At 47.5% G+C, this 144179-nt stretch overlaps 1 protein-coding gene across 4 annotated transcripts; it reads left to right on the top strand.

Moving 5' to 3' along the window:
- The first annotated feature begins 51155 nt into the window (after positions 1–51155).
- On the top strand, positions 51156–130430 carry LOC125466526 (alanine aminotransferase 2-like). Of its 4 annotated transcripts, none has more exons than XM_048561143.2 (12): positions 51156–51416; positions 51906–52089; positions 79889–79978; positions 81989–82097; positions 86736–86869; positions 100214–100457; positions 101382–101461; positions 104249–104385; positions 105707–105881; positions 108570–108725; positions 124496–124608; positions 128149–130430. In XM_048561143.2, the coding sequence occupies exons 2-12, from the start codon at positions 51940–51942 to the stop codon at positions 128237–128239; spliced, it is 1479 nt and encodes a 492-aa protein (XP_048417100.2). In that variant the 5' UTR covers positions 51156–51416; positions 51906–51939; the 3' UTR covers positions 128240–130430. The 4 variants fall into 4 exon arrangements, with proteins under 4 accessions (XP_048417100.2, XP_048417084.2, XP_048417091.2 ...); XM_048561127.2 differs by having other exon boundaries at positions 51156–51449; XM_048561134.2 differs by lacking the exon at positions 51156–51416 and adding an exon at positions 51482–51500.
- Positions 130431–144179: the final 13749 nt, after the last annotated feature.

Raw genomic sequence — 144179 nt, 5'->3', positions numbered from 1 at the left:
TGTGGAGCGGACAAGGGAGCCCCAGAGAGAGTGATCTCTCCGGAAAGCAGACAAGGGTGGGGATGGAAAAATGTCTTGGGTGATGGGGTCGGATTGTAGATGGCGGAAGTGTCGGAGGATGATGCGTTGTATCCGGAGGTTGGCGGGGTGGTATGTGAGAATGAGGGGGATCCTCTTTGGGCGGTTGTGGCGGGGGCGGGGTGTGAGGGATGTGTTGCGGGAAATACGGGAGACACGGTCAAGGACGTTCTCGACCACTGTGGGGGGAAAGTTGCGGTCCTTGAAGAACATGGCCATCTGAGATGAGTGGGAGTGGAATGCCTCATTCTGGGAGCAGATGCGGCGGAGGCGAAGAAATTGGGAATAGGGGATGGAATTTTTGCAGGGGTTGGGTGGGACGAGGTGTATTCTAGGTAGCTGTGTGAGTCGGTGCGCTTGAAGTGGACATCAGCTAGTTTGGTTAGTTATCCTCCGTTGTTGGTAATATTTCAGAGACCTTTATTAAGAATGAGATTGTGGAATATCTGGAAGTGCATGGCAAAATAGGGTGGAGTCAGCATGGCTTTATCAGGGGGTAATATGCCCAAAAAATCTGTTGGAATTCTTTGAGGAGGTAATGAGCAAGTTAGACAAAGGAAAGCCAGTCAATGTGATCGAGTTGGGCTTTCTGATGGCTGTTGACAAGATGCCGCACAGGAGTTGCCACATAAAAGCCCATGGTGTTAGGGACAAGGCACTGGTATAGATAGGGGATTGGCAAAGAGTAGGGATAAAGGGATTTTTTTCAGGATGGTGGCTGGTGATTGGTGTAGTTCCATAGCGGCCAGTGTTGGGACCACAACTATTCACGTTATATATTAATGATCTGGACAAAGGAACGGAGGGCATTGTTGCTAATTTTGCATATGACAAAAAGATATGTTGGGGGACAGATAGGGTTGAGGATGCAGGGAGGCTGCAGAAGGACTTCAACAGACTAGGAGAGTGGGCAATGAAGTGGTAGATAGAATAAAATGTGGGAAAGTGAGAGGTTATGCACTTTGGTGGAAATATTAGAGGAATAGAAAATTTTCTAAATGGGGAAAGACTTTGCAGATCTAAAGCACAAAGGGACTTAACAATCCTGGGATTCTTTTAGGGTTAATATGTAGGTTCATTTGGCACTTGGAAGGCAATGCAATGTTGGCATTCATGTCAAGAGAGCCAGACTAGAACAGCAGGGATGTACTGTTGAGGCTGTATAAGGCTCTGGTCAGATCTCCCTTGGAATATTGAGGGCAGTTTGAACCCCATTTCTAAGGTGGCAGTATGCTGGCATTTCACAGTGTCTAGAGGAGGCTTACCAGAATGATCCCAGAGATGAAGGGCTTCCCATATGAGGAATGGTTAGGAAGTCACAGTCTGTACTTGGTGGAGTTTAGAAGGATGGAAGGGAGGGGGATCTTACAGAATACTGAGAGACCCCGGATAGGGTGGGTGTGAAGATGATGTTCCAGTAGCAGGAGAGATTAGATCCTGAGAGACTTGGCCTCAATGAAAGGAAGTGAAATGAGGTAGAATTTCTTCAGCCCGAGGGTGGTGAACTCATTGTGGTAGAAAGTTGTGAAGGTCAAGTCATTGAGTGTATGTAAGATATAGATAGACAGGTTCTTGATTTGTAAGGGGATCAAAGGGTGCCAGGGAGAAGGCAGGAGAATGGGATTGAGAAATACATTAGCCATTGTTGGGTCAGAAGTTTTCATAATGAAGCACACACAAGGCCACTAGGAATGGTTAGTTTTAAATTTTATTGGTCAACTACTGAATAGTATACTAGCAGTCAGTCCCAACTGCTTTCAACTGTCTACACTGCCCACATTGCTCCTGCTGCACGCCCAGGCCTCACTCCTACACCCCTCAGTTTCTTCCAATCAGTTCACTCAAGCACCAGGGTGCTTGCCATTTTACTGACCAGCCTGTCCTCTTTCTAGAACCTTCTGTCTGTTGGTTTTCCACATGTGCCCAGTCTTTTACACCCTCATGACTTTCCCTCCCATTCCCCGCTCCACTCAACACACACACAATCCATTTGAACTTATGCAATATGCATTCAGCTGCAGACATTTTTTTAAAACCTAATTGTTTTAAACATAATCAAGATTTCTCACACAGCCATGATCAAATGGTGGAGCAGACTTGATGAGCATTATTGAGACATAGCTCAATCCTGCCAAATATCTTGCAAGCTAAGGGTTTCTCCATACATCGCGTGATCGCACAGCATCCTCGGGTAAGGTGATGGAGTCTGCCTCCTAATCAGCAGTCCTCATGCTAAAACAGGGTGCCATTGGTGAACTGCTGCTCTCCAGACCTAGGATCCCTTACTGTAAAATGTCCCTACTACCTGCCCCCGTGTGTTCACCACTGCCATCCTGAAATCAGTCTACATACCACCCCAGGTGGTAGTGAAGAATGGAACAAAAGCAAAGTTTCTGCAAACGTTCAGCAGGTCTGGCAACATCTGGGAAGAAAAATCAGAGTTAACATTTCAGGTCCGGTGACCCTTCCTCAGAACTGAAGTGAAGAATGCTTTGGATAAAATTTACATCGCCACAAACACTCTGGAGATGACATTGCCTGAGGCCTTATTCATCGTGGCCAGTGGCTTCAATTAGTCCAACATGGAAGGTGTTGCCAAAGTACCACCAACAGGCCTCCACCAAAGGGCCAAACATCCTCGACCACTGCTACACAACCATCAAAGATGCCTACCACTCCATCCCCATCCACACGTTGGAAAATCGGATCACAGCACTGTGTTCCTTCTCTAAGCTTACAAGCAGAAGCTGAAATGAGAGGATCCTTCACATAAGGCAACAAACCATACTAAATTTAAGCTCATTGCCACAGAATTGACTGTATATGCCCCGGATGGAAAAGACCCTTATAAAATAATTCCACTAAATCTTGTCAAATGCTCTGTAACATATGGATCATTCTAAATTTCCAATAACTGTCTGGCCCTTCCATTTTCCTTGGACAGACTATGCCCTTCAACTGTTTGAAAAGCTGACTATTTATTTAATAGGGGAATAGCCATTGGAAACTTTTGAATTACCTTTTTACTTTTCCTGACAGTCACCCATCTATCTGATGGATCCTGCTGGGTAATAACTTTTCTGAACCTACTAGCCATCTCACTCTGTACTTTATATATAGCCTTAATAACATCAAGCCTAATAAAAGGATGTTTCAATAACACCTTACATACAAAATAAGCTACCTTTCATTATCTACAGAAAATAATGTTAAAAATTTTTTAAAAATTAAAAATATATAGATCAAACAATTAAATAAAATCAACCACTTAGCTGATTAACTGAATAAAAATGATCCTTCTCCAATAAATTCTTCAAAAAATATCTTCTCCACAGCTGACCACATGTGGGATTCTCCAGAACGAAAGCACAACTCCTTATTTTTAAAAAAACTGTTCAGTTTTCATCAAAAAAATCCTTTGTGATGTAAAGAAAAACCCTCTGAAACACATAGATTTTTTCAAGGTTTTTGCAAAGATCAGTAGCTTGGGTTGTAGGTGATCTTGCTGACTTGCTCACCGAGCCAGCTTGCTTTTTTCCAGACGTTTCATCACCATGCTAGGAAATATCATCAGTGAGGCCTCCGATGAAGTGATGTTGTTCTACTCTGCTTGGAATTTATACTCTCCAGTCTGTTATGGTGAGTAGTGTCATTTCCAGTTCTGTTCTGTGTGGGTTTGTATATGGGATCCAATTCTATATGTTTTTTGATTAAAGTACGGGTACGGGTGGAGAATCACGTTTCTAGGAATTCCCGTGCATGTCTATGATTGGCTTGAGCCACTATGGTTACGTTTTCCCAGTTAAACTGATGGCCTTCATTGTCTAAGTGCACTGATATTAAGGAGAGTTTCTCACGTCGTTTTGCTGCTAGCTGATGCTTGTGTATTCTAATGGCCAGTTTTCGACCTGTCTGTCCGATGTGATGTTTGTGGCAGACATTTTGTCACCATGCTAGGTAACATCAAGGGTGATGCCTCAGTGAAGCCTTCATGGTGATGAAACGTCTGAATGAGAACAAGCCAGCTCGGTGAGCAAGTCGACAACCTCACCCACAACCCCAGCAACAGATCTTTGCAAAAACCATACACACCTACGGGTGCGACACGCTGAAAGTTGTCCAACGATAGGAAACCTTCACCACCCGACTGAGAGCTACTCACGAACAACTTCACTTTCTCCATGAATGCCTCAGAAACAGATACGGCTCCACAGCATTAAGTACAAATGGCCACTCAACAACACATAGGCTATAAAATAGCTGAACTGAACAGACGCAGAATGCTACGGGTAATGATTAATGATGACCATTACTGACGCTACAAGTACAAAGGGGAAATTTTGCACCAAAAATCACAGTACCTAAACACTACAGGCCAGCAATGGATTATAACCCTAGAACAGGCCGTCACCATCAGTGAACACAAGAGCAAAACAAAGAAAGATACAAGTTATGTGAGAAACTGATCCATCACACAGACAAGGACAACAACAAACAGACCGCGTAAATGAGAAACCTATCCAGCAGGCGAGTCACAGAAACTGAGAAAGATGCCCTATTACTCGGACTGAACTATAACCACAAAGATGCGAACAGAACAGACTTCATGGCTGCCCTGGAGACTACATTGAAAGACAACAGTCTCACCACACAAAGACATCCGACAAGCTATAGTCTCCACACTAAGCCAGAGGAACAAATGGGATGCCCTGAACACATCAGTGAGAAAAGCACTCGAAAAGCTCAAGAAAGACAAGAGCATTATAATCCTTCCAGTGGACAAAGGGTTCATGACCATCATTATGAACAAACCAGACTACGTTAAGCGTTATGAAAGCACAGGCACTGCTCGCAGATACAAACATTTACCAACAGGTGGCAATAGACCCAACACTACAGCTAGGAGATAACAAAGTGTGGAGCTGGATGAACACAGCAGGCCAAGCAGCATCTTAGGAGCACAAAAGCTGACGTTTCGAGCCGAGACCCTTCATCAGAAAGGTTTCCATTATCTCTGATACAATTTTAACCACAGCTAGGAAATAGGATAACCCAGACACTGAAGAGACTAAAGGATGCAGGACAGATAGCCACGAGAATGAAACCAGAACTCATGAACACTCGGCTTCTATGGAATCTTCAAAGTACACAAACCAGACATCCCCCTCAGACCTATTATCTCCCTACTTGGCACACCTTCACAGAAACTGGCCAAGGACCTACAACAGAGACTGAAACACCTCGTCGATGGATCACCCCATTCCATCCACTCAACCCAAGATTTCCTCGATACCCTCAACAATATAAAAATCAGCGACAACACGATTAAGGTAATCTTTGACGTCACAGCTTTATTCACATCAATTGGCATCACATTAGCCAAAGAAACAGTGGCCACATTACGAGAGGAAGCAGGAACGCAGACCAGCAGCTCCATCAGCTATAACAACAAACTAAAACTACGTGACCTGTACCTCACCACAGACTTCATCTTTAATGGTCAAGTATACAAACAGATCAACGGTACCCCATGGGGTCACCCATCTCAGGACTCATCGCAGAAGCAGTCATGCAAAGACTAGTAAGAGCGAAAGAACTGCAGATGCTGTAAATCAGGAGCAAAAATAGAAGTTCCTGGAAAAGCTCAGCAAGTCTGGGAGCATCTGTGAAGAAAAAATCAGAGTTGACCTTCCAGGCCTGGTAACCCTTCCTCAGAATGGGCAAAAACTAGTACACACTACCTTCCCCTTCATTCAAGATAAACTGTGGGCCCGGTATGTGGACGACATATTTGTCATCATTAAACACACCAAACTAGATGCGACCCACCACCTCATGAACAATGTATTCGCCGGAATTAAGTTCACAAGGGAAGAAGAAAACAACAATCAGCTTCTGTTTCTGGAAATCAGGGCTGACCGTATGACCAATTTGGAGGTTGAAACCTCAGTAAACAGGAAAGCAACCCACACTGACTGAATCCTCAACTTCCACAGCAACCACCCCAATGCCCACAAATAAAGTTGTGTTAGGACACTAATAAAATGAGCCACCACCCACTGCAACACACCAGAACTACACAGTTAAGAGGAAGGGAACCTATACAAAATCTTCACTATGAATGAATATCCCCACATCTTCATCCACAAGTGCCTAGTAAACAGACAACAACAGGAGAACATAGTACACCCTAACACACTGGCCACACTGTTCCACATAAAGAACATATCGGAACTGACAATAAAACTCCTAAGACCACTAGGAATCATGGTGACAAACAAGCCCAGAGCCATTCTATGACAAACACTCACAAGGATTAAAGACCCCACGTAGTTTACAAAATGCCATACAACAACTGCCACAGACATTACATTGGACAGACAGGAAGGAAACTAGCCATCAGAATACATGAAGATCATCTAGCAGCAAAATGACTTGATGAACTTTTCCTAATATCTGTACACTAAGACAATGCAGGCTACCAGTTTAACTGGGACAAGGTAACCATAGTAGCCCAAGCCAAATATAGACAAGCATGGGAATTCCTAGAGACATGATTAGTATCAGATTCCCTACAGTGTGGAAACAGGCTCTTCGGCCCAATAAGTCCACACTGCCCCTTGGAGCATCCAGACCCGTCCCCCTTCACCCACACATCCCTGAACAGGATGGGCAATTTAGCACAGCCAATCCACCTAGCCTGCACATCTTTGTGGGAGGAAACCCCTGCAGACATGGGGAGAATGTGCAAACTCCACACAGTTACCCGAGGCTGGAATTGGACCTGGGTCCCTGGCGCTGTGAAGCTGCAGTGCTAACCACTGAGCCACCGTGCTGCCCCAAATTATTCTCATCCCATAATGTAATCAACAAACATATAGAATTGGACCCCATTTAAAAACCCCAGAAATGACACAACTCACTATATCAGACCAGACAGTATAAATTCCGAGCAGAGTAGAACAACACTGCTTCATCGGAGGCCTCACTGATGATATTACCTAGCATGGGCTGAAATGTCTAAACGGAAACAAGCCAGCTCAGCGAGCAAGTGAACAACCTCACACATATAACAAAGTGTAGAGCTGGATGAACACAGCAGGCCAAGCAGCATCAGAGGAGCAGAAAAGCTGAAGCACCTCGACCCAAAACATCAGCCTTCCTGCTCCTCTGATGCTGCTTGGCCTGCTGTGTTCATCCAGTTCTGCGCCCTGTTGTCTCAGATTCTCCAGCATCTGCAGCTCCTGCTATCTTTGCCATATATTTTGTTTTTTTCAATGTTATTAAAACAAAGTGGAACAAATCTTATTATCTTAGTAAATTATAATGGCTGTAAAAACTGTAAAATAAATTACAATAAATCTTTAACTAAGTCTGCAATCCCTGTGGCAGCTGCAAGATCCACATTGTTCCTGAGACAGTCAAACAACATGGAAAAAAAATCAGAAAAAAACCACTATCCAAGATGTAAAAACAGCAGGGTTGTTGTGGTGTGTGTGAGTGATAAAGGGAACTGCAGATGCACATTCATCCCACAGTCCAAAGATGTGCAGGCTAGGTGGATCGGCTGTGCTAAATTGCCCATACTGTTCAGGGATGTGTGGGTTATAGGGGGTTGGGTCTGGATGCTCCAAGGGGCATTGTGGACTTATTGGGCCAGAGATCCTGTTCCAACACTCTAGGGAATCTAATACTAATCTGCAGGCTCATTCATAAAGTCAGGAGGTATGGGATACAGGGTGATTTGGCTGTCTGGATTTAGAATTGGTTGGCTGACAGGAGGCAGAGAGTGGTTGTAGATGGTATGTATTCTGCCTGGAGGTCAGTGCTGAGTGGCATCCCGCAGGGCTCTGTTCTTGGGCCTCTGCTCTTTGTAGTTTTTATAAATGACTTGGATGAGGAGGTTGAGGGGTGGGTTAGTATGTTTGCTGATGACGCAAAGGTTGGAGAATCCGTTAATAGTATCGAGGGCTATTGCAGGCTTCAGCGAGACATTGACAGAATGCAGAGCTGGGCTGAGAAATGGCAGATGGAGTTCAACCTGGATAAATGCGAAGTGATGCATTTTGGAAGGTCGAACCTAAATGCTGAATATAGGATTAAAGGCAGGATTCTCGGCAGTGTGGAGGAACAGCGGGATCTTGGTGTTCAAGTGCATAGCTCCCTCAAAGTTGCCACCCAATTGGATAAAGTTGTTAAGAAAGCATATCGTGTTTTGGCTTTCATTAACAGGGGGATCAAGTTTAAGAGCCGCGAGGTTATGCTGCAGCTCTACAAAACCCTGGTGAGACCACACTTGGAATATTGTGTCCAGTTCTGGTCGCCCTATTATAGGAAAGATGTGGAGGCTTTGGAGAGGGTGCAAAGGAGGTTTACCAGGATGTTGCCTGGACTGGAGGGCTTGTCTTATGAGGAGAGGTTGACTGAGCTCGGACTTTTCTGTCTGGAGAGAAGGAGGAAGAGAGGTGACCTGATCAAGTTGTACAAGTAATGAGAGGCATGGATAGAGTCGATAGCCAGAGACTTTTCCCCAGGGCAGGATTGACTGCCACGAGGGGTCATAGTTTTAAGGTGTTAGGAGGAAGGTATAGAGGAGACGTCAGAGGGAGGCTCTTCACCCAGAGAGTTGTGAGCGCATGGAATAGTTTACCAGTGGTAGTCGTGGAAGCAGAGTCATTAGTGACCTTTAAGCGACTGCTGGACATGCACAAGGGCAGCAGTGAATTGAGGGGAATGCAGGTTAGGTTAATTTATTTTTGGATTAGGATTATTCCATGGCACAACATTGTGGGCTGAAGGGCCTGTACTGTGCTGTACTTTTCTATGTTCTATGTTCTATAACAAAGTGTGAAGCTGGATGAACACAGCAGGCCAAGCAGCATCTCAGGAGCACAAAAGCTGACGTTTCGGGCCTAGATCTTGATGAAGGGTCTAGGCCCGAAACGTCAGCTTTTGTGCTCCTGAGATGCCGCTTGGCCTGCTGTGTTCATCCAGCTTCACACTTCGTCATCTCGGGTTGTTGTGGTGGGTGGTTTTAACTTTCCCTGTATTGACTTGGACCTACTTCAGGCTAGGGGCTTGGTTAGGACAGAATTTGTAAGGATCATTCAGGCGGATTTCTTGACACAGTGTAAACATTCCAGCCAGGGAAGGGTTATACTTGTGATAAATGGAACTGCAGATGCTGGAGAATCCAAGATAATAAAATGTGAGGCTGGATGAACACAGCAGGCCCAGCAGCATCTCAGGAGCACAAAAGCTGACGTTTCGGGCCTAGACCCTTCATCAGAGAGGGGGATGGGGTGAGGGTTCTGGAATAAATAGGGAGAGAGGGGGAGGCGGACCGAAGATGGAGAGAAATGAAGATAGGTGGAGAGGAGAGTATAGGTGGGGAGGTAGGGAGGGGATAGGTCAGTCCAGGGAAGACGGACAGGTCAAGGAGGTGGGATGAAGTTAGTAGGTAGGAGATGGAGGTGCGGCTTGGGGTGGGAGGAAGGGATGGGTGAGAGGAAGAACAGGTTAGGGAGGCAGAGACAGGTTGGACTGGTTTTGGGATGCAGTGGGTGGAGGGGAAGAGCTGGGCTGGTTTTGGGATGCGGTGGGGGAAGGGGAGATTTTGAAGCTGGTGAAGTCCACATTGATACCATTGGGCTGCAGGGTTCCCAGGCGGAATATGAGTTGCTGTTCCTGCAACCTTCGGGTGGCATCATTGTGGCACTGCAGGAGGCCCATGATGGACATGTCATCTAGAGAATGGGAGGGGGAGTGGAAATGGTTTGCGACTGGGAGGTGCAGTTGTTTATTGCAAACCGAGTGGAGGTGTTCTGCAAAGCGGTCCCCATGCCTCCGCTTGGTTTCCCCCTTTGGAACACTCCAGGGAGTGCCTTTTCCGAGTCTTTACATCGCTCGTCAATGTTTGTGTACTCTCTAGCATCACCACAGACCAAGGACCAGGTGATACTGGTGTTATATGAGGCTGGTTGTTATCGTCATTATCAGCGGGGCCCTACTGATGTTACTGGCAAATTTGTAAGGATTATGTCTCGGTGGAGGATCTTACCTCATCATTTGCAGTTTTTGCTCACTTGTCACTGAAGAGTTGTAAGAGTTCGAGTGTCAGTGACAGAGTGAGTCTTGATGTCTTTTGGGCAAACATGTCATATCTCTCGATGCCGAGGAATTTCATGAGGCGGTTATTCATATCCAGCCACTTGCCTCATGCGCCCATCACGAAGCCAAAGTATCTGGGCACCACACCTCCCGTCAATTCTGTGACCTCGGCATTCAGGTGTTTATACTTTTCCTGTTTCTCTCGCCATGCTGTTTCCAGTGCTTTATTGTCATCCTCGTACCGCACTGTGACATCTAAAACCGCGATCTTCTGGTCTTTACTAAATATGAGATCGGGTTTCCATAGGGAGCCGTTTTTGTCAAACAGTCTGGGCTCCACGTACGATGTCCAGCCGTACTTACTGACATGTTTCTGCAACTGTCAGCGATCTTGTTATGGTGTTTTATCCGAACATTTTTAACGAATGGGAAGCATCCTGAGATGTGTGATAGGGTTTCGTTTGCATCTCAAACCTTCGGCATAGTTTGTTTCGGTTAGGCCTACCTCTAGATAATGTGGTTCTTGTCGGGTATAGATTACACCGCAAGAGCACGCTGTTCATAAATCCCTACAGACTAAGGGGGTGGCCATGGGCACCCGCATGGGCCCCAGCTATGCCTGCCTCTTTGTAGGTTACGTGGAACAGTCCCTCTTCCGCACCTACACAGGCCCCAAACCCCACCTCTTCCTCCGTTACATTGACTGTATCGGCGCCACCTCTTGCTCCCCAGAGGAGCTCGAACAGTTCATTACACTTCACCAACACCTTCCACCGCAACCTTCAGTTCACCTGGGCCATCTCCAGCACATCCCTCACCTTCCTGGACCTCTCAGTCTCTATCTCAGGCAACCAGCTTGTAACTGATGTCCATTTCAAGCCTACCGACTCCCACAGCTACCTAGAATATACCTCCTCCCACCCACCCTCCTGCAAAAATTCCATCCCCATTCCCAATTCCTCCGCCTCCGCTGCATCTGCTCCCACGATGAGGCATTCCACTCCCGCACATCCCAGATGTCCAAGTTCTTCAAGGACCGCAACTTTCCCCCCACAGTGGTCGAGAATGCCCTTGACCGCATCTACCGCATTTCCCGCAACACATCCCTCACACCCCGCCCCCGCCACAACCGACCCCAGAGGATCCCCCTCGTTCTCACACACCACCCCACCAACCTCCGGATACAACGCATCCTCCTCCGACACTTACGCCATCTACAATTCGACCCCACCACCCAAGACAGTTTTCCATCCCCACCCTTGTCTGCTTTCCGGAGAGACCACTCTCTCCGTGACTCCCTTGTTCGCTCCACACTGCCCTCCAACCCCACCACACCCGGCACCCTCCCCTGCAACCACAGGAAATGCTGCACTTGCCCCCATACCTCCTCCCTCACCCCTACCCCAGGCCCCAAGATGACTTTCCACATTAAGCAGAGGTTCACCTGCACATCTGCCAATGTGGTATACTGCATCCATTGTACCCAGTGTGGATTCCTCTACATTGGGGAAACCAAGCGGATGCTTGGGGACCGCTTTGCAGAACACCTCCGCTCGGTTTGCAATAAACAACTGCACCTCCCAGTCAAAAAACCATTTCCACTCCCCCTCCCATTCTTTAGATGACATGTCCATCATGGGCCTCTTGCAGTGCCACAATGATGCCATCCGAAGGTTGCAGGAACAGCAACTCATATTCCGCTTGGGAACCCTGCAGCCCAATGGTATCAATGTGGACTTCACCAGCTTCAAAATCTCCCCTTCCCCCACCGCATCCCAAAACCAGCCCAGTTCGTCCCCTCCCCCCACTGCACCACACAACCAGCCCAGCTCTTCCCCTCCACCCATTGCATCCCAAAACCAGTCCAACCTGTCTCTGCCTCCCTAACCTGTTCTTCCTCTCACTCATCCCTTCCTCCCACCCCATGAAGCACCTCCATCTCCTATCTACTAACTTCATCCCACCTCCTTGACCTGTCCGTCTTCCCTGGACTGACCTATCCCCTCCCTACCTCCCACCTATACTCTCCTCTCCATCTGTCTTCATTTCTCTCCATCTTCGGTCCGCCTCCCCCTCTCTCCCTATTTATTCCAGAACCCTCACCCCATCCGTCTCTCTGATGAAGGGTCTAGGCCCGAAACGTCAGCTTTTGTGCTCCTGAGATGCTGCTGGGCCTGCTATGTTCATCCAGCCTCACATTTTATTATCAAGGGTTATACCTGACCTGGTTTTGGGAAATGAGCCTGGCCAGGTGAGTCAAGTTTCAGTGGGGGAGCATTTTGGGAGTAGTGACCATAATACCATGAGTTTTAAGGTACTCTTGGATAGGGATAACAGCAGTCGCCGGGTGAAGGTGTTAAACTGGGGGAAGGCAAACAATAACAATATTAGGAAGGAGCTGGAGAATGCTGATTGGAGGCGGCTGTTCAAAGGTAAATCCACATCGAACATGTGGGAGTATTTCAAACAACAGTTAATAAGAGTTCAGGAGTGGCATGTTCCTACAAGAGTGAAGGATATGTATGGCAAGTTACATGAACATTGGGTGACCAGGGGTGCTATGTCCTTGGTCAGAAAGAAAAAGGAAGCATACATACAGTCTGGGAGGGTGGGAACTGACAAACCCCTTGAATTATAAAAGAAAAGTAAGAAAGAATTTAAGCAAGGAATTAGAAAAGCTAAAAGGAATCATGAAAAAAGGAATCAGAACCCTCTCCCCATCCCCCAGCTCCACACTTTGGTATCTAGGAATCATGAAAAGTCATTAGCAAACAGGATTAAAGAGAATCCCAAGGCTTTTTATACATATATTGAAAGCAAAAGAGTAGCCGGGGAAAGGGTTGGTCCTCTCAAGGACAAATGAGGGAATCCATTTGTGGAACCAGAAGATGTTGGTGATGTCCTAAACGAGGACTCTGTGTTTAGATTTTCACCAAAGAGAAGGAACTGGTGGAGGACGACCCCAGGAAAGGGGGTGACAAATTTCTAAGTTGAATTGCTATTGAAAAGGAAGAGGTGTTGTGCTTCTTAAATCATATCAGGCAGACAAATCCCCAGGTCCTGATGGGATCTGTCCCAGAATATTGAGAGAGGCAAGAGAACACATTGCTAGAGCATTGACAGATATCTTTGTATCCTCTTTGGCTGCAGGTGAGATCCCAGAGGACTGGAGAACAGCCAATGTTATCACATTGTTTGAGAAAGGGAACAGGAATAATCGAGGAAATTACAGGCCTATGAGTCTCACATCGGTGGGAGGGAAATTAGTGCAAAAGATTCTCAGGGACAAGATCTATACGCATTTAGAAGTAAATGGACTTATGAGTGATAGACAACGTAGTTTTGTGCAGGGGCCTCGCTAACTTGATCTGAGTTTTTTAAGGAGGTGATGAAGATGATTGATGAGAGAAAAGCAGCTGATGTTGTCTACATAGACTTCAGTAAAGCCTTTGACACGGTCCCTCATGGCAGACTGGCACAAAAGCTGAAGTTACATGGTAACGAGGTGAGCTGGCAAGATGATACAGACCTGGCTTAGTCAGAGGAGAAGAGGGTAGTGATGAAAGGATGCTTTTGGGAATGGACGATTGTGACTACTGGTGTTCTACAGGGATCAGTGCTGGGACTTCTGCTGCTCATAATCTACATAAATGACTTGGAGGAAAACGTAGCTGGGTCTAATTTGTACATTTACGGACGATACAAGGACTGGTGGAGTTGTGGATAGTGAGGATTGTCATAGAATAGAACAGAATATACATCAGTTGGAGTCACGGGCAAAAAAGTGGCAGGTGGGGTTTAATCTGGACAAATGTGAGGTGATGCATTTTGGAAGGTCAAGTACAGGTGGAAATTATAAATGAATAGCAGAGGAATCTGGGTGTAGAGGTCACAGATCGCTGAAGATGGCAGTGCAGGTAGAGAAGGTAGTAAAAAGGCCTGTAGCATGCTTGCTTTCGTTGGAAGCGACATTGAGTATAAGGATAGACAAGTTATGCTGCAGCTTTATATATCCTTAGTTAGATCACACTTGGAATATTGCGTACAGTTCTGGTCACCACACTACCAGAAGGATGTGGATCTTTGGGGAGAGTACAGAAAAGGTTTACAGGAATGTTGCTTGGTCTGGGGATTTTAGCTATGAAGAAACTTCAGAGAGTTCAGTGACAGCCAAACTGTTGGTAAATCGATGGTCCCACTATACAACTGGAGTGTGACTTCTTATCAGGACCAGTGATATTCAGCATTTTTAAGAAATTACCTCTAAAGAGCACAGATGCTCACTGGTAGCACTGCTGCCTCACATGCCAGGGACCGAGGTTCGATTCCAGACTGATGTAACTGTCTGCGTGGAGTCTGCACATTCTCCCCGTGTCTGCATGGATTTCCTCCGGGTGCTCCGGTTTCCTCCCAGAGTCCAAAGATATGCAGGATAGGTGAGTTGGCCATGAGAAATGTAGGATATAGAACATAGAACACTACAGAGCATTGACAGATATCTTTTTATCCTCTTTGGCTGCAGATGAGATCCCAGAGGACTGGAGAACAGCCAATGTTATCACATTGTTTAAGAAAGGGAACAGGAATAATCAAGGAAATTACAGGCCTGTGTGTCTCACATCGGTGGTAGGGATGTTAGTGGAAAAGATTCTCAGGGACAAGATCTACATGCATTCACCTGGCCAGGCTCGTTTCCCAAAACCAGGTCAAGTATAACCTTTGATAACAAAGTGTGAAGCTGGATGAACACAGCAGGCCAAAGAGCATCTCAGGAGCACAAAAGCTGACGTTTTGGGCCTAGACCCTTCATCAGACCCTCTCTGATGAAGGGTCTAGGCCCGAAACATCAGCTTTTGTGCTCCTGAGATGCTGTTTGGCCTGCTGTGTTCATCCAGCTTCACACTTTGTTATCTTGGATTCTCCAGCATCTGCAGTTCCCATTATCTCTGATCACAAGTATAACCCTTCCCTGGCTAGAATGTTTACACTGTGTCAAGAAATCCTCCTGAATGATCCTTACAAATTCTGTCCTATCCAAGTCCCCAGCCTGACGTAAGTGCAAGTTAATACAGGGAAAGTTAAAACCACCCACCAAAACAACCCTACTGTTTTTACATCTTGGATAGGGGTTTTTTTCTGATGTTTTTTTTCCCTGTTGTTTCACTGTCTCAGGAACAATGTGGATCTTGCAGCTGCTCCAGGGATTGCAGGCTTAGTTAAATATTTATTTTAATTTATTTTACAGTTTTTACAGTCATTATAATTTACTAAGATAATTAAGATTTGTTCCACTTTGTTTTAATAACATTGAAAAAAACAAAATATATGGCAAAGATAGCAGGAGCTGCAGATGCTGGAGAATCTGAGACAATAGGGCGCAGAGCTGGATGAACACAGCAGGCCAAGCAGCATCAGAGGAGCAGGAAGGCTGATGTTTTGGGTCGAGATGCTTCAGCTTTTCTGCTCCTCTGATGCTGCTTGGTCTGCTGTGTTCATCCAGCTCTACACCGTGTTATCTCAAAATACATTGCAATTTTTTTCAAATGAACTTCTTTTAAACGGCCCTCAATGTTGCACCGACCTGTGAAACCAAACTGAAGCCCATCTAACCTAAACTATTCCATTTATCATCCATATATTTATCTAATGGCCAATTAAATGCTCTTAAACTTCGTGAGTCTGCTACTCTTGCAGGCAGGGCATTCCACGCCCTTACTACTCTCTAGGTAAAGAACCTACCTCTGACATCTGTCCTCTATCACCCCTCAATTTAAAGCTATGCCCCCTTGTGCTAGCCATCTCCATTCGAGGAAAAAGGCTCTCACTGTCCACCCTGTCTAGTGCTCTGATCATTTTGTATGTCTCTATTAGGTCACCTCTTGACCTTCTTCTCTCTAACGAAAATAGCCTCAAGTCCCTCAGCCTTTCCTGATAAGACCTTCCCTCCATACCAGGCAACATCCTGGTAAATCTCCTCTGCACCCTTTCCAATGCTTCAACATCCTTCCTATCGGGGTAGTGTGAGATGCTGTTGGAGAGTTGGGCTGAATAGCCTCTTCTGCGCTGGAGGGATTCTGTGGTTCTAATGAAATAGCACGAGTGAACGCTTTTGTATAATTGCAAAAAGTCCATTCGAGGCTAGAAGAGATGCAACAGTTGCAGGAACTGGTTCTGGGTATTTTTACCAACATGTGCAGTTACCAGAGAAATATCTACCAGCAGAGGCCTTTCTGCAACCAAGTGTTAGGGACACTGAAGTCAGTAAATGTGGAGCTGGAAAAGCACAGCAGGTCAGACAGTGTCCGTGGAGGACTCTGACCTGCTGTTCATCTCCAGCTCCACATTTATTGACTTTAGTATCCAGCATCTGCAGTCCTTACTGTCTCCATTAGGGACACCAAAACACTGCAAATGAAAACAGTTGGTTGTGGTGTCTTTCATTAATTGAGCTCAGGAAGCAAATTGAGAGTGAAGTAAAGGAGCACAAAAGTTGAGGCTGAAGGAGTTTAAGTGTTATTGCATGGAAAACAGAATTCTGATGAGGATGTGAATACATCCTTATAGACTTGGAGATGAAGAATGTAAAATGCTACTGTCTGTGGTCTACATAAATGATTTGGAGGAAAATGTAGCTGGTCTAATTTCTTCCCTTATTCATTAACAGAATGAGGATATCGCTGGCCAGGCAGCATTTATTGTCCATCCTAATTGCCCAGAGGGCAGTTAAGAGTCAATCACATTGCTGTGGGTCTGGAGTCACATGTAGGCCAGACCAGGGAAGGATTGAAGTTTCCTTCCCTAAAGGAAAAATTACTAAGTTTGCAGACAATACAAGGATTGGTGGAGTTGCGGTTAGTGAGGAGGATTGTCAGAGGTTACAGCAGGATATAGATCCGTTGGGGTATGGGCAGAAAACTGGCAGTTGGAGTTTAATCAGGACAAATGTGAGGTGTTACATTTTGGAAGATCAAGTACAGGTGGAAATTATACACAGTGAATGGAGAACCCTTAGGAGTATTGTTATACACAGAGTGATCTGGGTGTGTAGGTCCACAGATCACTGAAGGTGGCAGCGGAGGTAGATAAGGTAGTAAAGAAGGCCGACGGCATGCTTACCTTCATTGGAAGGGACTTGAGGATAAGTACAGGCAAGTTATGCAGCAGCTTAATTGAACGTTAGTTAGGCCACACTTGGAATATTGCATACTGTTCTGGTCACCACACTACCAGAAGGATGTAGATGCTTTGGAGAGGGTACAGAAAAGGTTTACCAGGATGTTGCCTGGTGTGGGGGACTTTAGCTATGAAGAAAGGTTGAATAGACTGGGTTTGGTTTCAGTGGGATGCAGGAGGTTGAGGGACAACCTGACAGAGGTTTATAGGATTGTGAATGGCACGGATAAAGTGGAAAGCATGAAGCATTTTTCCAGGGTGGACGGGTTAATTACAAGGGGACACAAGTTCAAGGTGAGAAGGGGGACATTTAAAAGAGATGTGCGGGCTAAGTTTTTCACACAATGTGTGGTGAGTGCCTGGAACATGCGGCCAGAGGAGGTGGTGGAAGCAGATACAATAGCCACATTGGAGAAGCACCTGGATGAATACATTAATAGGAAGGGAATAGAGAGATAGGGATCCTGTAGGTGGAGACAGTTTTAGTATGGAAGGGTAAGATGTGTTGGCGCAGGCCTGGAGGGACAAAGGGCCTAATCCTGAGCTGTATTATTCTTTGTTCTTCAGGCAATTTGATAATCGGATAGTGATGCCACCCAAATATCATAAAGAGATGACATGAGTACCCCAGAAAGTTCCCATGGCAGGAGACATTGGAACATAGAAAGCACAGTGTATCCTTACAGTGATGGATAATGACAGCCTTATTCCCAGGAGCAATTCCTTTAAGGACATTACAGCTAGATATTTCAGTGACAAGGAGATAGCAAAAACTGCAGATGCTGGAGTCAGAGACAATACAGTGTGGAGCTGGAGGGGAAAAAAAACAGGTCAGGCAGCATCAGAGGAGCAGGAGAGTCGACATTTCAGGCTTAGACCCATCAGCAGGTGTATCCTGTGGGTATCTGTGACAGTATGCTTTCATTATGGTTTTGAGAGGCTGATGGTACCTCTCCAAAGCTCCCAATGTTTGTGGATAATAGTTGGGAGACTTCAACTGTTTTATACCCAGATTGCTCACGATGTCCTGTAACCCAGATCAGGTTGTACTTCAACTGTTAGTCCATAATGATTAAAAATTTGAGTTAACACTTCTTTTCCAACCTTTGTTGTGTGGTTTATTTGAATGATGTTGCTGTGTACTGTAACACATGAGAAGAGTATGTAAGGCAGATAAAGGACCTGTTTAAGCAATTACAATTCAGTGATCTACAAATAAACCTAGCCAAAACAGAAACAAAGAACAAAGAAAATTACAGCTCTGGAACAGGCCCTTCAGCCCTCCAAGCCTGCACCGACATGCTGCCCGTCCTAAATAAACCCCGCTAACATTCCAAGGACCGTAACCTCCTAGTCCCATCCTATTCATGTATTTGTCAAGATTCCTTTTAAAAGTCACTACAGTATCTACTTTCACTACCCACCTCCCCCACCCGTGGCAGTGATTTGCAGGTACCCACCATCTGTGATAAAAGCTCGCCTCGTACATCACCTTTAAACCTTGCCCTTCACGCCTTAACCCATGGCCCCTAGTAACAGTCTGTTCCACCCTGGAAAATGCTTCTGACTGTCCACTCTGCCCATGCCCTTCATAATCTTATAGACCTCTATTGGGTGACCCCCTCAACTTCCGTTGTTCCAGTGAGAACAACCCAAGTTTCTCCAACCTCTCCTCATAGCTAATGCTCTCCATTCCAGGCAACATCCTGGTAAATCTTCTGTACCCTCTCCAAAGCCACCACATCCTTCCGGTAGTGTGGGGACCAGAATTGAACATAATATTCCAAATGCAGCCTAGCTGAGGTTCTATATACCCGCCAATTTTTAAACTCAATGCCCGGCCAATGAAGACAAACATGCCGTATACATTGTTAACTCCCTTCTCCCCATGCATTGCCACTTTCAGTGACCTGTGTACCTGTACACCCACATCCCTCTGCCTGTCGGTACTCTTAAGGGTTCTGCTATTTACTGTATGTTTTCCATCTGGATTAGACCTCCCAATATGCATTACCTCACATTTTTCTGGATTAAGCTCCATCTGCCATCTCTCTGCCCAAGCCACCAACCGATATATATCCAGCTGTATCCTTTGATGGTCCTCATCGTATTTTGCAATTCCACCAACCTTTCTGTCATCGGCAAACTTACTAATCAGACCAGTTACATTTTCCTCAAAATTATTTATATATTTATCAAGCAGCAAAGGTCCCAACACTGATCCCTGAGAAACGCCACCTGTCACAGCCCTCCATTCAGATACGCAACCTTCCACTGCTTCCCCCTGTCTTCCAGGATTGAACCAGATTTTTTATCCATTTTGCAAGCTCACCTCTGACCCCGTGCAACTTTACCTTCTGTATCAGTCTGCAATGAGGGACCTTGTCAAAGGCCTTACCAAAGTCCATGTACAAAACATCCACTGCCCTACCCTCATCGATCATCTTAGTCACTTCCTCAAAAGCTCACTCAAGTTGGTGAGACACGACCTCCCCATCACAAAACCACGTTGCCTCTCCCTAATATGCCCACTGATTTCCAGGTGGGAGTAAATCCTGTCTCAAAGAATCTTCTCCAGTAATTTCCCTACAACTGACTTTAGGCTCACCGGCCTGTATTAACTTATCTAATTAATTAATTTAGGATTATCCCTGCCACCATTCTTAAACAAAGGATCACCATTGGCTATTCACCAATCCTCTGGGACCTCCCCTGTAGCCAGTGAGGATACAAAGATTTATCTCAAGGCCTCAGCAGCTTCCTCCCTTGCCTCTCTCAGTATTCTGGGGTATATTCCATCAGGCCATAGTGACTTGTCTACCTTAATGTTTTTCAAGACCCCCAATACCTCCTCTCTTTTGATCTCAACATGACCCAAACTATTGACACACCCTTCTCCAGACTCATCATCTACCAAGTACTTCTCTGTGGCGAATGTTGATACAAAATACTCATTTAATGTCTCGCCCATTTCCTCTGGCTCCACACATAAATTCTGTTCCCTGTCCTTGAGTCGGCCAATCCTCTCCCTGGTTACCCTCTTGCTCTTTATATATGTATAAAATTCCTTGGGATTTTTCTAAATCCTGTTGGCCAATAACTTTTCATGACCCCTTTTAATCCTCCTGACACCTTGCTTAAGTTTCTTTTGACTTTCTTTGTATTCCACTCTTGCTTTGTGTGTTCCCAGCCTTCTAGCCTTGACAAATGCTTCCTTTTACTTTTTGATTGGGGTCATAATCTCTCTCGTTATCCAAGGTTCCCTAAACTCACTACACTTATCCTTCATCCTTACAGTGATACAACTTACACTTGAAAGCCTCCCACATACCAGGTATTGATTTGCCCTCAGAATTCTGCCTTCAATCTACTTTCTTCACTTCCTGCCTGATACTGTTGCAATTAGCCATCGCCCAATTTAGCACATTCACATAAAAACGACACCAATCTTTATCCATCCGTACCGTAAAGCTTACTGAATTGTGATCACTGTTCCCAAGGAGCTCCCATCCTGAGGTGTCGACCACCTGGCCAGGCTCATTCCCCAATACTAGGTCCAGTATGGCCCCTTTTGTAGTTGGACTATCTACATACTATTTCAAGAAGCCCTCCTGAATGCTCCTTACAAACTCTGCCTCATCCAAGCCCCAAGCACAAAGTGAGTCCTAGTCAATATATGGGAAGTTAAAATCACCCACAACAACAGCCCTGTTACTTTTACATCTTGCTGAAATCTGCCTACGTCACTTGACAACAGCCCTCCATAAACCACCTTCTGGAAGCAGTGACTGCACTCATGCAGCTGTTCCCCACATCAGCCAATCAGTGTCACCATTCTACTGCCCTCTTCCGGGTATTTGCCAAAGTGAGGATATCTTGCCTGGCACACATTTCAGAGCAAAGGGAAGTGTTGCCAAGAATAGCAAAAGGAAAGGGTCTAATCTAATTCTTCAATCCTAAAACTATACAGAATATTGTGAGACAATAAGGTGTGGAGCTGGATGAACACAGCAGGCCAAGCAGCATCAGAGGAGCAGGAAGGCTGACGTTTCGGACGTAGAACTTTCTGGCTAGGCCTGAAACATCAGCTTTCCTGCTCCTCTGAGGCTGCTTGGCCTGCTGTGTTCATCCAGCTCTACACCTTGTTGTCTCACAATATTGTGAATTGTTTTAGGAAATGTGTAGGTTTTGTCTGAAGTTTGTGCCTATGTTCAGCGCAATCGCACCACCTTTACCAAAATTGTTACAGGAATGGGCAGAATCTTGCCAACCAACAGCTTTGAGAAGCTGAAAGCAATCCTAATAATTCAACCAGCATTGGCCACATTTATTAACCGTTTCAAAATGATAATTATTGCTAGTGACTTGGGGAACGTTGCAGTCTTACTGCAAGTTGGTTAGGAATACTCCCAATAGTGAAGGTTACTTCCTGAGAAGTTAAATCAATATAAAACATAAAAGATTACAGCACAGTACAGGCCCTTCGGCCCTCAATGTTTATCCAATGACCATTTAAATGCCCTTAAACTTGGCAAGTCTACTACTGTTGCAGGCAGAGTATTCCACACCCTTACTACTCTCTGAGTAAAGAACCTACCTCTGACATCTGCCCTATATCTATCACCTCTCAATTTAAAGCCACGTCCCCTTGTGGTAGGAAAAAGGCTGTCACTGTCCACCCTATCTCATTCTCTGTCAGAGGATGTACTCTCTGTAGAAAAGGAATCCTTGGAAGTATGTTTGAGTCTTCAACATTTTGAAGGCTCTGTCTAACAGGGTTTCAGTGAAACATTAATCTTTACTGACTATAATTCCCTGAAAATGTGCACTGAATTTTTGAAACTCAAAATGAAGACTGTTCATTTTACAGTTGGATTTTACTGAGTCAACCATTCAATGTAAAGTTTGTTCCCAATGCTGGTAAAGATAATGTGCTAACAGATGGATCATCCAGAATGTGAAAATGATAGAAAATGTTAAGAAATTAAGAGAAAGATCATGAGGACTATGTCAGATTTTACACGGGATGAATGAGGATAAATGATCTTGTGTTTTGTTGTCTTTATAGCACAAGCGTTGTGCAGAAACATTCCAAAAAGGCTGTGCTTGGCTCTGTGTGTGTGTGTGTGTGTGTGTGTGTGTGTGTATGTGTGTGTGTGTGTATGTGAATTCATTTTATCCAGTTGCAAACTTTTGATTCGTTTTTCAATTAAAATCAGTTATGTGTCTGTTCAAGTTGTACTCAATGTAGTAACAATTTCTTAGCTTTTTGTTGTGCTCCTGAGATGCTGCTTGGCCTGCTGTGTTCATCCAGCCCCACACTTTGTTATCTCGGATTCTCCAGCATCTGCAGTTCCTATTCTCTCTAGTAACAATTTCTTGATTGGTTTGAGGGTGATTGGATACAGCTTTGTGTTTGAACAATACAGCAGGAATATCCAGCCTGAAGGAGAAATCCTCTCTCATAGACACACACACACACGCACGCACGCACACACAGCCTTTGTGAGTGCAGAAATGTAAGAAAATTCCAAGGAGCTGTCTCTCTGCATTGTCCCTCTTGAAAAGAAAAAGGGAATAAAACAATTCCTTTCTACCCATAATATTTATGTTTTGTCTTTGTGTGAATGTTCCTATGTATGTGGGAATTCTTTTTACGGGATACAGTTAAATTATTGAGTTGTACGTTGTTTATCCTTCTTTTCTGTCAGTTATAAACATTCTGTTTGCAACAAGTAGCTCCTTTCTTGTTAAGGACAGTGACTTTGTGTGTTTTCTTTTAACATAGTTTCAGCAGTCAGGTAATTTGGAGATTTAGATAGTTTGATGAATGCATTTGTGATGATTCCAGGATAATGGGGCTTGATTTCAAGCCCACTTCCCCAGAAAATCAGGCCAGGTTTCTGTATTTATAGAGAATTGCTATTTATTACAAACAAATAGATTCTAACACAGGTAAACAATTACAAATCATCAACATGTAACCCTTAAAACATTGACCCCTCGATAAAAACAACCTTACACAGACATTCAGACAGACTGGAAAAAAATTATTGGTGTCGTGGGTGAAGGGAAATCTGGGAAATCAGTGGCCTCCATCTACAAGGTTACTGACATGATCCTCTTAGCGTCTTAGGATCTTGCTGCTCCTCAATCACTTTTTGCCAGATACTTCCTCTTCTTCACAGGACGCATCAGTGAAGAGTACATGAGTCTTTTAGTTACTGGTTAAAAGCTTCAATTTACAGCAACGGGTGAGGGTAAATAAACTGACTTTCAGACGTTTGGGTAATTTACCCGAGAGAGAGAGAGAGCCACAACCTCCTCTTCTGGAGGTCAGAAGACTTCCTCATAGAATCCTTTCTGTATGGAATCAGGCCATTTGGCCCAATAAGTCCACACCGCCCCTCTGAAGTGCATCCCACCCCAACTCATCCCCCTACTCCTGCATTTCCCCATGTCTAACCCTCCTAACTTAAACATCCCTGGATACTATGGGTAATTTAGCACGGCCAATCCACTGAGCCTGCACATGTATGGACTGTGGGAGAAAACCGGGCACAGGGAGAATGTGTGAACTCCACTCAGACAGTCACTTAAGGGTGGAATCGAACCCAGGTTCCCAGGCGTCATGAGGCAGCAGGGCTAACCACTGAGCCACCGTGCCGCCAATTCATTCACAAGACATGGCCATTGCTGGCCAGGCCATTTATTATCCATCCCTAGTTGCACTTGGGAAAATGGTGATGAGCCACCTTCTTGAACCGCTGCTGTCCATGTGCTATGATGTGGATCTACAATGAAGTTGGGGTAGGTATTCTAGGATTTTCTGCAAATATCAGAGACAGCCACAGGTGGTTCCCAGAAGTCGATGTTGTATCCACATTGCTACTATCCCTTTTATACCAAGGTCTATAACTTTCTTAAAAAATCTGTTGCAGAGCACTGTATCAAACACCTTCTGGAAATTCATGCATACCACACCAACAGTGTTACTCTCATTCAGCCTTTCTGTTACCTCTTCAAAAAACCTCCATCAATGATTCTTCTCTCATTTACATCTTCTCATGACATCTGTTTCTTTCATTGCCCCACCAACATCTTTCTTTGCACCAACACACCTTCTATTATGTCCTTCAATGTGATCTTCACATTGTCACACAATCTCCCTTTTATGCTTTCACATTCCACATATTCTCAGCCTCCACTCATTATAAACATACTTTGATGGAATAGGCAGAGAGGGGGCAGGTGAGGTTCAGTGTAGAAAAGTGTGAGCTGATGCACTTTGATCAGAAGAACATTGAAAGACAATATAAAGTTGCAGGCATAATTCTAAAGATGATGCAGGGGCAGAGGGAGCAGAGGGTATATGTCACAGATCACTGAAGGTGGCGGGACAGGGGGACAGAGCAGTTAATAAACAGACCGTGCCCTTGGTTTTATCAATAGGGACATAGAGTACAAGAGCCAGGAGGTGATGCTGAATGTGTACAAGACATTTGTTAGACCCTCAGTGGAAGTATATGATACAGTTGTGGGTGCCGCATTATAGGAAAGAGTGTGAATGCATCGGAGAGAGTGTAGAGGCAATTTACAGGAATGGTTTTAGGAATGAGAAACTTCAGTCAAGAGGATCAATTTAAGAAGTTGGGATGTTCTCCCTCGATAAAAGACAGCTGAGAGGAGGTCTTAAAGAGGTTTTCAAAATCAGGAGAGGGGCTGGACAAAGTAGACAGTGAAAAGCTGTTCCAATTTGTAAAAGGAACAAGAGCAAGAAGGGGATACACTTCCCTGCGTCTGTGCGGGTTTCCTCCAGGTGCTCTGGTTTCCTCCACTGTCCAAAGGTTAGGTGAATTGGTCATGCTAAAGTGTCCAGGGATGTGTAGGTTAGGTGGATTAGCCATGGGGAATGCAGGACTTCAGAGATAGGATAGGTGCTGAGATTGGGTAGGATGCTCATCAGAGGGTGGGTGTGGACTCAGTGGGCTGAATGACCTGCTTCCACACTGTAGGGATTCTATGGATTTAAAATGATATGCAAATGAAGCAAGGGTGATGTGAGATAAAGCTTTCTCACACAGTGAATGGTTAGGGTCCAGAAAACACGCCTGGAAGTGTGGTGGAGGCAGGTTCAATTCGAGCATTCAAGACAGAATTGGATGATTATTTGGGCAGAATAATCTGTGCTGAGGTATGGGGAAATGGTAGGATATTGGCACGAAATAATGATGCTCGTTTAACGAGCTGGTACAGGCAAGATGGGCTAAATGGCCTTCTGTGCTGTGTAATAATTGTGTAATTCTGTGATTTTAGTTCCCAAGCAAAAACACAGAAAAATTTTAAACAGTGGTCTTTATATCATGCAGAATTTTCAGGAATAAAAACAGTGCTGGAGAAACTCAGCAGATCTGGGAGCACTTGTGAACCTTGTTAAGGTGTGGATGAGAATGAATGTAACTGGGGCCCAGATAAACTTTGGGATAGGTTGAGTCTGCGCTGATGGAGAGACAGCTCAAGTTTGTCCATATGGTGGCACATGGCCATGGAGTTCAAATTATGATTAAAATCTGTAAATAAGACTGGAGTGTGCATCTTTCAGGAGAACTTTCAGAAACTGCCTTCTCTTTTAGAAATAAACATTAAAAAGCTGCTAAGATGGTTGCAGTTGGTCAGAGGACTTCTAAAATTTCTGCACAGACTACCTTAAGTCACCAGGAAATTCCTATTGAGTGACCATGTGAGGGGCCACTCCTATCCCTTGAAGGAAAACCAAAACCCAGTACTAATTAAAGGAATTCATATTCCCTCATCCTTGTTGAGTACCAAAACTCAACCTTTGGATTCCTAGTCATTTATTCATTTATTCATTCATGGAATGTGGGCATCGCTGGCTGGGCCAGCATTTATTGCCCACCCCTAATTTCCCAGAGGGCCGTTAAATGTCAACTACATTGCTGTGGGTCTGGAGTCGCATGTAAGCCAGACCAGGTTAGGATGGCAGTTTCCTTCCATAAAGGACATTGGAGAACCAGATGGGTTTTTCTAACAATCAGCTCCAGAATTACGGTCAGCATTAGATTCTTAATTCCAGATATTTAATGAACTCAAATTCAACCATCTGCCATAGCAGGATTCAAACACGGGTCCCCAGAACATTTTCTAGGTCTCTGGATTAATAGTCCAGCGACAATACCACCAGGCCATTGCCTCCCCAAGTCTCCTTATCTTTGAGCCCAAACCTTAACAAAGAGAACTGTACTGAAACCTGAGAATGGCCATCAATCCATCTCCCACTGTGCAGTAATGGATATCAAACTTCAAACTCTTTTGAGTGTACAAAACTAGTATTGATCAAATTGACTTCAAGCCAATCTTACTTTGTCCAAACAGCGGGAAGAAACAGGTCAGACCGTAAACAACACAACAAGCGACAGCATCTAAGCAGCTCTGCATCAAGACTGGAGACTGCAACATCATAACAAGTCCAAGTGTCTTTGTCTCTGGGATCCCCAGGGCAGAAACGCAACCTGCTCATGATAAATCAACAAATAGTTCACATGATGGCCTGCTGAAAATCGCCGCTTCGAGGGAATCCCGCAATAACTTTGATATTTGGCTTTGGGTACTGAATTCACTTCAAGAATACAAGTCATTTTTCACCAGACCTCAGTGAGATGAGCCAATCTTGTGTTTTAGGAATGTTTGATGGATTGAACAAAAAAAAAGAGACAGAGATGGGTCTATTTGGTTGTGGCTCAGAAATAGCGTAACTTCAATGAGGTTGAAGTGCTGCTATTGGGGTGAAAGTGTGGGCTATACTGAACCTCGGGCTCCGCTGAGCAGGGTGGACAGTATTAAGTTAAGGCCATTCCTTTTATTTTAATCCAATAGTTAGCAAGAGGGGTTGAAATGGCATTTAGATGTGTGAGACCCGGGAACAATGATGTGCCTGGCAATGATGTCTGTGGGAATTGTGTCCACCTGCAGCACCTCTCAGACCACATGGATCAGTTGGAGGGACTCACTGAGCAGCATATAGGAGGCAGAAAGCTTTATAAATAGGAGTTTCAGTGATATGGCCACATCAAAGGTCCAAGAATTGCCTGTAGCCATTCCCCTCTCAAACAGGTTTCCCATTTTGGGTACTGCTGGGGGGATGGCCTCACAGGGAAAAGCAGCAGCAGTAGCCAGATCGCCGGTACCACCATTGGGTCTACTGTATAACAGGGAGTGTTGAAGTGTATGTGAGCAGTACTGATAGTGGGTTGTATAGTCAGGGGCACAGCTAAATGTTTCTGTGGCCGTGAGCAAATCTACAGGAGGGTGTGTTGCCTCCCTGGTTCCAGGGTCAAGGATGTCTCTGAGCGGGCACAAGATATTCTGAAAGGGGAGGATGAGCCACCAGAGGTTGTAGTCAACAGTCGTATTAATGACATAGACAGAGAGAGAAATGAAATCCTGCAAAGTGAGTTGATAAACAGGATCTAAAGAATTGAAACCTTGGGAGCGTTCCCTGTGCCACATACTAGTGAGGGTGGAAATAGGAAGATAATAACTTGCTTCAGCAAGGCATTCGATAAGGTTCCCCACGACAGGCTCATTCATAAAGTCAGGAGGTATGGGATACAGGGTGATTTGGTTGTCTGGATTCAGAATTGGTTGGCTGACAGGAGGCAGAGAATGGTTGTAGATGGTATGTATTCTGCCTGGAGGTCATTGCTGAGTGGTGTCCTGCAGGGCTGTGTTCTTGGGCCTCTACTCTTTGTAGTTTTTATAAATGAATTGGATGAGGAGGTTGAGGGGTGGGTTAGTATGTTTGCTGATGACACAAAGGTTGGAGGTGCCTAAGATAGTATCGAGGGCTATTGCAGGCTTCAGCGAGACATTGACAGAATGCAGAGTTGGCTTGAGAAATGGCAGGTGGAGTTCAACCTGGATAAATGCAAAGTTATGCATTTTGGAAGGTCGAACTTAAATGCTGAATATAGGATTAAAGGCAGGATTCTCGGCAGTGTGGAGGAACAGCGGGATCTTGGTGTTCAAGTGCATAGCTCCCTCAAAGTTGCCACTCAAGTGGATAAGGTTGTTCAGAAAGCATATGGTGTTTTGGCTTTCATTAACAGGGGGATCGAGTTTAAGAGCCATGAGGTTGTGCTGCAGCTCTACAAAACCCTGGTGAGACCACACTTGGAATATTGTGTCCAGTTCTGGTCGCCCTATTATAGGAAAGATGTGGAGGCTTTGGAGAGGGTGCAAAGGAGGTTTACCAGGATGCTGCCTGGACTGGAGGACTTGTCCTATGAGGAGAGGTTGACTGAGCTTGGACTTTTCTCTCTGGAGAGAAGGAGGAAGAGACGTGACCTGATCGAGTTGTACAAGGTAATGAGAGGCATGGATAGAGTCGATAGCCAGAGTCTTTTCCGCAGGGCAGGATTGACTGCCACAAGGGGCCATAGTTTTAAGGTGTTAGGAGGAAGGTATAGAGGAGACGTCAGAGGGAGGTTCTTCACCCAGAGAGTTGTGAGCGCATGGAATAGTTTACCAGTGGTAGTCGTGGAAGCAGAGTCATTAGTGACCTTTAAGCGACTGCTGGACATGCACATGGACAGCAGTAAATTGAGGGGAATGCAGGTTAGGTTAATTTATTTTTGGATTAGGATTAATCCACGGCACAACATTGTGGGCCGAAGGGCCTGTACTGCACTGTACTTTTCTATGTTCTATGTTCTATAAGAGCTGCATATGTGAATACTTTCAACCAACAGCATGTGGACTGCAGTGGTTCAAGAAGACAGCTCATCACCACCTTCTCAAGAGCAACTAGGGACAGGAGATAAACGCTGACCAACCAATGACACCCACATCTTCAATGGAATAAATAAAGATGCATGGCTAAACAGCTGATGTAGCAGAGACAACTTCAGATATCTGGATCATTAGGATCTCTTCCAGGGCAGGAGGAAGCTGTACCAGAAGGACCTGTTGCATTTAAACTGGAGGGGAACCAAATCATTGTAGAGAGGCTTGCTAGTGCCATTTGGGAGAGTTTAATCTGGTGGGACAGGGCTTTGAGAGCCAGAGCAGTAGGATGGCACTTGGAGTGTTTGGGGTAAAGGTGAAGTCATGAAAACCTAATAGGAAGAAGGTCAGGTTAATAAACATAGTGACACTGAGCGTTTGAAGTGTTTTTGTTTTAATGCAATGAGTATAACAGGTAAAACAAATGAGAGGTGATGGCCTAGTGGTGTTATCGATGGACTGTCAAACAAGAGACCCAGTAATGTTCTGGGGATCCAGATTTGAATCCTGCTATGGCAGATGTTGGAATTTGAACATAATAAAAATCTGGAATTTTTTTTAAAAATTCAAATCTAATGGTGACCATGAATCCATTTTTGGAAAACCCCCATCTGGCTCACTAACGCCCTTTAGGAAAGGAAACTGCCATCCTTACCTGGTCTGGCCTACATATGACTCCAGACCCACAGCAACATGGTTGACTCCTAACTGCGCTCTGGGCAATTAGGGCAGGGCAATAAATGGCTAACCAATGATGCCCACATTCCATGAATGACTTAAAATAAAATGTGTACCCGAGTATTTGACATTTCCACCCTGGGAAAAAGACTCTGACTATCCAAGCCTCATAATTCTGAAGAAGGGTCCCAATCCAAAATGTCAACTTTCCTGCCCCTCTGATGCTGCCTGGCCTGCTGTGTTCTTCCAGCTCTACATTGTGTTATCTCTGACTCCAGCATTGGTAGTTCTTATTATCTCCTTGCAATGGATTAATTTCACTTTTGAAATTCTCCCATTTTGCATTCAATGTTTTATCCACCAAAATGCATTTCCAATCAACCTGCTCCAGTTTAATTTTTACACCCATAAAGTCTGCCCTTTTCTAGTCTGGTATCTTAATTCTTGACTTTTTTCTTTCCTTTCCAACTTATAATTGAAACTCATTATGTTATGATCACTATTTCCTAAATGCTCGCCCATTCTGATATTCTCCACTTGGCCTGCCTCAATTCCTGGGACCACATACAACATAGCTCTCTCCCTGATAGGACCAGAAGTGCACTGTTCCCAGAGATTTCTCCTGCACAGATTGCATGAATTTCTCCCTTTCCATGTTCCGCACTACCTTTTTCCCAGTCTGCCCTAGGGTAATTGAAATCACCAACTATCATAACCACATATGTAAACCAACAAAGATCTACGGATGCTGGAAATAAGAAACATTCTCAGAAATTATTGGAAAAACTCAGCAGGTCTGGCTACATCTATAGAGAGAAAGCAAAGACAACATTTTGGGTCCAGTGACCCTTGTTCAGAACTGATTGTAGCAAGGAAAAGGTTTGTATATATGCTAGAGAAGGCGTTGACGGAGGGGGCAAGAGCAAATGATAGGTGAGGATGGCGTCCAGGCAAAGAGAAAAGCAATTGAATAGACAAAGGTGATAATGAGAACTGCAGATGCTGGAGAATCCAAGATAGCAAAGTGTGGAGCTGGATGAACACAGCAGGCCAAGCAGCATCTCAGGAGCACAAAAGCTGATGTTTCGGGCCTAGACCCTTCATCAGAGAGGGGCATGGGGAGAGGGAACTGGAATAAATAGGGAGAGAGGGAGAGGTGGACCGAAGATGGAGAGAAAAGAAGATAGGTAGAGAGGGGAGTATAGGTGGGGAGGTAGGGAGGGGATAGGTCAGTCCAGGGAAGATGGACAGGTCAAGGAGGCGGGATGAGGTGGTAGGTAGGAAGGTGTGGCTTGAGGTGGGAGGAAGGGATGGGTGAGACGAAGAACAGGTTAGGGAAGCGGAGACAGGCTGGGCTGGTTTTGGGATGCAGTGGGGGGAGGGGAAGAACTGGGCTGGTTTTGGGATGCAGTGGGGGAAGGGGAGATTTTGAAGCTTGAGAAGTCCACATTGATACCATTGGGCTGCAGGGTTCCCAAGCGGAATATGAGTTGCTGTTCCTGCAACCTTCGTGTGGCACTGCAGGAGGCCCATGACGGACATGTCGTCTGAGGAATGGGAGAGGGAGTTAAAATGGTTCGCAACTGGGAGGTGCAGTTGTTTATTGCGAACCAAGCGGAGGTGTTCTGCAAAGTGGTCCCCAAGCCTCCACTTGGTTTCCCCAATGTAAAGGAAGCCACACCGGGTACCCGCACCTACACAGGCCCCAAAACCACCTCTTCCTCCGTTACAGTAAATGGAAAAGTCCTAGGGAAAATTGATGAACAGAGAGATCTGGGTGTTCAGGTCCATTGTTCCCTGAAGGTGACAACGCAGGTCAATAGGGTGGTCAAGAAGGCATACGGCATGCTTTCCTTCATTGGACGGGGTATTAAGTACAAGAGTTGGCAAGTCATGTTGCAATTGTATAGGACTTTGGTTCGGCCACATTTGGAGTACTGTGTACAGTTCTGGTCGCCACATTCCCAAAAGGATGTGGATGCTTTGGAGAGGGAGCAGAGGAGGTTCACCACGATGTTGCCTGGTATGGAGAGTGCTAGCTATGAAGAGAGGTTGAATAGATTAGGATTATTTCCATTAGAAAGACGGAGATTGAGGGGGGACCTGACTGAGGTCTACAAAATCATGAGGGGTATAGACAGGGTGGATAGCAAAAAGCTTTTTCCCACAGTGGGGGACTCAATTACTAGGGGTCATGAGTTCAAAGTGAGAGGAGGAAAGTTTATGGGAGATATGCGTGGAAAGTTCTTTACACAGAGGGTGGTGGGCGCCTGGAACGTGTTGCCAGCGGAGGTGGTAGACGCAGACACGTTAGTGTCTTTTAAGATATATTTGGACAGGTACATGGATGGGCAGGGAGCAAATGGGCACAGACCGTTAGAAAATAGATGACAGGTTAGACAGAGGATCTTGATCGGCGCAGGCTTGGAGGACCGAAGGGCCTGTTCCTGTGCTGTAGGTTTCTTTGTTTCTTTGTTACATTGACGACTGTATCGGTGCCGTCTCTTGCTCCCCAGAGGAGCTCGAACAATTCATCCACTTCACCAACACCTTCCACACCAACCTCAAGTTCACCTGGGCCATCTCGAACGCATCCCTCACCTTCCTGGACCTCTCAGTCTCCATCTCAGGTAACCAGCTAGAAACTGATGTCCATTTCAAGCCCACCGACTCCCACAGCTACCTAGAATACACCTCCTCCCATCCACCCTCCTGCAAAAATTCCATCCCCTATTCCCAATTCCTCTGCCTCCGCCGCATCTGCTCCCAGGATGAGGCATTCCACTCCCGCACATCCCAGATGTCCACGTTCTTCAAGGACCGCAACTTTCCCCCTGCAGTGGTCGAGAACGCCCTAGACCGCATCTCCCGGATTTCCCGCAACACATCCCTCACACCCCGCCACCACAACACCACACCCCCCCCCCCCCCCCCCAGAGGATCCCCCTCATTCTCACATACCACCCCACCAACCTCCGGATACAATGCATCATCCTCCGACACTTCTGCCATCTACAATCCGACCCCACCACCCAAGCTATTTTTCCATCCCCATCCCCTGCCTTCCAGAGAGACCACTCTCAAAAAAAGCCTCAAAATCTCCCCTTCCCCCACTGCATCCCAAAACCAGCCCAGTTCTTCCCCTTCCCCCACTGCATCCCAAAACCAGCCCAGCTCGTCCCCTCCCCCCACTGCATCCCAAAACCAGCCCAGCCTGTCTCCGCTTCCCTGACCTGTTCTTCCTCTCACCCATCCCTTCCTCCCACCTCAAGACACACCTCCATTTCCTACCTACCACCTCATTGCGCCTCCTTGACCTGTCCATCTTGCCTGGACTGACCTATCCCCTCCCTACCTCCTCACCTATACTCCCCTCTCCACCTATCTTCTTTTCTCTCCATCTTCGGTCCACCTCTCCCTCTCTCCCTATTTATTCCAGTTCCCTCTCCCCATCCCCCTCTCCGATGAAGGGTCTAGGCCTGAAACGTCAGCTTTTGTGCTCCTGAGATGCTGCTGGGCCTGCTGTGTTCATCCAGCTTCACACTTTTTTATCTTGAATAGACAAAGGAGTGGTTAAAGATCAGCTTGCGAGATTGATAGCTGCTAACAGGAGCCGTTACTGGCTGACAATGGGTTGGTTATGGTCGCAATCCATGGGATTGCAGGGCTTACTTTGTGGAGGTTGAGGTAAGGAAGTTGCTCAGACCATAAAACTGTTGAACTCAAAGCAGAAAATGAAGTGCTGTTCTTGTAGCTTACACTAAGCTTTGCTGGAGAACTGCAGCAAGCCCAAAACAGATGTTGGCCAAGGAATACAATGGTGTGCTGAAGCGGAAAGTCACTAGAAGCTCAGGGTCTTTTTTGCAGACCGAACATAGGTATTCACAAGTGCTCACCCAGTCTAAGCTTCATTTCCCCAATGTACAAGAGGCCACATAGTGAACGGCAAATACAGTAGAGTATGTTGTGTGAAGTAAGGTAAAGTGCTGCTTCTCCTGGAAGGTGTGTCAGAACCTGGAATAGTGAGGAGAAGGCAGGTGTTTTACCTCCTGCAATTATATGGGAAGGTGACATGGGGGCATGGGCTGTTGGGAGTGAAAGAGAAGCAGACCAGGGTATCCCAGAGGAAACAGTCCCCATGGAAGACTGATAAAAGAGAGGGGAATATGTAACTGATGGTGGGATCCCACTGGAGGTGCCAGAAATGACAGCTAATATCCTTTGGGTGTGTGGATATTGGTGGGATGGATGACAAGGCTTCCTATTGTTGTTGTGGAACTGAAGAGAGGGGGTGAGGGCTGAAGTGTGGGAGATGGGTCGGACCCAGCTGTAGGCCCCGTCAACTACGATGATGTGAAATCCTCAATTGAGGAAGAAGGTAGATACTTCAGAGACCCCTTTGTCTAAATTGGCATCATCAGAACAAGTGTTACAGAGGTGGAATGGTTGAATCTCCTCTGATAATTAGACTAAAACACAAGCCCCAATCTGTCATGACTGGAGTAGAGGTTCCCTTCTCATAATTACCCCAAAACACCCAAAAAAGCTCATCTTTCTCCTCATAATCTATGAAGATAGTGGTTAAGAGAAAAAAAATCCCTGATCTCCACTTTACAAGTAACAAGAACAATTTATTTATTAAATCCAATGATGAACAAATTAACAAAATTACTAACAAACCAACAATTCCCACTTAGTCTACTAGCTACCCCCTAACTGGTCTCAATTCTACTTGGGCTGCTTGGCCTGCTGTGTTCATCTAGCTTCACATTTTGTTATCTTAAATTCTACTTGAATCCTGTTTAAATAAAGACAAGTCCCACTAATATAAACCCAATTAATAAGATGCAATGAATTATAAAATAATCTCTCCAAGTTCACACAGACTGTCTTCTGGAATCTTCCGTCATCTCTGGTATCTTCACAAACACCTTTCTTCCATTAATACTGCTGTCGGGGATGTTTTATCTCTATAATTTCTTCAATGAGGACTTGGAACTAAAATACTGTGGTACCTTTGACTAATTAGATGGGCTTTCTCTGAGACCAGAATGGTGCTAACTCTGGCAAGTGATAGATGGCTGTCTGCCAATTTTCAAAAAAAACATTTTCTTGAATACCACCAACTGCAACAAATTCTCACAACATGATCGGGTTCAGGCTGTCAACGCCATCAGATTTAAATTCAGTTGGCTTTGTATATCTAGCTGTTTGGTTTAAATTAATTGGCCAAATTCAGACTTATTGTCTTGGAAAAAATTGCTGTTTGGCTGTTCTTTGCAAAGTATTTCCATTCGGGCATTTTCTGTGCACCTGCATTTATAAACTTACAAGCTCAGACAAAGCATAAGCTCTTAAAGGGATCACAGCACTCTTTTCCCCACTATCATTTTTACCAAAAAATTCTAACTTCTTGCCTTCCAATTCCTAAATACTTCACAACAGAAAGTGGACAGAGACCAAGGAACTGGGAGAATGGAATAAAGTCTTTACAGAAAACAGGATGTGAGAATATATAGTCAAGGTAACAGTGAGATTCCGGTCAGTTTGTAGTGGATATTGGTGGCCAGCCTATCCCCCTGAAATGGAAACAGAGGTCGCGGAAGGAAAGGGAAAAGAACAAAAGAACGAAAGAGAAGCACGGCACAGGAATACACCCTTTAGCCCGCCAAGCCTGTGCTGACCATCATGCCCTAACCAGACTAAAAACAAATCTTCTGCCCTTATTCAGTCCGTATTCTTCTATTCTATCCTTAGTCAGGTAACCATCCCGATATCTCTCAAATGTCGCCAACGCGCTCCACCACCTTATCTGACAATGTATTCCAGCCTCTTACCACTCTCTACGTGAAAAACTTTCCTTGTACATCTTCCTTTAAACTTTAGCCCCCTCATCTTGAACTTGTGTCCCCTTATAATTGAAACTTCAACCATTGGAAAAAATCTCTGACTACCCACCCTATCTATGCTTCTCATCATTTTGTAGACCTCGATCAGACCTCCCTTCAGCCACTGTCTTTCCAGTGAAAACAATCCTAGTCTTTTTAACCTTTCCACATAGTCAATGCCCTGGACACCCGGCAACATCCTGGTGAACCTTCTCTGCACCCTCTCCAAAGCTGCCACATCCCTTTGGTAGTGTAGTGATCAAAACTGCACACAATATTCCAAATGTGGCCAACAGGGGTTTGATATAGCTGCAACATGGTTTGCTAACTCTTGTACTCCATGCCCAGGCCAATAAAGCCAAGCATGCCATATGCCTTCTTAATCACGTTGGCTACCTGTGTTAACACTTTTAGGGAACTGAGAATCTGCACACTCAAATCCATCTGTATCTTAATGCTCTTAAGGGTTCTGCCATTTACAATATAATTCACACTTAAATTTGATCCTCCAAAATGCATCACCTCGCACTTGTCTGGATTAAACTCCATCTGCCATTTTTTGTGCCCAAGTCGCCAATTTATCCATATCATGTTGTATCCTTTCATAATCATCAGCACTATCAGCAATTCCATCAATCTTTATGTCATCCGCAAACTTACTAATCAGACCACCTACATTTTTCTCCAGATCATTTATATATACTAAACCCAACAAAGGACCTAAGACCTAGCCTTGTGGAACACCACTAGTTACCAGTCTCCATTCTGAAAAACACCTTCCACTAGACCCTCTGTTTTCTATGACCAAGCCATTTTTGTATCCATCTTGCCAGCCCACCCTGAATCCCATGTGATTTTGGTTTTTGTCGCAGTCATGTAGGACTTTATCAAATGCCTTACTGAAGTCCATATAAACTACATCCACAGCTCTTCCCTCATCAATTATCTTCGTCACCTCTTCAAAAAATTCATACAAGTTGGTGAGACATGACCTACCCCAAATGAAACCATGTTGCCTGTCGCTAACTAGGCCATTTTCTTCCAAATGTACATATATCCTGTCCTTCAATATCTTCTCCAAGACCTTCCCCACCACAGACGTCAAGCTTGCTGGCCTATAATTTCCTGGATTACCCCTGTTGCCTTTGTTAAATATGGGAACAACACTGGCTAATCTCCAGTCCTCTGGAACCTTGCCTGTGGTCGAAGAGGATGTGAAGATATCTGCTAATGCGCCAGCTATTTCTTTCCTTGCCTCCCGAAGCAACCTGGGATAGATCCCATCTGGCCCTGGTGAATTGCCTACCTTAATGCAATTCAGATACCCAAAGCTTCCTCCTTTAATATATTGACATTCTCTAGAGTATTCACACACTCATACCTGACCTCAACATCAGTCATGTCCTTCTCCTCGCTGAATACCAGTACAGAGTACTTATTAAGGATCTCTCTCACTTCCTGTGGCTCCATGCATAACTTCCCTCCTTTGTTCTTGAGGGGGACAATTCTTTCCCTTGCTACCATCTTTCTTCTAATATATGTATAAAAACCATTGGGATTCCCCCGACCCTGTTTGCTAAAGACATTTCATGGCCCCTTTTAGCCTTCCTAATTTTGCATTTGAGTTCCTTAAGAAGTCAGAGATGGAGTTGGTAAAGGTGAGAGAAGGATAGAAACTAGAAGAAAGATGATTTCACTTTCCCAATTCCGGGCAAGACAAGGAAGCAGCACCAATGATATAGTCAATATAACAGAGAAAGAGTAGTGGTGGGGACCAAGATAAGAAATGTTCCACACACCCCACAAAGACTCAGGCATAGTTTGGGACCATGGAGGTACCAATGACCCCCCCTTTGACCCGAGGAAAGTGAGACAAGTCAAAGGAGAATTTGTTCAAAGTAAGTATGAGCTCAGCCAGGCGGAGGAGGGTGGCGATGGCTGGGCACAGTTCTGGCCTTTTCCAGGAAAAAGCAAAGAGCGCTGAGACCATTCTGATGGAGATGGACATGTAAAGACATTGCACATCCATGGGAAAGAGGAGGCAGCTGGGGCCTGCAAACTGGAAATTCTGAAACTGATGTAAAATGTCAGAAGAATTGCAGATGCAAATGAGAAGGGACTGGACAGGGAGAGAAAAATATCAATTCAAGGTAGGAAAAGATGAGGTCTGTCCTGTTTGTGGATTTTTAGAAGGAGGTAGAAGTTGGCTGTGCAGGGTTGTGCAGGGAGTGGACAATGAAGAAGATTATCTAAGATTACAAAGAGATGTTGATCAATTGGGGCAATGAACTGAGGAGTGGCAAATGGAGTTGAAATTGGATAAATGTGAGGTATTGAATTTTGGTAAAACAAACAAGGGCAGGACTTATACAAATTAATGGTAGAGGGTGGTGTTTTAGATCAGAAAAACGTAGAGGTTCAGGTCCATAATTCTTTGAAATTTCCATCACAGAGTGGTTAAGAAGGCATTTAGCATGCTTGCCTTCATTGCTGAGGCCTTTTCATACAGGAGTTGGGCATCATGTTGAAGTTGCACGGGATGTTGGTGAGGGTACCCCTCCTCCACTCTGGGTCCGGTTCCAGTTGCTTTGCTATGGGAAGGATATTATTAAATTGGAGAGGGCTCAGAGAGAAAAAAAAATTGTCAGAATGTTACCTGTACTGTGCTGTAATGTTCTATGGTTAGATGGGCTTGAGATCAGTATGACAGGTCGGCACAACATCGAGGGCCGAAGGGCCTGTACTGTGCTGTAATGTTCTATGTTGCCAGGAATGGAGGGTTTGAATTATAAAAGTAGGCTGGATAGGTTGGGACATTTCTCACTGGAGGATAGGAGATTGAGGAGTGACCTTATAGAGGTTTATAAAATTGTGAATAGATAAAGTGTATAACAAGTGTCTTTTCCGTAGCGTGGGGGAGTTAAGAACTGGGACCATAATTCTAAGGTGATTTAAGAAGGACATGAAGGGCAACTTGTTTTATAGTAGTTCATGTATAGAATGAACTGCCAGAGAAAGTGGCAGTTACAAAGTTTAAATGATATTTGAATAATTTCATGAATAGGAAAGGTTTGGAGGGATATGGGCCAAACGCAGGAAGGCGGAACTTGTTTACTTTTGGAATACGGTTGTCATGGACCGAAGAGTCTGTTTCCATTCTGTATGACTGTAAGACTATAATCTTGGAGGTGGAGGGGAGATCACCAAATGAAATTAAATTAGTGATTGTTAGGGACACAATGGTCTGGTGGAGATAGGAGGAGGTATCTAAGAGCTGGCACTCAGCCTCCATCACCTTCTGTATCTGCGAAATCATGAATCATGAATTTGCCTATCTGTGCCAAAAAATAAATAACAAAAATCACAATCTGCAGGCAAGAATCACATATCCACGATAGTGTTAACCTATTTTAAATGAGCTCAGTACTCACAAATATCATCATTTGTGGGGGTTCTCAGGAATGGAACCCTCACAGATGTGGAGAATGACTGCAAAACTTAATCCTGCCCTTATCTCTTTCTTGTCCTTTGGAAGGTGGCCATTTCTTTGTTCACTGTCAAAACTCAAGCCTTCCCACACTTCCTTTATCCTGTTTTCCATCTTCTCTCTTTTGCTCTCTCTGGTACTCCCAAAAGTCAATCCCCTCCCACCAGCCTTACAGGTTTAAGCCCACCCACACTGCAGTATTTACTCTCTCAGCTAGATAAGTTCAATTTCAGACCAGATGAAGCCCATCTCTCCTGAACAGCTTTCTCCTTTCCCAAATGTGATCCCAATGTCTCAAAAATCTAAACCCTTCCCCTTAGAGTAGGGCCGATCAGGGATAGCATAGGGAACTTGTGTGTGGAGTCTGAGGAGGTAGGGGAATACCCTAAATGAGTTTTTTGCTTCTGTCTTTATGCAAGAAATGAACTTTGTAGTGAATGAAACCTTTGAAGAGCAGGTGTGCATGCTGGAATGGATAGAGATAGAGGAAGCTGATGTGCTGAAAATTTTGTCAAACATTAAGATTGACAAGTCGCCAGGCCCGGACCAGATTTGTCCTCGGCTGCTTTGGGAAGCGAGAAATGCAATTGCTTCGCCACTTGCGAGTATCTTTGCATCCTCGCTCTCCACTGGAATCGTACCCGAGGACTGGAGAGAGGCAAATGTAATTCTTCTCTTCAAGAAAGGAAATAGAGAAATCCCCGGCAATTACAGGCCAGTAAGTCTCACGTCTGTCGTCTACAAGGTGTTAGAAAGGATTCTGAGGGATAGGATTTATAACCATCTGGAAGAGCATGGCTTGATCAAATGCAGTCAACACGGCTTTGTGAGGGGCAGGTCATGCCTCACAAACCTTATCAAGTTCTTTGAGGATGTGACTATAAAAGTTGATGAGGGTCGAGCTGTGGATGTGGTGTATATGGACTTCAGTAAGGCATTTGATAAGGTTCCCCATGGTAGGCTCATTCAGAAGGTCAGGAGGAATGGGATACAGGGGAACTTAGCTGCCTGGATACAGAATTGGCTGGCCAACAGAAGACAGCGAGTGGTAGTAGAAGGAAAATATTCTGCCTGGAAGTCAGTGGTGAGTGGTGTTCCACAGGGCTCTGTCCTTGGGCCTCTACTGTTTGTAATTTTTATTAATGACTTGGATGAGGGGATTGAAGGATGGGTCAGCAATTTTGCAGACGACACAAAGGTTGGAGGTGTTGTTGACAGTATAGAGGGCTGTTGTAGGCTGCAGCGGGACATTGACAGGATGCAGAGATGGGCTGAGAGGTGGCAGATGGAGTTCAACCTGGATAAATGCGAGGTGTTGCATTTTGGAAGGTCGAATTTGAAAGCTGAGTACAGGATTAAGGATAGGATTCTTGGCAGTGTGGAGGAACAGAGGGATCTTGGTATGCAGATACATAGATCCCTTAAAATGGCCACCCAAGTGGACAGGGTTGTTAAGAAAGCATATGGTGTTTAGGCTTTCATTAACAGGGGGATTGAGTTTGAAGAGTCATGAGATCTTGTTGCAGCTCTATAAAACTTTGGTTAGACCGCACTTGGAATACTGCGTCCAGTTCTGGTCGCCCTATTATAGGAAAGATGTGGATGCTTTGGAGACGGTTCAGAGGAGGTTTACCAGGATGCTGCCTGGACTGGAGAGCTTATCTTATGAAGAGAGGTTGACTGAGCTCGGTCTCTTTTCATTGGAGAAAAGGAGGCGGAGAGGGGACCCAATTGAGGTATACAAGATAATGAGAGGCATAGATAGAGTTGATAGCCAGAGACTATTTCCCAGGGCAGAAATGGCTAGCACAAGGGGTCATAGTTTTAAGCTGGTTGGAGGAAAGTATAGAGGGGATGTCAGAGGCGCGTTCTTTACACAGAGAGTTGTGAGAGCATGGAATGCGTTGCCAGCAGCAGCTGTGGAAGCAAGGTCATTGGGGTCATTTAAGAGACTCCTGGACATGCATATGGTCACAGAAATTTGAGGGTGCATACATGAGGATCAATGGTTGGCACAACATTGTGGGCTGAAGGGCCTGTTCTGTGCTGTACTGTTCTATGTTCTATGTTTAGACCATCCCTCAAGCCACACATATACCTCCCCGATCCGCCTTTGCCTAAATGGTGAAGCTCATGGCATAGAATTTCTGAGATTCCTTCACGCAGACTAGAGAGGAACGGTCACTGGACATGAAACATGAACCCTTGATTTTCTCTTCACAGACGCTGCCAGACCTGCTGAGCTTTTCCAGCAACTTCTGTTATTGTTCCTGATTTACAGCATTCGCAGTTCTTTTGGCTTTTATTTTTTCTGAGATTGGTATCATGAAGCTTTAACCTATTCCCTGACTCCTGAAGTTGTTCTTTTGGTTCCTCTACACTATCCCTACATAAACCACAACCACTGGTTGTTCATGGTCCCTTTCCAGAAGTTTATCCAGCTGTTCCTTTATGTCCCAAACCTCTGCACCTGGGAGGCAATAGACCATGCTGGAGTCATAACCTTTGACACTGTGTCCTTCCCAATCCCCTTCTCTGTTATAATGAGCAACCAACTTGACCTATAAGGCCAGCAGATGTCGGAGCAGAATTAGGCCTTTCAGCCCATTGAGTCTGCTACACCATTTGATCATGACTGATCTCCTCTGATCACTTACAATCTCCTTCAAAGGCTCCGTGTAACTTGTGATCCCACCATCCTTCTGTCAAGGACCTACCTTTTTTTATTTCCAGAAGGTGACTTTATGATGTTGTTGATATCTTGTAGTGTCTTATTTAGATCTCCATTTAGTTTCTTGTGTTTATTTTCAACTCTCAAACTTGCACTGAGCTAACGTCAGGAGTTCCAAATATTGGAGTAAATAAAATCACTTCCTTTCAATTGTGCAGTAAGAACCGACTAAAAACCAAAACGTTGCACCAGTTTGTAATCTCTACGTATCCAGCACCAAGTCATGAGCCCATTTCTCCAGTATCCCCCAGCCCTCGGAACCTACGCAGCAAAGACAGCCGCTCCCCTGATGCACGCCATTCTCCCTCAGCCGAAACCCACCCTCCAGCACCTTGCCCCGCACCCCTGCAGAGAATCACCTCCAGCAACAATGCGTAACCCCCACCCCTTCCACCCCCGAACTCACCCTCAACGGTCCCCTGCACCCAGGAACCCAGCCTCTAGAAACACCTCCCCCACTTAACCCCCGCCACAGATAGAGACTCCTGCCTTTGGCACCCCTCCCCCCACCCCGTGGCCCCTGCATTTGCCCAGCTTTCTCTGTCTCTCAGCTGGTGACCTGATGGGCAGTCCAGGCATGGGTATTAGATGTTTGTGACGCTGGTGGGCCCCCCCCTCACCTCCTCCGGCGGCGGCTCTGAAGGACTGCTGGCTGAAAGTGGGGCTCCCATCAGCGGTAACCGAGCCTGATCGCACCGGGACCCCGCTAGTCCGTGCCCTTCCACACCAGCTGCTGAGTGGGGCCAGAGCAGGTCAGTGCCCAAGCCAGAAGCGCCGCCCTTATCCTTAAACCATGCTCCAATACACACTCTATTCTCTCCCTCTCTCTAAGCACAGCGTGAAGCCAATCGGCAAAGTGTGCTTGTTGGCCCCGAAACACCTGTCATCCTGTTGCATCTTCATGCTGTTGAGGTCCAGGCGGTCGCAATCTGCAGTCTTGGTCCTTTCTAATGTGGAATAAGTAACAACTCATTTAGAATCAGCATTCAGAACATGACCAGATAAAAATATCGAGCAGGACGAGACGGAAAATCGCCCCCTCCGTCAACATAGTGCCATGGGATCATTTATATCTACCTGAGAGGACGATCCATGAGCTGTAAGTTGGCCCGCAATGCTATTAGGGAGGGAATTCCAGGATTTTGACCCAGTGACAGCGAAGGAACGGTGATATATTTCCAAGTCAGGATGGTGAGTGGCTTGGGCGGGGGACTTGAAGGGGGTGGTGTTCCCATGTATCTGCTGCCCTTGTCCTTCTGGATGGAAGTGGTTGTGGGTTTGGAAGGTGCTGCCTGAGGATCTTTGGTGAATTTCTGCAGAGCATCTTGTAGATAGTACACACTGCTGTGACTGAGTGTCGGTGGTGGAGGGAGTGGGATGTTTGTGGATGTGGTGCCAATCAAGCAGCTGCTTTGCCCTGGATGGTGTCAAGTTTCTTAAAGGTAACACAATGTGGAGCTGGAGGAACACAGCAGACCAAGCAGCATCAGAGGAGCGGGCAAGTTGACTTTTGAGGCCGAACCACATTGACTCAAAATGTCAACTTTCCTGCCCCTCTGATGCTGCCTGGCATGCTGTGTTCCTCCACCTCCACATCTTGTTATCTTTGACTCCAGCATTGGCAGTTCTTACTATCTCAAGTTTCTTAAGTGTTGGAGTTGTACTCATTCAGACAAGTGGAGAATATTCCATCAAACTCCTCCTGACCTTGCCTTGTAGATGGTGAACACGCTTTAGGGAGTCAGAAGGTCAGTTACTCACTGCAGTATTCCTAGTCTCTGACCTTAATTTAGCTTAACCTGGACAAGTGTGAGGGGATGTATTTTGGGAGGTGAAAACAAGAGGAAACTATACAGTAAATGGCAGGACCTTTAGGAGCATTGATATACAGAGGGATCTCAGGTTGCCAGCGCATTGCTTCCTGAAAGGAGCAGCACAAGTGGATAAGGTGGTAAAGAAGGCAGATGGCATGTTTGCCTTCATCTGTTGGGCCAGTGAATATAAAAGTTAGCAAGTCATGTTGCAGCTGTATAAGACTTTAATTAGGCCACATTTAGAGCACAGTGAGCAGTTATGGACACCACAGTATAGGAAGGAGGCTGTGGAGAGGGTGCAAATGATCTTCACCAGGATGTTGTCTGGACTGGAGTACTATATTCACTATAGAACATAGAACATAGAACAGTACAGCTAATGGTAAGATTCTGGGGAGTGTTGCCGAACAAAGAGACGTTAGTGTGCAAATTCATAGTTTCTTGAAAGTGGAGTTGCAGGTGGTTAGGATAGCGAAGAAGGCATTTGGTACACTAGCCTTTATTGGGCAGAGCATTGATATAGGAGTTGGAACGCCATGTTACGGCTGTACAGGACATTGGTTAGGCCACTTTTGGAATACAGGTCTCTCTGCCATGGGAAAGATGTGAAACTTGAAAGGGTTCAGAAAAGATTTACAAGGTTATTGCCAGAGTTGGAGGGTTTGAGCTATAGGGAGAGGCTGAATAGGCTCTGGGTATTTTCCCTGGAGCATCGCAGACTGAGAGGTGACCTTACAGAAGTTTATTAAGTTATCAGGGGCATGGATAGGGTGGATAGCCAAAGTCTTTCCACCAGGGTAGGGGAGTCCAACGCAAGATGGTATAGGTTTAAGTTAAGGGGAGAACATAAAACACAGAACATTACAGCACAGTAATCGGCCCTCGATGTTGCACCGACCTGTGAAACCAATCTGAAGCCCATCTAACCTACACTATTCTATTATCAACCATATGTTTATCCAGTGACCATTTAAATGCCCTTAAAATTGTTGAGTCTACTACTGTTGCAGGCAGGACATTCCACGCCCTTACTACTCTCTGAGTAAAAAACCTAACTCTGACTGCTGTTCTATATCTAGCACCCTTCAATTTAAAGCTATGGCCCCTCCCCCACCATCCGAAAAAAAAAGGATCCCACTGTCCACCCTATCTAATCCTCTGATCATCTTGTATGTCTCTATTAAGTCACCTCTTAACCTTCTCTCGAACAAAAATAGCCTCAAGTCCCTCAGCCTTTCCTCATAAGACCTTCCCTCCATACCAGGCAACATCCTGGTAAATCTCCTCTGCACTCTTTCCAATGCTTCCACACCCTTCCTATGATGCGGCGACCAGAACTGTATGCAATACTCCAAGTGCGGCTGCAACAGAGTTTTGTACAGCTGCAACATGACCTCATGCCTCCGAAACTCAATCCTTCTACCAATAAAACCTAACACACCATACGCCTTCTTAACAACCCTATCAACCTGGGTGGCAACTTTCAGGGATCTATGCACATGGACACCGAGACCTCGCTGCTCATCCACACGACCAAGAATCTTACCATTAGCCCAGTACTCTGTATTCCCGTTACTCCTTCCAAAGTGAATCACCTCACACTTTTCTGCATTAAAGTCCATTTGTCACCTCTCAGCCTGGCTCTGCAGCTTATCTATGTCACTCTGTAGCCTGCAACATCCTTACACACTATCCACAACTCCACCAACTTTAGTGTCATCTGCAAATTTACTAACCCATCCTTCTACGCCCTCATCCAGGTCATTTATAAAAATGACAAACAGCAGTGGCCCCAAAACAGATCCTTGCGGTACACCACTGGTAACTGAACTCTAGGATGAACATTTCCCATCAACCACCACCCTCTGTCTTCTTCCAACTAGCCAATTTCTGAACCAAACTGCTAAACCACCCTCAATCCCATGCCTCGGTATTTTCAGCAATAGCCTACTGTGGGGAACCTTATCGAGCGCTTTACTGAAATCCATATACACCACATCAACTGCTTTACTCTCATCCACCTGTTTGGTCACCTTCTCAAAGAACTCAATAAGGTTTGTGTTCTCAAAGAACTCAATGGACTTCAGTAAGGCATTTGATAAGGTTCCCCGTGGCAGGCTGATGGAGAAAGTGAAGTTGCATTGGGTCCAGGGTGTGCGAGCTAGATGGATAGAGAACTGACTGGGCAACAGGAGACAGAGAGTAGTAGTGGAAGGGAGTTTCTCAAATTGGAGACCTGTGACCAGTGGTGTTCCACAGGGATCTGTGCTGGGACCACTGTTGTTTGTGATATATGTAAATGATCTGGAGGAAGGTATAGATGGTCTGATCAGCAAGTTTGCAGATGACACTAAATTGGTGGAGTAGCTGATAGTGAAGGGGACTGTCAGAGATTACAGCAGAATATAAATAGACTGGAGAGTTGGGCAGATAAATGGCAGATGGAGTTCAATCCAGGTAAATGTGAGGTCATGCATTTTGGAAGATCAAATTCAACAGCGAACTATGTGGTAAATGGAAAAGCCCTGGGGAAAATTGATGCACAGAGAGATCTGGGTGTTCAGGTCCATTGTACCCTGAAGGTGGCAAAGCAGGTCAATAGAGTCGTCAAGAAGGCATACGGCATGCTTTCCTTCATTGGACAGGGTATTGAGTACAAGAGTTGGCAGGTCATGTTGCAGTTGTATAAGACTTTGGTTCGACCACATTTGGAATACTGTGTACAGTTCTGGTCCCACATTACCAAAAGGATGTGGATGCTTTGGAGAGGGTGCAGAGGAGGTTCACCAGGATGTTGCCTGGTATGGAGGGCGCTAGCTATGAAGAGAGTTTGAGTAGATTAGGATTATTTACATTATAAAGATGGAGGTTGGGGGGGACCTGATTGAGGTCTACAAAATCATGAGGGGTATAGACAGGGTGAATAGCAAAAAGCTTTTTCCCAGAGTAGGGGACTCAATTACTAGGGGTCGCGATTTCAATGTGAGAGGGAGATATGCATGGAAAGTTCTTTATGCAGAGGGTGGTGGGTGCCTGGAACGCATTGCCAGTGGAGGTGGTAGAGGCGAGCACGATAGCGTAATTTAAGATGTATCTAGACAGATACATGAATGAGCAGGGAGCTGAGGGATACAGATCCTTGGAAAATGGGTGACAGGTTTAGATAGAGGATCTGGATCAGTGCAGGCTTGGAAGGCCAAAGGGCCTGTTCCTGTGCTGTAATTTTCTTTGTTCTTTGTTCTTTTTTCTTAAAGTTTCAGGTCTGGTGACCCTTCCTCAGAACAGATGGCAGCCAGGAAAATATCTGTTTATATGTAGAAGATAGGGCGGGGGAGGGGTTAAAAAGTAAACAATAGATGGAGATAGAGCCCAAAGAGAGAGAAGAACAGTTGGACTGACAAGGAGTGGATAACGATTTGGCTAGGAGGGTGAATAGTTGCTAATGGATGGGCCCAAGCTATGCCTGCCTCTCGATAGGATATGTGGAACAGTCCTTCTTCCCCTTCTACACTGGCACTATCCTCCACGTCTTCCTCCGCTACATTGATGACTGTATTGGTGCTGCCTCATGCTCTCATGAGGAGCTTGAACAGTTCAACAACTTTTACTAACACCTTTCATCCCAACCTCAAGTTCATGAGGACCATCTCCAATACCTGTCTCTCCCTCCTGGATCTCTCTGTTTCCATCTCTGGTAAACGCCTCGAAACTGACAACTATTTCAAGGCCACTGACTCCCGCAGCTTCCTAGACTACACCTCTTCTCACCCACCTTCCTGCAAGAATGTGATCCCCTACTCCCAACTCCTCCACCTCTGCCAGATCTGCTCCCAAGATGGAGTGTTCTACTACCGGACATCCCAGATGTCCTCATATTTTAAGGTCTGTAGCTTCCCCCCTCTGATGATAAAAATGCCCTCAACATCTCTGACATTTCCTGCACTTCTGCCCTTAAACCCCCTCCTCCAACAAAAATAAAGGCAGAATCCTCCTTGTCTTCACATATTGCCCCACCAACATCCACATCCAACGTATCATTCTCTGGCACACCCGCCACCTACAATCCGACCCTACAACCATAAATGTATTTCCCTCCCCATCGCTATCTGCCTTTCATAGGGATGGCTCACTCCACGATTCCCTCATCTGCTCCACACTCCCCACTAGCCCCACCACCCCGGCACCGTTCTGTGCAACTGCAGGAAGTGCTAATCCTGCCTCTGATGGGCTTCAGATCGGTATGACAGGTCGGCACAACATCGAGGGCCGAAGGGCCTGTACTGTGCTGTAATGTTCTATGTCCTATGTTCAATACTACCCCCTCACTTCCATTCAAGGCCCAAAGCAAACCTTCATATCAAACAGAGGTTCACCTGTACATCCACTAATGTGGTCTTGTATCTGCTGCTGTCGATGTGACCTCCTCTACGTCAGTGAGACCATGCGTAAACTTGGAGACCATTTTGTAGAGTATCTGTACTCTGTACGTCATAAATGAACAACACTTTCTGGTCGCTAACCATTTTAACTCCACCTCCCATTCCCTGGGTGATGTCCATCCTGGGCCTCCTCTAGTGACACAATGATACCACATGCAAACTGGAGGAGCAATGTCTTATATTCCGCTTCTGGAACCTGGAGCTCAATGACCTAAACATGGAATTCACTGGTTTTTAAATCTCCCCACTCCCCAGCCTCATCCCATGTCCAACTATTCCCCTCATCCCTGCCTTCTTGGCCTGACATAACCCGTCCGTCTTCGCAGGAACAAAACAAGTTGCTGGAAAAGCTCAGCAGGTCTGACAGCATCTGTGGAGGAGAAAATAGAGTTATGTTTCGGGTCAGATGACCCTTCCTCAGAACTTTTTTTTAGCTCCAGGAAGAAGCGGAGAGCTCTACGACCCTCCTGGTGGGGAATGGATGTGAAAAGGGATTGCACATCCACGGTAAAGAGAAGTTTGCTGGAGCCAGTATACTGGAAGCTTTGAAACTGGTGTAAGGTGTCAGATGAATCATAGATGTATGTGGGTAGGGATTGGACAGGATGGAGAAGACTGAGTCAAGGTAGGAAGAGATGAGTTCTGTGGGGCATGAGCAGGCTGAAACAATGGGTCTACCTGGACAGACCTGTTTGTGGATCTTTGGCAGGAGGTAGAAACGAGCTGTGCGGGGTTGGGGGACTATTAGCTTGGAAGTGGATGGGGGGAGATCACCAAAAGAAATGAGATCTGTAACAGTAGTGGATACAATGGCCTGATGTGTCATGGTGGGGTCATGGTCCAGGGAAGGTAGGAGGAGGTATCTGAGAGCTGGGACTCAGCCTCTGCAAGGTAGAGATCAGTACGCCAAACAACAACACAACCCTTATCAGCAGGCTTGATGACAAAATCAGGGTTAGATCTGAGAGCATGGAGTGCAGTCAGTCTGGAGGGAGGCAGGTTGGATTTGTTGAGAGGGGCTATGAAATTGAGGCGACTAATGTCACATGGACAGTTCTTAGTGAAAAGATCAAGTGCAGGTAAAAGGCCGGAGGGAGGGGTCCAGGTGGAGGGAGAGTGTTGGAGTTCGACAAAGGGGTCTGTGGGGCGGGGAGAGGACCCCCTTGTCCAAAGAAATGAGCATGGAGGTGAAGACGGCAGAAGAACAGTTTGGCATCATGTCATGCCTGGAATTCGTTAAGGTGGGGACGCAGATGGATGAAGCTGAGGCCTTTGCCTGAGTACAGAGTGTTCAGCATCAGAGAGCGGAAGGTTAGGGGGTATGGTGAATACCTGACAGGAGGTGGGGGCGTTGGAGGAGGGGATAGAGTCAGAGGGAAGGGGAGGAGAGGTAGGTTCCAGAGGGCTGTGGGTATTTTTGGGTTGGTGCGTCTTGTGGGCCTTGATACCTGAAGGAAAAAGAAAAAGTTTCTTGTTAGCACGAGGAATGAACTGGAGGATGAAGTAGAACTGCAGAGTGGTGTAGCCCTGAGCCAGCAGGTTGTGATGCTGTTGGAGGGAAAGGTTGAGACTGTGCATGTGCCGCCACATGCCACTGAGGGTGGATCTCAGGATGTGATGAGAGCAGCTGCCCATGGAACGTTGAATATCATGGAGGTATCTGTGATCCTGGGAGGGTTCAAAGCATGAGGATGAAACTTCAGTTGGAATCCACGTGGGGTGAGTCTGAGCCGGAGGCAGTCACTGAGAAATGTGAAATGGCTGTGGAAATGGGTTTTAGCAAATTCCTGGTCAAACACCAGGATTGACAGTGAAATTAAAGTCGGTGGACAAGAAGAGAGATTGGAACGGAAACCCCGTCGGAGAGAGGAGCAGAACTTCTTCAAGGTGGGCATGCCTGGAAGAGATGCAGCAGTGAGTTAAATACTAAATAAGATCCAAAAGAACTGAGGATGCTGTAAATTTCAGGAACAAAAACAATGTTGCTGGAAAAGCTCAGCAGGTCTGGCAGCATCTGTGGTTGAGAAAACAGAGTTAACGTTTCAGGTCCAGTGACCCTTGCTCAGAACTGTGTTGTCTCTTGTAGCTGTTAATGGACACTGTTAGTGCCTAACAATGACAATCTATGTGATAACAAGGCATGATGTGCAGAGTAGGGAGCTAGGACATGGGAGAGTTTAGGCCCTAAGATTATTGAAGTTGACATTGAGTCTGCAGGGCTGCAGGGTCCCCAAGAGATGCATTTGTGAGTGTATTGGATGGAGTGGCTCGGTGGTTAGCACTGCAGCCTCACAGCACCAGGGCCCTGGGTTCAATTCCAGCCTCGGGTGACTGTCTGTGTGGAGTTTTTACATTCTCCCCGTGTCTGTGTGGGTTTCCTCCGGGTGCTCTGGTTTCCTCACACAGTCCAAAGATCTGCAGGCTAGGGTGGATTGGCTATGCTATAGTGCTCAGAGATGTGCAGGCTTTTGGGGTTAGCTATAGTTAAAAACCCCATGTGGGTTAAGTGGATGGGGTGAGGATAGAGTTGGGACACACATCAGAGGGTCAGTGCTGAATGGCACTGTAGAGATTTTATGAACTGGATAGGAATAGTATGCAGAGACATGCGCAAAAGGCCATATTAGAACTGGTGCCCCCATGATGGGCTGAATGGCTTCTTTCTTCAGTGATTGTGTGACTATTAACTGTGCTGTTAAATGGTCAGCTCAACTGTACACGAAGTTCAGGCCACCTCCTTAGAGTAACCCAGGAGTGGTCATATACGTCAGATAACCCCAACCCTACCCCAGGTATGGCATTAAAAGCTGGTCACTTGTTATCGGGGTATATCCCGCAGCCTCTTTAAAGCTCTTCTCTCCGGCTATCATTTCCCCTTTAAGAGCTCACTTTGTCCCGTTCCTTCCCGGTTTGTCTATAACATACTCTATCAATAAGGAGAGCCTACAGGATACTTCCACACTGTTAACTTCAAGAGGGTGCCGTTTCCCTGAAAGCTGAGTTTAGCCTGAATTATAGCCCACAGCCAGGAGCTGACTCTGAGGGGGTTTAATCTCCCTTCCTTTTCTGATAAACTACCCTATCTAATCGACTCCTCTGTGGGACACTGCATTGGGTGTGATTCCTGTGAACCAATTAAAAAGTGTAGGGCTGTGGTTCGATGTCGGAGAGAGCAGCTTGGAGCTGATTTAAGCGAGAGGCACTTACTTCTCAGCGGTTAGTGTGTCTTGGCAAGTGAGGGCCCCAGAGGTGGGTACATCGGCCTAAACTATGCGCACCACCCCCCGACCAGACTCAAACGTACGGGCTGCAAAGTGGAAAGTTCTCTTTGTGAGAAAGTTGCGAGGGCGCGTTCATGTTGTGAGCCCCTCAGCTCCCCATCTCCTGACGTGTCCTGTTTTTTAAATCCTTCAGACTCTGGACTTAGTTCAAGGTCCGCTCTTGGTACCGACTGCTGCCAACAACAGCCCGCAGCCCTAAACACACACACACCAGGAGTGTCAGTGGACTTTCTGGAATCAATCATGAATTTTCTCCTCCCACTGTTTAAATTCCCCCGCTTCAGTTTCTGCCACGGAGCACGCACTGAGGCTTTTCCTCGCCCCTAGCTCCGATGTTCCATTTCTCTGCCTGCCCTCGTCTGCACCCTGGGCTGCTCACACCTGGGAGAAGCTCTCTGCTTAGCTCTCTCTTCCTTCTCCACAGGGACCTGTTCGCTCACAACAGCATTCAGGACAGCATGGCCACGGTAGAGCTGAACGGAGTGGCCCGTGGCCCTAACAAGGTGCTCACTCTCGACACCATGAACCAACAGATCAAGAAGGTGGAATATGCAGTGAGGGGCCCCATCGTCCTCAGGGCCATGGAGATTGAAAAGGAGCTGCAACAGGTGGGACCCCCTTCTGTCTCCCCTTCAACCCTTTCCCCAGCTTTCCATGTATGTGCACAGGACAGTATGGGTATACACAGCAGTGTACCTACAATGAAACAGTGAGTGCATGTATGTGTAGCTGTTTGCATGTACCTAGAGGAGTGAATGCACAAATACACAGGGCAGTGTGCTGTCAGATATGCAAAGTGGTGTGTCATAGAGTCATACAGCTTGAAGACAGGCCCTTTGGCCCAAACTGGTCCATCCATGCTAACCCTATTTCCCTGCACTTGGCCCATATCCATCTAAAACCCTTTATATCCATGTATTTGTCCAAATGTCTTGTAAATGTAGTTAATGTACCCACCTCAACCCCTTCCGCTGGCAGCTCATTCCAAATGCATACCACTCTGCATTAAAACAAAAAGTTGTCCCTCAGGTTCCCAATGTATTCTTTCCCTCTTACCTTAAATCCTTACCACACCTTCAAGTGAGGTCCCGGAGGACTGGAGACTTGCTAATGTTGTCCCCTTGTTTAAGAAGGGTAGCAAGGATAATCCAGGTAATTATCGACTGGTGAGCCTGACGTCAGTGGTAGGGAAGCTACTGGAGAAGATACTGACGATAGGATCTATTCCCATTTGGAAGAAAATGGGCTTATCAGTGATAGGCAACATGGTTTTGTGCAGGGAAGGTCATGTCTTACCAACTTAATAGAATTCTTTGAGGACGTGACAAAGTTGACTGATGAGGGAAAGGCTGTAGATGTCATATACATGGACTTCAGTAAGGTGTTTGATAAGGTTCCCCATGGCAGGCTGATGGAGAAAGTGAAGTCACATTGGGTCCAAGGTGTGCTAGCTGGATTAAAAAACTGGCTGGGCAACAGGAGACAGAGAGTAGCAGTAGAAGGGAGTTTCTCAAATTGGAGACCTGTGACTAGTGGTGTTCCACAGGGATCCGTGCTGGGACCACTGTTGTTTGCGATATACGTAAATGATCTGGAGGAAGGTGTAGGTGGTCTGATCAGCAAGTTTGCTGATGACACTAAGATTGGTGGAGTATCAGATTGTGAAGGGGACTGACAGAGATTACTATTATAGATAGACTGGAGAGTTGGGCAGATAAATGGCAGATGGAGTTCAATCCGGGCAAATGCGAGGTGATGCATTTTGGAAGATCAAATTCAAGGGCAAACTATACAGTAAATGGAAAAGTCCTAGGGAAAATTGATGAACAGAGAGATCTGGGTGTTCAGGTCCATTGTTCCCTGAAGGTGACAACGCAGGTCAATAGGGTGGTCAAGAAGGCATATGGCATCCTTTCCTTCATTGGACAGGGTATTGAGTACAAGAGTTGGCAGGTCATGTTGCAGTTGTATAGGACTTTGGTTCGGCCACATTTGGAGTATTGTGTACTGTTCTGGTTGCCACATTACCAAAAGGATGTGGATGGTTTGGAGAGGGTGCAGAGGAGGTTCACCAGGATGTTGCCTGGTATGGAGGGTGCTAGCTATGAAGAGAGGTTGAATAGATTAGGATTATTTTCATTAGAAAAACAGAGATTGAGGGGGGAAACCTGATTGAGGTCTACAAGATCATGAGGGGTGTAGACAGGGTGGATAGCAAAAAGCTTTTTCCCAGAGCGGGGGACTCAAATTACTCGGTCATGAGTTCAAAGTGAGAGGAGGAAAGTTTAAGGGAGATATGCGTGGGAAGTTCTTTACACAGAGGGTGGTGGGTGCCTGGAACACATTGCCAGCGGAGCTGGTAGACGCAGACACGTTAGCATCTTTTAAGATATATTTGGACAGGCACATGGATGGGCCGGGAGCAAATGGGCACAGACCATTAGAAAATAGATGACAGGTTAGACAGAGGATCTTGATCGGCGCAGGCTCGGAGGGCCGAAGGGCTTGTTCCTGTGCTGTAGGTTTCTTTGTTCTTTAAACTGATACCCTCTGCGCTCAATTTCCTAACCCTGGGGAAAACTCTGAGTGCATTCACCCTATCCCTGCCTCTCATGATCTTATACACTTCTATAAGATCCCTCCTCAGTCTCCGATGCACTAAAGGAAAAATGTCCCAACTTGTCTAACCTCTCCCTATAACTCAGTTCCTGAGTCCGGGCAACATCCTTGCAAATTTCTTCTGCAGTTTAATTTCTTCTTTCCAGTTTAATAATGTCATTCCTATAACAAAGTAACCAAACCTGAACACAATACTCCAAGTGCAGCCTCACCAACATCCTGTACAACTGCAATATAACTTCCCAACTTTTATACTCATTGTCCTGACTGATGAAGGCCAGCGTGCCAAAAGTCTTCCTCACTGTCCCGTCTACCTGTGGCTCCGCATTCAGAGAACCGTGCACCTCAACTCCAAGGTCCTCTGTCCCACTACACTCCCCAAGGCCCTAACATTCACCATGAAATTCCTACCTAGATTTGACTTTCCAAAATGCAACACTTCACATTTATCTATATTAGACTCCATTTGCCATTTCTCCGCCCACTTCCCCAGCTGGTCAAGATCCTGCTACAATTTCTGATAACCTTCCTCACTGTCCACGATACCACCTTTTCTCGTGTCATCTGCAAACTTACTAATCATCCCCTTTACATTCTCAACCAAATCAGTGATACAGATAACAAACAGGAATGGGCCCAGCACAACCACTAGTCACAGGCCTCCAGTCTGACAAGCATCCTACCACTATTACTCTCTGCTTCTTCCCATCGAGCTAACTATGTATCCGATTGCCAGCTCTCCCTGGATTCTATGCCATCTAACCTTCTGGAGCAGCCTACTATGTGGACCTTTATTAAAGACCTTACTGAAACCCATATAGACTGTGTCTACTGCCCTGTCCTCATCAACCTTCCTGGTCACTTCATCAAAGAATGCTAACAAATTTGTGAGGCATGGACTCCCACGCACATGGCTATGTTGACTACTCCTAGTCAAACCCAAATGTTAAGAAATTGCCATTTGTCAAGAAACTGCTAACCTACAACTGGTTCCCGGACAAGCAAATATTGATCATTAAAACTGTTCTGTGTTTTCAAAATCCCGATTTTTTTTTTTTTTTGTCAGGAAGAACCCATCTGGTTCACTAATGTCGTTCAGGGAAGGTCTGGCCTACATGAGACTCCAGACCCATGGCAAGGTGGCTGATTCTTAAATAAAAACCAAAAGATGATACTTTGGTATCACTGTGGATGCTGCAAATCAGGAATGAAAACAAAGTTGCTGGAAAAGCTCAGCAGGTCAGAGAAAACAGAGTTAACTCAGAGAACTGAGTTCTGAGGAAGGGTCACTGGACCCTAAAGGTTAACTCTGTGTTTTCCTTCACAAATGCTGCCAGACCTGCTGAGCCTTTCCAGCAACTTTGTTTCTGTGGCTGACTCTTAACTGCCCTCTGGGCAAATAGGGACTGGTAATAAATGCTGGGGTCATCAGTGTCATCCCACATCTGTAAATGAATTTAAAACATTCTTTCCTTAAACTACTGTTTCCTACCCCAAATTCCCCACTGTAGCCCCTCTCCAGCTGTACCTCAATTTCCTTCCTTCAGGAACTTGTTAAACCCTAGCCCTTTAACAAAGTATTTGGCCATCGGCCTTAGTACACTGTTATGTGGCTTAGTGTCAGATTTCACATTATAATTATTCCTGTAAAGTCCCTGTAAATGTTTTATTATGTAAAGGCACTGTGTAAATATGTCAGAAGTCACATGACTCCAGGTTATAGTTTGACAGGCTTATCAGCAATCGCAAGCTTTTGGAGTATTGCCCCTTGGTCCCCTGACTATAACCTACTGAGGTGTGACTTCTGACTTTGTCCACCCAGCCCAACACTGGCATTTCCACATCATGTATAAATATGTGGCTGTACATATGGATCTTATTCCAGAGATAAAAGAACTCCATTTCCCAACCACTCCCCAGGGGGAATGCCAGTGACTGATACCAGAAGTGTATTCCTTTAAAACCAACCATTTTAATGTTCCCAAGGACCTGTCAAGTGCAGGAAACCCCTTGTCATCGCATAGTGTCACAGGCTTCTTCCTCCTGAGTTCCCAGGCCCAAGGTCTGCATTCCAGAGGGAAGCTTTACCCACGGCAGTGAGGTGCATGTAAATATCATTTGGGTTAAATACTTCTTGGATTGTAATCAGTTTTCCTATGAGGTATCAACTTCTGCATTGAGTAAACAGTTCAATTTGTTATAAACAAGAAAGATAATCATAAAAGGTGAAATAAAAGTAGACAGCCCTGGGGAAACTCAGCAGGTCCGGCAGCTTCTGTGGAGAGAGAGACAGAGTTAAAGTTTCAAGTCCAGTGACTACACAGAACATAGAACATAGAACAGTACAGCACAGAACAGGCCCTTCAGCCCACGATGTTGTGCCGACCATTGATCCTCATGTATGCACCCTCAAATTTCTGTGACCATATGCATGTCCAGCAGTCTCTTAAATGTCCCCAATGACCTTGCTTCCACAACTGCTGCTGGCAATGCATTCCATGCTCTCTCAACTCTGTGTAAAGAACCCGCCTCTGACATCCCCTCTATACTTTCCTCCAACCAGCTTAAAACTATGACCCCTCGTGTTAGCCTTTTCTGCCCTGGGAAATAGCCTCTGGCTATCAACTCTATCTATGCCTCTCATTATCTTGTATACCTCAGTTAGGTCCCCTCTCCTCCTCCTCTTCTCCAATGAAAAGAGTCCGAGCTCGGTCAACCTCTCTTCATAAAATAAGCCCTCCAGTCCAGGCAGCATCCTGGTAAACCTCCTCTGAAACCTCTCCAAAGCATCCACATCTTTCCTATAATAGGGCGCCCAGAACTGGACGCAGTATTCCAAGTGCGGTCTAACCAAAGTTTTATACAGCTGTACCAAGATCTCACGACTCTTAAACTCAATCCCCCTGTTAATGAAAGCCAAAACACCATATGCTTTCTTAACAACCCTGTCCACTTGGGTGGCCATTTTAAGGGATCTATGTATCTGCACACCAAGATCCCTCTGTTCCTCCACACTGCCAAGAAACCTATCCTTAATCTTGTACTCAGCTTTCAAATTCGACCTTCCAAAATGCATCACCTCGCATTTATCCAGGTTGAACTCCATCTGCCACCTCTCAGCCCATCTCTGCATCCTGTCAATGTCCCGCTGCAGCCCACAACAGCCCTCTATACTGTCAACGACACCTCCAACCTTTGTGTCGTCTGCAAAATTGCTGACCCATCCTTCAATCCCCTCATCCAAGTCATTAATAAAAATTACAAACAGTAGAGGCCCAAGGACAGAGCCCTGTGGAACACCACTCACCACTGACTTCCAGGCAGAATATTTTCCTTCTACTACCACTCGCTGTCTTCTGTTGGCCAGCCAATTCTGTATCCAAGCAGCTAAGTTCCCCTGTATCCCATTCCTCCTGATCTTCTGAATGAGCCTACCATGGGGAACCTTATCAAATGCCTTGTTGAAGTCCATATACAACACATCCACAGCTCGACCCTCATCAACTTTTCTAGTCACATCCTCAAAGAACTCGATAAGGTTTGTGAGGCATGACCTGCCCCTCTCAAAGCCGTGTTGACTGCATTTGATCAAGCCATGCTCTTCCAGATGGTCATAAATCCTATCCCTCAGAATCCTTTCCAACACCTTGCAGGTGACAGACGTGAGACTTACTGGTCTGTAATTGCTGGGGATTTCCCTATTTCCTTTCTTGAAGAGAGGAATTACCTTTGCCTCTCTCCAGTCCTGAGGTACGCCTCCAGTGGAGAGCGAGGATGCAAAGATCTTCGCGAGTGGCGAAGCAATTGCATTTCTCGTTTCCCAAAGCAGTCGAGGACAAATCTGGTCCGGGCCTGGCGACTTGTCAATCTTAATGTTTGACAAAATTTTCAGCACATCAGCTTCCTCTATCTCTATCCATTCCAGCATGCACACCTGCTCTTCAAAGGTTTCATTCACTACAAAGTTCGTTTCTTTCGGAAAGACAGAAACAAAAAACTCATTTAGTGCTTCCCCTAGCTCCTCAGACTCCACACACAAGATCCTTATGCTATCCCTGATCGGCCCTACTCTTTCTTTGACCATTCTCTTATTCCTCACATAAGTGTAAAATGCCTTTGTGTTCTCCCTAATCCATTCTGCCAAGCCTTTCTCGTGCCCCCTCCTGGCTCTCCTCAGCCCATTTTTGGGCTCCTTCCTCGCCTGCCTGTAATCCTCTAGAGCTGAGCTTGACCCTAGCTTCCTCCACCTTATGTAAGCCACCTTCTTCCTTTTGATGAGAAGCACCACTGCTCTCGTCATCCAAGGTTCCTTTATCTTACCCCTTCTTGCCTGTCTCAGAGGGACATATTTATTCATCACTCGCAACAACTGTTCCTTAAACAGTCTCCACATGTCTATAGTGCCTTTACCGTGGAACAATTGCTCCCAGTCCATGTTTCCTAACTCATGTCTAATCGCATCATAGTTTCCTCTTCCCCAATTAAATATCCTCCCATCTTGCCTAATCCTCTCCTTCTCCATAGCTATGTAGAATGTGAGGCAGTTATGGTCACTATCACCAAAATGCTCTCCCACCACAAGATCTGATACCTGCCCCGGCTCATTTCCGAGCACCAAGTCTAGAATGGCCTCTCCCCTCGTCGGCCTGTCAACGTACTGAGTTAGGAAACCCTCCTGAACACACCTGACAAAAACAGCTCCATTCAAATCTTCTGCTCGAAGGAGGTTCCAATCAATATTGGGAAAGTTAAGGTCACCCATTACAACAACCCTACTACGTCCGCACTTTTCCAAAATCTGTCGACCTATGCTTTCTTCAATCTCCCTGCTGCTATTGGGGGGCCTGTAGTAAACCCCTAACGAGGTGACTACTCCCTTGCTGTTCCTAATTTCCACTCATACTGACTCAGTAGGCAAATCTTCCTCGACAATGGAAGCTTCTGTAGCTGTGATACCCTCTCTGATTAGTAGTGCTACACCCCCTCCTCTTTTTCCCCCCTCCCTATTCTTTTTAAATGCTGGAAACCCTGGAACATCCAGCAACCATTCCTGCCCCTGAGAAACCCATGTCTCTGTTATGGCCACAACATCATAGCACCAGGTACTGATCCATGCTCTAAGTTCATCAATTTTATTCCTGATACTCCTTGCATTAAAGCAAACACACTTTAACTGATAATAAAATGTGAGGCTGGATGAACGCAGCAGGCCCAGCAGCATGTCGCTAGCACAAAAGCTGACGTTTCAGGCCTGGACCCTTCATCAGAGAGGGGGATGAGGTGAGGATTCTGGAATAAATAGGGAGAGAGGGGGAGGCGGACCGAAGATGGAGAGAAAAGAAGATAGGTGGAGAGGAGAGTACAAGTGGGGAGGTAGGGAGGGGATAGGTCAGTCCAGGGAAGACGGACAGATCAAGGAGGTGGGATGAGGTTAGTAGGTAGGAGATGGAGGTGCGGCTTGGGGTGGGAGGAAGGGGTGGGTGAGAGAAAGAAAAGGTTAGGGAGGCAGAGACAGGTTGGACTGGTTTTGGGATGCAGTGGGTGGAGGGGAAGAGCTGGTCTGGTTGTGTAGTGCAGTGGGGGTGAGGGGAGATTTTGAAGCTTGTGAAGTCCACATTGATACCATTGGGCTGCAGGGTTCCCAAGCGGAATATGAGTTGCTGTTCCTGCAACCTTCGGGTGGCATCATTGTGGCACTGCAGGAGGCCCATGATGGACATGTCATCTAAAGAATGGGAGGGGGAGTGGAAATGGTTTGCGACTGGGAGTTGCAGTTGTTTATTGCGAACCGAGTGGAGGTGTTCTGCAAAGCAGCCCCCAAGCCTCCGCTTGGTTTCCCCAATGTAGAGGAAGCCACACCGGGTACAGTGGATCCAGTATACAAAAATTCCATCCCCTATTCCCAATTCCGCTGCCTCCGCCACAATCTGCTCCCACGTTGAGGCATTCCACTCCCGCACATCCCAGATGTCCAAGTTCTTCAAGGACCGCAACTATCCCCCCACAGTGGTCGAGAATGCCCTTGACCGCGTCTCCCACATTTCCCGCAACACATCCCTCAGACCCTGCCCCCGCCACCACCGCCCAAAGAGGATCCCCCTCGTTCTCACACACCACCCTACCAACTTCCGGATACAACGCATCATCTTCCGACACTTCCGCCATCTACAATCCGACCCCACCACCCAAGACATTTTTCCATCCCCACCCTTGTCTGCTTTCCGGAGAGACCACTCTCTCCGTGACTCCCTTGTTCACTCCACACTGCCCTCCAACCCCACCACACCCGGCACCTTCCCCTGCAACCGCAGGAAATGCTACACTTGCCCCCACACCACCTCCCTCACCCCTATCCCAGGCCCCAAGATGACTTTCCATATTAAGCAGAGGTTCACCTGCACATCTGCCCATGTGGTATACTGCATCCTCTGTACCCGGTGTGGCTTCCTCTACATTGGGGAAACCAAGCGGAGGCTTGGGGACCGCTTTGCAGAACACCTCCGCTCGGTTCGCAATAAACAACTGCACCTCCCAGTCGCAAACCATTTCCACTCCCCCTCCCATTCTTTGGAGGGAGAGGGGGACATGTCCATCATGGGCCTCCTGCAGTGCCACAATGATGCCACCCGAAGGTTGCAGGAACAGCAACTCTTATTCCGCCTGGGAACCCTGCAGCTTAATGGTATCAATGTGGACTTCACCAGTTTCAAAATCTCCCCTTCCCCCACCGCATCCCAAAACCAGCCCAGTCCATCCCCTCCCCCCACTGCACCACACAACCAGCCCAGGTCTTCCCCTCCACCCACTACATCCCAAAACCAGTCCAACCTGTCTCTGCCTCCCTAACCTGTTCTTCCTCTCGCCCATCCCTTCCTCCCACCCCAAGCCGCACCTCCATCTCCACCCTTCTAACCTCATCCCACCTCCTTGACCTGTCCGTCTTCCCTGGACTGACCTATCCCCTCCCTACCTCCCCACCTATACTCTCTCCACCTATCTTTTTTTCTCTCCATCTTCGGTCCGCCTCCCGCTCTCTCCCTATTTATTCCAGAACCCTCACCTCATCCCCCTCTCTGATGAAGGGTCTAGGCCTGAAACGTCAGCTTTTGTGCTCCTGAGATGCTGCTTGGCCTGCTGTGTTCATCCAGCCTCACATTTTATTATCTTGGATTCTCCAGCATCTGCAGTTCCCATTATCACTCACACTTTAACTGATCCCTTGGTTCCTTCCCAGGAAAATCCTTCCCACCAGCTGGTCTACCTCTTGCTACTGCCTCACCTGCATCAACTCTCACCTCCGGTACACAGCTCAGGTTCCCACCCCCCTGCCATACTAGTTTAAACCCTCTCGAACTACTCGAGCAAACCTTCCACCCAGGACATTGGTCCCCTTCCAGTTCAGATGCAACCCGTCCTTCTTGTACAGGTCCCACCTTCCCCAGAAGGCATCAATTGTCTACATATCTGAAGCCCTCCCTCCTACACCAGCTGCGCAGCCACATTGTAAGCTGCACCCGCACCCTGTTCCTCGCCTCGCTATCTCGTGGCACCGGTAGTAAACTAGAGAACACTACTCTGTTCGTCCTGCTTTGCAGCTTCCATCCTAACTCCCTGAAATCACTTTTTATATCCTCAATCCTATTTCTGGCTATATCATTAGTGCCAATATGTAACACGATTTCTGGCTATTTGCCCTCCCCTTTTAGAACCTTATACACCCGATCGGAGACATCCCGGACCCTGGCACCAGGGAGGCAACATAACTTCCGGGAATCCCGATCCTGACCACAAAATCTCCTGTCAGTTCCCCTAACTATTGAGTTCCCTACCATGAGTACTTTTCTATTCTGCCCCCTTCCCTCCTTTGCCACAGTGTCAGGCTCAGTGCCAGAGAACTGACTACTATGGCTTTCCTTTGGTCGGTCATCCCCCCCAGCAGTATCCAAAACGGTATACTTATTGCTGAGGGGAATGCCCACAGGGGATCTCTGCACTGTCTGTCTGTCCCCTTTCGTCCGCCTAACTCTTCTTCAGAATTGGTTTGAAGGGTCATTAGACTGGAAACACTAACTATGCTTTCTCTCCACAGATGCTGCCTGACCTGCTGAGTCTCCCTAGTATTCTCTGCTTTTTTTTCTGATCTCCAGCATCTATAGTTCATTGTTTTAATGAATATCAATAAAGGAGGTGCTGATGAAGTGGATAGACAGGCTTACACAGGAATGTATGTAAGAGGGAATGGCAAAGAGGGTTAGAAATAACTGAGAATGATTTCCTCACATATGACGGCATGGGGAGTGAATGTTGTGAGAAGCATGTCACAGTGTCATACAGTATGGAAACAGACCCTTCGGTCGAACATAATCCCAAACTAAACTAGTCCAACATGCCTCCCCTGGTCCATGTCACTTCGAACTTTTCCTGTTCATGTATCTTTCCAAATGTCTTTTAAACGTTATAATTGTACCCACATCTACCACTTTCCAGGAACTTCATTCCGCATGTGAAAAATCCTCTGTGTGAAAAATTTTTCACACTGTCTTTTTTTTTTAAAATCACTCTCCTCTCATCTTAAGAATGTTTCCCCGGTCTTGAAATTGAAAATGGATTGGCAGTTGGCAGAAGGGACCCTGTTGCCGGTGGTAAACCTACTTATGATTGTCCAGCAAGATCCACCCAGATGTATCATTGCAGCTTGTTCTTCATATCCTTAAAGCATGTGAATTTCCCATTCTGACTCGGTAAGGACCAGAAAGAGCCAACAGTTTCCCAGATAATAAAATGTGAGGCTGGATGAACACAGCAGGCCAAGCAGCATCTCAGGAGCACAAAAGCTGACGTTTCGGGCCTAGACCCTTCATCAGAGAGGGGGATGGGGAGAGGGAACTGGAATAAATAGGGAGAGAGGGGGAGGTGGACCGAAGAAGGAGAGTAAAGAAGATAGGTGGAGAGAGTATAGGTGGGGAGGTAGGGAAGGGATAGGTCAGTCCAGGGAAGACGGACAGGTCAAGGAGGTGGGATGAGGTTAGTAGGTAGCTGGGGGTGCGGCTTGGGGTGGGAGGAAGGGATGGGTGAGAGGAAGAACCGGTCAGGGAGGCAGAGACAGGTTGGACTGGTTTTGGGATGCAGTGGGTGGGGGGGAAGAGCTGGGCTGGTTGTGTGGTGCAGTGGGGGGAGGGGACGAACTAGGCTGATTTAGGGATGCAGTAGGGGAAGGGGAGATTTTGAAACTGGTGAAGTCCACATTGATACCATATGGCTGCAGGGTTCCCAGGCGGAATATGAGTTGCTGTTCCTGCAACCTTCGGGTGGCATCATTGTGGCAGTGCAGGAGGCCCATGATGGACATGTCATCTAGAGAATGGGAGGGGGAGTGGAAATGGTTTGCGACTGGGAGGTGCAGTTGTTTGTTGTGAACTGAGCGGAGGTGTTCTGCAAAGCGGTCCCCAAGCCTCCCCTTGGTTTCCCCAATGTAGAGGAAGCCACACCGGGTACAGTGGATGCAGTATACCACATTGGCAGATGTGCAGGTGAACCTCTGCTTAATGTGGAATGTCATCTTGGGGCCTGGGATAGGGGTGAGGGAGGAGCTGTGGGGACAAGTGTAGCATTTCCTGCGGTTGCAGGGGAAGGTGCCGGGTGTGGTGGGGTTGGAGGGCAGTGTGGAGCGAACAAGGGAGTCACGGAGAGAGTGGTCTCTCCGGAAAGCAGACAGGGGAGGGGATGGAAAAATGTCTTGGGTGGTGGGGTCGGATTGTAAATGGCGGAAGTGTCGGTGGATGATGCATTGTATCCGGAGGTTGGTAGGGTGGTGTGTGAGAACGAGGGGGATCCTCTTTGGGCGGTGGTGGCGGGGGCGGGGTGTGAGGGATGTGTTGCGGGAAATACGGGAGACGCGGTCAAGGGCGTTCTCGATCACTGTGGGGGGAAAGTTGCGGTCCTTAAAGAACTTGGACATCTGGGATGTGCGGGAGTGGAATGTCTTATCGTGGGAGCAGATGCGGCGGAGGCAGAGGAATTGGGAATAGGGGATGGAATTTTTGCAGGAGGGTGGGTGGGAGGAGGTGTATTCTAGGTAGCTGTGGGAGTCGGTGGGCTTGAAATGGACATCAGTTACAAGCTGGTTGCCTGAGATGGAGACTGAGAGGTCCAGGAAGGTGAGGGATGTGCTGGAGATGGCCCAGGTGAACTGAAGGTTGGGGTGGAAGGTGTTGGTGAAGTGGATGAACTGTTCGAGCTCCTCTGGGGAGCAAGAGGCGGCACCGATACAGTCATCAATGTAACGGAGGAAGAGGTGGGGTTTGGGGCCTGTGTAGGTGCGGAAGAGGGACTGTTCCACGTAACCTACAAAGACGCAGGCATAGCTGCGGCCCCAACATCTTCACCAACAGTTTCCCCTTGCCTTGTTCAGGTGTAGGTAGAGGAGGTGAGATGAGGTTGGACATTTGGTGGTTAGTTCTGTGTAGAGCACACTTGAAATTCGAAAACACTTAGAATTGCAGTGATTAATTCCAGAGCGTTTTTTGGATTAGAAAGAAGAGTTCACATGTCTTACATTCAGTGGAATTTGCAATTTAGCTGTACTGATAAAGGGAGTGATGTCTATTCGTAGAATCCCGACAGTGTAGAAACAGGCCCTTCAGCCCAACAAGTCCACACTGACCCTCAGAATATGCAACCCAGAAACATCTCCCTATAATACACCTAATCTACACATCCCGAGCACTACAGGAAATTTAACATGACCCAACCACCTAGCCTGCATATCTTTGGGCTGCGAGAGGAAACCCATGCAGACATGGAGAGAACATGCAAACTCCACACAGTCGCCTGAGGGTGGAATTGAACCTGGGTCCCTGGTGCTGTGAGCAGCAGCACTCACCACTGAGCCACCATGTTGCCCCTTTCCAAACTTTATCATGCTCAGGAAAATCAGTTGCCTATCAGGAAATTAAAACGTTCCAGCAGCTTAATTAATCACTGTCTCCAACAGCAGTGCACTGTGACAGTAGTGCAACCCATCACAGTGTGTGAGCTAAGGTGGCTGAGTCAAGCACAATAGTCAACCATGACCAATATCGTGCATTTGTTCCTTGGGCAATAACCAGCAGTGTGCCATCATCCTTACAGTGGTCCCTGGGCAATCAGAATCCCGAGAGTATGGATGTAGGCCTTTGGCCCATTGAGTCCATACTGTCCCTCCAAAGAGCATCACACCTAGACCTAGACCCCAACCCTATCTCACTGTAATCCTCTATTTCCCAGGGCTAATCCTCTAGACTACATGTCACTGGACACTATGGGCAGTTTAGCATGGCCAATTCACCTAGCCTGCGCATTTTTACACTGTGGGAGGAAACCAGAACACCCAGAAGATATCCACGCAGACTCAGGGAGAATGAGCAAACTCCGTTCAGACAGTTACCTAGGTTGGAATCAAACCTGGGTCCCTGGCGCTGTGAGAAATATAGAAGCAAAGAGCCATAGAAGATAGGGACAGGAGGAGGCCATTCAGCCCTTTCAGCCTGCTCCACCATTCTTTCATGATCATGATCCTCCAACTCAATAGCCTAATCCCGCTTTCTCCCCACAACATTTGATCCCATTCACCCCAAGTATTATATTTAGTCGCCTCTAGAATACGTTCAATGTTTTGGCATCAACGACTTCCTGTGGTAATGAATTCCGCAGGATCACCACTCTTTGGGTGAAGAAATGTCTTCTCATCTCCGTCCTAAAAGGTCTACCTCAAATCCTCGGACTGTAACCCTTGGTTCTGGACATGTCTATCATCAGGAGCATTCTCCCTGCATCTACCCTGTCTGGATCTGTTAGAAATTTTGTAAGTCTCTATGAGATCCCCTTCCATTAATCTGAACTCCAGCAAAAACAATCCCAACCCAGTCAATCTCTGCTCATATGTCAGTCCCACAATCACAGAATCAGCCTGGTAAACCTTCACTGCACTCCCTTGACAGCAAGAGCATCCTTCCTCAGAAAAGGAGACCAAAACTCAAAACTGCACACACTATTCTAGATGTGGTCTCACCATGGCCCTGTGTAGCTGCAACAACACATCCCTGCTCCTGTACTCAACCTCTCGCAATGAAGGCCAACATACCATTTGCCTTCTCTACCACCTGCTGCACCTGCATGCTTACCTTCAGCAACTGGTGCACAAGGACACCCAGGTCCCACTGCACACTCCCCTCTCCCAATTTACAGCCATTCAGGTAGGAATCTGCCTTCTTGTTTTAGCTTCCAAAGTGAATAACCTCATATTTATCCAAATACTATTGCACCTGCCATTGATTTGCCAACTCACCCAACCTGTTGAGATCATGCTGACACATCTTAGCATCCTCATCACAGTTCACCTTCCCACCCAATTTGGTGTCATCTGCAAACTTGGAGATGTTACATTTTGTTCCCTAATCCAAGTCATTAATATATATTGTGAATATCCAGGGTCCCTGCACCAATCCCTGTGGCACCCCATTAGTTACTGCCTGCCAATTTGAAAAGGACCCATTAATCCCTACCCTGTGTTTTCTTTCTGCCAATCAGGTTTCTGTCTATCTCAATACATGCCCCACAATCCCATGCACTTTAGTCTTGCACATTAGTCTCTTATGTGGGACATCATCAAGCCCTTTCTGAAAGTCTAAATTTACTACATCAACTGGCTTCCCCCGTGTCAATTCTTCCAGTTAAATTTTTATAGATTCCCACAGATTTATCTAGCATGGTTTCCCCTTCATAAATCCACGCTGACTCTGTCTGATCCTGCCACTGCTTTCTAAATACACTGCTACAAAATCCTTGACAATGAATTTGAGAATTTTCCTGGCTACTGATGATAGGTTCACCAATCTATAATTCCCTGTTTTCTCTCAACCTCCCTTTTCGAATATTGGAGTGATATTAGCCACCATCCAATCTGCAGGGACCGTTCCAGAGTCTATAGAATCCTGGAAGATGATCACCAATGCATCCAATATTTCTAGAGCTAATTCCTTAAGTCCTTAAGATGTAGGATCAGTCCCTAGACGTTTATCAGTCTTCAATGCCGACAAGTTTCCAAGCACCATTTCTTTACTAATATTGATCTCCCTCAGCTCTTCTCTCTCACTAAATCTCGCATCCTCGAACAATTCTGGTATCTGACTTGTGTAATCTTTTGTGAAGACAGAATCAAAGTACGTATTCAGTTCCTCAGCCATTTCATTGTCCCCTATTATACATACTCTGTCTTCACTAATCTCTTTCTTTTTACATAATGATAGAAACTCTTTGTGTCAGTCTTTATGTTCCCTGCAATCTTTCTTTCTTACACTATTTCCCTCTTCTTAATCAATCCTTTGATCCTGCTTTGCTGAATTCTAAACTGCTCCCAATCCTCAGATTTATTATTTTTCTAGGTCAATCTGTATGTTTTTTCCTTGGATCAGATACTATCTCTAATTTCCTTCATAGGCCATGGATTGGCCCTCTTACCCATTTTGCTTTAACAACAGACAGGAATAAACAGTTGTTGCAGTTCTCCCACGTGTTCCTTGAATGTTTGCCATTGCCTATCCACTGTCATCCCTTTAAGTAACTCCTTCCCAGTCTATCAAGACCAACTCATGCCTCATAGACTCATAATTTCCTGTATTGAGGTTCAGTGCCCTATTCTCCAAATCAATAACTTCACTCTCCATCTTGATAAAAACTTCTGTCATGGCCACTCTCTACCAAGGGGCCTCACACAGCTAAATTAGCAATGATGCATCCGTGCTAACCACTGAGCACTGTGCCTCCCACTATACGCCTATTAATTTTTAAAAATTCACTCGTGGGACGCTAGCACTGCTGACTGGGCCCAGCATTTGTTGCTTGTCCCTAGTTGTCCCTTGAGAAGATGTTGATGAGCTGCCTCCTTGAAACGTTGCAGTCCATGTGCCATAGGTAGACCTACAAAGCTCTAAGGGAGGGAATTCTAGGATTTTGACCCAGCAACACTGAAAAAACAGCGATATATTTCCAAGTCAGGATGGTGAGTGGATTGGAGGAGAATTTGGAGGGGATGGTGCTCCCATATTTCTGCTGCCCTTGTCCTTCTGGATGGAAGTGGTTCTGGGTTTGGAAGGTGCTGCCTGAGGATCTTTGAATTTCTGCTGTGCATCTTGTAGCTCGTACACACTACTGCTACTGAGCGTTGGTGGTGGAGGGAGTGGATGCTTGTGGATGTGGTGCCAGTCAAGCAGCTGCTTTCTCCTGGATGGTGTCAAGCTTCTTGAGTGTTTTTGGGGCTGCACCCATCCACGCAAGTGGGGAGTATTCTATCACACTCCTGCCTTGTGCCTTGTAGATGGTGGGACAGGCTTTGGGGATCAGGAGGTGAGTTACTCGCTGTTGGATTCCCAGCTTCTGGCCTGCTGTTGTAACCACTGTTTATGTGGTGAGTCCAGTTTAGTTTCTGCTCAATGTTAATACCCAGGATATTGATAGTGGGGGATTCAGTGATGGTAACACCATTGAATGACAAGGGGTGGTTGTTAGATTGTCTCTTATTAGAGATGGTCATTGCCTGGTATTTGTGTGGCACGAATGTTACTTGTCCCTTATCAGCCCCAAGCCTGGATATTATCCAGATCATATTACATTTGATCATGGACTGCTTCAGTATCTGAGGAGCCACGAATGGTGCTGAACATTGTGTAATCGTCCCCAATTCTGACCTTATGATGGAGGGAAGGTTATTGATGAAGCAGCTGAAGATGGTTGGACCCAGGCCACTACCCTGAGGAACTCCTGAAGAGATGTCCTGGAGCTGAGATGATTGATCTCCAATAACCACAGCCATCTTCCTCTGTGTCAGGTCTGACTCCAACCACCAGATGGTTTGCCCCTGATACCCATTGATTCCAGTTTTGCTCGGGCTCCTTGGTGCCACACTCAGTCGAATGCAGCCTTGATATCAAGGGCTGTCACTCACCTCACCCTCTGGAATTCAGCTCTTTTGTCCATGTTTGAACAGAGGCTGTAATGAGGTCAGGAGCTGAGTGGCCCTGGCGGAACCCAAACTGGGCGTCTCTGAGCAGGTTATTGCTGAGCAGGAGCTGCTTGATAGCCCTGTTACTGACACCTTGCATCACGTTACTGATGGTCGAGAGGAGACTGATGGGATGGTAATTGGCCGGGTTGGATTTGTCCTGCTTTTTATGTACAGGACATACCTGGGCAATTTTCCACATTGTCGGGTAGATGCCAGTGTTGTAACTGTGCTGGAACAGCTTGGCTCGGGGAGCGGCAAGTTCTGGGGCATGAGCCTTCAGTACTATTGCAGAATGTTGTCAGGACCCATAGCCTTTGCAGTATCCAGTGTCTCCAACTGTTTCTTGATATGATGTGGAGTGAATCGAATTGACTAAAGGCTAGTATCTAGTATCTGTGAAACCTATGCTGACTCTTCCAAATTAGTCCACCATTTCCCATGTGGTTATTAATTCTGTTTAATAATTGTTTCTAAAAGTTTCCACACCACTGAAGTTAAAGTGTCTGGGTCTGTAACTTGTAGGTTATCCATGAGGTATAATTCCTGTTTATTTATGTTCATAATTCTCAAACCTTTTTAATTGAGGGGTCATACAAGATTCTGAGGTGGCTTGATGGAATAGATGTTAAGGATTTGTTTCTATTATTGGGGGTAGTACAAACTAGGACATAATTACAGAATAAGGTGACACAAATTTAATACTGAGATGTGAGGGGTTTTTTTCTCGGAGGGTAGAGAATGTGTGGAATTCTAGCAAATAACTGACATGGGTGAGAAGTTGGCTGAGTGGTTAGGGCTGCAGAAAGCAGGAATAACAGGTAAGTATTCAAACTGGCAGGATGGGACCGTGGTGTCCCTCTCCTTGCATTCCATACGGAAACGAAAGCCCCACCTCATGGTGACCACTCTGACCCCATGAGTGACCAGCTGGCAGAGTGGATGCATTAGCTTACCTTGACAGCGTCTCATCACCCCTGGGGCAGGCTGTGACCCTTGCCATTCAGTGCTGAGCCTTGCAGCTCCTTGTTGATGTTTGTGGTTGCTGCGGAATCGGCAGCTGATCCTGCCTTGTCATTCTATCACTTTAGAGAGTTTGCTTCCTCAATCTCTGATTGTGCTGAGACTGCTTCCTGCTTGCGCTGACAAACACTTAAAGCAAGTGCAGTAAATCCCAGTATTTGTTATCAACATTGTTTTTCTAATCTCTAGCTCTCTGTCCTGGTGTCAGTGAAATGGAGTTTTCTTGTGGGTTCAGGGTCACAAGTGTCACTGTGCCTCTCATCCTGACTCTCAGCTTTGGCTCGTTGTTCAACTGAATCACAGAATTGTTACAGCACAGAAATAAATTGTTCCACCCATCATTTCTGAGCATTTTAACTTGGCGTTAATCTCCCACCTTTAGTCTGCACACCATTTCAATCCAATAACTATCCAATGCCCGCCTGAATACCTGATCTGAATCTGTGTCCGCCGCATCTCCAGGAAATGCATTCCTGACCCTCACTATTCGCTGTGTGGAAAATGGTTTTTCTCACATCACCCTTGCTTCTTTTGCACATCACTTTAAATTTTGTTCAGAGACATGCTAGGAAAGTGGGCAACAAGGTGGCAAATGAGATGAAGTGTGAGGTGATGTACTTTGGTAGGAAGAATAGAGATGTAAACTATTTTTTACATGGGGAAAGGCTTTGGAAATCTGAAGCACAAAGGCACTCCGGAGTCATTGTTCACTATCCCACTATCACCAGAAATATCTGGTTAAAATTACCATATAATGCAGATTAGTTTCTCTACATCCTTTCCAATAGCCCACAGACTACACCTGAGTAATGTCATTGCACCGTTTCGTTCCTTGGCTCAAGCCAAATCAATTCAGCCTTTGGACCCTCTGACCACCACGTTTCCTCCTTTTCTTTCTTTACTGAAAGCCCTTGTAATCGGGAATGTTTAGACTTCCAGTTCCCTTGGCCAAGTGAATTCATCAGCATAACATCATGTTTGCACATGGAAATCTGTGCCTGTAACTCCCGAAACTTAGTAAATGCATTCTGTATATTCACATAAATACAGTATAAACCAGATTCACACTTCATTTACCTTCCCCCTTTCCCAATTCCATTCATTAACTTCTTCTCTATTCTCGTCTTCCGGCATCACCCAGTACTTTGTACAACCTGTTAAATGTTTTGCCTGGTTCTTAAACTCTTGCTAAGCTCTTTATTGAACTCTCTCCAATATATGAGCCAAACTCCCATGAAGACCCCACAAGCACGGCAGTCCCAGCCCTGTTCAGGTGTAACCTGTCTGGCTTATAAACGTGCCATCATCTTCCCCAGAGCCTGTCTCAGTGTCCCAGGGTTCTGAAGCCCTCCCTAAAGACCTCCGAGTGATCACACTCTCCCTCCGGGGAATGTCCTGCAACCGTCCCTGACCCTGTTACTGGAGAGGAAAATACCATCATGCAGGCACGGCCACAGAAACATGTGTTAGTTTCCCTGAATGAACAAATCCCCAAACATTGCTGCAGTGTAATTGTAAACACTTCCAAATCCAAGAACCTTTTCAGGATCTTTCAGCACTCAGGACATTGGAAAGCATTTTCCACCTAATAAGATACTGTTTGAAGTGTATCAGAGATAATGGGAACTGCAGATGCTGGAGAATCCGAGATAACAAAGTGTAGAGCTGGATGAACACAGGCCAAGCAGCATCTCAGGAGCACAAAAGCTGACGTTTCGGGCCTAGACCCTTCATCAGAGAGGGTGATGGGGAGAGGGTTCTGAAATAAATAGGGAGAGGGGAGAGGCGGATCAAAGATGGATAGAGGAGAAGATAGGTGGGGAGGAGACAGACAAGTTAATGGAGCGGGGATGGAGACTGTAGAGGTGAGCATAGGTGGGGAGGTAGGGAAGGGATAGTTCAGTCTGGGGAGTACGGACAGGTCAAGGGGTGGGGATGAGGTTAGTAGATAGGAAATGCAGGTGTGGCTTGAGGTGGGAGGAGGGGATAGGTGAGAGGAAGAACAGGGAGGCGGGGACGAGCTGGGCTGGTTTTGGGATGCAGTGGGGGGAGGGGACGAACTGGGCTGGTTTTGGGATGCAGTGGGGGAAGGGGAGATTTTGAAGCTTGTGAAGTCCACATTGATACCATTGGGCTGCAGGGTTCCCAAGCGGAATATGAGTTGCTGTTCCTGCAACCTTCGGGTGGCATCATTGTGGCACTGCAGGAGACCCAGGATGGACATGTCATCTAAAGATTGGGAGGGGGAGTTGAAATGGTTCATGACTGGGAGATGTAGTTGTTTATTGCGAACCGAGCAGAGGTGTTCTGCAAAGAGACCCCCGAGCCTCCGTTTGGTTTCCCCTGTGTAGAGGAAGCCACAGCCGGTACAGCGGATGCAGTATGCTACATTGACGGATGTGCAGGTGAACATCTGCTTGATGTGGAACATCTTCTTGGGGCCCGAGATAGGGGTGGGGGAGGAGGTGTGGGGGCAAGTGTAGCATTTCCTGCGGTTGCAGGGGAAGGTGCCGGGTGTGGTGGGGTTGGAGGGGAGTGTGGGGCGGACAAGGGAGTCACAGAGAGAGTGGTCCCTCTGGAAAGCAGACAGGGGTGGGGATGGAAAAATGTCTTTGGTGGTGGGGTCGGATTGTAGATGGCGGAAGTATCAGAGGATGATGCGTTGTATCCGGAGGTTGGTGGGGTGGTATGTGAGGACGAGGGGGATCCTCTTTGGGCGGTTGTGGTGGGGGCGGGGTGTGAGGGATGTGTTGCAGGAAATGTGGGAGACACAGTTGAGGGCATTCTTGACCACTGTGGGGTGGAGGTTGCGGTCCTTGAAGAACGAGGACATCTGGGATGTATGGGAGTGGACTGCCTCATCCTGGGAGCAGATGCAGCAGAGTCGAAGTGTAGCCACTGTTGTCATGTAGGGAACAGGACAGCCAAATTGCGTACGGCAAGATCCCACAACTTTGAGGTGGGGGATAAGCAGCTAATCTTTTGTGGTGATGTTGGTCGGGGGAGAAATATTGTCCAGGACATAGAACCAGGTCATTACTTCAGTTACATACACACACACAGTAAGCTGTGGCTGTGTGTGTGTCTGTCTGTGTGTGTCTGTCTGTGTGTGTCTGTCTGTGTGTCTGTGTGTGTGTGTGTGTGTGTCTGTGTGTGTGTGTGTCTGTGTGTGTGTGTGTCTGTGTGTGTGTGTGTCTGTGTGTCTGTGTGTCTGTCTGTGTGTCTGTGTGTGTGTGTGTGTGTCTGTGTGTGTGTGTGTGTGTGTGTGTCTGTGTGTCTGTGTGTGTGTGTGTCTGTGTGTGTGTGTCTGTGTGTGAGTGTGTGTGTGTGTGTGTGTCTGTGTGTCTGTGTCTGTGTGTCTGTGTCTGTGTGTGTGTCTGTGTGTGTGTGTCTGTGTCTGTGTGTCTGTGTGTGTGTGAGAGTGTGTGTGAGAGTGTGTGTGAGAGTGTGTGTGAGAGTCTGTGTGTGTGTGAGAGTCTGTGTGTGAGAGTCTGTGTGTGTGTGAGAGTGTGTGTGAGAGTGTGTGTGTGTCTGTGTCTGTGTGTGTCTGTGTGTGTGTGTCTGTGTGTGTGTGTGTGTGTGTGAGAGAGTGTGTGTGTGTGTGAGAGTGTGTGTGTGTGTGAGAGTGTGTGTGTGTGAGAGTGTGTGTGTGTGTCTGTGTGTGTGTGAGAGTGTGTGTGTGTGTGTGTGTGTGTTTATTGCCCAGAGGACAGTTAAGAGTCAACCACATCGCTTTGGGTCTGGAGTCACATGTAGGCCAGAGCAATACACTCTGCTGTTTGGTAGGAATGATCATATCTACCTAATGTTGGTTATTGCCACGCTTCTGCACCCTCTCTTATCTGCAGTCACCCCTGCCCCCATCCTGTTCAGTGCCTCTCCCCTCTCTGTACCCCTCTTTCTGTCGGCCTCCCCAACCCTCCCTCGGCACAGGACCTGGAATGAATCTTGTTGCACTTAGCCCCAATCTCCCTGGGCCTTTCTGAAATAAAGTGCCACGTGCTCAGCCTCTTTCCCCACTGAGTGCCAGGTCACAAGTTAAATAATAATAATTTAAAGATGCATTTGTTGTTCCTCCTAGCTGGTTCTCTGGGTTGTCTCTGTCTTAGAATTATATATTACTACAGGAGGCCATTCAGCCCCATTATGTCATGTGTACAGTGAAAAAAGTGATATCCAATTCTGCTGCCTGGGAAGGTAGTGAAGGCCAGAAATCCTATAATCTTTTTAAAAAAAAATTGGATGTGCACTTCAAATATCATAATATTCAAAGATATGGGACAAGTGCAGGAAATTGGGATTAGCATGGCTTTAGTGGTAGTTATCAGTGCAGACTCAATGGGCTGCACGCCCTTATCTGCACTGAGTTTCCCTACAGGCTGGTCTCTACTTTATTGTTGGTATGACTAATTCTAAATGCCATTAGCTGTTGTGGCAATGCTTTGGTTGTAAACAGAGCTTGCTCAGAACCACGCTCAGTCACCAGCTGTTAATGCGTTAATGACTTGGCTGGACTCCTGTACAGAGACAGTAGGTGCCACAATACGATTAATGTACAACTCATTGTGATGTCAGTGTAACATTGAGTCAGGTGATGTCTGTTCTCCGAGCTCATTAACCTGCAGCACCCTGCACTCTCTCTGGTAGCTTTAAATTTCCAAAGGGGGTGTCAAAAACCCCTGGACATGATCCTCTATGTGGTAAATGCTGCACTCATGCATCCCTGTGCTGGGGCTTGGGAATGTTAAAAACATTGTTCATAAAGTGCCATGAAATGCCACTTATTGAGGGCATGTGTGAGCCTGTCTTTAACCACAGATTGGCTCTCAACCATGACTGACTGAAGCTGTGATGTGCTGGCTACTGAATTTTAATAACTGTGGTCTAACGATGTGGACATTTTTGAGCAGTTTCTGTTGGAGTGGACCAGCCATTAGTAATCTCAGTTACCTGACACTATGTCTGAAGCATTCTGGATTCATGTCTGTTTCAATACCATGAAATTATTGACACCAAAGGCAGGAGATCTTAGTGCAGGATTTCCAATCTGGCCTCATTATTAGCTCTGATGCAGCACTTTCTAATTTAATAACAGACAATTAAGACACAGTAAAACTCTCTGGACCAGAACAACATGGGGTTAGATACAGAGTAAAACTCCTCTACATTTTCCAATCAAACACACCCCAGTCCAATACAGCATGGTGTTAGGGTCATAGACTCATAGAGTAATACAGCATGGAAACAGGCCCTTCAGCCCAAACTAGTCCATGCTGACCATAGTGCCCACTCAGCTAGTTCCAATCACCCGCATTTGGGTTAGATACAGAGTAAAGCACCTTCTACACTGTCCCCCTGAAACATTTCAAGGACAGGGACAGCACAGGGTTAGATATAGAGCTACTCTTCTGGGGCCCCCTAACTGTTCCTTGTGTCTTGTTGTGGTTTGACATTTCTGCCCATCAGCTGGTGTTTCACTTCAATATTCCTGTCACTTGCACTGTTGTTGTTCGACAGCCTGACCTACTAAATGGTCAAAACTTTAATCTGACTAATGCTTGAATTGGAGTAGAATGATGAAATGCTTGCCAATTGTAGCCTTGCCCTTTGCCAAAGGGCTGTTAGGCATGGTTCCTTTTCCTAGTCACTCTCTTGTAGATGCCTCAACTAGTCCTCAGTAAACACAACTATCAAGTAGCTCAGAGTCAGAACAAATTTGCTTTGATGAAAATGGAAACATTTTATTGCAGCTTTTTGTCTTGTACTCATTAGGAGACCATATTTGCAAGTATATTCATTCCACAGGAAAACCCACTTTTAATCTGCATGAAAGGAGAATGCTGATTGGCAACATCACTTCCAATCAAACTAATTGCAATAGAGAATGCACCAATTAATGACAGTTAGCAGGTTTTAAAATTCATTCATGGGATATGGACATCTCTGGCTGTGTAGCAATTATTGCCCATCCCAGTTGCCCCTTGAGTAAGCGGTATTGAGCTGCCTCTTGAACTGCTGCAATCCATGTGCTGTAGATAGATCCACAGCGCCCCGAGGGACGAAATTCCAGGATTTTGACCCAGCATCAGTGAAGCAATGGTGATATATTTCAAGTCATGATGGTGAGTGGCTTGGAGGGGAACTTTCAAGTGGTGGTGTACCCATGTATCTGCTCCCCTTGCCCTCTTAGATGGAAGGTGCTGTCTGAGGATCTTTGGTGAATTTCTGCTGTACATCCTGTAGATAGTACACACTGCTGCTACTGCGTGTCGGTGGTGGAGGGAGTGAATGTTTGTGGATGTGGTACCAATCAAGCGGCTGCTTTGTCCTGGATGGTGCCAAGCTTAAGTGCTGTTGGAGCACGCAAGTGGGGAGTATCCCATCACACTCCTGACTTGTGCCTTGTAGATGGTAGACAGGCTTTGGGGAGTCAAGAGGTAACTTACTCAACGCAGTGTTCCCAGCCTCTGATCTACTCTTGTAGCCACTGTGTTTATCTGGTGAGTCTAGTTGAGTTTCTGGTCAATGGTAACCTCCAGGATGTTGTTAGTGGGGCAAGAGATTTTTTAGATTCCCTACAGTGTGGATACAGGCCCTTCGGCCCAACAAGCCCACACCGCCCCTTGGAGCATCCCACCCAGACTCCTCCACCTATAACCCACATACCCCTGAACACTATGGGCAATTTAACATGGCCGATCCACCTAGCCTGCACATCTTTGGACTGTGGGAGGAAACCGGAGCAGAGGAAACCCACGCAGACACGGGGAGAATGTGCAAACTCCACACAGACAGTTACCCGAGGCTGGAATCGAACCCGGGTCCCTGGTGCTGTGAGGCTGCACTGCTAACCACTGAACCACCGTGCTGCCCACTAATTCAGTGATGATAACACCATTGAATGTCAAGGGATGATGATTAGTTTGTCTCTTAATGATGATGGTCATTGCCTGGCATTTGTGTGATATGAATGTCACTTGCCACTTGTCAGCCTAAGCTTGGATATTTTCCAGACCTTGTTGGATTCAAACAGGGATTTCTTAGGTATCTGCAGACCTTATGATGGAGGGAAGAAGTGTCACCTGTTGCAGAAAGGTATGAGATCCCTTTAACCTTCCAGGGTAAACTAATGCAGACTGGAATATAAAAAAACAAAGTACTCACCAGTATGGCAGCATTTGTGACGAGAGAGACAGAGTTAACATTTCAAGTCCAGTGACCTCCATCAGAACACAAGAAGGGTCACTCGACTTGAGAAGTTAAAACCCTGTTTTTCTCTTCAGACCTGCTGAGTTTCTCTAGAATTTTGTTTTGTTTCATATTTCCAGCATCTGTGTATTTTTTTTAATCTTGAATTAGACTGGGTCCTTTTCAGGACTAAGTGTGACCGCCTTAGGGCCTTTCATGAGTTTGTGCAGTGTACAGTGACGAGTGATCTGACCAGAATCACCATGATCCTTCAGGATGGCTTCTCCAGCACCAAGATGCGGGGTGAAAAATCGGACTGGGCCACAGTTTGGTTCTATCAGACTCTCCAATCTTCTAGCATGTTGAATTGTCGGAATCCTGATATGTTTACTGACCAGTGAAGGTAGGTTTGTGGGAGACAGTAGGTGAGAACATTGGAAGGGTTTTTTTTTCAAAAACTAGATTAGCCATATAAGTGAAGTGAGTACAAGAGCAGAGAGAAGCTGGGAATACTGCGGTGAGTAACTCACCTCCTGAGCCCCCGAAGTCTGTCCACCATCTACAAGGCACAAGTCAGGAGTGTGACGGGATACTCTGTATTTGCCTGGATGGGTGCAGCTCCAACAATACTCGAGAAGCCTGACACCATCCAGAACAAAGCAGCCGCCTGATTGGTACCACATCCACTCCATGCATCCCCAGTGCTTAGTAGCAACAGTGTGTACTATCTACTGGACTGCAAAAACTCACCAAAGATCCTCCAGCAGCATCTTCCAAATCCACGACCACTTCCATCTGGAAGGAAAACGGCAGCAGATATATGGGAATACCAGCCCCTGCAAGTTCCCTTCCAATTCACTCTCCATTCTGTTCCTTTCCTGTCGCTGGGTCAAAATCCTGGCATTCCAAAGGACATTGTGGGTCAACCCACAGCACAAGGACTGCAGTGGTTCAGGAAGACAAAAGTTCCCTCCTAAACAGTGGAGCCAATGGGGATCTCTGCCCACATTGATTGCCATTCCAATGAATAGCTTCTGTTTCCAGAAGCTGGTTCCACACACAAACCCTGGGATACGTGCCACAGCAAAAAGAAATGACAGGTGATGTCCCTCCTGACTTGTTTTCTTTTATATTTTAAAACCAATTTTTATGAAAATAAAAATGGAAAATTCAAAAAGTGTGTTCCTTTGCAAAGAAAGTTGAACAACGTTTCATTCTTCACTACATCTTGCTTCCAGTCAGTGACCAGTGGTGTTCCACAGGGATCTGTTCTAGGACCTCTGCTCTTTGTGGTCTTTATAAATGACTTGGGATGAGGAAGTGGAGGGATGGGTTAGTAAGTTTGCTGATGACATGAAGGTTGGTGGAGTTGTGGACAGCATGGAGAGCTGTTGTAGGGTGCAGTGGGACATTGACAGGAGGCAGAGCTGAGCAGAGAAGTGGCAGATGGAATTCAACCCAGAAAAGTGTGAAGTGATTCGTTTTGAAAGGTTGAATTTGAATGAAGAATACAGGGTTAATGGCAGGATTCTCGGCAATATGGAGGAAAAAAGGGATCTTGGGGTCCACATCCATAGATCCCTCAAAGTTGCTACCCAGTTGATAGGGTTGTAAAGAAGGCGTATGGTGTGTTGGCTTTCATTGGCAGGGAATTAAGTTTAAGTGCTGTGAGGTTATGCTGCAGATCTGTAAAACTCTGGTTAGATCACGCTTGGAATATTGTGTTAAGTTCCGGTCACCTCATTACAGGAAGGATGTGGAAGCTTGAGAGGGGGGACAGAGGAAATTTACCAGGTTGCTGTCTGGACTAGAGGGCAGGTCTTATGAGGAAAGGTTGAGGGAGCTAGGGCTTTTTTCATTGGAACAAAGAAGGATGAGAGGTGACTTGATAGAGGTGTACAAGATGTTGAGAGGCGTCGAGAAAGTGGATCGTCAAAGACTTTTTCCCAGGGTGGAAATGATATTACGAGGGGGGGCATAATGTTAAGGTGACTGGAGGAAGGTATAGGGGAGATGCCAAAGGTAGGTTCTTTACACATAGTGCGGTAGGCGTGTGGAATGTGCTGCCAGCAGTGGTCGTGGTATCAGATGCTACAGGGACATTTAAGTGACTCTTGGATAGACATGTGGAGGATAGTAAAATGTCGGGTATGCAGGATAGTTTGATCTTAGTACGGTAATAGGTCAACACAACATGTGGGCTGAAGGGCCTGTACTGTTCTATGTTGTTACATGTGCAACACCATTTTAAAAATTGATGGGCCATTCTTCATGTTACGTTTCCTGTGTGTTGCCTTGTCAATGGTGGACAGGCACTGGGGAATCAGGAGGTGAGTTATTGGCTGTGGAATACTACTGGACTATGAGCAGACTTGCCAACTCTTGGTTGATGGTGCTATGTGTTCAATACATTGGAAGGGATTGAGAGACTCTGATTACACTCTCTCTCTCACTCTCACCCTCACCCTTAGTCTCTTTCTTGTACTTTCTGTCTCACTTGCTCTCTCACACAGACACTTTCTCTCTTCTCCCCTCCACAGGGCGTGAGCAAACCCTTCTCTGAGGTTATCAAAGCGAATATCGGAGATGCACACGCCATGGGACAGAAGCCAATCACCTTCATCCGACAGGTACGTTATTGTTCATAGTGGATGGGAGATTAGTTAAGGTTAGTGTTTGAGAGCAGGGGGGAAAGTGAACATACAGCACTTTTGAAGCTGTACAGTTTCCACAGTTTACTTCCCTGTCAAGCTCTGCATATTCACCAGTATCGCGGACTCAGCACTAACCAATTCTGGTTGATGACGTTGGTGGGACATTTTACTTCCACGTGACCAACTGGTATCACAGGCACCGATTCAACAATCTGGTGAACATTGCTGCTGAAGTCCAGCTTTCTCCTTCTTTGCTGTCAATAACCCCTATGTCTGTCTTCTCTCCTCGTTCTGTCACTACTCAGACTCCCACTCTAACTCTCACTCTCACTCTCTCTCTCTCTCTCTCTCTCTCTCTCTCTCTCTCTCTCTCTCTCTCTCTCTCTCTCTCTCTCTCTATCTGGGCTCAATTTCCAACTATCTGCTCAATCTCTTTCCCACACACTTACCCACTGCCGTCAGAGTAAATAGCTTCTTTTCCTAGTTGCTACCAGTTCTGAAGAAGGGTCACTGGACTCAAAATGTTGACGCTTTATTTCTCTCTCCATGTTTTCTGCCAGACCTGCTGAGTTTCGCCAACAATTTCTTCTTCTGTTTTCAGATTTCCACATCCACAGTTCTTTGTTGTATTTGAGATGTTCAACTTATCTCTCTGATTACAATTCAGGATACAGCAGATTACCTCATGAACAGAAAATAACCAATTATTGTAATGCACTTATCTCGACGACTACTACAATTTTATTGAACTAGAGTTCATTTTTTATAAAATCTCTTGTTTTTGTTTCATCTTCTCAAACTCCTAAAGAGAAGGGAGAAGGACTTTTTGTGTTTTCTGGAATGTTCTGGCTTCAGTCATGTCACCAGTCTGTAGCAAATGGTGGCATGACCAATCTGAGGGCTGTTGTACGGCAGGTTTTCCTTAACCTGGTGCCATTCAGCTTCATCAATGTAAGAGTCTAATTGCTTCAATAGCAACATTGCCTTCTACAGCTAAGGATAATTAGAGATGGGAAAATAAATGCAGGCCCAGCCAGCAATGCCTACATCTGATTAATGCTGTTTAAAAAAAAATGCCCTTGATTTTTTTCCAAATTGCAAACCTCTTCTGGTATTTCAGATCTATAACAGTGCATGATTTCCATTCTTCCAGTTTCTAGTTGAAAAAAGTCAAATATGTCTACTGCTTAGATGTGATTCTAATTTTGGAAATCATTAGTTCAATAATTTAGACTGTGCTAAGAATTACAAGAAAGAAACCAGTTTAAGGTTGGAGATAACAAAAATTGCCGATGCTGGAGTCTGAGATAACACAGTATGGAGCTGGAGGAACACAGCAGGCCAGGCAGCATCAGTGGAATTAGGAAAGTTGACATTTCGGGTCAGGACCCTTCTTCAGAAAAAGTTTGAAAACTAGTTTTTGTCAGGCTTAACATGATGCAGTTGCATATGCTAGAACCTAGTTTATTAACACACAGGGATCTGTGGGGCAAAGGACTTTGCACAAACATTACACAAAAAAGCAGTCGTGAAAACTATTGATCTCTGCTGCATTCCCATAGCAACCCCCTGACCAACCTACTGACCTGATCTGAGAACTCCAATTGACAGTCACCTGTTCCTGCTACATCTCCATATTAACCAAGGCCCATCCAATTAGTGTGCTGTCCCCATGCTATATAGATAGGAACACTAATCTCCAAGAATGGTTTTTGCATTCTTGTCCTGATTGGTTTTGCTAAAATAAGACAAGAAGTTGAAGCTTTTCCTCCTGAACCAATCCATTTCTAAATTTTTAGTTGAGATGAAAGGTCATTGGCCTGAAACATTTATTCAGTGTCTCTCTTCCCCCTGCCAGACCTGCTGACTATGTTGTGAGCTTTCTGTTTTTATTTCAGATTTCCAGCACCTACAGCATTGTGTTTTATATAAATGCATGTTATTGTTGTCCTGGTTGATGCATTAGCCAGATCTCCTGTCCCCCAGGTTCTCGCTATCTGTACATATCCGAACCTTATCTGTGACCACAGTGTGCCTGAAGATGCAAAAAGCAGAGCAAAGAGAATTTTAGATGCATGTGGAGGAAAGACAATTGGTAAGATTAATTTTTCAACAACAACAAGCCTTTCTCAAATATTGTCCTCGTCACTAAAATTCACATGTGAAAATGCATGGAATCAGAGACATTTTTAAAGCTGTCACATAAACCATCTTCTTATCTGTTAGAATCTACAGGATGGCTCTGAAACATGGAGGTAGTATTTTCAATGGAAGTACAAAAGATGTGAAATGACACGACGCTGTTATATTGATTAATGCATTTACAATCTATCACTGTCCCTCATTCCCCTGTCAGCACACTCTCTCTCTCTCTCTCTCTCTCTCTCTCTCTCTCTATACACTCCCCTGCTGCTTTCCAACTTTGTCGCTCAGTTTCACTTCCTTTTTTCTCATTGGCAACGCTCACTATCCCCATTTCCCTGTCATTATCATTCCTCCTCTTAACCCTGTCTCCCATGTTCTTTTCTCTTGGTCTCTCTCTCCCTCTCTCCCTCACCCTCTCTCTACCCATTTTCTCTGCCAACTCGTCTCATCTCATATCCTTCTTCCCCTCAGCCCTTACCTTCTCTGCTCTCTTTCTCCATCTTCCCTTCTCTGTGTACCTCTTTACTATTTCCACCAAACCCCACCCCTCGTGTAGAAGTTGATGTGTGGGGAACGAGTCACTCTGAGGTAGATTTATGGCAAGGTCGAGAAAGCTGTCTCACACTGGAGTTTCTCTCTTCTTATCTCGATCTAATGTACTCTCAGAGACAAATCAATAATCAGTGCATCTCTATCGATTATTCCTGAACTAGGGAGAGAAAGATAAACCCTGGTTTGAAAGTATCAGTGAACCCTACACCCTGGAATGGGAGGCCTTGAATAGAATGGGGAGGTATCAAAAAGGATTAACCTCTGAAAATACTCATTGAGTTGAGAGAAACTGGGATAATTCTCTATGAACCAGAGAAAGTTGAGAAGATTTAGATATATTTGAAATGGTGAAGGCTTTGGATAGATTATTATGGGGAACTCGAAACAGTAGCAGGAGGCTTGATAATTGTGAAAAGAACCAGCGATGACCAGGGAAAAATTTGTTTAGATTTGAAGTTGTGATCTGGAATGTGTTGTCTGAGAGGGTGGGGCAAGCAGATAGACATAAACATAGTGTTAAGAGCTTAGATGTATACAGGAGAACTTTTTAAGCCAATATGTAGAGGATTCAACAAGGGACAGAACTGTTCTGGACCTAATTCTGGGAAATGAAGCTGATTGGTGGTTGAAGTGGTACTGAGGGAGCACTTAAGTGATAGTGATCACGATGTGATACAATTCAAGCTTCTTATGGACAAACAAATAGACATGAAGCAAAACTTTGATTGGGGAGAGCAGATTTCAGTAAAATAGGTAGGATCTGCCCAAGGTAGACTAGGAACAGCCACTAACGGGGAAATCTATAGATGAGCAGTGGAAGGCTTTCAAAAACGAAATAGGGTACAGGCGCAGCATGTTCCTGCTAAAGGTGATTGGAAGGAGTAACAAGCCCAGAGAACCATGGATAACCAGAGTATTCAGGATACAATGCAAAGGAAAAAAGGAACCCTTAGCAGGTACAGAGATAATAGGAGCTGCAGATGCTGGAGAATTGGAGATAACAAAGTGTAGAGCTGGATGAACACAGCAGGCCAAGCAGCATGTTAGGAGCAAGGAAACTGACGTTTTGGGCCTGGGCTCAAAATGTCAGCCTTCCTGCTCCTTTGAAGCTGCTTGGCCTGCTGTGTTCATCCAGCTCCACACCTTGTTATCCCTTAGCAGTTACAAGAGGAACAAATTAGCGGAGGCATTAGTGGAGTACAGTCCTGGGATTGTATTCATTAGAGTTTAGAAGGTGGAGGGGAGATCTAATAGAAACTTACAAGATAATGTATGGCTTAGAAAGGGTGGGCACTGGGAAGTTGTTTCTTCTGGGGAGGCTAGGACCCGTGGGCACAGCCTTCGAATTAGAGGGGGTAAGTTTAAAACGGAAATGAGGAGACATTTCTTCAGCCAGAGAGTGGTGGGCCTGTGGGGTTCATTGCCATGGAGCGCAGTGGAGGCTGGGACGTTAGATGTCTTCAAGGCAGAGATTGATAAATTCTTGATCTCACAATGAATTAAGGGCTATGAGGAGAGTGCGGGGAAGTAGCGTTGAAATGCCCATCAGCCATGATTAAATGGTGGAGTGGACCCGATGGGCCAAATGGCCTTACTTCCACTCCGATGTTTTATGGTCTTAAGTGCAGGGTGGAAAGAAATTAGGAAAACAGAGGGGATATGAGAAAATTCTGGCTGGTGAAAGTAGGGAAAATCCCAGGATATTCTGTGAGCATATCTATTGGAAGAGGATAACTAGGGAGAAAGTGGGGCCCATAACTGACCAAGGGGACAATCTGTGGGTAGAGCCAGAAAACATTGGTAGAGTGTTGAACCAATACTTGGCATCTGTCTTCACCCAACGGAATGAGGATGACGGTATGGAACCCAGGGGCAGACACTGGGAGGTGCTTGAGCAAATTCACACAGGGAAGGGCAAGGTGTTGGCAGACTTGAAAATGGACAGATATCCACGTCTGGATGAATAACGCCCCAGGCTGCCGTGGGAGGCAAGGGAGGAGATTGCAAGGACACCAATCCTCTCTGGCCGCAGGAGGTGCCAGAGGAGTGGAGAACAGTCAATGTGGTTGTGATATTAAAGAAGGGTTGTAGAGATCAGCCACAGAACTACAGACCAGTGGGTCTCTCATCAGTGGTAGGGAAACAGTTGGAGAAAATGCTGAAGGAGAGCATCTATTTCCTATTGGAGAGGCAAGGCTTGATCAGAGATAGTCCATGGGAGGTATTGCCTAACAAATCTGAGTTTTTTTTTGAGGAGGTGACTAGGTGTGTAGATGAGAGTAGTGTAGTTGAAAGCCTTTGACAAGGTCCCTCCCAAGAGCCTTATTAAGAAGGCAAATGCACGTGGGATACAGGATCATTTGATAAAGTAGATTCAAACTTGGCTCAGTTGTAGGAGACAGAGTGTGCTGACAGAAGGCAGCTTTAGTCACTGGAAACCAGTATCCAGTGGAAAAACATAGGATCTTGCTGGGTCCCCTGTTATTTGTCAGTTGGTGAAAACCAACTGGCTACAAAAAGACACGACCAATACTTCCTCATCTCAATCCACATGGACAAGGAAAACCACCACTTTGACTGGGATAACACCAAGATCCTGGGACAGGTTAGGCAGAGACAAGCACGAGAATTCCTGGAAGCACGGCACTCCATGAAGCATGCTATTAATAAACACATTGAACTCGACCCCATATACATTCTACTACGGAGGAAACGCGGAAGTGAGGCAATCCATCGTAATGGACCCCAGAGTTTAAAAACCTGGTGGGTTAACACACCGTGTGAAACAGAATGAACACAGCAGGCCAAGCAGCATCTCAGGAGCACAAAAGCTGACGTTTCGGCCTAGACCCTTCTTCAGAGCTCTGATGAAGGGCCTAGGCCCGAAACGTCAGCTTTTGTGCTCTTGAGATGCTGCTTGGCCTGCTGTGTTCATCCAGCTTCACATTTTGTTATCTTGGATTCTCTAGCATCTGCAGTTCCCATTATCTCTGGGTAGACACACCAATGCTTCATCAGAGGCTGCACTGAGGATGTTACCAAGCGTGGTAACGAAACATCTGCGGAACAACAAACCAGCTCAGTGAGCCAACGAACCTCAACAAGAGAGGTTAAATATTAAAGAAAGGCACAAGAGCAAGTGGGGAACTGGATGAACACAGCAGGTCAGGCCGCATCAGAGGAACAGGAAAGTCAACATTTTGGGTCAGGACCCTTCAACAGACCCTATCTGAAACATTGACTTTCCTGCTCCTCTGATGCTGCCTGGCCTACTGTGTTTCTCCAGCTCCACACTGTGTTATCTCCAGCTCCACTGATGCAGCCTGGCCCGCTGTGTTCCTCCAGCTCCACACTGTGTTATCTCTGACTTCAGCATCTGCAGTTCTTGCTGCCTCACAAGGGAAAGTGGACCTTCAGCTAGCATACTGAGAATTCAACATCCTCTGGAATATTGTGTTTTACAGGGTTAAGATGTCAAACAATTAAACAGGAGAAGATCATCATCACTTTCCTCTGGTTCTCCACCTGAAGGCAGGTCTGATCCACAGCACCACAGCCTCCACAGACACAGCTCAAACCCACCTGAGACCATAATGGCAATCAAACTGTATCTGAGCCCTAGCCTGATCCAGGCTAGCTGTCCAGCAAACTGAACCCGCAGCCCCTAGCAGGCTGTGCTGTACTGTCAGTGGTTACATTGCAAGCTTATTACAGTCAGGATAGAAATGGCTACAACTCCAGCATCGCTTTTATTGCATGGCCAAGTGCTGCCACTGCCCACTATTGGCATTGTGGTGGTGTGTTTGACCAGGTTATGAACACACCTTCTTTGGTCATTGAATCCTGAGATAGAACTTGAATCTAGAAGCGCTTACTCTGAGGCATCAACACTACACACTGTGCTACCAGGGATTTCATAACAAAACACCAGATTGTCAGAGAATAGTGTACAATGCAGGAGTGGGATTGGGTTCCCATAGTAATGATCTGCAAGATGATCACAGCCCTATTCAACATTCTCAATGTCTTCACCCAGGTGCCTACACGGCTAGTCAGGGTCTGGAGTGTGTCCGACAGAATGTGGCTAAATACATAGAGAATCGAGATGGAGGTATCCCTGCAGACCCAAACAACATCTTCCTCTCAACTGGAGCCAGTGATGCCATTGTGGTGAGTACCGCTCCATCGACATCTCCTGACAATCTTTAGAAGCTTACAGAAATACTTATGAAAGACTGTTTCTTTTGTGATGTAGGGAACATGGCAGCCAATTTGTACACAGTAAGATTCACAATTGGGAATGTAATCATGACCAGATTGTCTATGTTTATAGACGCTCGCTCCTTCGGTAAGCTGTATTGGAACTGTTTCCCACACCCTACACAGACAGCACCTAGGATTACCAGGTAGCAGCTCAGACAGTACTGTTTACACTCAGTGCCAAATCCCCTCAGCTGGCTTCTCCAATTTCAAACCTCCCACCACCCCTCACCTCAACACTTTGAAAGAGGGTTGCTGTAGTTCCTCATCTTGAAGGTCTGAAGCTTTGACCCTGTGTCTCTCTCGGGGAGAAACACGGAGCCCCGATTGGGTCAAATGGAAGGGAGACAACAGTCTAGATGTATTATCGCTAGACTGTTAATCCAGAGACCCAGATAATGTTCTGGGGGCACAGGTTCCAATCCCACCACAGCAGATGGTGGAATTTGAAGTGAATAAAATATCCAGAATTAAGAGTCTAATGATGACCATGAACCCATTGTCGATTGTCGGGAAAACCCACCTGGTTCACTAATGCCCTTTAGGGAAGGAAACTGCCATCCTCGATAATAAAATGTGAGGCTGGATGAACACAGCAGGCCAAGCAGCATCTCAGGAGCACAAAAGCTGACGTTTCGGGCCTAGACCCTTCATCAGAGAGGGGGATGGGGGGAGGGAACTGGAATAAATAGGGAGAGAGGGGGAGGCGGACCGAAGATGGAGAGTAAAGAAGATAGGTGGAGAGAGTGTAGGTGGGGAGGTAGGGAGGGGATAGGTCAGTCCAGGGAAGACGGACAGGTCAAGGAGGTGGGATGAGGTTAGTAGGTAGCGGGGGGTGCGGCTTGGGGTGGGAGGAAGGGATGGGTGAGAGGAAGAACCGGTTAGGGAGGCAGAGACCGGTTGGACTGGTTTTGGGATGCAGTGGGTGGGGGGGAAGAGCTGGGCTGGTTGTGTGGTGCAGTGGCGGGAGGGGACGAACTGGGCTGGTTGAGGGATGCAGTAGGGGAAGGGGAGATTTTGAAACTGGTGAAGTCCACATTGATACCATATGGCTGCAGGGTTCCCAGGCGGAATATGAGTTGCTGTTCCTGCAACCTTCGGGTGGCATCATTGTGGCAGTGCAGGAGGCCCATGATGGACATGTCATCAAGAGAATGGGAGGGGGAGTGGAAATGGTTTGCGACTGGGAGGTGCAGTTGTTTTTTGCGAACTGAGCGGAGGTGTTCTGCAAAGCGGTCCCCAAGCCTCCGCTTGGTTTCCCCAATGTAGAGGAAGCCGCACCGGGTTCAGTGGATGCAGTATACCACATTGGTAGATGTGCAGGTGAACCTCTGCTTGATGTGGAATGTCATCTTGGGGCCTGGGATGGGGGTGAGGGAGGAGGTGTGGGGACAAGTGTAGCATTTCCTGCGGTTGCAGGGGAAGGTGCCGGGTGTGGTGGGGTTGGAGGGCAGTGTGGAGCGAACAAGGGAGTCGCGGAGAGAGTGGTCTCTCCGGAAAGCAGACAGGGGAGGGGATGGAAAAATGTCTTGGGTGGTGGGGTCGGATTGTAAATGGCGGAAGTGTCGGAGGATAATGCGTTGTATCCGGAGGTTGGTAGGGTGGTGTGTGAGAACGAGGGGGATCCTCTTGGGGCGGTTGTGGCGGGGGCGGGGTGTGAGGGATGTGTCGCGGGAAATGCGGGAGACGCGGTCAAGGGCGTTCTCGATCACTGTGGGGGGAAAGTTGCGGTCCTTAAAGAACTTGGACATCTGGGATGTGCGGGAGTGGAATGTCTTGTCGTGGGAGCAGATGCGGCGGAGGCGGAGGAATTGGGAATAGGGGATGGAATTTTTGCAGGAGGGTGGGTGGGAGGAGGTGTATTCTAGGTAGCTGTGGGAGTCGGTGGGCTTGAAGTGGACATCAGTTACAAGCTGGTTGCCTGAGATGGAGACTGAGAGGTCCAGGAAGGTGAGGGATGTGCTGGAGATGGCCCAGGTGAACTGAAGGTTGGGGTGGAAGGTGTTGGTGAAGTGGATGAACTGTTCGAGCTCCTCTGGGGAGCAAGAGGCGGCGCCGATACAGTCATCAATGTACCGGAGGAAGAGGTGGGGTTTGGGGCCTGTGTAGGTGCGGAAGAGGGACTGTTCCACGTAACCTACAAAGAGGCAGGCATAGCTGGGGCCCATGCGGGTGCCCATGGCCACCCCCTTAGTCTGTAGGAAGTGGGAGGAGTCAAAAGAGAAGTTGTTGAGTGTGAGGACGAGTTCAGCTAGGCGGATGAGAGTGTCGGTGGAGGGGGACTGGTCGGGCCTGCGGGACAGGAAGAAGCGGAGGGCCTTGAGGCCATCTCCATGCGGAATGCAGGTGTACAGGGACTGGACGTCCATGGTGAATATGAGGTGTTGGGGGCCAGGGAATTGGAAGTCCTGGAGGAGGTGGAGGGCGTGGGTGGTGTCACGGACGTAGGTGGGGAGTTCCTGGACCAAAGGGGAGAAAGCTGGTATCGGTCTCTGCCTCCCTAACCGGTTCTTCCTCTCACCCATCCCTTCCTCCCACCCCAAGCCGCACCCCCCGCTACCTACTAACCTCATCCCACCTCCTTGACCTGTCCGTCTTCCCTGGACTGACCTATCCCCTCCCTACCTCCCCACCTACACTCTCTCCACCTATCTTCTTTACTCTCCATCTTCGGTCCGCCTCCCCCTCTCTCCCTATTTATTCCAGTTCCCTCCCCCCATCCCCCTCTCTGATGAAGGGTCTAGGCCCGAAACGTCAGCTTTTGTGCTCCTGAGATGCTGCTTGGCCTGCTGTGTTCATCCAGCCTCACATTTTATTATCTTGGAATCTCCAGCATCTGCAGTCCCCATTATCTCTGATACCCTTAACTGCCATCCTCACCTGGTCTGGCCCTACATGTGACTCCAGACCCACAGCAATGCGGTTGATTCTGAACTACCCTCTGGATAATTAGGGATGGACAATAAATGTAGCCTGGTCAGCGATGCCCTCATCCCGTGAATGAATTTTAGAAAAGGGGCAGGAGGAGGGCAGTAAGACGTTGTTGGGAAGTAATTATTTTTGGGGAAGGTGTTGAGTTGGATAGAGTTAACATGTTGCCAGGCACTGGGGAGAATGGTATCTGTTTACAAAGCTATTGTGAGGACATCCAGAACATTTTCTATTCCTCCTCTGATGGACTCTACATGCAATATGTTGCAATGAAAAAGCCGCAAGATTGAGCAAATGGCCGTGCCTGAACTGGTTCTTGATTGTGTTCACTTCTTGCCGAGAACAAATTACACAGCCCATCCTTGAAAACTGCCAGTAATTACCAGGCAGTTTGCCAGCAAGCGTTCACCAGGAAATTGATTATCTAAAATGCTACAACTGCAAACTGCACAGAAGCAACCTCTGCTCTGGAAGTGACTTTCAGTACAGTGTGTCACACCTTGACAACTGCTGACCTGCAGTAGTACTGTTAGTGCTGTGAATGTTGCTGACACTGCTGTTGAAGTTAATCCAGTTAACAAATTATAAACCAGGAGAGGTGCTGCAGTGGTAACGTCACTGGACCAGTAATCCAGAACCCAGAGCTAATATTTTGGAGAATAAAAACAAAATGCTAAAGAAACTCAGCAGGTCTGGCAGCCTCAGTTGGTAGAGAACCCTTGACTCTTCTTCAGGAATGTACTGGGGACGTGGGTTCAGATCTACCATGGCAGTTAGTGAAACTTGAACAAAACCTGCAATTCAAAAGCTACCCTAATGGTAATCATTGCCAATCGACTGCAGGATGGCATGCCAAGAGCAGCACCAGGCAGACCTAAAAATTGGGAGCCGACCGGCTGAAGCTGCAAAACAGGGCTAATTCTGCACCAGACAGCATAAGCAGCAAGTGATAGGCACAGCTAAACAATCTCGCAACCATTCGATTAGAGCTAAACTCTGCAGTCCTACCACATTTAGTCATGAATGATGGTGGACAATTAAACAACTCACTGGGGAAGGAGGCTTCATATCCTTAATGATGGAAGAGCCCAGCACATCAGTGCAAAAGATAAGGCTGAAGCTTTCACAACCATCTTCAGCCAGAAGTGCTGAGTGGATGCTCCATCTCGGCCTCCTCCAGTGGTCCCCAGCATCACAGGTATCAGTCTTCAGCCAATTTGATTCACTCCATGTTATATCAAAAAATGGTTGGAGACACAGGATTTTTAAAAAATTCACTCATGGGCCATGAACATCGCTGGCTGTCTGACATCTGTTGTCCCTCCCTTGTTGCTCCTTGAGAAGGTAGTGTTGAGCTGCCTTCTTGAACTGCTCAGTCCACCTGCTGTGGGTTAACCACAATACCTCTAGGGAGGGAATTCCAGGATTTTGACCCAGTGGCTGTAAAGGAATAATGACATATTTCCAAGTGACTTGGAGGAGAACTTTTACAAGTGCTGGTGTTCCCGTGTATCTGCTGTCCTTCTAGATAGAAGTCATCAAAGATTTGGAAAGTCTGTCTAAGGATCTTTGGTCAATTTTTGCAGTGCATCTTGGAGATAGTAGTACACACTGAAGAGTTGCAAATGTTGCTGAATATTGTGCAAATGTTAGCAAATGTCCCGCACTTCTGACCTTTATGATGGAGGGAAGGCCATTGATTGCACAACTCCTCAGACACTGAAGCAGTGTTCAATTGCTGTAACATCTGGACAATATCCAAGCTTAGGCTGACAAGTAGCCAGTAACATTCAAGCCCCACAAATGCCATGCAGTGATCATTTCCAATAAGAGCCAATCCAACTACTGCCCCTGATATTCAATAGTATTACCATCACTGAATCCCCCATTGTCAACATCCTGGGAGTTACCATTGATCAGGAACTCAAGCAGCCAATAACACACCTCCTGACCCCCTAAAGCCTGACCACCATCCACAAGACACAAGTTGGGATTGTGGTTGAATATTCTCCATTTTCCTGGATGGGTGCAGCTGCAGTGGTACTCAAGAAGCTTGACACCATCCAGGACAAATCAACCCACCACATCCACAAGCATCCACTCAGTCCACCACCGACACTGTGTAAAGTCACCATAGTTTCACAGAGAACTGCGCTCCCATTAGAGAGACAAATCTGGTGGTGGTTTAACTTCGGGGTCACCATGCCACAGTCGAAGGGTGAGGTCAAGAAGGTGGGACCTTTTGTGATAAGCTCAGCCAATACAGGAATTGAACCCACGCTGTTGGTGTGAGTCTGTAGAGCGTAATGTCAGAATTCTAACAAGCGGAGTGCTGTGGGAGTCGAGTCCCATCCCATGACTCCACAAGCCATAGCAAACATGCAAGTATCTTGTTCAATCAACAAGAATGATAGATTTAGTTCTCTTTTTGTTGTTAACTAGAATAGAAGAGTGTGAGATCAGGTTTCTCAATAGGCTCTAAACTAACATGGTTATTACAGTCAAACTTATTCTTAAAACAAGTAGTGAACTGGTCATCAAAAAAGTTTCAATGTGAATTTAACTATCGAGTTTTGAGAAGATTTGTAGCTCAGCGTGAGGTTCAGGATGTGAGTTTGCTCGCTGAGCTGGAAGGTTAGTTTTCAGACGTTTTGTCACCATTCTAGGTAACACCAGTGAGCCTCTGACGAAGCCTATGGGCGCAATACGCTAAAACTGGCCCGAAGATAGGAAACCAATGCCGTCCGACAGAGTGCCACCCGCGAACAGCTTCGTCAGAGGCTCACTGATGATGTTACCTAGAATGGTGACAAAACGTCTGAAAACTGAATTTAACTATATCTGCCTTAATCGCAAACACCCACATCTCAGTACACAGGCAGAACAAAGGCATATGCCACTCTGTAGAGCTGTTGTATGGAGCGATAACTTAGATAAAAGGGGAAAGCTAGTAAAATTAGCCCTGTGGTCAAAGTATGGATTCATTTCACACAATTCCTTTGAATTTCAGTCAATGAGATTCAATTGCTGACGGTTGCAGAAGAAACATATAATCGTTCAGTACAGAAGGGGCCCCTCAGCCCATCAAATCTGTACTGCCAAAGAACATTACCACTTTCACCAGCCCCACTTTCCCCTAGTAGGCCCATAGTCTTGAATGTTATGACACTTCAGATGCTCTTCCAGGCACTTTTTAAAGGTGATATAAAGATAGTAGGAGCTGCCGATGCTGGAGAATCTGAGATAACAAGGTGCAGAGCTGGATGAACACAGCAGGCCAAGCAGCATCAGAGGAACAGGAAAATTGACGTTTCGGGTCGAGACCCTTCTTCAGAAATGGAGGGTAGCTTCTTTAAAGAGGGCATCCTTAGAAGTGGTTTCACAGTGGGGTTAAAATTGTTACAGAGATTGTAGGAACTGCCGATGCCAGAGAATCTGAAATAACAACGTGTGAAGCTGGATGAACACAGCAGGCCAAGCAGCATCATTTCTGAAGAAGGGTCTTGACAATAAACGTCAGCTTTCCTGTTTGGCTGATGCTGCTTGGCATGCTGTGTTCATCCAGCTTCACACTTTTTAAAGGTGGTAGGTTCTCCCCTCAACTACCCTTCCAGGCAGTGCATTCCAGACCACTGCCACCTCCACTTCCCAACTCTCTGGCTGAAATAAACTTTCCTCAAATCTCCTGTAAACCTCCTGCCTTTCACCTTAAAATTATGCCCTGTATTTATTGACCCTTGCACTAAGGGAAACAGTTGCTTCCTATCCGCCCCTGCCCATGCCCCTCTATCATGTCCCCTCTTAACCTCTTATTGTATGTGATTTCAAACTTTCAGATACAAGAACAGCTTCTTCCCAGCTGTTATCAGAGTCTCTCTCTCGCGCTCTCTCTCGCGCTCTCTCTCGCGCTCTCTCTCTCCCCCTACCTTCTCTGTGGCTGTAACACTGTACTCTGCTACCCTGATGCACTCTGTATGGTACAATCTGCCTGTACAGATTCTAGTCTGTAACTCACTCCCAGGTATCTTTTATTCTGAATATAAACCACCCTGAACACCTCAGTTAGATTCCAGCCCAATCACTCCTGTGGTCCAGGTCCTGTTTAGTGTAATGTTTATAATAATTGATTTTCTTTGTTCTGTCATTTTGTTGTGATTTGTTTGATATTAATTGCAATGTACAGACAAATGCAAACATCTTTGTGCAGATTTGTTCATTCTGTAGCCCCCAGTGAATAAGTGATTCTGCATTGTGAAAGGGTTAACTCCATCTGAGCCATGCTGCAGATACCCGGAAAACTCAGGTACTCCTGCAAACTCCCTGGACTCGGTCAGGATCCTGCCAAGAATCCATTGCTACTCTATGACATGAAATCACAGCAATTATTGTTCATATGTTGGCAACAAGTCTCTGAGCATGATCGACCGACGTTTGAATGCATTCAAACAATGACTGTATTGTCTTCTCTCTCTGTCTCTTCTTTTCCACTTCCTCTTTCTGTTTGCCACTCTGTCTCTCTATCTCCAACTGCTCTAAATAGCGCACCTTAACATTCAACGAATTAGTTCTAAGCTCTACAGTTGTGCCACATCCAGTCGTGAAAGGTGGTGGACAATTAAACATTTGCTAGGGTTGGACACTCCACAAATATCCCCATCCTCAATGATGGATGAGCCCAGCACATCAGGGCAAAAGATAAGGCTGAAGCATTCGCAGCTATCTTCAGCTAGAGTTGTCCACATGGACTATGGAAAGACATTCGACAAGGCTCTGCATGGAAGACTGTTAGCAAGGTTAGATCACATGGAATACAGGAAGAACTAGCCATTTGGATACAAAATTAGCTAGAAATAAGGAGACACAGGGTGGTGGTGGTGAGGGGTTACTTTTTGGCTTGGAGGCCTGTGACCCGCAGTGTGCCACAAGAATTGGTGCTGGGTCTACTGCTTTCTGTCAATTATATATATGATTTGGATGTGAATACGGGGGGAATGCTTAGTAAATGTCCAGATGACAAATTGGTAGTATAATGCATAGCAAATAAGGTTACCTCAAAGTACAACAAGACCTTTATCACATTGGCCAAGGAGAGGCAGATGGAGTTTAATCTAGATAAATGTGAAGTGCTACATTTTGGTGGGGCTATTCAGGGCAGGACATACACTGTTAAGTGTATGGGCGTGTTGGTGAAAAGAGACCTTGGAGTGCAGGTTCAGTGTTCCATGAAAGAGGAGTCACAGGTAGACAGGATAAGGAAGAAGGTATTTGGTATGCTTGCCTTTATTGATCAGTGCATTGAGTGTAGGAGTTGGGAGGCCACGTTGTAGCTGTGCAGGACATTGGGTAGGCCACTTTTGGAATTGTGTTCATTTCCGGCCTCCTGCTTTGTGAAGGATGTTGTGAGACTTGAAAATGTTCAGAAAAGATTTACAAGGACATGGCCAGGGTTGGAGGGTTTGAGCTCTGTGGGAAAGGCTGAGTAGGCTGCGGCTATTTTGAAATAGGTAACGTTTAGAAATAAAGATCCCATTTTGATGGCCAAGAATACCAACCCTCCGGCTGTGCGGCGCACCCTCGGCGCCGGCCCTCCGGCAGTGCAGGCTATTTTCCCTGGAATGTCAAAGGGTGACCTTATGGACATTTATAAAATCATGAAGGGCATGGATAGGGTGAATAGGAGAGATCTTTTCCCCAGGATGGGAGTGTCCAAAGCTAGATGGGCATAGGTTTAAGGTGAGAGATGGGAAAGATTTAAGGGGGACCCTAGGGGCAACCTTTTCACGCAGAGCGTGGTATATGTTTGGAATGAGCCGCCACAGGAAACAGTTGAGGCTGGTACAATTACAACATCTAAAAGGCATCTGGATGGGTATATGGATAGGAAGGGTTTAAAGGGATATGGGACAAAAGCTGGCAAATGCGACTAGATTTGTTCAGTACAGACGATTTGGACTAAAAGATCTGTTTCCATGCTGTACAATTCTATGACTCTTAAGTGCTAAGTGGATGACCCATCTTGGCCTTCTCCAGTAGTCCCCAGCATCACAGATACCAGGCTTCACCTTCTATAACCTGCTCAGTGATGCCCAGTTTGGGTTCTGCCAGGGCCACTCAGCTCCTGACTTCGTTACAGCCTCAGTACAAACATGGGCAAAAGAGCTGAATTCCAGAGGGTGAGGTGAGAGTGACAGCCCTTGACATCATGGCTGCATTCGACCGAGTGTGGCATGATATTGTTCAGCTTGAGGCAACTCCAGGACATCTCTGCAGGAGTCCCTCAGGGTAGTGACCTCAGCCCAACCATCTTCAGCAGCTTCATCAATGACTTTCCCTCCATCATAAGGTCAGAAGTGGAGATGTTTGCTGATGATTACACAATGTTCAGCACCATTTGTGACTCCTCAGGTACTGAAGCAGTTCACGTTCAAATGTGATATGATCTGGACAATATCGAGGTTTCGGCTAACAAAATGACATGCAACATTTGGTCCACAAAAATGACAGGTTATGACCTTCTCCATCTGGAGAATCTAACCACTGCTCCTTGACATTGAATGGCATTGCTATCATTGAATTCCCTGTAGTCAGAGGGTCAGTGCTGAGGGAGCACCGCACTGTCGGAGGTCAGTGCTGAGGGAGCGCCGCACTGTCGTAGGGTCAGTGCTGAGGGAGCGGGCACTGTCGGAGGGTCATTGCTGAGGGAGCGCCGCACTGTCGGAGGGTCGGTGCTGAGGGAGCGCCGCACTGTCGGAGGGTCAGTGCTGAGGGAGCGCCGCACTGTCGGAGGGTCGGTGCTGAGGGAGCGCCGCACTGTCGGAGGGTCAGTGCTGAGGGAGCGCCGCACTGTCGGAGGGTCGGTGCTGAGGGAGCGCCGCACTGTCGGAGGGTCAGTGCTGAGGGAGCGCCGCACTGTCGGAGGGTCGGTGCTGAGGGAGCGCCGCACTGTCGGAAGTACGGTATTCCTGGCCATCAAAATGGGACCTTTATTTCTAAATGTCACCTATTTTTTTATTGCTACCAGCTTGAGTTGCTGACACCTGGACCTGTTTCTTCCAATCTGTTGAACAGCTGCTGTGCCACTTACGTTTTGTTTCCTTTCTCTTCCAAATTGCACGAGGATCTATCTGTTCCTTAAATCCCTGCTGTTCACTCCATAAACCTTTAGCTGTAACCCCAGCGTTGAGACAAGCAGCTTTGTTCATAGTCTCATCTTCCCACAGAATTAAGTAAAACTCGAAGAGGCTTCTCCACTAGGTTGCTTTGGAATAAGGTTTGTATGAGAATAAGATTTTTCTCTGGAGTAAGAAAATAATGTAGGCAGCACGGTGGCTCAGTGGTTAGCACTGCAGTCTCTCAGCACCAGAGACCCAGGTTTGATTCCGGCCTCAGGCGACTGTCTGTGTGGAGTTTGCAGATTCTCCCCGTGTCTGCGTGGGTTTCCTCCAGATGCTCCGGTTTCCTCCCACAGTCCAAAGTTGTGCAGATTAGTTGGATTGGCCATGCTAAATTGTCCGTAGTGTTCAGGGATGTGTAGATTAAGTGGGTTATAGGGGGATGGGTCTGGGTGGGATCCTCTGAGGTTTGGTGTGGACTTGTTGGGCTGAAGGGCCTTTTCCACACTGTAGGGATTCTAAAACTTTCCTCCAGCCATTGCAGTTTCATCATAGTTTTCAGGAAATACATCTCCACTACTTCCTCTCCACTTTTAGATATTGGTGTAGATTTCATCACAAAGCAAAACTGGGAATTAAATCTGAATCATCATTCCTGCCACTCGTGTTTGCGTAAACAGTACATTTTCAACGTCCTTCTCTCTCTCTCTCTCTCTCTCTCTCTCTCTCTCTCTCTCTCTCTCTCTCTATCTATCTTTCTCTTTTTTCTCTCTCTCTCTCTTTCTTTCTCTCTCTCTCTCTATCTATCTATCTATCTTTCTCTCTCTCTCTCTCTTTCTCTCTCTCTCTCTCTCTCTCTCTCTCTCTCTCTCTATCTATCTTTCTCTTTTTTCTCTCTCTCTTTCTTTCTCTCTCTCTCTCTATCTATCTATCTATCTTTCTCTCTCTCTCTCTCTTTCTCTCTCTCTCTCTCTCTCTCTCTCTCTCTCTCTCTGAAACTCATGTTTCTGATTTCTTTCCCTCATTCTATCTTCCTCCAGTCCCCTGCAGCCCAAGGTTTTTTCCTTTCCTTGCATTTTAGAATACAAGTTTGAGTTTCATATCTCTCTCTGTTGCATTTTTTAATTGTATTTTTCCATTTCCAGCTGTTTTATTTGCAGCTAAATTGTGGTTAATTTAGTCTGAGTGTTACTGGCACCAGTAATTTCCTCAGTCATGTTTCAGGTTTTGAGACATTTCTCCAATGATCTCCGCCTTAGTTTTAGTTCTACTCCTAGTTCCTCTTCCACCCACTTGCTGCTTGTCCTGCTGTGTTCATCCAGCTCTACACTTTGTTATCTCAATTTAACCCCAGTCAACTGCAAGGCATGTATTGATAGGTACTCTGTGTCTTTCTCTCTTTATCTCTCTATCTGTTAGAGATTAAATTTTTTCCCTTCAATTTTGGCAAATTTCAGGGTACTGATTCGCTGTCACTGGGTTCATATCCTGCAGGAATTACTAATTTGTCATTGTCATACTTTAGAAGGAGATAGACATAGAACATAGAACATAGAACAGTACAGCACAGAACAGGCCCTTCAGCCCACAATGTTGTGCCGACCATTGATCCTCATGGATGCACCCTCAAATTTCTGTGACCATATGCATGTCCAGCAGTCTCTTAAATGACCCCAATGACCTTGCTTCCACAACTGCTGCTGGCAACGCATTCCATGCTCTCACAACTCTCTGCGTAAAGAACCTGCCTCTGACATCCCCTCTATACTTTCCACCAACCAGCTTAAAACTATGACCCCTCGCGCTAGCCATTGATGAATTACTCCGTGCCTGATGTAAACAAGTAATAAGGCGAGATACCCAATTTTAAGACTTTAACTGTAGTAAACACAAAGCAGCATTGACTAAACGTTACTTTGTGGGCAACTCAACACAAAGCCCCAAGAAAGCTGCTTCCTATAAACCTAACAGCATAAAATAACCAGCGTATATACTGCATACATTCTGTATAGACAGGCACCCATCTGTTTACATGTAGGATCACAGAACTTTGGAACAGGAGTAGGCCATTCAGCCCCTCAATTCTGATCTGAAATGCACTGCCTGGCAAGATAATGGAGGCCAGACCTCTTATAACCTTTTAGAAAAAATTTGGATGAGCATTTCAAATATCATAACATTCAGGGATATGGGGAAAGTGTGTGAAATTGCGATTAGTGCACTTTTAATGCTAGTTATATCAGCGCAGACCCAATAGGCTGAAGGGGCATTTCTGCTCTGTATGAACCTATGATCCATGGATGGAGCCATCCATCCATGGCTGACAAAGCTTCTCCCAAATGTCACAGCATGGCTGCTCCCTGTCTGGATCAGGGTGAGTCTTACTGTGTCCTAATCAAATTGCCCTTTACTTAACCTTATGGGTGGTGATGGCCTCGTGATATTATTGCTGGACTGTTAAACCAGAGACTCCAATAATGTTCTAGACACCTGGGTTTGAATCCCACCAGGGCAGATGGCAGAATTTGAATTCAAAAAAATATCTGGAATTAAGAATCTAACGACCATGAATCCATTGTCGATTGTTGGGAAAACCCATCTGGTTCACTAATGTTCTTTGGGAAAGGAAACTGCCATCCTTACCTGGTCTGGCCTACATGTGACTCCAGACCCACAACAATGTGGTTGACTCTGACCTGCCCTCTTGGCAATTAGGGATGGGCAATAAATGCTGCCTGGCCAATGACACACTCACCCCATTCATGAATAAAGGGAGGGAAAAAAAACTTCTGAGCATTATCGAATGGCCTTCATGTTGTAAACTGACTTCCAGTGTTTCTGAGCTCTTTATATCTTCTTCAAACAGGGATCAGTCCTCCCCAGCATTCCACTTACTCCAAAAACACTCCTTTCCATGTGTGTAATATGGCAGCACAAGCTCCTCCATTGCCTCTTTATCCGACTGACTGTGAGAGGCTGTGTGTGGAAGCAGTAGCTCTCCCCGCCACCCCCGCCCCCCCCAACATCTTAAAACTTGGGCCTATCTTTGAACGAGCTTCATTGGAGCTTCGGCCTCCATGCCAAACACCTCACGTGGGCTTGTCTCCAGGCAGACTCAGTCCTTCTAAAGTATTCTGTTTCTCCTTGAATCAAAGGAGACACCACAGCTATCTATGTAAGACCAGCATTTGTAACATTTCTGTCTCCACAGACCATCCTGAAACTCCTAGTGTCTGGCGAGGGTAAATCAACGACTGGAGTAATGATCCCAATCCCACAATACCCACTCTATTCAGCAGCTATTGCAGAGCTCAATGGAGTCCAGGTCAATTACTACCTTGATGAGGAGAACTGCTGGGCTCTGAACATCAATGAGCTCCGACGGGCACTCAATGAAGCCAGAAGCCACTGCAACCCAAAAGTACTTTGTACCATTAACCCTGGAAACCCCACAGGTAACTGAAAGCAGGGCTGAGCAGGATGTGGGGGCTAGGGACTGTCAGCAGGTGGACTCTCCTGCTGCAGGGATCTGGACCTGGGAGTCGGGGCGTGATCTCCTCATCGCAATACAGTCTTGCTTCGGGTCTCTCTATAAGACTGCAATGAGCAGAAGTAGACTGTTCGGCGCATTGAGCCTGTTCTGTCCTTCAATAAGACCGCGGTTGATCTGACAACTCTCAACCCCACTTTCCTGCCCCCACCCCCCAGTAATCATCCATTTCCTTTGATTAAAAATCTGTCTGTCTCAACCTTGACTATACTGAAAGACCCAGCCTGAACGGCCCTCTGAGATGAAAAAGAATTCCACAGATTCAATCTGGGGGAGGGTTCAGGTCAGGGGACAGAGTTCAGAGTTGCGGGGTTTGGCTGATGGGGTGGGTTTCGGTTGAGGGAGTGGAAAAGGGACATAGAACATGGAACAGTACAGCACAGTACAGGCCCTTCGGCCCACAATGTTGTGCCAACCTATTATCCTACTAAGATCAATCTACCCCACATACCTTACATTTTACTATCCTCTATGTGCCTATCCAAGAGTCACTTAAATGTCTCTAAAGTATCTGATTCAACCACCACTGCTGGCAGCGCGTTCCACACGCCCACCACTCTCTGTGTAAAGAACCTACCTCTGACATCTCCCCTATACCTTCCTCCAATCACCTTAACATTACGACCCCTCGTTAGTCATTTCTGGCCTGGGAAAAAGCCTCTGGCTATCCACTCTACCTGTGTCTCTCATCATCTTGTACTTGTACAAGTTGGGGGTAGGATTGGGTCAGTGGAGTGATCAGATGGGAATGGGGAGGGCATTCCTCCTCCCATTTCTCTCCCTCCTCCCCCTCCTGTTAATTCATCTGTTCTTTGCTCTCGTCCTATAGGCCAGGTCCAGAGCCGGCAGGTTATAGAAGATGTGATTAGATTCGCTGCTGAAGAGGGACTTTTCTTGATGGCGGATGAGGTAACTTACTGCAAGTCGATGCTATTGAGCAACTAGACTCAATGAATGGCTGCACCAGCACCTGGAGCTCTGGGAACTCTGGACATGGTCTTGGGGACCTGCTAGAGCATGTTCAGTGATGAGTTAAACTTCTCCAATCCCTGACCGTAACTGAGCCTACTAACCTTTACTACCCCTTGAGCCCCAACTTGTCTAACCTCACCATCAAGCCAAAGCTGGGGGATTTTTTATGTCCACTATCAAGAGTGGGTCAGCAGGAACACCACTGATCGAGTTGGTCGGGTCCTAAAGGACATAGCTTCCAGACTTGGGCAGTTGGTGCAGAAACCAACAGGAGGCAAAAACATACTTTACCTCATCCTCACCAATCTGCCAGTTGCAGATGTATCAGTCATAGAATCATAGAGCTGTACAGCATGGAAACAGACCCTATGGTCCAACTCGCCCATGCCAATCAGATATCCTAAATTAATCTAGCCCCATTTGCCAGCATTTAGCCCAAATCCCTCTAAACCCTTCCTATTCATATACCCATCCAGATGCCTTTTAAATGTTGTAATTATACCAGCCTCCACCACTTCCTCTGGCAGCTCGTTCCTCTGTGTGAAAAAGTTGCCCCTAAGGTCCCTCTTAAATCTTTCCCCTCTCACATTAAGCCTGTGCCCTCTAGCTTTGGACTCCTACCCTGGGAAAAGATCTTGGCTAGTCACTCTATCCAAGCCTCTCATGATTCTATAAATCTTTATAAGGTCACCCCTCAGCCTCCGATGCTGCAGGGAAAATAGCCCCAGGCTATTCAGCCTCTCCCTGTAGCTCAAACCCTCCAACCCTGGCAACATCCTGGTAGATCTTTTCTGAACCCTTTCAAGTCTGTCAACATCCTTCACAAAGCAGGAGACCAGAACTGAACACAGTATTCCAAAAATGGTCTAACCAATGTCTGTCCAGCCACAACATGATCTTCCAAATCTTATGCTCAGTGCACTGACCAATAAATGCAAGCATACAAAACACCACCTTCACTATCCTGTCTACCCTTGAGTCTATGTCCAAAGAACAATGAACCTGCACACCAAGGTCTCTTTGTTCAGCAATACTCCCCAATACACTACTATTAAGTGTATAAGTCCTGCCCTGGTTTGCCTTTCCAAATACAGCACCTCACATTTAACTGAATTAGACTCAATTTGCCACTCCTTGGCCCATTTGCCCATCTGATCAAGATCCCGTTGTAACCATCACTGTCCACTACACCACCAAATTTGGTGACCATTGCCAATTTGCTGACTGTGCCTCCTATATTCACACCCCCTGAATAGTATTTGTAAGAGTGACCGCTGCATTCATGTTAAGAATAACCTCCATTGTGTTGTGAGGCACTATCACTATGCTAAATGGGATAGATATTAAAAAGATCTAGCAACTCAAAGAGTGGGCATCCATGAGGCGCAGTGGACCGTCAACTGCAACAGAATTGTATTCATATGAGTGCAGCTCCAGCAAAACCCAAAAATCTCAACACCATCCAGGACAAAGCAGCCTGCTTGATTGGCACCACACCCACAAGCATCCACTCCCTCCATCACCGATGCTCAGTAGCAGCAGTGTGTACCAACTACTTACAACATGTTTACTAGGTTTTCTCACCCAGAGGATGGGGGGACAGGGGTCTGGAAAGCACTGCCTGGGAGGGTAGATCAGGCAGGAAGCCTCACCACCTTTACAAAGTACCTGGATGAGCACTTGAAATGGCAGAACGTTCAAGGTATGGGTCTAGCTGTGTAGAAATTCCGTCCAACCACATTTGGAATACTGCTTACAGTTCTGGTCACCACACTACCGGAAGGGTGTGAAGTCTTTGGAGAGGTTTCAGAAACAGTTTGGGATGTGGCCTGGTTTAAAGGGCATTAACAACGAGGTGAAATTGGACAAAACTTGGTTTGTTTTCACTTGAATGACAAAAAACAAGGTAGAATTTTACAAAATTATAGGCATAGGTAGAATGGATAGTCAAAGTCTTTTTCCCAGGGTGGAAATGTCAATGAATATAGGATAAGTTTAAGATCAAAGGGGAAAGATATAGATAAGTTTAAGATCAAAGGGGAAAGTTTAAAGGAGATGTGAGAGCAAGTTTACTTTTTGCACAGACGGGGGTTAGTGCTGGCCTGGAATGTGCTACAATCGGATGTTGTGGAGTCAGATATAACAGCAACATCTAAGGCTTTGTGACAGATACATGAAGAGGTAGGGAATGAGGGATTCAGGCTGTGTAGAGGCAAAAGGGTTTTACTTTAGGAAGGTGTTTGTGTTGGGACTTAGTGGGCCAAAGGGCCTCTTTCTGTGCTGGACTATTCTTTATCTTATTGCACGAAAGTGAGATTAGATTTAAGTAGATTTGTTGGTGCAGACTCGATAGTTCAAAGGGCCTCTTCTGTATGATTCTAAAGATACTCTGCAGAAATTCACCAAAGTGGGAGGAGGAGGATTGTGGTGGAAGGTTCTTGATGGAAGCTTTAGGGTTTTAGTGGATAGATGGTTTTGGGAGAGGGTGAAGATTTTGATAGGTTTGTGATTTGGGGGGAGCAGGAGGATTTTGGTGTGAGGGTGGTTTGGGAGTGGTCATTGGCTTGCTGAGGAATTTTCTGCAAAGAAACAAATGTGGGATGTGGGGAAGAATTGAAGTGGGTCTCTGTGCTGAAAGAATTCCCATGCGCTATTGCACGAGTACTATTATAGTGAGCAGCTGAGTACTCTGACTCCTCACCTGTTACCTTTTTCTCCCAACAGGTCTATCAGGACAATGTCTACGCAGAGGGCTGTCAGTTCCATTCTTTTAAGAAAGTTCTCTTTGAGATGGGCCCTGAGTATTCCAACAATGTGGAATTGGCTTCATTCCACTCGATCTCCAAAGGTTATATGGGAGAGTGAGTACATTTGAGTGAGGCAATAGTGTGAGGATGAATTGAATGAGGTGTGTGGAATAGGATGGGTCACCGGGCCAGGGAGAGGAGTGAGTGATAGTGGAAGGGTGAAGCTGAGTCATCTTCAATTAATGGGATAATTGACTGCTTCCTGGTAACCCATCCATCCTTCTCAGGCTGTGTATTGACTTTGACCCTTGCTTTATTTTAAAAGAAATCGTTGTCAATGTTCATAGATATTAAAGCAGTTCTGTATAGTCTTTGCAGAAAAACAAATGCTGGAATTTGACATTCCCTGCAGTTGCCCCAAGGCATTTCTAACTTGTGTGGGAGAGTACTTTTATACATTGAGGCAGTGAGAAGGTCTGAAAGCTGAAATAGGCTGTTGCTAAACTTTGGCAGCAAGACCTTAGATGGTGGTCTTTCCCCACTGCACCTTGGCGATGGAGCTGCCCCAAGCTTTTAGAATGCCCAGTTATGTGCACACTGGGCTGTCCCTGGACTGGGAGCATGCGGTGTTCCAGTACAGTGGAAGCCTTTGGTGACCATGGACACTGGGAGGCTGTAGGGCATTGTCAGTTTGGACAATGATGTTCTGATTTAGTAAAGTTTCCATTCAACATTTTAAGTTTCTGTTTGTTCTTGATTTTGTGCCCAGAAAAGAGCTGTTTTATTTTTCTTTTGTGTTGATTTTGGACACGTTGGAAGAGCCAAGGGGAGCTTGTACTTCAGCTTCATACTGTCCCTGTCCCGATGTGCTTCATGGGATTGGTGTGAGGGGAATTTTATTTTTGGTTGAAATGAGTAGAGGAACTTTCCTCTGGATTTTAAACCCTTGTTGTCCCTGTCCCAGAAGCATTTTGATGGGGACAAAGCAGAGGGGATTTATTCTTTTCTACATTTTCTTTGATTTAAAATGAGTCAAGAAACATTTATTTTACATTATTGGCCCTTTGTGGTTACTGCTCCAAGATTGACTGGTGGGGACAAAGTCAAGGGAGAGCCTTTTTTATATTGTTTATTTATTTTTGTTTTTCCCCAAAGTAACAGTGTCTTTAAAGAGTTCTGAGGAAGGATCACCAGACCGGAAACATTAACTCTGACTTTTACTTCACAGATGCTGCCAGACCTGCTGAGCTTTTCCAGCAACTTCTGGTCTTGTTTCAGATTTACAGCATCCACAGTTTTTTCAGTATTTAGCCAGTATATGGAATTAGGCCATAGATCAGCCGTGATATCATTGAATAGTGGAAGAGACTGGAGGGGCTGAATGGTCTCCTCCTTTGTTCCTAATGTTAGTGTTTGTTTTTCTTTCTCTCTGTAGGTGCGGTTACCGGGGGGGCTACATGGAACTCATCAACCTGGACCCTGAGGTCAGGATGCAGTTGATCAAACTGGTCTCAGTGCGTCTCTGTCCCCCAGCGTCGGGGCAGGCAGTGTTGGGAGTGATCACAGACCCTCCTCGACCTGAAGAACCCTCGTACGAGAAGTTCATGAAAGTGAGTGGCTTTACAACAGCAGTTAATCTTTCTGTCTGTCAGGCTGAGACCTGGACCCCATCAAACTGGATTGTTCTTTGAGCTAAAGAGATCAAAAAGTCTGAAAGAAAGCACAAGCCAGATACTGAGCTGGATGATCAGCCGCTATTAAATTTAATATTGGATGAGACTTGAAGGGCTGATTGGCCTACTCCATCTCCGAATGTCTTTGTTTCCATTATAAGCTCAAACTAAGTCCCAATAGTAGTGCTAGTGAAATCGGACTCACTCCTATTTACTCACAGCTATAGCAGCATTATAAACTAAGTGTTTGATGGGGGACAGTGTAGAAGATTCTTTATTCTGTATCTAACCCTGTGCTGTCCCTGTCCTGGGAATGTTTGATTGGGTCATTTTAGAGGCAGAATTGCTCTGTATTGAACCCCATGCTGTCCCTGTCCTGGGAATCAGAGATAATGGGAACTGCAGATGCTGGAGAATCCACGATAACAAAGTGTGGACCTGGATGAACATAGCAGGCCAAGCAGCATCTCAGGAGCACAAAAGCTGACGTTTCGGGCCTAGACCCTTCTTCAGAGAGGGGGTTGGGGAGAGGGTTCTGGAATAAATAGGGAGAGAGGGGGAGGCGGACCGAAGATGGACAGAAGAGAAGATAGGTGGAGAGAGTATAGGTGGGGAGGTAGGGAGGGGATAGGTCAGTCCGGGGAGGACGGACAGGCCAAGGAGGCGGGATGAGGTTAGTAGGTAGGAAATGGAGGTGCGGCTTGAGGAGGGAGGAGGGGATAGGTGAGAGGAAGAACAGTGTAGGGAAGCAGGGACGAGCTGGGCTGGTTTAGGGATGCAGTTGGGGAAGGGGAGATTTTGAAGCTGGTGAAATCTACATTGATACCATTAGGCTGCAGGGTTCCCAAGCGGAACATGAGTTGCTGTTCCTGCAACCTTCGGGTGGCATCATTGTGGTACTGCAGGAGGCCCATGATGGACGTGTCGTCTAAAGAATGGGAGGGGGAGTTGAAATGGTTTGTGACTGGGAGGTGCAGCTGTTTATTGCGAACTGAGCGTAAGTGTTCCGCAAAGCAGTCCCCAAGCCTCCGCTTGGTTTCCCCAATGTAGAGGAAGCCACACCGGGTACAATGGATACAGTATACCACATTGGCAGATGTGCAGGTGAACCTCTGCTTAATATGGAAAGTCATCTTGGGGCTTGGGTTGGGGGTGAGTGAGGACGTGTGGAGGCAAGTGTTGCACTTCCTGTGGTTGCAGGGGAAACATAGAACATAGAACATAGAACAGTACAGCACAGAACAGGCCCTTCAGCCCACAATGTTGTGCCGACCATTGATCCTCATGTATGCACCCTCAAATTTCTGTGACCATATACATGTCCAGCCCTGGGAAAGTGCCGGGTGTGGTGGGGTCTCCCACATTTCGAGCACCTCATCCCTCACACCCCGCCCTCGCCACAACCGCCCTAAGAGAATCCCCCTTGTCCTCTCATACCACCCCACCAACCTCTGGATACAACACATCATCCTCCGACACTTCCGCCATCTACAATCCAACCCCATCACCCAAGACATTTTTCCATCCCCACCCTGTCTGCTTTCCGGAGAGACCACTCTCTCCGTGACTCCTTTGTTCGCTCCACACTGCCCTCCAACCCCACCACACCCGGCACCTTCCCCTGCAACTGCAGGAAGTGCTACACCTGCCCCCACACCTCCTCCCTCACCCCCATTCCAGGCCCCAAGATGACTTTCCACATCAAGCAGATGTTCACCTGCACATCTGCCAATGTGGTATACTGTATCCACTGTACCTGGTATGGCATCCTCTACATTGGGGAAACCACGCAGAGGCTTGGGGACCGCTTTGCAGAACACCTACGCTCGGTTAGCAATAAACAACTGCACCTCCCAGTCGCGAACCATTTCCACTCCCCCTCCCATTCTTTAGACGACATGTCCATCATGGGCCTCCTGCAGTGCCACAATGATGTCACCCGAAGGTTGCAGGAACAGCAACTCATATTCCACTTGGGAACCCTGCAGCCCAATGGTTTCAATGTGGACTTCGCAAGCTTCAAAATCTCTCCTTCCCCCACTGCATCCCAAAACCAGCCCAGCTCATCCCCACCTGCCTAACCTGTTCTTCCTCTCACCTATCCCCTCCTCCCACCTCAAGCCGCACCTCCATTTCCTACCTACGAACCTCATCCCGCCTCCTTGGCCTGTCCATCCTCCCCGGACTGACCTATCCCCTCCCTACCTCCCCCACCCCTCCATACTGTCCTCTCCAGCTATCTTCTCCTCTATCCATCTTCGGTCCGCCTCCCCCTCTCTCCCTATTTATTCCAGTTCCCTCTCCCCATCCCCCTCTCTGATGAAGGGTCTAGGCCCGAAACGTCAGCTTTTGTGCTCCTAAGATGTTGCTTGGCCTGCTGTGTTCGTCTAGCTCCACACTTTGTTATCCCTGTCCTGGGAATGTTTGATTGGGACAGTTTAGAGGCAGATTTGCTCTGTGTATTGAAGCCTGTCCTGAGAGTGTTTGATCGAGTGGGGCGGGGGGGAACAGTATCAAGGGATCTTTACTTTGAATCTAACTTTGGTCCTATTAATGTGAATGTGCTGTCAGTCAGTGAGGCTGTTCCGTTGAGGATATTCAAAGAATTTCTTTCATTATCTTCAGGAGAAGCGAAATGTGCTGAACTGTTTGGCAGAGAGGGCACGTCTGACAGAGGAAATATTCAGTGACACTCCTGGAATCCGGTGTAACCCAGTGCAAGGAGCGATGTACTCCTTTCCCAGGATTGATATCCCACCCAAAGCCATTGAGGCAGCTGAGGTAAACTCCCAAAATCTAACCTGGCTTTGATAACAGCCTGTCATTGTGTGAAATGCAACATTCGGTGTCTAGTCTCGTCTTTTAATGCCTGCATTCAACTTGAGCGTAGGTGTTTCTGAAACTTGGCAGTACAAAATGATTGGTTCCAAATTTGCTGTCTTTTCAGTTAGAAACTGTAATCTGAATTTATTCCTGAACAGCACAGCTCTCATTTCACGCGGCTGCCTGTCGTTGCTGAATTGTGCATGCCCCCCCACCCCCACCAAGAAACTGGAATGCACCAGAGAAAGGTTACAGTGCAGAAGGAGGACTTTGTGCAATTCCCTTCCTTCTCCACATAGCCCATCAGATATCCCATTCAACTGGAGCTGCCTCCACCACACTCCCAGGGAGTGTATTCCAAACCCTAACCACTCACTGCAGGCAGCTGTTCTCTCAATGTCCTTCACACCTACCCAATTCTCTCACTGCTCATTAAATACGACAGAACAAGCAGCACAGTGTTAAAGTGACCTGAAAAAGATTCAAATGTGAAAGTGCCAGTAAACCCCCTTGAACTTGTTCCCATTCAGTGGGTGATGGTGGAGGTAATTCCATTTTGCACATAAATCTATAAGTGGCCCATGATTCCTCATTTCCACACCAGGGTGGGTGCAGTCACTCCCTCAGTCTTAGCACATTCTGACTGAGAATGGAGCAGTGTTCTCTCTCTCTCATTTCTCTCTCTGTTCTGAGGAAGAGGCACCGAACCCGAAACGTTAACTCTGTTTTTTCCTTCACAGACCTGCTGAACTTATCCAGGAACTTTGTTTTTGTTCCAATGTTTTTTCTCTCTCTCACTCTGTCTCTTCAACGCCACCCCCCCCCCCCCCCCCAACATCCCACTGCCCCAAAGTTCATATCATCACTAATTTCACTCTCTTACAAGGCCTAATACAGGCAGTTGGAGATAGCAACACCTGCACATGCTGGAGTCAGAGTCAATACAGTATGGTGCTGGGTTATGATGAAGGATGTAAACCCAAAACATTAACTTTCCTGCTCCTCTGATGCTGCCTGACCTGTGTTCCTCCAGCCCCACACTGTATTCACCAATATAGCCCCAGTCATATGCCTTCTCCACTTTAGACTTCAAATAGGATTCGCTGATCCAGTTTCCTTAATAACCACAAAACTATTATACAGTAACAACTTAAACCAATTTTCCATCTTCTTTGAATGCTTTTTATGGTGTTATGAGCAGATGCTGAGGGATGATCTATTGAGGTGTACAAAATTGAGAGGTATAGACAGAGTAAATCATGAGAATTCCTTCCCCATGGCAGATGTATTTAGGACCAGGGGGCATAAGTTTAAGGGAGAAGGAAATGGTTTAGAGGGGATCAGAGAAACCAACTTTTTCACCCAGAGGGTGCTGGAACTATGGAACAATAGACAATAGACAATAAACAATAGGTGCAGGAGTAGGCCATTCGGCCCTTCGAGCCAGAACCACCATTCATTATGATCATGGCTGATCATCCACAATCAGTATCCTGTTCCTGCCTTATCCCCATAACCCTTGATTCCACTATCTTTAAGAGCTCTATCCATCTCTTTCTTGAAACTATCCAGAGACTTGGCCTCCACTGCCTTCTGGGGCAGAGCATTCCATGTTAGCGAGTTTTGGGAAGATTTGTAGCTCAGGTTGAGGTTCTGGATGTGAGTTTGCTCACTGAGCTGGAAGGTTAGTTTTCAGACGTTTCGTCACCTGTTTTTTTATTTGAAAAAATATACTTTATTCATAGAATGTACAAAAAATAAAACATTTATACCCTACCCAGTCATGCAAGCCACTCCGGGTTACCTGGGGGTACGTACACCAACTAAAGGAAAAAAACAAAACAGAGAGAAAGAAAAAAAAACAAAGCAAAGAAACCGCCCCGGCAGTCGTCACCCCGCACAGTCCCAGTTGGCCCCCTGACCATTTGGGGAAGGCGCCAGCTGGGCCCAGTTACCAGATAGGATTCTTTTCCCTTTTCTGGATGAGGGGGCTCATATGGTGGTCTTTCCCCACCGCGCCTTGGCGGCGGATGCCCCAAGCTTTAGCGCGTCCCTCAGCACGTAGCCCTGGACCTTGGAGTTCGCCAGTCTGCAACACTCGGTCGGGGTCAGTTCTTTCAACTGGCAGACCAGCAAGTTGCGGGCAGACCAAAGAGAGTCTTTCACCGCATTGATGGTCCTCCAGGTGCAGTTGATGTTGGTCTCGGTGTGCGTCCCCGGAAACAGCCCGTAGAGCACGGAGTCCCGCGTCACGGAGCTGCTCGGGACGAACCTCGACAAATACCGCTGCATCCCCCTCCAGACCTCCTGCGCATAGGCACACTCCAGAAGGAGGTGATCGACAGTCTCGTCCCCCCCGCAGCCACCTCGAGGACAGCGTGCAGTGGTGCAGAGATTCCGGGCATGCATAAAGGATCTCACTGGCAGAGCCCCTCTCACCGCCAGCCAAGCAATGTCCTTGTGCTTGTTTGAAAGTTCTGGCGATGAGGCATTCTGCCAAACGACTTTGGCAGTCTGCGTGGGGAACCACATGACGGGATCCACCCTCTCCTTTTCCCGAAGGGTCTCGAGGATACTATGTGCTGACCACTGCCTGACGGCCTTGTGGTCAAAGGTGTTTCCTTTCAAAAATTTCTCCACGAAGGACAGGTGGTACGGAACGGTCCAATGACTCGGAGCGTTCCGCGGCAACGAGGCCAGGCCCATCCTTCGCAACACCGGGGACAGGTAGAACCTCAGTAAGTGGTGACACTTGGTGTTTGCATACTGAGGATCTACGCACAGCTTGATGCAGCCACACACAAAGGTAGCCGTCAGGGTGAGGGTGGCGTTCGGTACGCCCTTTCCCCCATTTCCCAGGTCTTTGTACATGGTGTCTCTGCAGACCCGGTCCATCCTCGACCCCCAAATGAAGTGGAAGATGGCCGGGGTGACCACAGCGGCGCAGGTCCAGGTAATAGGCCAGGCCTGCGCCACATACAACAGTACCGAAAGCCCCTCGCACCTGACAACCAGGTTCTTACCCGTGATGAAGAGGGACCGGAGCGTCCACCTGCCCAGCTTCTGCTTCAATTTGGCGATACGCTCCTCCCAAGTCTTAGTGCATGCCCCAGCTCCACCAAACCAAACACCCAGCACCTTCAGGTAGTCTGTCCTGACGGTGAAGGCGATGAAGGAGCGGTCGTCCCAGTTCCTGAAGAACGTGACCTCGCTCTTACCCCTATTGACTTTGGCACCCGAGGCCAGTTCAAACTGGCCGCAGATGTCCAACAGCCTACTCACCGACCGACGATCGGTGCAGAAGACGGCGACATCGTCCATGTACAGGGAGGTCTTGACCTGAAGGCCTCCGCTGCCTGGGATAGTCACGCCCTTCAGGCTCACGTCCTTCCTGATGGAGGCGGCGAAGGGCTCCACACAGCACACGAACAAGGCAGGAGAGAGTGGGCAGCCCTGCCTGACTCCAGATCTAACAGGAAAACTGTCCGATTCCCACCCGTTGATCGAGACTGCGCTAACGATGTTGGCGTAGAGCAGCCGGATCCAATTGCGGATGCCCTCCCCGAACCCCAATTTGGAGAGGACGTCCCTCATGGAGGCATGAGAGACCCTGTCGAAGGCCTTCTCCTGGTCCAGGCTGACGAGGCAGGTGTCCACCCGCCTGTCCTGTACGTAGGCGATCGTATCCCTGATGAGCGCAAGGCTGTCAGCGATCTTCCTGCCCGGCACAGCACAGGTTTGGTCAGGGTGAATCACTGACTCCAGGACAGACCTGACCCGGTTGGCAATGACCTTGGCCAGGATTTTGTAGTCCACGTTCAAAAGTGAAATGGGACGCCAATTCTTAATTTCTTCCCTCTCCCCCTTCCTGTTGTAAATGAGGGTGATGATGCCCTTCCTCATGGACTTGCACATTTCCCCTGCTCGAAGCGCACTATCGTACACCTCCAGCAGGTCCTGGCCGACCAGGAACCACAGAGCGGAATACAGCTCGACCGGTAAGCCGTCGCTTTCGGGAGTCCTATTCCTCTGCAAGGACTTGAGGGCTCTGGCCAGCTCGTCCAGGGATATCGGCCGGTCCAGCCATTCCCTCGTGCCGTCGTCTAAGACCGCCGTGATAGACGACAGGAACGACTCAGAGGCCGTGCTGTCCGTGGGCTTCGTGTCGTACAGTCCGGCAGAGAAGGATCTGCTGATCCTCAAAATGTCGGGCCGAGACGACGTCACCGAGCCGTCATCCTCCTTCAGCCGGCTAAGCACAGAGCTCTCTTTGTGCACCTTCTGAAAGAAGAAACGCGAGCACGTCTCGTCCTGCTCCACGGAGCGGACCCTGGACCGGAAGATTATCCTGGAGGCCTCCGCGGCAAAGAGCGAGGCTTGCTGGCCCCTCACCTCGTGGAGGTCCTCCGTGACATCGACCCCCATCAACTGCAGAAGGAGCAGGTTCTGCACCCTTTTCTGGAGTCGCGACAGCTTTCCCCGCCCCTCTCTCGCCTTCTGAGCACTCTTGAGGACAAAGAACCTCTTGATGTTCTCCTTCACCGTCTCCCACCAGTCGCCCAGAGACTCAGGGGTTTCACGGTTCTACAACCGGCGTACTCCCTCTTAAGCTCCTCGACATTCTCTGTGGTCAACAGAGTCGTGTTGAGCTTCCACGTCCCCTTGCCGGCCGGCTGGTCGTCCTGTAAGTGACAGTCGGCCAACAGGAGGCAGTGGTCAGACAAGAACACCGGCTCGACGCCGGTGGACCTGACCGAGAACGTCCGTGACACAAACAGGAAGTCTATCCTTGAGCGGATAGACCCGTCTGGCCGCGACCAGGTGTACCTCCGCTGCGCTCCGTCTGCAGGGGTGCTGAAGACGTCGAGCAGCTTGGCGTCCTTCACCGTGCCCATCAGGAATCTGGACGTGACGTCCAGTTGAATCCCCCCACCCGCTGTCCCCATGCTGGATCTTCCATCTGCATCAATGATGCAGTTGAAGTCTCCGCCTAGGATGACCGGCCTGGACGTAGCCAGCAGGGGTGGAAGCTGCTGCAGGACGGCCAACCGCTCACTCCGTACCGCTGGGGTGTACACGTTGATCAGCCTCAGGGGAGCATTCCTGTAGGTGATGTCAGCCACTAGGAGGCGCCCCCCCACCACCACCTCCTGAACTTGAGAGATGGTGAAGTTGCGCCCCCGCAGCAGAATAGCCAGGCCCGAGGAGCGACAGTCGTTACCCCCCGACCAGATCGAAGGCCCACAGGTCCAGGCGCCGGACCATTTCCCGTACCTGCCGAGGTGCGGTATCCCGCACTCCTGCAGAAACAGGAGGTCCGCCTTGATGGTGGTCAGGTAGGCCAACGTGGACACACATCTCGCGGTTGACTTGACGCTGCGCACATTAATGCTCGCAACTCGTACCCCCATTGTGGGCAGTGACCGCAGTACCCTCCCCAAGTCCAAGGCCCAGCCCCTCCATCTGTCCCTTCATGCCCATTGCCCGGGCTAACTGCTGGACCCTCTCCGGGCTCAGGAAACCGTCCGTGCTGCCTTCCGGGTGGCATCCCCCCGTCAGGGGTGCGGAGGCAGGAGGGTCCGGCTCCGGGCCAGGCTGGGGACGCGCTGTTTCCTCCTTCCCGCCTGGAAGTTCCGGGGGGCCCTCCAGTGCTCCAGCGGCACTTGACTGGGTGTCGGAGGGAGCCTCGGGACGCCTCCCGTCACCTGGAAGCGGGGTGCTGCTTTCCTTCCCCCTCGAGACCTTTAACTTCTGCTTCGGGTGGGCCCTCTCCGAATCCTCCTCGTCAGAGGAGCTCTTATAGCCCCCTGTAGCTGCCTCTTCCCACCTGGTGGTTGCGGTTCCTGGGCCCGTCGATGCACCTTCCTCCTCGCTTTCCGGACTGTTGTCCACTCCCCTGGGTCGCCTGTCGCCGCCTCCATTGGCTCCGGGTTGTCGGGGGGGATCGGAGCCTGCAGGGGTGCTTTGCTGGCCTCGGGCCCATCCTGCAGGGCTGGGCCCTCCTGCACGGCCTGGCCCTCCTGCACGTTAGTGGGGTCCTTGCTGGGCCCTGGTGCCTTCCTCTCCTCCGGGGGGGCTGGCCCCGCATTTCCCCTGCCGGCGACCTGGGCGTAGGTGGTACCCCGCCGCGGGCATGCCCTATAGAAGTGGCCCGCTTCCCCGCAAAGGTTGCAGCTTCTCTCTTGTGGGCAATCCTTTGCAAGGTGTCCCTCCTCCCTGCAGTTCCTGCAGATGGTGGCTTTGCAGTCGGCCGCCACGTGACCTGACCTATCACAGGCATGGCAGACTTTAGGTTGCCCTGCATAGGTCAGGTAGCCCCTGCTCCCGCCGATCGCGAAGCTGGACGGTGGGTGTATGACGTTCCCGTCTGCGCCCATCCTCAGCGTCACCTTGACCTGCCTCTTACTCCTCCAGATGCCAAAGGGGTCCACGATGTCAGTTAGGTCCCCTTCCACCTTCACATACCTTCCGAGGAAGGTCAGGACATCAACTGCTGGCACATGTGGGTTGTACATGTGTACAGTCACCATACGGCTCCTCTGCGCTGGCATCACAAACAGTGGGACAGCGGTCAATACAGAGAGGGGGCCCTCACCTCCTTTCTCCTTGAAAACCTCCAGGAAGCGCTGGCAAAGCTTGGCACTCCGGAAGGTCACGTTGTAAAAACCTCCTCCGGGGAAATCCTGCAGGCAGTAAATGTCCGCAGCAGCGAACCCACAACAGTCCAACAGGACCCTCTTCACGAAGAAGGTGCGGTCCACAGGTGCACCTTCATCTACCTTCTTTACAGAAACACGGATGGTGTTCCAGACCCCCTGACCTGGGGCACGAGCACTTGCTGCAGCCATCGTTGCAGGTTGGCTGCTCCCCTGAACCAGCGTTAGGCCGAAGCCAGCATTAAGATCCACTGGTCGCAAGGGTGCACAGCCAATCCGACGTCCTCCTTTCACCTCCAAGATAGCACTCTCCTCCTCTCGGTCCACAAGAGAGTGGGTCTTTATTGTGTTCGAGATGTAAGCTAGTTCACTGAGCTTGCCGGTTTGTTCCCAGATGTTTCGTCACCATTCTAGGTAACATCATCAGTGAGCCCCTGACAAAGCGCTGGTGTTATGTCCCACTTTCTGTTTATCTGTTTAGGTTTTCCTGCATTGGTGATGTCATTTCCTGTTCTTTTTCTCAGGGAATGGTAGATTTGCTCCAAATCAATGTGTTTGTTGATGGAGTTCCGGTTGGAATGCCATGCTTCTAGGAATTCGCATGCGTGTCTCTGTTCGGCTTGTCCTAGGATGGATGTGTTGTCCCAATCAAAGTGGTGTCCTTCCTCATCTGTATGTAAGGATACGAGTGATAGTGGGTCATGTCGTTTTGTGGCTAGTTGATGTTCATGTATCCTGGTGGCTAGCTTTCTGCCAGTTTGTCCAAAGTAGTGTTTGTCATAGTTCTTGCAAGGTATTTTGTAGATGACGTTTGTTTTGCTTGTTGTCTGTATAGAGTCTTTTAAGTTCATTAGCTGCTGTTTTAGTGTGTTGGTGGGTTTGTGGGCTACCCTGATGCCAAGAGGTCTGAGTAGTCTGGCAGTCATTTCGGAAATGTATTCTGAATATTCCATGTATCCACCACTCTCTGGGTGAAGACGTTTCTCCTCAACTCTGTTCAAAATGGCCTACCCCTTATTTTTAAACTGTGTCCTCTGGTTCTGGACTCACCCATCAGCGGAAACATGTGTCCTGCCCCCAGATGGTCCAATCCCTTAATAATCTTATACGCCTCAATCAGATCCCCTCTCATCCTTCTAAACTCAAGTGTGTACACGCCCAGTCGCTCCAATCTTTCAACATATGATAGTCCCGCCATTCCGGGAATTGACCTCGTGAACATACGCTGCACTCCCTCAACAGCAAGAATGTCCTTCCTCAAATTTGGAGACCAAAACTGCACGCAATACTCCAGGTGCGGTCTCACCAGGGCCCTGTACAGCTGCAGAAGGACCTCTTTGCTCCTATACTCAATCTCTCTTGTGATGAAGGCCAGCATGTCATTAGCTTTCTTCACTGCCTGCTGTACCTGCATGCTTGCTTTCATTGACTGATGTACAAGAACACCTAGATCTCATTGTACTTCCCCTTTACCTAACTTGACTCCATTGAGATAGTAATCTGCCTTCCTGTTCTTGCCAACAAAGTGTATAACCTCACATTTATCCACATTAAACTGCATCTGCCATGCATCCGTCCACTCACTTGTCCAAGTCACCCTGTATTCTCATAATATCCTCCTCACATTTCACACTGCCACCCAGCTTTGTGTCATCAGCAAATTTGCTAATATTACTTTTAATGCCTTCGTCTATATCATTAATGTATATTGTAAATAACTGCGGTCCCAGCACCGAGCCTTGTGGAACGTCACTGGTCACTGCCTGTCATTCCAAAAGGGACCCGTTTATCACTACTCTTTGCTTCCTGTCAGACAGCCAATTTTCAATCCAACTCAGTATTTTGCCCCCAATACCATGTGCCCTAATTTTGTTCACCAATCTGTTATGCAAGACTTTATCAAAGGCTTTCTGAAAGTCCAGTTACACTACATCCACTGGTTCTCCCTTATCCATCTTCATAGTTACATCCTCAAAAAATTCCAGAAGATTAGTCAAGCACGATTTCCCCTTCGTAAATCCATGCTGATTCTGACCTATCCTGTTACTGCTATCCAAATGAGTCGTAATTTCATCTTTTATAATTGACTCCAGCATCTTTCCCACCACTGACGTCAGGCTAACCAGTCTATAATTCACTGTTTTCTCTCTCCCTCCTTTCTTGAAAAGTGGGACAACATTAGCCACCCTCCAATCCACAGGAACTGATCCTGAATCTTTCGAACATTGGAAAATAATTACCAATGCGTCCACGATTTGTAGAGCCACCTCCTTAAGTACCCTGGGATGCAGACCGTGAGGTCCCGGGGACTTATCAGCCTTCAGACCTAACAGTCTATCTAACACCATTCCCTGCCTAATATAAATACCCTTCAGTTCATCCATTACCCTCGGTCCTTCAGCCACTATTACATCTGGGAGATTGCTTGTGTCTTCCCTAGTGAAGACAGATCGAAAGTACCTATTCAACTCTTCTGCCATTTCCTTGTTCCCCATAATAAATTCACCTGTTTCTGTCTCAAGGGCCCAATTTTAGTCTTAACCATTTTTTTTCTTTTCACATTCCTAAAAAAGCTTTTACTATCCTCCTTTATATTTTTGGCCAGTGTGCCTTCGTACCTGATTTTTTTTCTCCATGTATTGCCTTTTTAGTTACCCTCTGTTGCTCTTTAAAACTTTCCCAGTCCTCCAGCTTCCCGCTCATCTTCACTATGTTGTACTACTTCTCTTTTATTTTTATACAGTCCTTAACTTCCCTCATCAGCCACGGCCGCCCCTGCCTCCCCTTAGGATCTTTCTTCCTCTTTGGTATGAACCGATCCTGCACCTTCTGCATTATATCCAGAAATACCTGCCATTGTTGTTCCACTGTCTTCCCTGCGAGGGTATTGTACCATTGAACTTTGGCCAGCTCCTCCCTCATAGCTCCATAGTTCCCTTTGTTCAACTGCAATACTGACACTTCCGATTCTCCCTTCTCCCTCTCAAACTGCAGATTAAAACTTATCATATTATGGTCACTACCTCCTAATGGCTCCTTTACTTTGAGGTCCCTGATCAAATCCGGTTCCTTGCACAACACCAGATCCAGAATTGCCTCCTCCCTGGTAGGCTCCAGTACAAGCTGTTCTAAGAATCCATCTCGGAGGCACTCCACAAACTCCCTTTCTTGGGGTCCAGTACCATCCTGATTCTCCCAGTCGACCCACATGTTGAAATGTCCCATAACAACTGTAGTAATACTTTTGCAACAGGCCAATTTTAACTCCTGATTCAACGTGCACCCTACGTCCAGACTACTGTTTGGGGCCTGCAGATAACTCCCATTAGGGTCTTTCGACCCTTAGAATTCCTCAGCTCTATCCATACTGACTCTACATCTCCCGATTCTATGTCCCCCCTCGCAAGGGACTGAATATCATTCCACACCCAAAGGGGCCACCCCACCCCCTCTGCCCGTCAGTCTGTCCTTTCGATAGCACGTATAGCCTTGAATATTCATTTCCCAGGCCCTGTCCACTTGAAGCCACGTCTCAGTTATCCCCACAACATCGTACCTGCCAATTTCCAACTGAGCCTCAAGCTCATCCACCTTATTTCTTATGCTTCGTGCATTCATATATAATACTTATAATTCGTTACTCTCCTCACCCTTCCTATCAATTCCTATTTCACTTGGCCATATTGTACAATCCCTTCTTGAGTTTTCTGTTCCGTTAATTCTGTTGTCTTTCTTAACTTCTCTTATTCTCACTTTCCCGTTAACTTCATTCTTAAATTTCCAGCTTGCCCCCCCCCGGCCCCACTACTTAGTTTAAACACACCTGTGTTGCAGTGGTAAACCTTCCTGCCAGAATGCTGGTCCCCCACCTATTAAGATGCAAACCGTTCCTCATGTACAGTTTATCCTTACCCCAAAACACATCCCAGTGATCCAAGAATGTGAATCCTTGCTTCCTGCACCAGTTCCTCAGCCACACTTTCAAGCCCATTATCTCAGATAATAAAATGTGAGGCTGGATGAACACAGCAGGCCAAGCAGCATCTCAGGAGCACAAAAGATGCTGCTTGGCCTGCTGTGTTCATCCAGCCTCACATTTTATTATCTTGGATTCTCCAGCATCTGCAGTTCCCATTATCTCTGATACAAGTCCATTACCTCCCTGTTCCTGCCCTCTCCAGCCCAAGGAACTGGAAGCAAACCGGAGATAACCACCCTGGAAGTCTTGCTTTTCAGCTTCCTTCCGAGTTCTCTGAAGTCCCGCTGTAGAATGTCTCTCCTCTTCTTCCCGACGTCATTTGTGCCGACATGCACCACCACCTCTGGCTCTTCACCTACACCCTTGAGGATTCCCTACACTCTGTCAGTGACGTCCTGGATCCTGGCACCAGGAAGGCAACACACTCAAATCCCGCCTGTTGCCGCAGAAACCCCTGCCAGTCCCTCTCATTATGGAGTCCCCTATTACCACGCCTCTGCATGATGTCTGCCTCCACTCCAATTTTCGATTGGTAGATCTGTCCGCGCCTCGGGCTGGCAGTGTCGTCTGTCTCGACAGTTTCCAAGAGAGTCAACCTGTTTACGAGAGGTACTTCCCCTGATGTCTCTTGTACTTGAATTATCTCTTCCTTCCTCATCGTCATCTCCCTTGTCTCTTCTGGTATCCTTGGTGTAATGACCTCGCTGAAAGTCCTGTCCAGAAAATTCTCGTACTCTCGGATGAGCCTGAGGTCATCTAGTTCTTTCTTTAGTGCTGCAACATGCTCCTTCAGAAGCTGAATGTGTACACACTTTCCACAGCTATAGGAGCCAGAAGCATCATCAGTGGCCCTGACCTCCCACATCATGCACAAAGCACACTGGGCCAGCTTGACAGTCATGTCCTTCACGCTCTTCACCCTGACATAATCTCCTCACTCAGCCTCTTCACCAAAACTCCAGAGCTAAAGACGCGCACTTCTCTCACCAGACACTTCCCTCAACCCCCTTTTTTCTTGCTGAAAGTCTGTGGACTCTTAATTAGTTTAGAGGAGGAGGGTGGGAGGGAGGCCCTAGCGTGTAGGACCTGGGGCCTAGAACACGCCTCCTTAAAAAGCACTCCCCTACCTTCCCGACCGACTCGCTACCCTGACCTCATGTCCGCCGGGCTCCCTCTGCTCTCTGCTGCATCAGAAGGTGGTGAGGCAGATGCACCGACAATGTTTAAGAAGCATCTGAATAAGCACTTAAAACACTCAGCCATAGTAGGCTATGGACTGTAAATGGGATTAGTGTAGTTTGGTATTTGTTGGTTGGTATTAGATGTGGTAGAATGAAGGGCCTGTTTCTATGCTGTCTGACTCTGACTGTCTGACTTTACTTTTAATATATAGTTATGAAAGTTTACTCTAAATAAGCTACAACACATGCTTGCACATAACAAGTAAAGGCGAAAGAATAGATTTCTCTCTACAGAAATTCACTTTGTGGAAATAAAACTCTTTCAGCCAATAAGTCTTAGTCCTTGAAGGCAAAAAGAAATATAGTTTGAGATGTTTGTTTTGTTCTGGTCTGACCTTCTGGCATATGTAAATGAATGTCAACAAATACAACAGTTATCTCTGGCATCTTGGCAGATGCAGCTTGCTCAGATAAAAAGAAGTAATGAGAATTCTTCCAGTTGTCCTTCAAGAGAACAAGAATTCGCAAGAATTATTTTTAGACACAGAAGAACTGAGCTGGGAGCTCCTTCCAGGTCAGTCAATGACTGCGCCTTACAATCTGATAGTACACAGGCTGATCACTCAGCTGACACATTGGCTTCAACTTTCAGAAGCTGCTGCCAAAGAACATGGAGGGTCACACGACAGGAAAAATAACTCTGGGAATATTGTCTAGCAGTCATTGCCCCAGACAGGGTCACTGATATACAAGCAGTTACAACAAGATGTCATGCTACAAAGAAAGAGCTCACTGAAATAAATGTTCCATTGTCTTTTCATTGGCATTTTCAAAAATAAAAACTTCCTGGGAACAGGAAGAGGCCATTCAGCCTGTGAAGCCTGCTTCTTCATTTGATGAGGTCAAGGCTGATCTTTAGCATAACTCCACATAACTCCACATAACTGCATTGCCTATAATCCTTAATATGTTTGTTTAACAAAAATTGATCTATCTCAGATTTAAAATAAATAACTGCTCCAGCATCCACTACTGTTTGTGGATGAGATCTAAACTCCTCCCACCCTTTGTATGTCCAAGTGCTTCCTAGCATCTCTCCTGAACTTGGATAAACTGCAGAATTGGGCCGGAAGGTGGCAAATGGTGTCTAATACGGATAAATGTGAGGTGATTCACCTTGGGAAGAATAATAGGAAGGCAGAATACCGATTCTGCCAAAATTCTTGGTAGTGTGAATGTGCAGAGGGATCTTGGTGTCCAAGTACATAGATCCCTGAAAGTTGCCACCCAGGTTGATAGTGCCGTTAAGAAGGCTTACGGTGTGTTAGGTTTTATTGGTAGAGGGATTGAGTTCCGGAGCCGTGATGTCATGCTGCAATTGTAAAAAACGCCAGTGCGGCCTCATTTGGAATATTGCGTACAGTTCTGGTCGCCCCATTACAGGAAGGATGTGGAAGCATTGGAAAAGGTGCAGAGGAGATTTACCAGGATTTTGCCTGATCAGGAGCGCAGGCCCTATGAAGAAAGGCTGAGGAACTTAGGTCTGTTCTCATTGGAGAGAAGGAGGCTAAGAGGGGATTTAATAGGGACATACAAGATGATCAGAGAATTAGATAGGGTGGACGGTGAGAGTCTTTTTTCGAGGATGATGACTTCAGCTTGTACAAGGAGGCATAGCTACACATTGAGGGGTGATAGATTTAAGACAGGTGTCAGAGGCAGGTTCTTTACTCATAGAGTGGTAAGCGCGTGGAATGCCCTGCCTGCCAATGTAGTTAACTCAGTCACATTAGGGGCATTTAAACAGTCCTTGGATAAACATATGGATAACGATGGGATAGTGTCGGGGGAGGGGCTTAGATTAGTTCACAGGTCGGTGCAACATCGAGGGCTGAAGGGCCATTTCTGCACTGTATTCTATTTTCTATGGTGTATGAATGGTCCGGCCCTAATTCTCAGACTATTTCCAGAATCCCCAACCATTGGAGAATTATGTGAGTGATAATGGGAACTGCAGATGGTGGAGAATCCAAGATAATAAAATGTGAGGCTGGCTGAACACAGCAGGCCCAGCAGCATCTCAGGAGCACAAAAGCTGACGTTTCGGGCCTAGACCCTTCATCAGAGAGGGGGATGGGGAGAGGGTTCTGGAATAAATAGGGAGAGAGGGGGAGGCGGACCGAAGATGGAGAGAAAAGAAGATAGGTGGAGAGGAGAGTATAAGTGGGGAGGTAGGGAGAGGATAGGTCAGTCTAGGGAAGACGGACAGGTCAAGGAGGTGGGATGAGGTTAGTAGGTAGGAGATGGGGGTGCGGCTTGAGGTGGGAGGAAGGGATGGGTGAGAGGAAGAACAGGTTAGGGAGGCAGAGACAGGTTGGACTGGTTTTGGGATGCAGTGGGTGGAGGGGAAGACCTGGGCTGGTTTTGTGGTGCAGTGGGGGGAGGGGACGAACTGGGCTGGTTTTGGGATGCAGTGGGGGAAGGGGAGATTTTGAAGCTGGTGAAGTCCACATTGATACCATTGGGCTGCAGGGTTCCCAAGCGGAATATGAGCTGCTGTTCCTGCAACCTTCGGGTGGCATCATTGTGGCACTGCAGGAGGCCCATGATGGACATGTCATCTGAGGAATGGGAGAGGGAGTTGAAATGGTTCACGACTGGGAGGTGCAGTTGTTTATTGCGAACCGAGCGGAGGTGTTCTGCAAAGCGGTCCCCAAGCCTCCGCTTGGTTTCCCCAATGTAGAGGTAGCCACACCGGGTACAGTGGATGCAGTATACCACATTGGCAGATGTGCAGGTGAACCTCTGCTTAATATGGAAAGTCATCTTGGGGCCTGGGATAGGGGTGAGGGAGGAGCAAGTGGGGGCAAGTGTAGCATTTCCTGCGGTTGCAGGGGAAGGTGCCGGGTGTGGTGGGGTTGGAGGGCAGTGTGGAGCGAACAAGGGAGTCACAGAGAGAGTGGTCTCTCCGGAAAGCAGACAGGGGTGGGGATGGAAAAATGTCTTGGGTGGTGGGGTCGGATTGTAGATGGCGGAAGTGTCGGAAGATGATGTGTTGTATCCGGAGGTTGGTGGGGTGGTGTGTGAGAACGAGGGGTATCCTCTTTGGGCGGTTGTGGTGGGGGCGGGGTGTGAGGGATGTGTTGCGGGAAATGCGGGAGACACGGTCAAGGGCGTTCTCGACCACTGTGGGGGGGAAAGTTGCGGTCCTTGAAGAACTTGGACATCTGGGATGTGCGGGAGTGGAATGCCTCATCGTGGGAGCAGATGCAGCGGAGGCGGAGGAATTGGGAATAGGGGATGGAATTTTTGCAGGAGGGTGGGTGGGAGGAGGTGTATTGTAGGTAGCTGTGGGAGTCGGTGGGCTTGTAATGATTTCCATCCTGCCTTTTCCTGTTTATGTCTTGAAGAATTGGATCAGATCACCCCTTAACCATCTACACAACCCTTTAAACTCGAGGCTCCAAACAAAACAATAAAGGTGATGCCATCATAACAGATAGTTCTGACAGACCCAAATGAATTGCTGGGTCATTTCACCTTGCTGTACATCTGCAGTCAGATACAGGCCAGACTGGGTAAGACTAGTAATGTTCTTCTCTAAAGATCACTTTGGAGTTCTGTGTCAGCTAAAGATCAGATGGAATGATACCAGTGTTTTATATGCCGATTGTTTTAACTCAGTTCAGGTTCTCAAACTAACCTGATGGAAACTGAGATAACACAGGTAGAGATGGGTGTTCACAGCAGGCCAAGCGCATCAGAGAAGCAGGAAAACTGACATTTTGAGCCTAGACTTTTTCTCCAGCATCTGCAGAGCTCCCCGGATACTGTAACCCAGTGAGGGGTCCCAGGATGAGCTACCCAAACTCTGCTGTGAACAGACAGTAACTCGATGCCCTTTCCCGGCAGGCTGCAGGTGAGACCCCTGATATGTTCTTCTGTATGAAGCTGTTGGAGGAGACTGGCATCTGTGTTGTTCCAGGGAGTGGCTTTGGACAGAAAGAAGGCACTCATCATTTCAGGTACATTTTTACAGCACCTTTCATCATCTTGGAATGTCCCAAAGCACTTTTCTGCTGGTTATGCACGTCTGAAATATAGTCACAGCTGGAATCAAGGCGGGTGATTCATATGCAACAAGCTCCCACGAGCTGCAAGTAGCGGCAGTTTTGGTGATTTAGTATGAAGGGAGTCACGTCGGCCCCAGGTCACAAGGGAACATGCTGTACTTTTCTTTCAAACAGTAACTATGGAAATCTTAATATCAATCTGAGAGTTTAAACCATGACATTGCTCAACTAAGGCTGAAACATCTGATAGTGCGGCACTCCTTCAGCTCTGACCCTCCAACAGCGCCGCCGAGTCCTCCCTCGGTACCACACTGGGAATGTTAGTCTGAATTACCTGCATATGGCTGTGAAGTTGGGATTGAAAACAGAGAGCTGTGAATCTAAGATAACAAAGTGTGGAGGTGAATGAACATAGCAGGCCAAGCAGCATCTTAGGAGCTCCTAAGATGTTGCTTGGCCTGCTGTGTTCATTCAGCTCCACACTTTGTTATCTCGGATTCTCCAGCATCTGCAGTTCCCATTATAGCTGTGAATCTGAGCTGAGGGCTGTGCTGTCCTGTCTTTCTAATTATAACACTGTGTGAAGCTGGACGAACACAGCAGGCCAAGCAGCATCAGAGGAGCAGGAAAATTGACATTTCGGGTCGAGACCCTTCTTCCTGACCCAAAACGTCAACTTTCCCTGCTCCTCTGATGCTGCTTGGCCTGCTGTGTTCGTCCAGCTCTACACCTTGTTATCTCAGATTCTCGAGCATCGGCAGTCCCTACTATCTCGATAGTTTACGTAACTGGGTGAATATCGGCAACTGGGGAATCATGTGTAAAAATGTTAAGTAGTTTATTTCGGAAGGAAAACAGGAACAGAACAATAGAGGAAAATTGCAGAAAGCAACAATACAGCGAGACTTGGGTGGACTTGCGCACGAAACACAGAAAGCTAGCACCCAGGTGCAGCAAGTAGCCAGGAAGGCACGTGGAATGTTGGCCCTTATTTAATGCAGATTGGGGTATAAGAGTAGGGAAGTCTTGCTGCAGCTGTACTGGTGAGATCACATCTGGAGTACTGTGAGCAGTTATGAACTCCTTATTGAAGGAAAAAATATTATTTCATTGGAGGCATTTCAAAAAATTGTTCACTCGGATGATGCCTAGTGCAGAGAGATTGTCTTATGAGGAAAGGCCGAACAGGTTGGGATTCTGCTCCCTGTTGTTTAGAAGAATGAGAGGTAATCTCATAGAAACATATTGGATTCTTAAGGGGCTTTACAGGGTCAATGCTGAGAGGATTTTTCCCCTCATGGGAGAGTCTAGGACCAGAGGGCACAGTCTCAGAATAAAGGGGCACCAATTGAAGACTAAGATGAGGAGGAAATTCTTCTTTCTGAGAGCTATGAATCTTTGGAACTCAAGCCACAGAGAGCTGTTGGGGGCCAGAGTTCCTATGTATATTTAAGGTTGAAATCAATAGATTCTTGATCAGTTGGGGAATGAAGGATCATGCGGAAAGGGCAGAATATTGGATGTGAGGAATGTCAGATTAGCCATGATCCTATTGAATTGTGAGGCAGGCTTGAAGGGCTGAATGGCCTATTCCTGTTTCTTGTGTTTCTATGGTTTTAAGTGTGAGGTTCTTGTATAAATAAGAAACAAATCAGAATATGCTTTAAACAGTGAGGAATCGGGTAAATATTCCTATTTGGGGAACTAGTTTGTCCTTGTTGACAAAGTAGAAAGTTACCAAGTACCACAAACAGTTACAGAAGGATCTGTTATGTGAATGTTTAGTTAGGACACAGAGTTCAAGAGTAAGGTAGGCTTAGCGGCCATGTATGGAACTCTGAGGCGAAGCCTGGTGTAATGACTGCTGTCTTGGAAGCTTTTCTGCAGGTCAGATTAGTTTATTGTCTAATAAGGGTTTTGCTTTTTCTGCTCACATCAAAAATACAATATAAGTTTGTTAAGTGAGTCCAACAAGCTCCTTAAACAAGAGTGAAGTTCACCCAGAGTTCTGTCTTGGGTTACAGCGACAGTTTCATTCATTTGGTTGAATGTAGCACTGCCGATTGAGCCAGCATTTATCATCCATCCCCAGCTCCCCTTGAGAAGGTGGAGGTCAGCTGCCTTCTTGAACTACTGCAATCCATGTGCTGTGGGTTGACCCACAATACTCATAGGGAGGGAATTCCAGGATTTCGATCCAGCAACACCGAAGGAATGGCGATATGTTTCCTCCCCAGGATGGTGAGTGGCTTAGATATTGGGGTTCTCAGCAATTCCACAGAGTTTGATCACGTTTAGAAAATGGAAAAATTGAAAGCAAGGACAGTGTTCCAACAACAACTTTTACAGCACCTGCAGTGCGATAAAATGCTTCAAGTATTGCATTTAGGTAAGATGGAGTTTAAGTTAGGTAAACATGAGGGATTGCATTTTTGAAAGTCTGTAGTTAATGGTCGGACCCTGGGAGTATTGCTCAACAAAGAGACCCTAGAGTGTTGGTGCACAGTTCCTTGAAAGTGGAGTTGCAGGTAGGCAGGATGGTGACGAAGCCAGTTGGCATGCGTATTGGTCAGTGCAATGGGTACAGGAGTTGTGATGTGGCTGTGTACGCCACTGCATGCAATTCGGGTCACCCTTCCAAGTAAAGGTGCAGAAAAGATTTACCAGGATGTTGCCAGGGTTGGAGGGGTTTGAGCTACAGGGAGAGGCTGAATAGGCTGGGGGCTATTTTCCCTGCAGCATCGGAGGCTGAGGGGTGACCTTATGGAGGTTTATAAAATCATGAGGAGCATGGATAAGGTAAATAGTTAAGGTCTTTTCCCCAGGGTGGGACAAGTCCAAAACCAGAGGGGCATGGGTTTAATTTAAGTGGGGAGAGATTTAAAAGGGACCTAAGAGACAACTTTTTCATAGAGGTTGGTGTGTGCATGGAATAAGTTGCCAGAGGAAGTGGTGGAGGCTGGTACAATTACAGCAATTAAAAGGCATCTGGGTGGGTATGTGAATAGGAAAAGTTTAGAGGGATACGGGCCAAATGCTGGCAAGTGCAACCAGGTCAGATTGGGATGTCTGGTCAGCACAGATGAGTTGGAACGAAGGGTCTGTTTCTGTGCTGTACATTTCTCTGACTCTATGATTGAGTCGGGAGAAAACAAAAGTTATTTGTACCAATGGCCAAAGGCCGCCTTTATACTCTTTATACTCTTTCTTCCTCAAAAACTATCAGTGTTTCCAGATCTCAGACTCAGGCAGTTGAAAGCACGATGACTGGTGGTGGAGCAATGCAAGTGGATTGTTGGGGCACTGAAACCCTTGCATTTATATGAGCCGGAAGAGAAGTGGGGCTGCAGGTTCATGATATGGAAGCGTGAAAATGAAATGGATTGTAGTGTTAAAATTGTGGTGGAGATATTTGGGATTGGGTGTTTTGCTGGAGTTTTCCCTTTGGCTTTGATTGTCTTTGTCCTTAGTTGTATTTCTGCTCGTTCACAGGATGACCATCCTACCTAAGACTGAGAAGCTGAAGATACTCCTAAGCAAGCTGAAGAAATTCTACCAGGAATTTACACAGCAGTACTCTTAACCATCTAAGCCTGCCCGCTATCTCCATGCACTGCAGGAGTGCCTGGGACAAAGTTTTCAGGTTATTGAATGCAACAGCATTAGGGACATGCATATACAGATCTCACTGTTTAAACAAAGGGAGTGAGGGGCAAGTGGAAATCAATAAAGCAAGTGATCTGGCCTGGAACCAATCGAACATGTCATCAGGTGAAGGGGTAATGAATGGGAGGGAAGGGACACGTGATCAGCAAAACTCTCTAAGATAGTATCATTTCTCTGTAACTTTAGCAATGCGATAATCTTTAAATTAGGATGAAGTAATTGGAACTGTTTGATTTGCCCATTGTCTGTACTTGAAGCTGGAGTAAGGTTCCGTGATTTTCAGTGAGGTGATGTATCCCTTTATGAACAACCTTGTGCTGACTTTGCACATTAATATCTATATCAGGATCAAGGAAATTGCTGAATTAAACATTAATCATCATTGGGCAATACCAGTGAAAATCCTCAAAGTTACTAATTTTAGCAATGATGCAAACTTGGGTTGAAAGCCAGGAGGTCAGACACGGGTAATCCTCGGCAAGGGTGTTAGCAAAACAATTGGCTTCAGTCCCACAGGTTTGGAGCCATTTCAAATCAGCCAAGGTTTCTGTTCCTAACTACTTACCAGATATCCCTGAGAACCAGCAGTGTGCCTGTCAAACAGGGTTGAACTGAGCGGAGTGTGGGAACCTGGTAATATTCCCATAGTTCTACTCAGTGACATTATTGTGTCTGTACTCTTGAGTACAACTGGCCACAATCTCATCATTCAACAATAGAGACAAAACTGAACAGTGTTAATCTTGTGCAATTCACGAGAACAGGAATGGAAATAGGCCGGTTGGTGAGTAACTCTATGTGGTAGCTCCCAGTTGTCAATTAACATTAGTGTTATATCGAGCACAGCTTCCTTCTGTAGCTCTGCTCCTTGATTGGATTGTGTGGACTGGAAACACTCTCATGACCTGCTCAGTGCATAAAGTGAACATCCTGAACTGCTGTCTTCCCCTTTATCAGAAAAGCAAAAATAGCATTGGAAGTTTACTTCATGGGAGAGACACAAGGCAAAATAATGTAACAACTGCTCCAAATCTACCCAGACTGCAACTTTCGGGACCAATCTGCAGTCAAACTGTCCCATTCCTGACTGAGGTTCACAACAAGGGTCATAGTCTGCATCACATGGAGGTGTAGGATAACATCCTTGGTCAGGGTCATGGCGCAGGTCAGAGATCATGGTCTGGAATTACCTCCATATGGGAAAGCTGGTCTTATGATGAATTCCACTTGGAGTAAGGAGGATGTTGATTGGCTATGAGACATGCTGTGACCCCTGAATAAACCAATCAATTAATCCTGAGCTCCAAGAAGCCTCTAATTGTGGGTTTATGTACTGGGTTCAAGGATCAATACTTGAATGCCCTGACTAAGTTTCATTTTCCTCTCTGTTAGTTGTGAACAGTGAGCATTGTCAGCACTATGTGCGGTGAACTTTCAAGTTGGAGCTGATTGACTGACTTATATTGCATTTGTGTTCTCACGCAATTAAGAGAAATGTTGATCCTTGGAGAGTTCATTTATTCTGAATGCAAAAGCCAGCAGATAAGGTGTTGCTGATCTCAAATAAAAGCAGGGAGTGCTGGAGAAACTCTTGTGAAGCAGTCAGGTGAGTGGAACCTGACTAACATTCCCAATCACGCCTTTATTTCCCAATATACAGTGTCCTGTGCCAAGTACATTTGGAGCTCTCTCATGTTAATGTAAAGCAGTCTCATAGTCCTATCTGGGGCCAGGTTTCACCCCTGTCTCTAGTGTGGTATATGCAATGAGCTGGTGTAGCTTCAAAATCTGTCACATCAGCATGACTAGGCTGAAATTTGTCTTGAGCTTCCTCCCAATTGTGAGGATAATTTTTTAATCAGGTTTTTTTTATATTCCTGCCTCACCTTAAGCTACTTGATGTTTGTTCCTGAACTTTTTTGGAAACTGGTCATCATTTTGTCTGTTTCATTGTTTTCATTGTTGACATGGATAACACCTCAAGAGAGAGCTGATTGTCTTATTAAAAATGCTCAGAGCAGGGAGGGTCAGAAGGATTTAAAAGATCTTGTTTCATAGTTCTCTGTCCCGTGGTTGTTTAAAAAAATAAAAACTTTTAACACAAAGCTGCAATGCCTCCGAATGTTTCCTCCTTTCACCTGTGACACAGTTCAGGTTACAGGCATGATACAGCACAGAGAAGTAGAGTTACTGCTTGGTGAGAGTATTTACGAAGAGCTGAAAACTTCTCTTCGTTCATTAGAGTGGGGCTGGTTCACAAGTGAAGTGACAGACCTGTCTAACTTTAAAAATAGATGGAACATGGTAAGACAGAAGCCCACGGTTCCTGGGACTAAAAGGTAGTCTACAACCATTGGCTGATGGAATTTGTTGGAATTTGTGGTTTTCAATGGTAGTTGCATATACTGCAGATAGTTAGGCTCTTGTTGGCTGAGATATGGGAAATTTATTTACAACATACTACTTTTTAGTTCATCCATGGGGTATGAGAGTCACTGGCTAGACCAGCATTTATTACCCAGACAGAAATTCGGTGCTTCTGGAATCATATGTGGGCCAGACCAGGTAAAGACAGCAGTTTCTTTGTTGGAAGGAATTAATAAACCAGATGAGTTTTGCCCAAGTATCATCGATGGTTTCAAAATTAGCCCCCAAATTCCAGATTTTCATTGAATTCATCAAATTCTACCATGGTGGGCTTTGAACCTTGCTCCCCAGAATATAGGTGGGTCTCCGGATTAATAGTTTAGCAATAATAACACCAGGCCACCACCTGATGAATGTAAGATAAAAGAAGCTTTGACAAGACCAAATGAAATAGAGACAAAAATAGGCCATTCAGCCCCTCAAGCCTGCTCCGTCATTCAATAGGATCATGGTCTGATATCCTTCACGCCCCTTTTCCTGCTCTTCCCCATAACTGTTGATTCCCTGACTGATCAAAAATCAATCTCAACCTTAAAGATACGCAAGGACTCTAGAATTCTTTGCCAGAGAGCTGTGAAGGCAAAGACTCAAGTCTTTGAGGGCAGAAATTCCTCCTCATCGTCAATTGGTGCCCCTTTATTCTGAAACTCCCATGGAGTGGAAACATCCTCTCAGCATTGACCCTTAAGAAACTCCTTAAGAATCTGATATGCTTCTGAGTAAAGCCCCAACCTGGCGTCCAAAATGAGAGGGGATAGGTTTAACGTGAGAGGAGAAAGGTATAAAAGGGGCCTAAGGGTGAGTTTTTAATGTAGAGGGTGGTGTGTGTGTGTTGGTAGGCATGAGTTGCCAGAGGAAGTGGAGGAGGCCGGTACAATTACACCATTTAAAAGGCATCCAAATGGGTATGTGAATAGAAAGGGTTTAGAGAGATGTGGACAAAGGCTGGCAAATGGGATTAGCTTAATTTAGGATATCTGGTCAGCATGGACAGGTTGGACTGAAGGGTCTGTTTCCATGCCATACAGCTCTATGACTCTATGATCTTTGCTCATAAGACGAACTCCCCCAAACCAGGGATCATCCACGTGAACCTTCCCTGAGCTGCCCCCAGTAAAACAATATCTTTCCTTCGCTATGGGGGCCATCACTGCTCACAGTGATGTAGATGTGGTCTCACCAGCACCTTGTACAGCTGCAGCAAGATGTCCCTAATCTTAAATCCCAACCCCACTGAAATAAGGGCCAACTTTCCATTAGCCTTCCTGACTACCTGCTGTACCCTGTGTGAGCAAGCTTTCTGTGTTTTGTGCACAATTCCCCCCCGCCCCACCCCCCAAGTCCTGCTGTGTTGCAGCTTTCTCCAGTTTTTCTTCATTAAAATAGTACTCTTCTTTGGTTTTCCCTTCAAAACTGAACAACTTCACATTTTCCTACACTAATAAGTACATGTAATATATATTTGGGGTGGCACGGTAGCTCAGTGTTTAGCACTGCTGCCTCACAGCATCAGGGGCTCACATTCAGTTCCACCCTCAGGTGACTGTCTGTGTGGAGTTTGCACATTCTCCCCGTGTCTGCACAGGTTTCCTCCAAGTGGAGAAATTAGGGTTAAGGTAAACTGGCGATGCTAAATTATCCGTAGTGTCAGGGATGTGCAGGGTAACTGTATTAGCCTTGCAAAATGCAGGGTTACAGTGATAGGGTTAGGGGAGTGGGTCTGGATGGGATGTTCTTTGCAGGGGTGCTGTGCACTTAATGGGCCACTTTCACACGCCTTTTGCCAATGTTCTCACCACTTTTATACTTAAACTATCGATATCTTTCTGTAACTGTTTATATCCTGCTTTTAGCTTGCCTTTCCACATCCGTTTGTGTCATCTGCAAGTTTGGCTACAGTACGATCCCTTCCTTTCTCCAAAACGTGACCTTTTTCAATAACAGTCTGGTTCCATGTGGCCAAGTACTGTTTGTACACACTTCCGTTTCACAGAGAGAGTGCCTGAAGGTGATGTGCCAACCTGTATACTGGAACATTTCCAATTAGATTTTATTGCCACATGTACACAAGTACAGACTACAGTGAAAAACATACAATGTCACCATACATGAAGCCATCCCAGATACAAAACACTTAAGCCCAAATTAAAAGAAACAAAGTTTAAAAAATGTAAGCATTAACTCCATAGAACAAGAAGAAAAGAAATAAGATAACATTTAACATTAAAGTTATTCTTATACTAGAAAAATAAAGAATAAAGTTAAACATCACATTGTGGTAATTGTGTATCTGTCTTAAAGGTACAGACCTGGAATCTGCACCATAATAAAATCATTCAACCCAGGAGTCAGCTATTTGGCCCATCATCACATGTGTTGCCTCTTTGTAAAGCTCTCAGTATAGTCAGAATCCCTCAGCAGGTCTGGCAGCATCTGTGGAGGTAAAAACAGAGTTAACGTTTCAGGTCCAGTGACCCTTCCTCACAAGGTTCCTCAGTTCTGAGGAAGGGTCACCAGACCTGAAACGTTAACTCTGTTTTTTCCTCCACAGATGCTGCCAGACCTGCTGAGCTTTTCCAGCAACTTTGTTTTTGTTCCTGATTTATAGCATCTGCAGTTCTTTCTGTTTTTAATCAGAATTCCCCTGGCCTTACCCCAAAGCCCTGCTATTTTCTCCTGCTCCGGGCTTTTATCTGATGTTCTTTTAAGTTAATTATTGGATCTTCGTTCAGCAAACAGAGCTTTCCAGATCCACAAGATGAGACTGAGCGAGCATTTTAACACCCTACCCTTCACCAGGCCATGACAGAATGTGTAGTAAATGCTGGCCCAGCCAACAATGCCCATAACCCACCAAAAAGGCAAAACAATTCTTTTGGCACAGAGTAAACAAGGATAAGGCAAACCGGGAAGGAAGGAAAGAGAATGTTTAAACATCAATAAGCCATTAGTGAAGGGGTGGGTTGTTCAACATGAGGATTGATACTGTACTGTATGGATAAAGTTCTCAGTGATAAGAATCTATTCCAACTGACAAACCTGTGTTTGAAACACTTCAGCACCGCTTCCGGCATGTAAAGCCCTCATCATTGACTTCTGTAGAGAGGGCAGGGCACAGTCTCAACTTCATCTGACCCCAGTGTCTCCTCAAAGGTGCATGTGTGCATGGGAACACAGACAGTACCACTCCACCAGGGGTCCCAAACTGCTCTCTTGGAGGTGTCAGACATGGGCATTCACTGAAAGAAACATAACTGCACTCTACACACAAAACTGCACACAATAGTAATGTGATGGATTGGAGGCCATATATGACGCTGCCTTAAGTTACACTCCAAAACTGGATTCTGTTCATCAAAGAACTTTTTATTTAACCAGGGCTTTGGTGAGACCGCACCCAGTACAATGCGCACTGATTTGGCAGGTTTTGAACTGGTCAGTTGAAGTTAATTCATTGTCTGAGGATCTTGCCTTCTCTTCCCATGTCAAAAATGCCATGAAATTTCATTCCAAATCAAAGGCTCCCAACTCCATAGAGGCCAGTATCCCATCACTAGGTCATCCTTTGTTCACATGTGCATTGTACATGACACTGGATCAGCTCCCTCAGAGCCAGCTCTCAGAGTGAACAGAAACTCTGACATTCCTGTTCACATCCGTCAGCCAAAACTCCCTGATTGGAGCAGATTAACACCCCAATCAGGGAACTCATATCCTATCAGCTCCACCAGGCTGACCTCATTACAATCAGCACAGATGCTCACACCCATCATTCAATATCAGGCTACACAGGCATGTTTTTTAACAATTATTATTTTTCAGAATGTGGATATCTCTGCTGGGCCCAGCATTTATTGCCCATCCCCAGATGCCCCCTTGAGAAAGTGGTGGTGAGCTGCCTTCTTGAACTGTGCTGCTAGTTGACCCATAATTCCATTAGGGAGGGAATTCCAGGATTTTGACCCAACGACACTGAGGGAAGGGTGAAATGTTTCCATGCCAGGATGGTGTGGGGCTCGGAGGGGAACTTGCAGGGTGTGTTGTTCCCATGTATCTGCTGGGCTTGTCCTTCTAGATGGAAATGGCTGAGAGTTTGCCTTCTTGTTGCTTACCTCCCTGTTGATGCCTCAGTTTGGATTTTGAAACCTCGGGGAGAGTCACCAATTTGATTGGGTTATTTTAGTTTAGTCAATCCTTCAGAATTCACATTTCTGTTTGCTGGAGCAATGCTCAGAAACAACCCACTGTGCCTGCTGCCCCTAACCCGCACAAGACTTTAGCCAGTCAGTAACAATGACCCAAAGCACACAGCAGTGTTTGTGAACGTGGCCTGTTCTGTCCTGAATACAACATGACATCAAATACAAATAGACAAACATTTATGAAAACAACATGCGACCAAATTCCAGCTGCACACGGTCTGAGGAACTGCTGATGCTGGAGAATCTGAGATTACAAGGTTTGGAGCTGGATGAACACAGCAGGCCAAGCAGCATCAGAGGAGCAGGAAGGCTGACATTTTGGGCCGAAGGGTCTCGGGCTGAAACGTCAGCTTTCCTGCTCCTCCGATGCTGCTTGGTCTGCTGTGTTTATCCAACTGTACACCTTGTTATCTGAGTCTGAGGGTGTGAGGTGGAAGGTTTTCGGATGGACATGAGGAGAATGGTCTTCACTCAATATTGGCAACTGCTGGAAATTTCTGTCCCAGGCACTTGTTAATGGCCCAGCATTGAGCAGGCTCGAGACAGAAGCTGATTGTTTTGGGAATTGCGGAACATGGGAAAAGGCAGGAAGATGGATTGAAGGGAGAAGGTAAAGTGTGATCTTAATGAACAACACAACAGGTTCATTCAAATTCCTGACCCTCCGATGAATGTCATTAAACATGAGATGGAGGTGTTTGGCTGCGGTCACCCCCCCCCCCTCAGGGCTTCGCAGCTTTGCAATTTGATAAAATCTAAACTGCGTCATGGACAGCCGCCCCTCCCCTCCCCTCGCCTCGCCTCGCCTCCCCTCCCCTCCCCTCCCCTCGCCTCCCCTCCCCACCCCTCCCCTCGCCTCACCTCCCCTCCCCTCCCCTCGCCTCCCCTCCCCTCCCCTCGCCTCGCCTCGCCTCGCCTCCCCTCCCTTCACCTCCACTCACCTCACCTCGCCTCCCCTCCCCTCCCCTCGCCTCGCCTCCCCTCCCCTCGCCTCGCCTCGCCTCGCCTCCCCTCCCCTCCCCTCCCCTCGCCTCGCCTCGCCTCCCCTCCCTTCCCCGCGCCTCCCCTCGCCTCGCCTTGCCTCCCCTCCCCTCCCCTCGCCTCACCTCATCTCATCTCCCCTCCCCTCCCCTCGCCTCGCCTCCCCTCCCCTCCCCTCCCCTCGCCTCGCCTCCCCTCCCCTCCCCTCCCCTCGCCTCCCCTCCCCTCCCCTCCCCTCCCCTCGCCTCGCCTCGCCTCGCCTCCCCTCCCCTCCCCTCCCCTCGCCTCCCCTCGCCTCGCCTCGCCTCCCCTCCCATTCCCTCTCCTCCCCTCGCCTCCCCTCCCCTCCCCTCGCCTCCCCTCCCCTCCCCTCGCCTCACCTCCCCTCACCTCCCCTCCCCTCACCTCCCCTCTCTTCCCCTCCCCTCCCCTTCCATCCCTCCTCTCCCCTCCCCTCACCTCACCTCCCCTCCCCTCCCCTTCCATCCCCTCCCCTCACCTCCCCTCCCCTTCCATCCCCTCCCCTCCCCTCACCTCACCTCCCCTCCCCTCCCCTTCCCTCACCCTCACCTCCCCTTCCCTCACCTCACCTCCCCTTCCCTCACCTCACCTCCCCTTCCCTCACCTCACCTCACCTCCCCTCCCCACACCTCACCTCAGCACCCCTCCTCTCAACTTCCCTCACCTCACCTCCCCTCCCCTCACCTCCCCTCCCCTCATCTCCCCTTGCCTCAACTCAGCGCCCCACACTTCCACTCACCTCACCTCCCCTCACCTCACCTCCCCTCTTTCCTCAAGTCAGCTACCCACACCTCCCCTCATCTCACCTCCCCTCACCTCCCCTCCCTTCACCTCCGCTCACCTCACCTCGCCTCGCCTCCCCTCCCCTCCCCTCACCTCACCTCCCCTCCCCTCCCCTCGCCTCGCCTCGCCTCCCCTCCCCTTACCTCGCCTCGCCTCCCCTCCCCTCCCCTCGCCTCGCCTCCCCTCCCCTCCCCTCCCCTCCCCTCGCCTCCCCTCCCCTCCCCTCCCCTCGCCTCCCCTCCCCACCCCTCCCCTCGCCTCACCTCCCCTCCCCTCCCCTCGCCTCCCCTCCCCTCCCCTCGCCTCGCCTCGCCTCGCCTCCCCTCCCTTCACCTCCACTCACCTCACCTCGCCTCCCCTCCCCTCCCCTCGCCTCGCCTCCCCTCCCCTCCCCTCGCCTCGCCTCGCCTCCCCTCCCCTCCCCTCCCCTCGCCTCGCCTCGCCTCCCCTCCCTTCCCCGCGCCTCCCCTCGCCTCGCCTTGCCTCCCCTCCCCTCCCCTCGCCTCACCTCACCTCATCTCCCCTCCCCTCCCCTCGCCTCGCCTCCCCTCCCCTCCCCTCGCCTCGCCTCCCCTCCCCTCCCCTCCCCTCGCCTCCCCTCCCCTCCCCTCCCCTCCCCTCCCCTCCCCTCGCCTCGCCTCGCCTCCCCTCCCCTCCCCTCCCCTCGCCTCCCCTCGCCTCGCCTCGCCTCCCCTCCCATTCCCTCTCCTCCCCTCGCCTCCCCTCCCCTCCCCTCGCCTCCCCTCCCCTCCCCTCGCCTCACCTCCCCTCACCTCCCCTCCCCTCACCTCCCCTCTCTTCCCCTCCCCTCCCCTTCCATCCCTCCTCTCCCCTCCCCTCACCTCACCTCCCCTCCCCTCCCCTTCCATCCCCTCCCCTCACCTCCCCTCCCCTTCCATCCCCTCCCCTCCCCTCACCTCACCTCCCCTCCCCTCCCCTTCCCTCACCCTCACCTCCCCTTCCCTCACCTCACCTCCCCTTCCCTCACCTCACCTCCCCTTCCCTCACCTCACCTCACCTCCCCTCCCCACACCTCACCTCAGCACCCCTCCTCTCAACTTCCCTCACCTCACCTCCCCTCCCCTCACCTCCCCTCCCCTCATCTCCCCTTGCCTCAACTCAGCGCCCCACACTTCCACTCACCTCACCTCCCCTCACCTCACCTCCCCTCTTTCCTCAAGTCAGCTACCCACACCTCCCCTCATCTCACCTCCCCTCACCTCCCCTCCCTTCACCTCCGCTCACCTCACCTCGCCTCGCCTCCCCTCCCCTCCCCTCACCTCACCTCCCCTCCCCTCCCCTCGCCTCGCCTCGCCTCCCCTCCCCTTACCTCGCCTCGCCTCCCCTCCCCTCCCCTCGCCTCGCCTCCCCTCCCCTCCCCTCCCCTCCCCTCGCCTCGCCTCCCCTCCCCTCGCCTCCCCTCCCCTCGCCTCCCCTCCCCTCCCCTCGCCTCCCCTCCCCTCGCCTCGCCTCCCCTCCCCTCCCCTCGCCTCCCCTCCCCTCCCCTCCCCTCGCCTCACCTCCCCTCCCCTCCCCTCACCTCCCCTCCCCTCGCCTCGCCTCCCCTCCCCTCCTCTCCCCTCCCCTCCCCTCCCCTCCCCTCGCCTCCCCTCCCCTCACCATGCTTCACCTCCCCTTCTCTTGCCTCCTCTCCCCTCCACTCATTTCCCTTCACCTCCCCACACATTCCCTCAATTCACCCTATCTCATCTCCTCCAATACAGAGTAAAGCTCCCTCTACACTGTCTCCATCAAACGCCTCAGGACAGGGACAGCACTGGGTTAGACACAGAGTAAAGCTCCCTCTACACCACCCCCCCCATCAAACACTCCCAGGGACAGGGACAGCACAGGGTTAGATCCAGAGTAAAGCTCCCTCTACATTGTCCCCCCATCAAACACTCCCAGGACAGGGACAGCACGGGGTTAGATACAGAGTAAAGCTCCCTCTACACTGTCCCCCCACCAACACTCCCAGCACAGGGACAGCATCAGCTGATAAACCCATGACTTTATCCTTTGACGGTTGAGCTTGTGGGAACAGACTGAACGTGGAAATGCGGCACATGGAATCTGACTCAGCACAATCGGTGGGATCATTTACTTTAATTTTTAATTTCCTGGTAAATCGTTTCCTTCTGTTTTTACTGAGAGCTGTGACAAGTTCACCAGCGGGAACATTATGGTGAACATTAATTGCTCTGAGAAATAGTGACAAGTTGTTCCAGTCCCTGCCCTGTCTCACACATAATCACAGACAGACACGACCAAGAGGCGCTTTGGTCCATTGAGACTGCGCTCAGAGAAAACCACTCCAGACCTGCTCTGGTCCGACTTGCCCATTGCCCATATTCATACTCTTTAAGTGAACCTGCCTGTCGTCACCAATATTTTATCAAACATCCCAACATGGAATCCATTCAACTGGACCTTGGTGTTCGAGCTGCCAATCCTGAAGTAACATCAGAATTATAGAATATGGAGAACAGAGTACAGTGGAATAGGAGCAGGAAATCAGCACTGACCCTCCGACTGTGCCCGCTCCCTCAGCACTGACCCTCCGACTGTGCCCGCTCCCTCAGCACTGACCTACCGACAGTGCCCGCTCCCTCAGAACTGACCCTCCGACAGTGCCCGCTCCCTCAGCACTGACCCACCGACAGTGCCCGCTCCCTCAGAACTGACCCTCCGACAGTGCCCGCTCCCTCAGCACTGACCCTCCGACAGTGCCCGCTCCCTCAGCACTGACCCTCCGACAGTTCCCGCTCCCTCAGCACTGACCCTCCGACAGTGCCTGCTCCCTCAGCACTGACCCACCGACAGTGCCTGCTCCCTCAGCACTGACCCTCTGACAGTGCCCACTCCCTCAGCACTGACCCTCCGACAGTGCCTGCTCCCTCAGCACTGACCCTTCGACAGTTCCCGCTCCCTCAGCACTGACCCTTCGACAGTTCCCACTCCCTCAGCACTGACCCTCTGACAGTGCCCACACCCTCAGCACTGACCCTTCGACAGTTCCCGCTCCCTCAGCACTGACCCTTCGACAGTGCCTGCTCCCTCGGCACTGACCCTCCGACAGTGCCTGCTCCCTCGGCACTGACCCTCCGACAGTGCCTGCTCCCTCAGCACTGACCCTCTGACAGTGCCCACTCCCTCAGCACTGACCCTCTGACAGTGCCCACACCCTCAGCACTGACCCTTCGACAGTTCCCGCTCCCTCAGCACTGACCCTTCGACAGTTCCCGCTCCCTCAGCACTGACCCTTCGACAGTTCCCGCTCCCTCAGCACTGACCCTTCGACAGTGCCCGCTCCCACGACACTGACCCTCTGACAGTGCCCACTCCCGCAGCACCAACCCTCTGACAGTGCCCGGTCCCGTAGCACTGACCATCCGATAGAGCCCGCTCCCTCAGCACTGACCCTCCGACAGTTCCCGCTCCCTCAGCACTTACCTTCCAACAGTGCCCGCTCCCTCAGCACTGACCCTCCGACAGTGCCCACTCCCTCAGCACTGACCCTCCGACAGTGCCCACTCCCTCAGCACTGACCCTCCGACAGTGCCTGCTCCCTCAGCACTGACCCTCTGACAGTGCCCCCTCCCTCAGCACTGACCCTCCGAAAGTGCCTGCTCCCTCGGCACTGACCCTGTGACAAACCGATGCTCTGAAACAGTATTGAAGAATTGAAGTGCAGAAGTTTGTCTTGTTACAAAGACAGTCTCTCACAGGAGTGTGTAAAATGGTGAATTAACGTGGTTCCTGGGAATATTCACTGAAGCAGAGGGAGGTTGAAGCAGGCAGAGATTGTGTGGAGAGATAATGGGAACTGCAGATGCTGGAGAATCCAAGATAATAAGGTGTACAGCTGGACGAACACAGCAGGCCAAGCAGCATCAGAGGAGCAGGAAGGCTGACGTTTTGTAGGGTGAAGTTCTGTGATGTACCAGTGGGTGTCAGTGTTTACCCACTGTACAGTCCTACACCCTGTCAGCTGGGAACACACCGGGCAGTGTTAGTGACCAATCCTGAGCGAGGGTCACAGGACCTAAAACACTAACTCTGATTTTTAAGGTCTTAGCAAAAATTTGTAGCAAGGCTTGTGGATGCAGTCCTTCATTAGCTTGCTGAGCCAGTTCCGTGGTGTGCAGATATTTTGTGATGGCTGCACAGTGGCTCATGGTTAGCACTGCAGCCTCACAGCACCAGGGACCCGGGTTCAATTCCAGCCTCGGGCGACTGTCTGTGCAGAGTTTGCACATTCTCCCTGTGTCTGCGTGAGTTTCCTCCGGGTGCTCCGGTTTCCTCCCACAGTCCAAGATGTGCAGGCTAGGTGGATCGGCCATGTTAAATTGCCCATAGTGTTCAGGGGTGTGTGGGTTATAGGGGGATGGGGTTGGGTGGGATGCTTCAAGGGGCGGTGTGGACTTGTTGGGCCGAAGGGCCTGTCCCCACACCGTAGGGAATCTAATCTAAACTGTCTCACCAAATGGTCAAGCAACAGCCTGACACAGTCACACACACAGAATCATACCCAATGGACAAAAGGAAGACAGGAACAGAGTAATTAGGAGTGAAAGTAGAGAATACAGCCCATCAATCACACTCCACCACATCCCAATCACGACTGACCTCATCCTACTCTCACCGCCACATTCCTGCCTGATCCGCAGGGAAGTTTAGCCCGTTTTTCATCAGAAATAGCCTCGTTTCTTTCTTGAATCAGTTGAGAGGGTCTGTCTCCAGTGCACTCGGAGGCAGGGAGAGACACACATTCACAGACCTCCAAGGGAAGAAGCTTCTCCTCTTCTCAGTTTAGAACCAACCATTTCTCTCTCTATGTCAGCGGTCTCCGATTCAAACCTGTCCCACGAGGGGGAGCAGCTGGTCACCGTTGGCTTCTTCAATCCCTGATAGCATCTATGTGCCTCAAACACACTCCCCACCTCCAGCCTTACCTCAGCTGTTGGTAAAGTGTTGGAAAAGGTTATAAGGGATAGGATTTATAATCATCTAGAAAAGATTAAATTGATTAGGGATAGTCAGCACGGTTTTGTGAAGGGAAGGTCATGCCTCACAAACCTTATCAAGTTCTTTGAGAAGGTGACCAAACAGGTAGATGAGAGTAAACCGGTTGATGTGGAGTACATGGATTTCAGCAAGGTGTTCGATAAGGTCCCCCACAATAGGCTATTGTACAAAATGCGGAGGAATGGAATGGTGGGAGATATAGCAGTTTGGATCGGAAATTGGCTTGCTGAAAGAAGACAGAGGGTGGTAGTTGATGGGAAATGTTCATCCTGGAGACCAGTTACTAGTGGTGTACCACAAGGGTCGGTGTTGGGTCCACTGCTGTTTGTCATTTTTATAAATGACCTGGATGAGGGCATAGAAGGATGGGTTAGTAAATTTGCAGACAACGCTAAGGTCGGTGAAGTTGTGGATAGTGACGAAGGATGCTGTAGGTTGCAGAGAGACATAGATAAGCTGCAGAACTGGGCTGAGACGTGGCAAATGGAGTTTAATGCAGACAAGTGTGAGGTGATGCACTTTGGTAGGAGTAACCAGAAGGCAAAGTACTGGGATAATGGTAAGATTCTTGGTAGTGTAGATGAGCAGAGAGATCTCGGTGTCCATGTACACAGATCCTTGAAAGTTGCCACCCAGGTTGACAGGGCTGTTAAGAAGGCATACAGTGTTTTAGCTTTTATTAATAGAGGGATCGAGTTCCAGAACCAAGAGGTTATGGTGAAGCTGTACAAAACTCTGGTGCGGCTGCACTTGGAGTATTGTGTACAGTTCTGGTCACCGCATTATAAGAATGATGTGGAAGCTTCAGAAAGTAACTCAGTAAAAACAGAGTTTGCTGGAGAAGCTCAGCAGGCCAGGCAGGGTCTGTGTTTGTCACAGTAACTCGATGTTCACTCACTAACTCACTCCGAAAGACTGTGATTCCAAATAAACCCTGTTCGAATGTAACCCAGTGATTTCTGAGCCTGTTAAACCGCCCCCCCCATCCGACACCAGCACCCACCCCGTCCGACACCAGCACCCCACCCACGTCCAACACCAGCCATCGCCCGTCCGAAACCAGCACCACCCCCACCCCGTCCACACTCATTCTGTTCACTGCCTGACTCTTCACTTTGATCACTGATTACCCGATAGTTCACTGTCCCCGTTCCCCCCGTCTCGCCCCGCTCCCCCGGTCTCGCCCCACCCTCCCCCGTCTTCCCCCCCTCCGCCGTCTTCACCCCTCCCCCATCTCCCCCCCGTCTCCCCGCTCCCCATCTCCCCCCCGTCTCCCCCCTCCCCATCTCCCCCCCGTCTCCCCCGCTCCCCATCTCCCCCCCGTCTCCCCCCTCCCCATCTCCCCCCCGTCTCCCCCCTCCCCATCTCCCCCCGTCTTCCCCCCCCGTCTCCCCCCCGTATCTCCCCCCCATATCTCCCCCCCGTATCTCCCCCCTCGCCCCCCCCGCGTCTTCCCCCCTCCCCGTCTCCCCCCCATCTCCCTCCATCTCGCCCCCCTCTCCCCCGTCTCGCCCCCCCATGTCTCGCCCTGCGTCCCCCGCCACGCCCCCCCTCCCCCGCCTCACCCTTCCCCCGTCTCACCCCCCCCTCCCCCGTCTCACCCCCCCCCTCCCCCGTCTCACCCCCCCCCTCCCCCGTCTCACCCCCCCCTCCCCCGTCTTCCCCTGCTCAGGACCCCATTGTCTGCTCATTAACTCACTCTCAGTTCTCCTCCAGGACAGTGACAACGTGGGTTTAGATACAGAGTAAAGCTCTCTCTACTCTTTGAAACTGAAGGTAAAGCTCTCACTAACCTTTTAAATTTAAACTAAATGACAGGCTAGCCTTTTGACTGATAATTAAACACTCCCAGGGACAGGGACAGCACGGGGTTAGATACAGAGTAAAGCTCCCTCTACACTGTCCCCCATCAAACACACTCAGGGACAGGGACAGCACAGGGTTAGATCCAGAGTAAAGCTCCCTCTACACTGTCCTCCATCCAACACTCCCAGGGACACGGACAGCACAGGGTTAGATCCAGAGTAAAGCTTCCTCTACACTGTCCCCCATCAAACACTCTCAGGGACAGGGACAGCACAGGGTTAGATCCAGAGTAAAGCTTCCTCTACACTGTCCTCCATCAAACACTCCCAGGGACACGGACAGCACGGGGTTAGATCCAGAGTAAAGCTCCCTCTACACTGTCCCCCATCAGCCACGTCCAGGGACAGGGACAGCACGGGGTTAGATACAGAATAAGGCTCCCTCTGTATTACCCTGGTCAGTGGGATGTGTGGAACACTGAAGGTGTGATGATGAGCTGAATGAAGTGCTGGTTTCTCCATGGGATTTGTTCACACTGCCTCTTGTCTAAACACTTGCAGAGCTTCAGGAATCAAAGCGAAAAGCTCAGCGAAGGAACAGACAACACAG

Source organism: Stegostoma tigrinum, chromosome 2, assembly GCF_030684315.1.
Source record: "Stegostoma tigrinum isolate sSteTig4 chromosome 2, sSteTig4.hap1, whole genome shotgun sequence".
Taxonomy (NCBI): Eukaryota; Metazoa; Chordata; class Chondrichthyes; order Orectolobiformes; family Stegostomatidae; genus Stegostoma; species Stegostoma tigrinum.
This window is presented reverse-complemented; position numbering and strand designations above follow the sequence as displayed.

Excerpts from the sequence above, each read along its gene's own strand:
- LOC125466526 (XM_048561120.2), top strand. The coding sequence starts at position 51,814 with ATGTTCCATTTCTCTGCCTGCCCTCGTCTGCACCCTGGGCTGCTCACA. Across the intron at positions 52,090-79,888 it reads TTGAAAAGGAGCTGCAACAG|GGCGTGAGCAAACCCTTCTC; the intron begins GTGGGACCCCCT and ends TCCCCTCCACAG. Across the intron at positions 105,882-108,569 it reads CGTACGAGAAGTTCATGAAA|GAGAAGCGAAATGTGCTGAA; the intron begins GTGAGTGGCTTT and ends CATTATCTTCAG.